We start from the raw sequence: 144,179 nt of genomic DNA, 5'->3' as shown, positions 1-144,179 counted from the left end.
TTGGGCCTTTAGGAAGCTTGTTGAAACATCCCCAAGAATGGATAGGTACAGAAAGGGTGACAGAGGGTTTAGACATCATTTATATGGCAAAAATTCTGGAGCATCCCTTCTCTCACCCCCAGATGTAGTGCTAAAAGGAGGGACTACTTACACCATTGTAGGTGGTTGTCCATATAGAAAAGTAACTTATTCTGATACAGATGGTTTTGTCAGGCCAATTTCCAAAACACATTTGAAAATTCAGCTGAAGCTGACACAGCTTCCTCGTGCAAAGACCAATCACTACATACACACAAATTACGGTTACTTTGAGGGGATATCATTAAGCAATGTGCATCAATGACAACATGTACAGACAGGTGCTCCATTTGAAAATGAAGGCATGAGGTGGCATGGATCTAGTATAAATTTGCACATTCGCCCATACAATATGCTCAAATGATGTAGTATGCAGTAATGTCATACAAGCACATTCATAATAGTAGTTGAAGTTTCAACCCGAAAATAGGTTAATTGAAGAGCTGGGTCTTCATCAAGACAGGAGATAAGAATGCATCCCCCAGTTCGATGCATGTATGCCACTATCCTGCAGTCCACGAGGGCGGGAATTAATCACATCATGAAAACTGTAACAAGTTTGTGGTCAAAGATTCCCAGAGCCATTGGGTGCACGCTCTCGTTTGTTGCAGCTTGTGGTTAGATCAAAGAAGAGCAATCATCAGATGAGCATATTGCATGACCAAGGGTAAAACTTTTTGCCTGTCCCATGAAAAGTGATGCAATAAACAACTGTGCATCAATACAGATATTTTGTAGCTGTTTTTTTGCTTTCACTATTGTCACATATTACGAGCACCACACTGCCTCACTCTCTCTATTTCACATGAAGCACCTGTTTGTACGTCATTAATGAACATCATTTAAATAATATTCACTCAAACTTACAATAAAGTTGTGTTTGTGTATAATGATTGGTCATTGTGCAAGCGCCCCTGGTCCTTAGTAAGTAAACTTACAAAGGGACGCGTATAGGTCGATGAACCTTTTGAATCGCACGGAGTATCCCAGTCATGTAGTGATCATTGGATCAATCAGTAACTATCATTAACAAAACATTTTCTCTTGAACAACCACAACTCGGTGAAAAGTTTAAAAAAAATTTATTTCCCTATTGATTACAATTCTAATTCATCTGTTAGACCAATCTATATTCAATTAGTTCAATTATTAATTTGTACATGAAAACATCATCTTATAACTTGGAGAAAACACATGTCAAAAAAATACCAGCATTAATAGCAGAGTTCAGCAGACAGCCTGTCAGTCATTTGTCACTGTCAACGTCACCCCTAACAGCCTAACTAACCAAGATTAGCATCAACATGTGGGGCTTCATGCAAAACAATTTAGAGAAAAAACATTAATTTGGAAAAGATCTATCTAAGTAAGAATTCTACAATCAGCTCAGTTGGTACTTAGAAGGAAAGGCACAATTAGTCGGTCACATTTTCATAGCTACCTATCCACAGAATGGATCAGCAACAAAGTCAGACTCTGGGGGTCATTCTAAACGGGAACCGCCAATTGGCCGCTCCGCGGTCAGAAGACCGCTGGGGCCATTCAGACTTTCCCGCTGGGCCGGCGGGCGTCCGCCAAGGGAGCGCCCGCCGGCCCAGCGGGAAAGGGCCTGCAACACTGAAGCCGGCTCCGAATGGAGCCGGCGGTGTTGCAGGTGTGCGACGGGTGCAGTAGCACCCGTCGCGCTTTTCACTGTCTGCTATGCAGACAGTGAAAAGCTTAATGGGGCCCTGTTAGGGGGCCCCTGCACTGCCCATGCCAGTGGCATGGGCAGTGCAGGGGCCCCCAGGGGCCCCAGGACACCCGTTCCCGCCATCCTGTTCCTGGCGGTGAAAACCGCCAGAAACAGGCTGGCGGGAAGGGGGTCGGAATCCACATGCAGCGCCGCCATGGAGGATTGGGCCAACCGGGGTTAATCCGGCTGCAAACCGCCGGACCCGGTTTTCTGACCGCGGCGGTCCGCGGCCCTGGCGTTTTTTACCGCCAGGGTCGGAATGAGGCCCTTTGTCTTCAGGTCATCTGTTAGTCAGCCACGCATCAGGCTCTCAGAGTATGAGCCCAATGACAGAACCTCGTACAGAGTCTCTTGACGTCATCAATTCTCCCCTTGCATCTCCCGCATCTCCAGTTTTAGCCCCAGTTTTATGACTTTTTATTAGGGTCTCCCAGTCCATCTCCCTAATTCCTAATTGGTCAGTCAGTCAGCAGATATGACTTTAACCTATAGTATTTGTTTACCAAATCTACTATTTTTCATATTAGTCCTTTCACAAGATGCGTATTAGTCCGCTATACGATGTCCTCATCATCCGGCTCTTCAGGTATCAAAATTGTTGCATGTTCCTCTTCAGTCAGTGCCTTCATTGTTCAAGACCTGGGAAAGTACATTTTGCCTACTGTACATATAATTGTATCAAATTGTCTTCATCATCTCCTGTCCGTCGGTACATTGCAGAAATGTCTATCTAAGCAACTTTAACGTCCAGTGGCTCAAGGACAGGTCATGCATTAGCTTCTCTGCAGTGCGTTAGAATATCAGCTCCTTGGGCGAGGCCTGGAAAAGACTTCGGCTAAGTTAACTTCTACAAATTAATACAAAACATAGGTTATACATTTCAATATAACATATTACTACATTATTTTCACATTTTCATTTTTTCACACATCTTTAGTTATTTTAACATGACTTCGTATAAATGGCTGTCATTCCCCGTGGTCACAATTTCAAACATGCACTTTATTTTCTCTACAATTAATTTCTCTACAAACCTTTCATTATCAAAACACATAAACGTTCATTAATAATTTCTAATTAGCATATTTGCATCAGCAGTCCCTCCTCTGATGACTAAATATGTCATCACACCTTTTCTTATCAACATCTCATAATTCTGTCTCAGCTGTATTTTGCCTTCTTCTTAAATTTCCCCTACAAATTCTTCCCCTGTTTTGTTCTTCCCTCGTCTGATTATTTTTATATCTCTTCAATTTTATTTTTTGCCATAATTTACGTATATCCCATAATCCTAATATGCAAGCAATCACAATTAATATTCCCAGTACAGTTTTTAATAATACTCCATTCCAAATTTGACTAAGCCAGCTGCCCATTGAAGCAAATCCTTTTCCAACCTTTTCCCAAACATCTGGTTCTTTTAATTCCTTTGAATCCTTACTAGATTTAGTTAAATTAGCCACAAAGTGCCAGATGTAGGCATGTCCTGAATTGCGACTCACAAATTGCGAGTCAGAGCGACTCGCAATTTGCGACTTGCAATTCAGGATGCAGGATGGTGTCCCTGACACCATCTGCGACTCGCAAGGGGGTCGCAAAGGTCCACCTCATTAATATTAATGAGGTGGGTCGCAATTTGCGACCCCCTTGCAACTCGCAGCACTCACAGGGACGGTGACCTGCTGGATACAGCAGACCACCATGTCTGTGACTGCTTTTAAATAAAGCAGTTTTTTTGTGTAATGCAGCCCGTTTTCCTTAAAGGAAAACGAGATGCATTACAAAATGCAAAAATGAAACGTTTCAGTTTAATTTTTTCAGAACAGGCAGTGGTCCAAGGACCACTGCCTGCTCTGAAAAAATGGTTTCCAGGCCATTCACAAAGGGGAAGGGGTCCCATGGGAACCCCTTCCAGACACTGGTGGTAACTGTGATTGCTTTGCAACCGCGTTCTCAGTCACAAAGCAATGCAGCATCGCGCTGCGACTTGCAAATAAGAACAGGAACAGCCCGTTGCGACTCGCAGTCCCGTTTTGCGAGTTGGTAACCAGGTTACCGACTCGCAAAACAGGAATGGGGCATCGCAATGTGGGTTTTGCACGTCGCAAGCCTATTTTGAAGCGTCATAGCTCTAGCCACGGCTAATTCAGTATCTAACAGGAGTATTGCCCCTGTAAAATTTGTCAGCATGTTATCCACAATAATAGACAACTTTCGTATCTTGATTGCATTTAAAATGACTCCCACTGAAAGAAACACTGCACCAAAAATATCTCCCACAATTGCAGAAGAGGTTTTCCTCCTCTGTGGCTTATGATGTAATTCAATCAGTAATGGAAACTTCTTTAAGTCATCTATCTGATAAATTTTAGGGAAAACTACTCCCAAATAACATGTCCCATACCATCCTCTAGGAAGACGGTAATAAGTATTAAGTCAACAAATATAGTAGATACCAGGAATCACAGGGTCCTGACCATTCAGCATAAAAGTCCATTTACTCTGAAACAGAAACAGATGTCTACATTCACTCGTTCCCACAAATAAAGTGTCAGTGCGTGACTTTGTCCTATATATACAAATCATCCCTACATGTAATGCATTTAATGCTAATTTCCCTTGTTTTTTAATAGCAGTGTAAGCATAATCATTCTTGAAAGCCCTTTTCTCTAACCCCTTTTCTAACTTCTTCTTTGATGCCTTTCTTCTGTCATCAGTATGCCCTATAAAGCTCTTTTCTAAAGGTTTAAGCAAGCACGTCAAATTGTTTCTATGCGCGTATGCTGTAACTAATACTATATCATGCTCTTTAGCCACCTTACTCAGGTACCTAATAATAGGAACAAATGAAAACACTAAATCATAATCTGAGTAAAATTATTGCAAGTATTCTTGGTTATAGAATCTTGTTAGTAGCAAACTACAGCTTATGCCATAGGTTAAGGGAAGACTATGGTATGTAACTCCTTCCTCTACTGATGTAGGAATTTGCGTACACACAAGACAAATCCTCTAATCCATTGTTTCAACATACTCACTCAACAAACGATAGAAAACATTAGAAGAAAGCTCTCCTCGGGCATTAGTAGAGTCATGCAAGTATTTCTCATCTATCTTAAACCTATCTAAAGCTGTTAATGTAGTAGTTTCAGAAGCAAGAGTAATAGTAGCTCTTTTCATATCATGAACAGACATTCCCACAATCATTATTATAAACATTATTCCACACATAGCTGCCAATCCAATACTCATGTATCTACAGCGCCTAATATTTCCATCTTGATTATTTAACTCAGCCATGATCTGTAAAGAATCAGAAAGCAGAAGTAACTCTTAGATAAAGTGCAGTAAAATAAAAAATGAAGAAAATTATTTTCTCACAGTTCAATTTCACATCCAGGAACCCCGTCCCTTGTCATAAATCGATTAGCAGCTTGTCACATCTGGTTTTCAATTGTCATATCAGTTTATCAATGTCTTTTTCAGTTTTGTTTCAACAGTTTCTTTTCTTAAGTTTCTCAGATCAGCTCAACAATTTCAGCTTCTCGATCACCTTCAGGTTACATCAAAATACTGACTCTGAACTTCTCTATCAAAACAAAAAGACATAAACTTGTATTGCCATTCATTGGTAGCTGCATATGCCCACTCAGGACCTGCATATCGTCGATTTGGTATTCTCTTTCTTTTCAACTTTCGTGCACCACTTGATTCTCCTTCTCTTAGCTCTTCCTTTCTCGTGGTATCCACTTCTTCTTCTATTGCTTCATTTATTACCAGCTCCTTTTTCTTTCCAAATTGTGATTCAGGACAATTATCTCCCTTTCTTGTGCCTTCTGTTAATATTCTTCTCAAAATTGGACTTTCTCTTTCTCTTTCTCTATGGTGTTTTCGCTTGATGGACCTGCAACCGGCTTGGGAGGAGTCGAATCACCTTGACTTTGATCCGTCTCAACTCTTTCACCCTCTTAGTCTGGCACTTGCTCTATCTGTTTTTCAATGCCGTCTGCTTCTGGAAGAACCTCTGCTGAGCTAGGCTCTCCTGTTGTATCCGTCGAGATAGACTTTTGCACACCCTCCTGCAATTCTTCACTCTTGTCTCTTACAAGGGTGATAGGACCATCTTCCACAAGCTCTGGTTCAATTTCAGGCTCTGTTGATTCCCTTTCTGGCTCAGGTGTGGTGACCTGTTTCCCTGTTGTTGGTGCTCTCAACAATACTTCTTCATGCTCTGGTGGACACACCACTCTCTTTGTATCCAGTTTGGAAGTCCTGCACACTTCACAGCTGTCGTAGTTGTTAGCACCACCTGGTAGGGCCCCTCCAACGCGGTTCCAAACAGGTCTTGCGTACGTGCTTTTTGACAAGGCCCCAGACTCTGGCTCTCAGATTGTGACCTGGATCGTGGATGGGTGGCAGGGTGGTGGCCTGCACCTGCTGAGAGAAAGAGCGAACCACATCAGCCAGACCCTTGCAGTAGTCCAACACCATATCATCTGTAATATTGACAAGTGCATTGGCTGGAACTGCTGGTAATCTCATTGCTCTGCCTATGAGGATTTCATGAGGCGATAACCCTGTCTTCCTGTCAGGTGCGTTTCTCATTGACATCAACACCAAAGGTAATGCATCTGGCCATTTCAGATTTGTAGCGGCACACATCTTGGCAATTCTTGATTTCAAGGTACCATTCATCTGTTCAACTGGTCCTGATGCTTCAGGGCGATAGCTACAATGCACCTTTTGCTCAATGTTTAGTGCTGCACATAAGAGTTTAATCACCTCATCATTGAAGTGAGTTCCCCTATCTGATTCTAAAAAGATCAGAAACCCAAAACGTGGTATCAACTCCCTAAGCAACAGCTTTGCTACCGTAAGACTATTATTCCTTCATGTAGGTATGCTTCTAACCATGGCATCTCTTCCAATATATGCCTGTCCATGTTAATAACGGACCATTTGTGACAATAAACTATTGGGCAGGTCTATCTGACCCTCCTCAGAAATCCAAACTTCATCAGGTCTTTGGACACATTTTAACTTAACCCAGAGTCGTTTCTCTTCTTTGTCAACATTATCCTGCAATGTTTTTTAAATCTTCCAGAGTATTAATCACCTTTAATGCAAAACTTGTGCAAGTACTGTCTTCTTCGGGCATTAATTCCCATTTGTCTTTAAACGATATATAGTTCAAGGTGCAAAACCTTGTGACTTGATCCGCATATCCATTTCCCAATGAGATGTAATCCTGTGCCTTTTGATGTGCACTGCATTTTACCATGGAACTTTCTTCAGGTAACTGTATTGCATACAACAACTCCTTTATCTTGTCGCCATTTCTTACTGGTGTACCAGTAGAGGTCAGGAAACCCCTTTGCGACCACAATTGGCCACAATCATGTACAATTCCAAATCCATATTGGCTGACAGTATAAATTGTGACTCTCAGTCTCGCAGAAACATGGCATGCTCTAGTAAGAGGTACCAATTCAGCCACTTGTGTAGACTATACACCTTAAAGCCAGGAAGCTTCTAATGTGCCTGTGATTGTGCACACAGCATATCCTGCTCTCAATGTCCCTGTACCATCTCTGAGACATGAGCCATCGACAAAAACAATTTGATCATTCTCTTCCAATCTTGTGTCTCTGATATCAGGCCTTGGTTTTGTACACAGTTCAGTTACCTCAGGACAATCATGCTCGATGTCTTCCTCTTTTTCAATTTCAACAGTATCACTTGGAAGTAATGTTGCTGGATATAACACTGTACATCTTTTCAATGTTACATTGGGAGCACCTAATATGCTCGTCTCATACCTTGTCAGTCTTGCACCAGTCAAATACTGTGTTTTCGTCCTCGTCAGTAAAATCTCAACACAGTGTGGTACCATTACCGTCAAAGGGTATCCCATCACTAATCCCTCACATTGTGAAAGACTTTGACCAATTGCAGCAACTGCACACAGACAACCTGGTAAAGCTGCTGCAACTGGGTCCAATGTAGCTGAAAAATAAGCTACTGGGCGATAAGCACCTCCATGGACCTGTGTCAAAACAGACAAAGAACAAGCATCACGTTCATGACAAAACAATGTGAATGGCTTTGTGTAATCAGGCATTCCCAACACTGGAGCTCTGCACAAACTCTCTCCCAGCTCAGTGAACACTTTCATCTGATCCTCATCTAATGTAATAGGGTCTGTAACTTCCTTCTGTGTCAGTTGCTGCAGGGGTTTTTCAATGTCAGCAAAATTTGGAATCCACTGTCGACAATACCCTCTCATTCCCAAAAACATTCTGACATCTCTCTGTGAAGTCAGAGGACTTCTCTGCAGAATAATTGTAATCCTTTCTCTGGAGAATCTCCTTGACCCTTTCTCGATCTGGTGTCCCAAGTATTTCACTGATTTCTGAAAATACTGTAATTTCAAAGGTGACACCTTGTGTCCACATTTTCCCAAATGATTCAAGAGGGCAATCGAGTAATACATACATTCGTCCCTTGTCCTGGATGCAATCATCAAATCATCAATGTACTGCACTAGAATCAATTGGTACAGTAGTTCCAATTACTCCAAATTCTTTTTCAGGATCTGATTAAACAGAAACGGTGACTCCGTATACCCTTGTGGAAGTCTGCAGCAGCTGTAGACTCTGCCTAGGAATTTGAAACTAAAAAGAAACTGACTATCCTCATGAAGAGGCACAGAAAGAAAGCTTATGACAAGTCAAGCACTGTTAACCACTCTGTATCGCATGGAATCTGAAACAGTTTCACTGCTGGATTCGGCACTACAGGACAACACTTGACCACCATGTTGTTCACTTTTCGCAAGTCTTGTACAATGCGTAGTTTCCCTCACAGCTTTTTTAAGCCCATTATCGGTGTATTACATGGACAGCTCAACACTTCTTTCAAGAACCTTTGTTTCAGGGGATCTCCAATTATCTGCGCCACTTTCATCAGAACATCTTGTGCCATGTTATACTGTGGAATCTGCGGAAACACTACATTCGGCTTCAAAGTGATCTTAATCGGCTCCACTCACTTAATCAAACCCACTTCTTTACCTGTCAGGTCCCACACATTTTCCTGCACTATTACCTGCAAGTCTGCATGCAATTTTTTCATAGTAAACATCGGGAAAAACCCGATCAATGGGTATTCCTCATTAACATTTTCATTTGCTGTTTCAAAGGTCTGTTCTTCCCCATCGTCACTATTAGTCTGAACCTCTATTCCAGCAGCCGAACAACTAATGGAGCATTTTGCCTTACACAGTAATTCCATTCCCAGTAGGGATACTGGACTTGAGTCACAGACTACAAACCTATGCAGTCCCTGAAAGTTGCCAATTTCAACCTGTACCAGATCTGTGATTGAATTTGTTAACTGTCTATTCTCTACTCCCACAACCTGAACTGTTCTGCCTGAAAGAGGTATGTTCGGAACTTCTGTACTTCTCACTGTAGTGCGTGTAGCTCCAGTGTCCACCAAGAATGAGTCTTTGTAACCCATCACCTTTCCCTTCACAAAAGATCCTCTCTGATCTACTTCTAAGGACGCTGCAAGCTTACAAGGTCCTTCATCTGAACTGTCACTCATCCATTAATCATTTATTTCATTCTCACTATGAAATGGGAATTGGTGCACTGTGTCATTATTTCTGTCTTGTCTCTGACCTGTGACCTGCTCAGTAAGCATCATCTGTTGCTGTTCCATCGGGGCTTGAGGTATCTGCATTTGCATTCTAGGTACTATAGGAACCTGCTGCTGTATTGGTTGCTACTGTGTCAATTGTGCACGCGGCACTTGTGCCTGCTGCATGGGTTGGAAATTCTGCACCCGGTTCTGAACTTTCGGATTAAATCCTCTCATTCTAGGGACTTTCACAGTTTGAAATGTATTGACATCACCACTTTGTTGAACAACACCATCCTGCATCATCAACGGACACTCCCGCTTCTAGTGTCCCACGTTTCCGCACAGATGACACGATAACATCTTTTTCATCCCCTGCATATCATTCTAACCACTAAAGTATTCAAATCCGGACCACGAGTCATGTTGACTCCATGACCCCTACCTCTAATTTGAGGTTGGAACACAACAGTTCCCTGTTGCTGCGTCACCTGTTGCACCAAAGCCCCTTGCACTCCTGTTTGAGCTGCCTTAATTTACATCACCATTGCTTTCTCCTTCAGCCTTCTTTGCTTCAATTTAATTTCATCACTACAGTATTTTGCATACTGCAACACTTCATCAATCGGCTTCGCTTACCAACAAATCAAATGACTCTTAATCATCTGCCCTATTTCTGGTCTCAATTCTTCAACGAACCTGAACACAAAGTGCAACATGTCTTTCGGCTCAATTGCTTCCTTGCCACTGTACTCTTTGAATGCTTTCAGCAATCTCTCATAAAAGTTGTATTGATTCTTTAGTTTCTTGCACTGTCCTGTCAGTTCTCTGCTAATCAATATTTTTAAGAGAAATTCTCGTCTTCAGAAATTCAATCACCTTATAATAATGTTTCCTCACTTCAGGTGGTGGTGCACCTGTAACCCTACCCCTTTCCACTTGACTCATTGGCCAATCCACTGCCCTCTTGCATTCAACCCACAAATCAGCTGGAACCACTATTTCCAAAAAAGTATTCCAGTCTTCCCACAGACATTTAGAAAGCTTCACAAATCTATCTGCTGGTACCACTCAACCGGTTTCTCCCTCAGTTTTGGGTAATCATTTGTGAATGACAGTATGTCGCTTCTGGGCCATGAGACATCAACAAACTGCCCTTCTGGAATTTCCCTCATCAGTAAATTCTTTCTGAACACCTTCGGACCCTTCTTTGTCCATCTACCTTCCCATTCCTCTAGTGCTCCCCAAATCTGAGCACTCTGCAACAAATCTTTCAGGTGAGCCATCATCCCTGCTGAGCTCATGTGTTCAAAATCCTTTGCCTCGAAATCTAACCTGTAACTTTGTTTCAAATGTTTTTTTCTCTCAATCTCTATATCGTGTTTTTATGCCAGCTCTGCCAATTTCTGATGTATCTTACTCACTTCCCTTGTAATCCTTGGACACAAGTACCTCAACTCTTCTTCTGTGTAGGATTCTAACCTGTTTATTCCCATCATTTTCTCAACTAACTCCGTTATTTCTGTAGCTAATCTTACCTGATTTATCTGCTTTTTACCCTTGGATGTATTCTGAGGAGAATTCAAACTATCCAACCATTCACTCAATTGCTGTGCTGACAATCCCTGTAACAAGATGTTACTTGCATTTGGAAATGGCACCTGCTGTATTACCACACCTGGAGTTTGCAGCGTCAAGAGTTTCAAACTCTGACTCACACTCGGGCCATTTACCGCGTTTGGAAGTGCAACAAGTGGACTAAGATCAATTAAAGGTCTCGATCCATCAAAGGTCTGACCCATAGACGATATCACCTGCACATAATCACTCATTCCCCTCCTCACAAGGCTTTGGGACATTTCACCTCGCTCTCCTGAAATTGATTTCTTCTGCTCCAAAAATGGTACAGCTGGACCAACAGTAATCAGTAGCGATATTGCATCTGGAGCTGTTCTAACACTCACATTTTGTGGAAGAGCTACTCCCATCGTCTGATTCCTCACTGCTGTCACATCTGACTGTGTCCCTGTTATTGGTGTAAATTTGGGCAAACCCTGTGTTTGTGTCTAAGGCAACAACATTGGAGTCGGCTCAGTCTGAACTAGCATTGGCCTCAGGAGCGCTTTCTCCATCGGCACCACTAAGTTCAAAGCCATTTCAAGAACTGGTACATCTGGAAAAATACGATGTATCAATGGCGGGTGCATCTGAGCTTGAACCACAAAGTAGTCACTGCATTAGGAGTACTCTGCACTACCCCTTGTATCTGTCCATTATCTGTCTGCACTGGTCCCACTGTCCCCGATGCTTGTGCTGAAGCAGTTGGAGCCGAACTAGTTCTTGGACCACCTACATGGGTCACATATTGCAGAGGTCAATCCCTCAACAATTGGGTAATAAGATCCTCAACATCAGAATCTTCTTCTACATAAGTCTTTTTTTTCTTCTTGCTCCCTGAACTCTTATCACTCTTAGCAGTGTCTTCCCTTTCTGACTCATCTTCTTCTGTGATTGCAGTAAACAATTGAATTCCCTGTACTGTCTCTGTTCTCCACCTTTTCTGTTCCCAATCCCACCTTGCTCCTGCCAAAGACTATTCTAACTTTCTTATTCTCTTCTGAAATTTCATCTCTTGTTGCTGTCTGGCCACCAGCTCCCAAACCGCTAAAGCCTCAAACTGTGCTGGCCTCGGTAATGGCTTTGTCTCATATAATGTCATTAGCATCTGATCCAAAATTCTTAAGTTAAACGTTCCATGATCTGGACACCCTAAAGCTCCCTGTTTCTCTGTCAATTTGCACCACTGTTTTAACCAAAGGCATGACGCGACACCTCGCTCCTCCATCACAATATATGCCAGAGAATTTTCCGGTGGGGTCGGCTCCCCCACTGTTGCCTTAATGTAAGAATCACCCTTCATGGCACTTCTGAACGCTTTGAAAAACTTCATCTTCTCTGTTGTATTTATTTCGATTCAATAAGGAAATGACTTTTACTCCCAAGATGCCTTTCACCCGCTTACTCAACCAATTGCCTCTTGCGGACGCCTGCCAATCTGCTCACGACTCTTCTTATTAACCAACCTATCCCAGCGCGGCTCACTCTGACGTCACACACACACTGCGACTGACAAAGTCTTGCGGCTTGAATTCCTGAACTATAATTCACATGGAACTAATGCAAAATATTGCGAGCACTTAACCCAAAAAACAATAACCAAAAACAAACCTGCTGGTTTACTACAGGATGGTACACAATCGCTTCAGAGACCTTACCGATTTTCACTAATGGCCCTTTTTGCTCATGCAGCTATTCCTCGTTCTCAGTCTCCCACATTCGCAAGTAAAATTCGACCCTCAAATTTTACTCTCAACTGATCAATGGATCTGTCCTGGTGCACATAGGACTCTCAAAATCTCAGTCGAAAAAATGTCTCTTACTCACTTAACTCACACACCGACTTCTTGACCACGCCTGATCAACCTACTAAACTAACAGATTACAACATATAACCACGTGTCTCCTACACTTATCAATATAGTCCTGAATCTTAGACCACACAGGGTCCGTACATCACCAACAACCACATTGACAATTTTTTAGCACAAAGCGCCACACACATATGAAGTTCGACGACTTCCCTACTCTCATACTGTGGAGTACGTACACTCCTACTAAACCTCATATGGAGTACGAAAACACCCTACTTTACCTCACATACATCACAATTCACCTGCGATTTGCTTAAGCCTTTGCAAGCGCAAACTACTACTTTCATACTATCACAAAACATGCCGAGAACATACCCAACTTTACTAGCGGGATCCAGGATCTGGGAAAGTCATTTCTGGGCTTAAGGGGACATCATCTTTGTCACAATTGCCATTTCAGAAAAACAAAATTCAAACCTCATAAAATACGAACAGCTAACCCTAACTTAAACTACCACCATACATATCAGTCACCACATAACTAGTTCCCCAAGGAAACTAACCATCAAGTTGCTACCAAAAACTGCTAGCGTGTCTGGTCCTTAGTAAGTAAACTTACAAGGGGACGCGTATAGGACTATGAACCTTTTGGATCGCATGGAGTATCCTAATTATGCAGTGATTAGTGACATCAATAATCAATCTAATGAATTAATAACCATTAAAACATTAGTTAATATACAACTAAAACCATAAATTCATGAATTACCACAACTCAGAAAAGCATTTAACAATTTTTATTTCCCTATTAGTTACAATACTAATCATCAAGTTAGATCAAACTTTATTCAATCCACACGGAATTAGTTCATTAATCACCATCAATATCATGAACTAATCCGAATGTGAGAAAACATATGCTTGAATGCTTTAACATAAGCCAATAAAGATGAATACAACGACATTAATAGCAGAGTACAGCGAGCAGTCCGTCAGTCATTTGTCACTGTCAAACGTCCCCCAGAGGAAGCCTACTAACCCAGATTAGCATCAGCATGTGGGGCTTCATGCTAAAACAATTTAGAAAACATGAATTTGGAAAAAACATCTCACTATGAGAAAAAACTATAAAACAGCTCAGTTGGTACCTAGAATAAAAGGCACAAGTTAATCAGTCACATTGTCATAGCTACCTATCCACAGAATAGATCAGCAACAAAGTCAGTCTTCATCTTCAGGTCATCAATTGATCAGCAACACATCAGGCTCTCAAGAGTATGAGCCCAATGACAGAATCTCGAACAGCGTCTTCTGACGTCATCTATGTCTCCCCTCGCATCTCTTCCTAATTCTGAATTCTCAGCCCCATGTAATGACTTTTTATTAGGGTTTTTTAGTCCATCCCCCTAATTTCCAATTGGTCAGTCAGTCAGCAGATATGACTCTATCCTATAATATTAATTTTTCAAATCTATGAATTATAATATTTGTCCTTTCACAGCACATTGCTTGGTCCACTATACGATGTCCTCATCATCCGGCTCTTCAGGTATCGAAAATGTTCCTCTTCAGTCAGGGCTCTCATTGTTCAAGTCCTGGGAAAGTACATTTAGCCTACTCTACACATTATTGTATCAATTTGACTTCATCATCTCCTATCTGACGGTACATTGCAGAAAATTCTAGCTAAGCAACTTTAACATTGGGTGGTGGAAGGAAAGGTCATGCATTAGCTTCTCTGCAGTGCGTTAGAATATCAGCCCCTTGTGCGAGGCCTGGAAAAGACTAGGCCTTAACTTCAGCTAAGTTAACGTCTACAAATTAATACAAAATATACGTTATACATTTCAATATAACATATTACTACATTATTTTAACATTTTCATTATTTCACACATCATCAGTTAATTTAGCATAACTTCGTATAAACAGCTGCCATTCCCCGTGGTCACAATTTCAAACGTGCACTTTATTTTCTCTACAGTTAATTTCTCTAGGAACTTTTCATTATCAAAACACATAAGCATTCATTAATAATTTCTAATTAGCATATTTGCGTCAGCAGGTCAATAGCCCACTGTTGTGTGCTCTGATCGCTGTGACTAGCCGCTCAACACCTGGGGGAAGCGGGGGTTGCTTTTCTCTACATACCATAGGCTGCTGTGGCACAAACAGCAGACGCATGCTCAGCAACTGCCTTGCGCTTCGGAGAGCCTACAGTGATAGGGGTCGTAGGCGAGCCTGAGGCATGGCGTTGATGGGTCACCCAGTACAGTTCAACCTCCCTACAGTTATCTTGTGCTCCCTGTACACTACGCCACTACACAGGAGTAAGGCAGTTGAGAAGAAGATCGACACTGATACTGCTGTATGACCTATACATGCTGTGTGAGAGTGCTACTTTCTACATTGAGCTGTGAGCCACCTGCCCTCCTTGACTGCCCCTCAAATCTGCATCCCCAGCCAGTGGCCAAGCACTTCTTGCACTGCCTCACCAGACTACTACAGAGCCCCTCTCCTTTGTAGCTGGGGTGACACCTGAAAGCACAGCGCAAAGGCTCACCACTGAGAAGGCCCCCGGGAGCGGGCAGGGTCTGGAACAAGTCACATCAGCAAACTTGCTGTCTTATTGGGAGCTAGAAGTAAAAACATAAAGGTGATACCTTTGGGCCCAACTAGCTTATACTATTGTAAGGTTGGCGAAGGGATAGCCACACTGCGCCCACCTCTGCAATGGTGCAGGACAACCCAAAACAGCACAAACTGCCCTTCAAGAAGTCCAAAACAGTTGATGGCCCAGGGGCAGTGCTGGATTTGGAGGGTGGCTCCATGGGGGGCCTGAGACCGGGCATCCGACAGGTATAGATGACATCATGGCTGAACTTGAGGTGGGAATTTGACCAATTGATGACTGCTTCGAAACCCTCACAAATCATAAGGACCGAATGGAGGAGCACATTGACAGGAAGAACACTCGGCTAGAAGGAGCAGAGGAACCCTTATCCAGGCTGGAGGATCACTCGGCCACAACAGTGAAAAGGCTGGACAAGTTAAAATTGTGACTCAGGATAGCAACTATCAAAAATGAAGACATGGAAGCCATGGAGCACCATAATAACATTTGTATCTTAGGAGTGGTGGAGACAATGGACACAGGCCAGTGTTAGCACGCCTGGTCCTTAGTAAGTAAACTTACAAGGGGACGCGTGTAGGTTGATGAACCTTTTGATTCGCATGGTGTATCCTAGCTAGGCTAATGGCAGCCACACTAAGGATTAATATGCAATTCAATAAACATTAGTCATCATCAACAATGAATCAGAAACATAACACCCCATGACCCTCCAGCCATGAATAACCACAACTCATTAAACGTTTTAGTAATTATATTCCCTATTAGTTACAATACTAGTTTATGAAACTTAGTTCAAGCTTTATTCCAGTCAACAAATCCGTATTAATTCATTAGAAGGCGCCAAAAACATAGCTTAATCAAAACTTGCATCAGAGTACATTCTAAAGCAGTAGCATAAGTCAATAATCGAATCAGGAATGATTGGTTCACTTTGCGATGTTCTCATCTTCCGGCTCGTCAGGTATCGAAAATCTTGCATCTTCTTCTCCAGTCAGTGTCTCTATTGTTCGAGTCCTGGGAAAGTACGCTCTGGGTGCTTTACACAGTAGTTGATACATTCTAGTTCCATCATCTCCTGTTTGTCGGTTCATGTAAAGGTTTCAGCTAGACAAATTTTATTAAACAATAAGCAGTTCACGATTAGTCTGATTTGTCAGCATCTTTTCATTGAACGTTAATATTCAGCTTCTATACGAGGCCTGGCAAAACTTGGCTAAGTTAAGCTCTACAATATAACGCAAAACATAAGTTTTATCTCTCAATATGACATACTACTACGTCATTCTAATACTTTTTCAATATTCCACATATGTTAGTCGTTCTTTTAATATCATTTGTGAATCTTGACGACCACTCTCAGAGGTCACAATTTCAATTGTGCACATTATTTTTCTACGTTAACCATTTTCTAAATTTTTCAATATTCAGAATACATAAACATTCATTAATAATTTCTAATTAAGACATTTGCGTTAACAATCCCTCCTCTGATGACTAAATATGTCATCACACTACTTTTACCACCAACAGTTTCACAGCTCTGGTTCTTCAGCATTTTGCCTTCTCCTCAAATCTTCCCTGTAGATTCTTTCTCTATTTCATTCTTCCCTCCCCTGATTTTTTTTATACCTTCTCATTTTAATCTTTTGACACAATTTACATAATCCCCATATTCCTAATATACAAGCAATCGCAATTAATATTCCCTGTATGATTTTTAGTAATACCCCATTCCAAATGTTACTAAGTCAATTCCCCACTGAAGCAAATCCTTTCCCTACTTTTTCCCATACGCCTGTTTCCTTCAATTCCTTCAAATCACTACGTGAGTTAGTCAGGTTAGTAAGTCAGGGCCAGATGTAGCAAAAATAAAAATTGCGACTCGCATTTTGCGAGTTGATGCGACTCGCAAAATGCGAGTCGCAAATTGGAATGCCAGAAAAAAAAGCGATCCGATTTTGCGACTCGCAGCCGGACTCGCAACGCTGTGTGCGAGTCCGCAGTTTGCGAGGTCGCTGTTTGCGAGTGTGCAAAAACTAACTCTCAATTAGCGAGTGGGTGTCGCTAATTGCGAATACCTTCAAAATTGCTTGCAGATGCAGCAGAACACTCCAGAAAGCATACCAGAACACCCTGGAAACACTTCCTGGCACATGATGATGACATCACAGCCAGGAAGTTAACAAATACTCCTGGGAGGAGGGCTCAACAGTGAGCAGTGTCTCTGCCACTCACAGTAGGGTGCTGAGGAGTGGTAGGCACAGCACCATGGACGCACCAGGGACCAGCCAGGCTGGCAGGAGGGGCAGGAGATCATAGATAACAGCCAGGACAGATTCATGTGGCACGTGGCGTTAATGTGCCACATGACTGGTTGGCATTTTCCTGCCCATGGACAATTTCAACTTGTATATAGTTTCTTCATGACATTAATAAAACAGTTATTTTTGTTCCACTTAACAAATGGTTAATAGGTGAGTATGGTGGGAGTTGACACGTACCGTCCAGAATATTGCGTTGCAATGTGGTCCCGTCTCAGTCTGCCTTGATTAGCTAGACTCCTATCCCCATGATGGCGATGTGGTTGTTCTTGCTCTTCATCATCAGGATCTGGGTCTGCAGGGGTGAGAGGTAGCCCACGTCTGGTGGCTATGCTGTGGAGGATGGCGCATGCGACCACAATTTTGAAGGCGGTAATGGGGGAGTATTGGAGGGCGCCTCCGCTGCGGGGGAGGCATCGGAATCTTGCCTTCAGGAGTCCGAAGGTGCGCTCTATGAGGTTCCTGGTCCTCTTATGCGCACTGTTGTATTGCCTCTCTGAATCATTGCTGGGTGTTAAAAATGGAGTCATGATCCATGGCCTTAGAGCATATGCACTGTCACCTGTTGGGCACAAAAGTACACTGTTAGTAAGTCCAGATAGTCGTGCACAGTGACCTGTGTGTATGTCTGCAAGGTGTAGGCAGCTCTACCTAGGAGGTATCCGTCTCCAAACTCCCCACGTTCCAGGCGTTGATGTATCCCACTATGTCTAAAAATGTATGAGTCATGGGTACTGCCTGGAAACTTAGCTACGATGTCCATGATGACGTAATGGGCATCACAAACAACCTGTATGTTGAGTGAGTGGGTACACTTTCTGTTGCGGAAAATATGTTCCAGATTAGCGGGGGGCATATTTGAATGTGTGTCCTATCTACACATCCAATGACTTGGGGGAAGTGGGCAATGCGGTAAAAGTCCAGCTTTGTGCTGTTAATTTCTGCCTCATTCCTTGGTAAGTATATGAACTGAGACCTGTGCGCTACTAAGGCATCTAGGAATGCCCTGAGGAACCTTGACACTGCACTTTGGGATACCCCACCTGCCACGGCAATGACCCCCTGATAGCTCCCTGAGGCCATGAGGTGCAGTGCGCATAGCACTTGCACATGCGTAGGGATGGCGCAGCCACGCAGAGTCTTGTGTTCTAGCTGTGGTTTTAGTAAATCTATTAATTCTAGAATGGCAGCGCTGCTAAGGCGGTATTTATCATAGATCTCCTCTTCAGTTTGCTGGAAAAGGGTCTGCCTTGTTCTATATATCTTCTCCTGTCTGTGGCCCCTCCTCCTCCTCTGCTGGGCTGCGTAGACTCTCCTCCTCACTGCTATCAGGTATATGTCCACCATCTTGAGTGACCCAGATGCCTTCTGGGTCTCCTTTTATACTTTGGTAATGGTTACCACCTGCTCTGAGTTAGTGGTAAATGCGACTTGCAAACTGGGCTTTTTGCGACTAGTAGCAATTTGCGAGTTGCAATTGCATAAGGTTTGCGACTCGCAAATTGCGACTTGCAATTTGCGGGTCGCAAAATGGGGTCGCAACGGATGCGACTCGCAAACGGGTCCCATTGCTTTTTGCGAGTCGGAAATGGGCTTTTTGCATTCCATTTCCGATTTTGCACTGTCGCAAATTGCGAATCGGCCCGTTTGCGAGTCGCAAACGTTTGCTACATCTGGCCCTAAGTCTCTTATTTCCTTACTATTGTTATGGATGTATGAACAGCAATGCCTAGAGTTAATCATTTTACAGACTCCGCCATCCTTCGCTAGAAGGATGTCTAAAGCAAGACAATTTTGAAGAGTCATAGCTCTATCCACAGTCAATTCAGTATCTATCAGGAGTAGGGCCCCTGTGAAATTTGTCAGCATGTTATCCACAATAGTAGACAACTTTCAAATCTTGATCAAATTCAGGATGACTCCCAGTGAAGGAATACCCACACCAAATATATCTCCCACTACTGCAGAAGAGGATTTCCTCCTCTGTCTCTTATGATGTAATTCAGTCAATTCCGGAAACTTTTTCAAGTCCTCTATCTGGTAAATCTTTGGGAACACTATTCCCAAATAACATGTCCCATACTATTGTTTTGGAAGACAGTAATAAGCATTAAGTCCACAAATGAAATAAACACCTCAAATCGCAGGGTCCTGTCCATTCAACATAAAAGTCCACTTACTCTGAAACAAAAACATATGCCTACATTCACTCGTACCCACCAATAAAGTGGCAGTGTGTGATTTTGGCCTATATATACAAAGCTTCCCTACATGTAATGCATGTAAAGCTAATTGCCCTTGCGTCTTAATTGCAGTGTAAGCATAATCATTCTTGTAAGTCCTCTTCTCTAAGCCTTTTTAGAATTTCTCTTTTTGTGCCTTTCTCCTATCATCAGTATGACTTATGAAGCTCTTCTCTAAAGGTGTGAGCAAACATGTGAGATTGTTCCTGTGTGCATATGCTGTTCCAACCGTTAGTGTAGGCTCAAAGAATCCTCTAACCAATACTATACCATGATCCTTAGCTAGTCTATTCAAATACCTAATAATAGGGACAAAAGAAAACACTACATCGTAAGTAGAGTAAAAATACTGTATGTACTCTTGATCATAGAATCTTGTTAGTAGCAGACCACAACTTATTCCGTAGGTTAGTGGAAGGCTGTCTACCGATGAAGGAATCTGCGTACACACGAGACAATCCTTTGCATCCATTATTTCGACATACTCCCTCAACAACCTATAGAAGACATTAGAAGAAAGTTCTCCTTGAGCATTAGTATAGTCATGCAAATATTTCTCATCTGACTTAAACTTCTCTAAAGCTGATAGTATGGTAGTTTCAAAAGCAGTAGTATGGATGGTTCCTTTTGCATCAAGAACAGACATACCCACAATCACTACAATAAACAAAATTCCACACATAATTGCCAATTCAATGCTCAAATATTTACAGCGCTTAGCATTCCTAACTTGATTATTGAACTCAGCCATGATCTGTAAAGAATCAGAAAGCAGAAATGACTTAGAAAAGTGCAGCGAAAATCATAAATAAAAATATTCTTCTTTCAACTGTTCAGTTTCGCGTCCAGGAGCCCTTATCCTTGTCAGTATCGATTATCAGCTTGTCACATCCAGGTTTCAATGTCAAATCAGGTTATCAATGTCTTTTTCCAGTTATATTTCAACAGTCTCGTTTCTCAAAATGTTTTCAGATTGGTTCAACAGTTCAGCTCCTTGAACTCCTTCAGGTTACTTCAAAATACTGACTTGGAACCTCTCTATCAAAACAAATAGATATAAACTTGTGCTGCCATTCTTTCGTAGCTGCATATGCCCATTCAGGACCCGCGTATCTCTGTCTTGATATTCTCTTTCTTTTCAACTTTTGGTCACCACTTAATTCTCCTTCACTCAATTCTTCTTTCCTTGTGGTAGCTACTTCTTCCTCTATTGTTTAATTTATGACCTCTTCTTTTCTTTTTTCTATTCGTGACTCAGGCCAATTATTTCCTTTCCTCAAACCTTCTGTCAACATTTTTCTCAGGATTGGACTTTTCTCCTTTTCTTTTTCTATAGTGTTTCCTCTTGATGGACCTGCAAACGGCTCTGGAGGAGTTAAATCACCTTGACTTTGATCCAACTCCACTCCCTCACCTCCTTGGTCTGGCACTTGCTCTGTTTGTTTCTCTGAACCATCTGCTTCTGGGAGGACCCCTGCTGAACTAGGCTCTCCTGCTGTATCCGTCGAGATTGATTCTTCATCACCCTCCTGTAATTCTTCACCTTTGTCTTTTACAGGGGTGATAGAACCATCTTCCACAAGCTCTTGTTCAATTTCAGGCTCTCTTTGTTCTTTTTCTGGTTCAGGTGCTGCTACTTGTTTCGCAATTGTTGGTGCTCTCAATAATGCTTCTTCATGGTCCATTGGACATGCCACTTTCTTCGTATGACTCACGTGAATACAGTTTGGAAGTCCTGCACACTTTACAGGTGTCGTGGTTGTTAGGATCACATGGTAAGGTCCCCGCCAACGAGGCTCCAAACACGTCTTGCGCATGTGCTTGTGGACGACAACCCAATCGCCAGCTCTCAGGTTGTGCCCAGGATCGTGAATTGGTGGCAGTGCGGCGGCCTCCACCTGCTGAGAGAAAGAGCGAACCACATCAGCCAGACCCTTGCAGTAGTCCAATACAATATCATATGTAATATTGACAAGTGCATTGGTTGGAACTGCTAGTAATCTCATTGCCCTGCCCATGAGAATCTCGTGAGGTGACAGTCCTGTCTTTCTGTCCGGTATATTTCTCATTGACATTAACACCAAAGGCAATGCATCTGGCCATTTCAGATTTGTAGCTGCACACATCTTTGCGATTCTTGATTTTAGAGTACCATTCATCTGCTCCACTAGTCCTGATGCTTCAGGGCGATAGCTACTATGCAATTTCTGCTCAATATTTAGTGCTGCTCACAAAAGTTTAATCACCTTGGTATTGAAGTGTGTTCCCCTATCTGATTCTAAAGTGATCGGAAATCCAAACTGCGGTATCAACTCTCTAAGCAACAGCTTCGCTACTGTGAGGCTATCATTTCTTCTTGTAGGGTACACTTCAATCCAATGACTAAAAATGTACACAATCACCAACATATTTCAGACCTCCACACGCAGGCATCTCAATGAAATCCAATTGCATCCTGCTGAACGGACCTCCTGCTCTTCCAATGTAGCTCAAGTTTACCCCTGTCCCTTTTCCAGAATTTAACTGCTGACAAATAACACAGTGATGACAAACTACTTCTGCGGCTTGCCTAAACTTGGGGTTGAACCAATCAATTTCAAACAAACAAATCATGGCATCCCTTCCAATGTGTGCCTGATCATGGTAATATCTGTCCATTTGTGATAGCAAACTATTTGGCAGAACCATTTGACCCTCTTCTGATACCCATAGCTTGTCCTGTCCCTGCATGCATTTCATCTTGAACCACCCTCTTTTCTCCTCCTTGTCAACATTACTCTGCACATTTTTTAATTCTTCCATTGTGTCAATCACTTTTAATGCATAACTTGTACGTGTGGTGTCTTCTTCAGACATCAGTTCCCATTTGTCTTTGAATGATACACAGTTCAATGTGCAAAACCTTGAGACTTGATCCACATATCCATTTCCCAGTGATACGTAGTCCTGTGTTTTTAGCTGTGCACTGCATTTTACCACAGCAATTTCTTCAGGCAACTGTATTGTATACAGTAGTTCTTTTATTCTTTTGCCATTTCTCACTGGTGAACCAGTAGAGGTCAGGAAACCTCTTTGCGACCACAATTGACCAAAATCATGAAGAACTCCAAATCCATATTGGCTTTCTGTATAGTGACTCTTAATCTGGCAGACACATGGCACGCTCTAGTAAGAGCAACCAGTTCTGCCACTTGTGCAGAATATACACCTCGAAGCCAAGAAGCTTCTAAAGTACCTGTAATTGTGCACACGGCATAGCCTGCTCTCAGTGTCCCTGTACCATCTCTGATACATGAACCATCAACGAAAACAATTTTATCATTTTCTTCCAATCGAGTATCTCTGATGTCAGGTCTTGGTTTTGTGCACAATTCAGTTACCTCGAGACAATCATGCTCAATGTCTTCTTCCTTTTCAATTTCAACAGTATCACTTGGAAGTAAGGTTGCCGGGTTCAGCACTGTACACCTTTTCAATGTTACATTTGGAGCACCTAAAATGCTCATCTCATACCTTGTCAGTCTGGCACCAGTCAAATACTGTGTTTTCATCCTTGTCAGTAAAATCTCAACCGAGTGAAGGACCATTACCGTCAGTGGATAACCCATCACTACTCCCTCACATTGTGAAAGGCTTTGACCAACTGCGGCAACTGCAGGCAAACAACTGAGTAAGGCTGCTGCAACTGGGTCCAAGGTAGCTGAAAATAGGCTACTGGGCAATTAGCACCTCCATGGACCTGGGTCAAGCAGACAAAAAACAAGCTCACGTTCATGACAAAACAATGTGAATGGCTTTGTGTAGTCAGGCATACCCAACGTTTGAGCTCTGCAGAAACTCTCTCTCAACTCAGTGAATGCTTTCATCTGGTCCTGGTCTAATGTTATGGGATCAGTAACATCCTTATGTGTCAGTTGTTGCAATGGCTATGAAATATCAGCAAAATTTGGAATCCATTGACGACAATAACCTACCATTCCCAAAAACATTCTGACATCTCTCTGTGAAGTCGGGGGACTTCTCTGCAATATCCATGTAATTCTTTCTCTGGAAATTCTCCTTGACCCTTTCTCAATTTGGTGGCCCAGATATTTCACCGACTTCTGACAGTACTGCAATTTCAATGGTGACACTTTATGACCAAATTTTCCCAAATGATTCAATAGGGCAATCGAGTCGTACTTACACTTGTCCCCTGTTTTGGAGGTGATGAGTAAGTCATCAATGTATTGTACAAGAGTCGATTGATATGGTAATACCAATGACTCCAAGTTCATTTTCATGATTTGGTTAAACAAGGATGGTGGCTCTGTGTACCTTTGAGGAAGCCTGCACCAACTGTAGACTCTGTCTCGGAATTTGAAACTAAAGAGAAACTGACTAACCTCATGAAGAGGCACAGAAAAGAAAGCTTGTGACAAGTCAACCACGGTAAACCATTCTGCATCACATGGAATCTGGAACATTATTACTGCTGGATTTGGCACTACGGGACAACACTTGACCACTATCTAATTTATCTTTCTCAGATCCTGCACAATTCGTACCTTTCCATGCATCTTTTTCAAACCCATTGTCGGTGAATTACATGGGCTGCTTAGCACTTCTTTCAAAACTCCCTGCTTCACAAAATCTCCAATTATCTGTGCTACTTTCATCAAGACATCTTGTGGCATGTTGTACTGTGGAAGCTGCAGAAACAACAAATTCGGCTTCAAAGTAACCTTAATCAGTTCCATTCCCTTGATCAAACCCACTTCTTTGCCTGTTAGATCCCACACATTTTCCTGAACTGTTCACTGCAAATCTGAATGAAGCTCTTTTACTGTAAACATTAGTGTTGGAAAATGGGTTATTGGTAGGGCAGGTAGGTACCTACACCTAGCAACAAGCCACCAACCTCCACATAGGTACAGTCAGGTCTCAGTAAATTAATCCCAGCTCAACCCTTGGTAGCTTGGCAACGAGCGTCAAGGCTTAACTTAGGAGACAAAGTGTAAAGCATTCAAATATCACAAAACAGTATTTAAATAAAACACAGGAAACAGTTTAAAAATCCAAAACCAATTTATAAAAATAGTTTATATTGTTATCTTTAAAATGACACAAAAACGATTAAAATCGGTTCAGGGGAACCGGAGATATGAATTTTTAAAGAATTATTACTTTTCTAGCGCTTAGAAACAAAAAGCGCCAATCGGGTCATCTGGTTGCACCTCGACCGGGGCAAAGTCAAACTTTCAGGCCGACCGCGATGGAGCCCTGCTCGGCTACAGGTCGCGGGAGGCCTCGGTTAAAAAGTTACCTTCTGACTTAGTCTTTATTTTGAAGTTTTTCTTCACCGGGACGAACCTGCCAGTTGAATCCGACCTCCTGGAGCCCTTGTCCGGATACGCGATGTGGGTTTCCTCGGTGGAGACTTTTACCTTCGGACTTAGTCGTTTTTTCGAGATGAAAATCCTTCGACCGGGGAAAACCTGGATCTTGATCCGACGTCCATGGAGCCCTTCTCGGATACAATGGCTGGGAGGTCCCGGTCAACTTTTTACGTTCGGACTTAGTCTCTTTTTTGGATGTTTTTCTTTACCGGGACGAACCACGAAGTCAGGCCGGGTCGCGGTTGAGGCAAGCCGGCTAGAATTTCCGCGGCGGGTCGGTCCCTCTCTGGAGCTTTTTTTCCAAAAATTCTCAAATCTTTTCCAAACTTCTGGGGCTTCACCCAGATGTTCTTTTAAGGTTCTTTTGGGGTCCACAGCTCACCCCAAGGGTCCAGAAGTTCTGTGATGGTCCTTGGGGGGTGCGGACTTCAACTCCCAGAATGCACCTGGCGCAAACTCCTTTTTGGCCACTGGACAGTGGTCAGCTGGTCGCTTTCTTCAGGAGTTGGTGCAGGGGACTCTGGTTTAGCAATTTTTCACCTGTAGCAAACAGGGAGTCCCTCCTTGAACCAGTTGAAGCCAGGCAAAGTCCTTCTTGTTGTGAAGCCCAAGTGTGCAGCTGGTGCAGTTCTTCTGAGTGCAGGGTCCAGGTGCAGGCCAGGGGTCCAGCAGGGCAGTCCTTCTTCTTCTTTAGTTCCTTTCTTGTTGAATTCTGGAGGGGATCTGAGGTGTGGGTGCAGGTCTGCCAGTTTTATCCTTGCTCCTGGGTGAAAAGCAGGGGGGCCCTGGTTTTCCAATCAGGGACAGGGTCTTCCCCCTGTGATGACCACTTCCTGGGAAGTGTGGCAAAAATCCATCCCAGAAGGCAACAGTCTCTAAAAATCCAAAATGGATGAATCTGATTTTTGGAGGAGAGATCTGGCTGAGCCCACCCACTGGTGTGGCTAAAAATCATAAACACACCCCTCTCCTGCCCTCTCCTAATCTAATCAAGGGGGCACCTAGCTGTCTGGGGTTGCAGGATGTGGGGGTGTTGCTGGGTGCTCCAGATGTCCTTCTCTGCCTTTGAAGACCAGTTTGGCAGCCCTCCCCCTTCCTGCCTCACCATCTGCTGAGGGGAGATTCTCTCCCCCAAGCACATTCCTTTGTGTGAAGTCAGGCCACTTCACACCTCATCAAGGTAGCCTGGCAGAAGCTGCTGCAGGTTGGCCAATCAGAGCACAGCAGCAAAAACAATGCAGAGCTGAAATTGGCAACTTTTTAGGTAAAGTCTAAACTTTTTACCTGAACTAGTTATATTAAATCCAACAACTGGAAATTGTGGGATTTATTACAACAATCAATTTGATACCAAATTCTTGGTATGTAACATTTAAGGAGACTTTAACATTTAAAATAAAGTCTGCCCATTCTAGCCTATGAAGGCCATTTACTTCAATGAGGGAAAAACGAATTTGGCTGTTTTTACCTCACCAGGGCTTATAAATCTATTTTTATAAAGTCCCTGCTTATAGTTACATGGCACCCAGCCCTAGGGGCACATAGGGCACACCTTAGGGGTGACTTATATGTAAAAATAAGGTAGTTTAAGACTTTGGAAGTACCTTTAATTCCAAAGTCGAATTTGCATATAACTTTAATTTAAAAGCAGCCAGCAAGGCAGGCTTGCTTTTAAAATGACACTGGGCACCTCAGCAATGCACCTAGGTGTGCACCACCTATGCTGTGGTCCCTAAACCTACATGCCCTACCATATACTAGGGACTTATAGGTAGGTTAACTTAGCCAATTATAATTAGCCTAATTTGCATATCCATTTTACACAGAGCACAGGCCCTGGGACTGGTTAGCAGTACCCAGGGCACCATCAGAGTCAGGAAAACACCAGCATAAAGTGGAAAATGGGGGCAAAAAGTTATGGGGCCTCTGCAATCAGCCCCAGTTTCTCACAATTAGAAAAAGCTCAATCAATGGGCACTCTTCAGTGGTATTGTCATTTTCTCTTTCTAGAGTTAGTTCTTTTTCATCATCATTATTTGTCTGAATCTCTATCCCAGCAGTTGAGCAAGAGATTGAACATTTAGTTTTGCACAATAAGTCCCTTCCCAGCAGGGATACTGGACTGGAATCGCAGACTACAAACGTATGCAATCCCTGAAAGCTGCCAATCTCAACTTGTATTAGATCTGTGATTGGGGTTTGTCTAATATTTATTCGCTACCCCCACAACCTGAACTGTTCTCCCTGAAAGAGGTAAATTCGGAACTTCTACACTCCTTACTGAGGAACGTGTATCTTCTGTGTCCACCAGAAATGATACCTTATGACCCATCACTTTTCCCTTCACAAAAGTTCCTCTATGATCTACCTCTAGGGACGCTGCAAGCATGCATGGTTCCTCATCCAAACTATCCCTCAACCAATTACCGTTTATTTCATTCTCACTATGTAATGGAAATTGGTGCACGGTGTTATTACTTCTGTCTTGTCTCTGACCCGTGACCTGTTGAGTAAGCACCACCTGTTGCTGCTGTTGGAATGTAACTTTTATAATCAATATTAACATGACAACAACCAGCGGGAAAGCCCCTGCAAAGAGGAAGCCGGCTCCGAATGGAGCCGGCGGATTTGCAGGGGTGCGACAGGTGCAGTTGCACCCGTCGCGATTTTCAGTGTCTGCTTTGCTAGGGGGCCAGTGGCATGGGCAGTGCAGGGGCCCCCAGGGGCCCCACGACACCCGTTCCCGCCAGCCTCAGGCTGGCAGGAAGGGGGTCGGAATCCCCATGGTGGCGCTGCAAACAGTGCCCCCATGGAGGATTCCCTGGGCCAGGGGTAAACCGGCGGGAAACCGCCGGTTGCCCTTTTCAGACCGCGGCTTTACCGCCGCGGTCAGAATTGCCCATGAAGCACCGCCAGCCTGTTGGCGGTGCTTCCGGGGCCCTCTGCCCTGGCGGTTTCAAACCGCCAGGGTCAGAATGAGGGCCTGTGTGTGTAACCGTAGTAAATTCTTTCTCATGAGACCTGACTTGCTCAAGGAGACATTCTTGCTGAATGTAACAGTGTAATTTGCTACTGGTACAAGGTCGCCTGTACTGGGACAAGACAATGGAGCTACTGACTGGAGCGACAAGTGTAACTTTTACTACCTGACATTCTACCCGATGAAGGCGTCAATTACAGGAACCAATAAACTGCATGAGAACTGTCTTAAGTGAAAATTCTAGTAAGGTGATCAACGGACCATTGGACAGAGATAACGATGCACCAAATATTGACCTATTGGAAATTAGAGACTTGTCTGGCAAATTCAATTTAACAACGTGACACAAGGAGAAATCAGCCATTAGAGGGACACTCTTGCTGTTACTCTGATATTCCGTATTAGTCTTTGCTGTTTGACACTTTGAACTATCCTTATTGCCTCGCCCGATACTTGCTTCTCCTCCTTATGAGTGAAGAGTCTTTTGCCCTACCTAGTTGAGACTTTGCTGTTCTATCCTGGCTGATGGCGAACCAACTGAGGACGAAGACTGACTCTGTATGCTGACCCATTACGGAGGGTAACTATATGATGATAAATTGTAATTGTCTGTTTGCCTTTCCTTTCTAGGTACCAACTGCTCTTTTGATAGAGTCCATAGTTAGATGTTTTCTAAATTGGTGTTGCTAATTTTTTTTCCATGAGGCCCAACATTCCGATGCTAATTCAAGGTTAGTTAAGGAACTCCCTTAAATTTGGTGCAAATAGACAAATGACTGAATCTTGCTTTGTTGAATAATGTGCTAATGATACCCTGCTATATTGTAGTCTTGTTGATGTGCTTATTGGTATTGAGACTAATGAACATGCTAGTAGGTTGTAACTAATAGGGAATAAATATACAAAATCTTACTAGATTTGTGTGGTTACTCAGGATCAAAGGTCATGGTGTGTTTGATTCTTATCAAATGTCATTGATTAGCTGATTGATTAGATACTGTACATATTGATTAGGTTATTGATTCATATCAGGAGATGTTACTGAGCTATCTAGTCTTGAGGAGTCTCCAGTCAGGGTCAAATGATTCATTGGCCTAAAACGAGTCCCTATGTAAGTAGAATTACCAAGGTTGGGACGTGTTAGCAGTTCTGGTAGCAGAGGATGGTTTAGGCCCTTTGGGGCCCCAGGACGAGGGACCATTGTTTTAGAGCTGTTTTTGAGATAATGCAAATTGGAGAGATGATGTGCCCCTAAGTTCCAAATGACTTTCCCGGGACCCCGGAGCTTGTGAAGAGAGTTGGGTATGTTCTTGGCTTTCTAGTGATAGAGTAACTGACGTAGGATTTGCACGTGCACAGCTTATGCATATCGCAGGTGAGTGTGAGGATTTTAGGCCAAATGACGATGTTTTAGTAGGTGTGTGTGTACTCCGCAGTATGAGAGTAGGGAAGTCGGCGAACTTCATGTGAGTGTGGCGCTTTGTGCTAAAAAATTGTCCACGTGGTTGTTGCCGATGTACGGACCCTGCGTGGTCTAAGACTCCGGAGTATATTGATAAGTGTATGAGGCACTTGGTTTATGTTGTAATTTGCGCGGTTTAATGGGTCAATCGGGCGTGGTTGACGAGTCGAGTTTGAGTCAAAGTGTGTGAGTAAAAACTTAGATGGAGATTTGGCAAGTTCTAAAGTGCACTAGGACAAACCATTGACAAGTCGAGAGTAAAATTTGCAGGTATAATTTTGCTTGCGATTGCGGGATCTGAGAAGGAGAGAGTAGCGGCAGAGGCTTCAAGTGAAAGATCTGTAAAGTTCTGAAGCGATTGTGTTACCCTTCCTGTAGTAAACCGGCAAATTTGAGTTTTGTTAGTGCTCGCAATATATTGCATTAGTTTTAAATAGAGAGTGAGGGAGACAAGCCGCAAGACTTTGTCAGCCGCAGTGTGTGTGAGTGTGACGTCATTGGAGCCGCGCTGGGATAGGTCGGTTAGTGAGAAGGGTCGCGCACGGATTGGCAGCCGTCTGTGAGAAGCAATTGGTTGAGAAGACAGGCAAAGGGTGTTCTGGGATTTAAAGTCACTTCCTGATTCAGTTATAAATGAAATAAAAGACGCAAAATAAAGTTCTTCAAGGCTTTAAGGAGCGCTTTGAGGGGACATGTGTACATTACCGCGAGTGTGGGGGAACCTACACCGCCAGAGGATACTCCGGCTTATGCCGTAATGGAGGAGAAGGGAGTCGCACCATGTCTCTGGCTAAAACAATGGTGCAAATTAACAGAGAAAGACGGGTGCTTGGCGTTTCCAGAAAATAGGTCATTCAACATAGGTATTCTAGAGAATTTGCGGAAGGCGTTACACGAGCAAAAGCCGCCCCGAGGCCAGCACAGTTTGAGATGTTAGCAATTTGGGAATTGATGGCCATACGACAACGGCAACAGAAATTTGAGCGGAGAATGAGAAAGGCAGAAAAGACACTAGTGGAAGCTAGGTGGGATAGTGAACACAGGATGTGGAGAAGGGAAATAATAGACTGAGTTAGAATGTTTCTGGGAATAACTCAAGAAGCCGACACGCAGGGAAGAAAGGCCACTTGTAAAATGGATAAAGGCTCTAGCAAGGGAAAGGAAACTAGGAAGTCTTGGGCAGATGCGGATGACTCAGATGATGATGAGTTCCTTAATCAGTTGTTACATGATCGACCAAGTACTAGAGCAGGTCCTGTAAATTCAACACAGAACCAGGGAATAGCGAATACAGCAGAGGTAAATGCAGTTGCGACACCGGCTCCGGTACAAAATAGTGTCAGTGTGTCCACTGCCCCAGAGATGCAGACGCAGTTGCAGCCACCACCAGTTCAGAGGCTCTACCCTGATGTCCCAATATTAGAGACAACTACGAACTTGTTGGTGCCACCTGACCAGGCATATGCGAGATCAAATCGAGTTCAGATTGAGCCAACTCCACTTTTACTGCCCCAGCCGCAGCTACAGGGGGTTCCGAGTTACACTTCGGTCACAGGACCGCAGTTAGCTATGGCACAAATAATGAATCAGAATATTGGAGCCAATGTTCCACAGGTTGTGGGAAATAAGCCGGCACCAGCCGCCATATCCTTACCCATTACAGTTGGTCCATCAGTACCATTGTATGCACAGGCAAAGCCTAGTGTATGTGATAAGGGGGTAATGACCCAAGACATGCTAAGAGGAGGGTTCATGGGGAGCTCTCAAGGGATGACTCCAATAGAACAGACAGTAGAGAGATCCAGGTCCCTGTTAGATTTCAGTCCGATAGGGGTTCCTCCAGATACCATGAGACAATCAGGTTTGGGACTGCTGACTCCGCAGATTCCAAGTGCGAATGTGCCACAAACGCCAGTGATGCAGGCTGGAAATATCTTGGTGCAAGGTGTAACTGCGCAACAACTGAATGAATGGCTGGACAAGCTGAATTCACGACAGAGTACTCCTGCGACAGCAGAGAGGTCGGAAAGAGAAGAATACTTGAATTTTGTACAGTTGGGCATGGAAGCAGCTGAGTTAGTTGAAGGAAGCATGGGAGTAAACAGGCTGGAGTCGTACATTGAGGCAGAATTGAGATATTCGTGCCCAAAGATAACTAAAGAAGTGAGCAAGGTGCACCAGAGGTTAGCAAATTTGACAGATAACTATGGCATAGACCTAGATAATACTAAGCATCTGAAGAGGAGTTACAGATTAGACTTTGAGCCGAAGGATTTTGATCACATGAGGTCTACGGGGATGAAGGCACACCTCAAAGAGATACTGCAGAGCGCCCAAGTTTGGAGAGCATTAGAAAAGTGGGAAGGCAGATGGGCAAAGAAAAGAGATAAAAGAAAGAGTGATTGGTCGGTGCAGCAGCAGACAGAATCAGTGCCTAACACTGGTACAATAAAAATGCTACCCATGAGAGAGACAGCTGGAGGGGTTCTTGTCCACGTACCGTGGTCCAGGGGTGACATTTTGTCTTTTACGAATGACTTCTCCAGGCTGAGGGAGAAGCCAATAGAGTGGTATCAGCAGACAGACAGGTTTGTGAAGCTTGCGAAGTGCAGTTGGGAAGATTTGAACACACTGTTTGAAATCATTGTTCCAGCTGACTTGTGGCTTGAGTGTAAGAGAAGTGTGGATTGGCCAACAGAAGAACCGGCAAGGGACAGAGTCACAGGAGCACCATCTCCTGAAGTGATGAGGTATTTCTATAAGGTGATTGAGTTTTTGAAACAGAAGATGTCGCCGCAGAATATTGAATGACAAAAGATTGATCGCACGGCACAAGAGGCTAAGAAGTCGATACATGCTTACTCTGAGAGGTTGTTGAAGGCGTTCAAGCACTACAGTGGTACAGAGGTCATAGAGCCGAAGGACATGAATCACCTAGTGTTCAGGTTTGTTGAAGGATTGAAACCTGAGATTAGTCAGATGATTAAGAATCATTTGATCTGTTGTCAAGCGAAGCTGATTGATGAGGTGCTACAGTATGCGAAATACTGTAGTGATGAGATTGTGTTGAAGCAGAGAAAGTTGAAGGAGAAGGTGATGGTGATGCAAATTAAGGCAGCGCAAGCAGGGATGCAGGGAAATGCTGTACAGCAGATGGTGCAACAGCCGCAAGGGAACGGAATCTTTCAGGCGCAAGCGAGAGGCAGAGGTCGAGGAGGTTTTGTGAACCGTGGTCCAGATTTGAATACGGTAGTAGCTCAAAATGATGTCCAAGGGATGAAGAAGGTGTTACCATGTCATGCTTGCGGGGGCGTCGGACACTGGAAGTGAGAGTGCCTGATGATGGTGCAAGAGGGTGTTGTTCAGCAAAGCAATGATGTCAATGCATTCCAAAATGTTAAAGGACCAAGAATGAGGGGTCCGAATCCGAACTTTCAGAACAGCATGGTTCAGATGCAGGGTCTTCAACCCATGCAACAAGTGCAGATGCCACATGTACAACCAGTACAGATGCAGCAAATGCAACAACAGATTCCCGTGGTACCTAGACACCAAATGCAGTTGCCCTTAGCACCAATGGGACAGCAACAGGTGATGCTTCATCAACAGGTCACAGGTCAAGGAATGAGTCAAAGTAACACAGTACAACAGTTCCCATTGCGTGGTGAGAATGGAATAAACAATGACTGGTCGGATGACAGTTCAGATAGTGAGGAGTGTAGACTTGTAGCGTCCCTAGAAGTAGATCAGAGAGGGCCCTATGTGCAAGGGAAGGTGATGGGTCACAAGGTATCATTTTTGGTTGACACAGGAGCTACACGCTCTACAGTCAGAAGTACAGAGGTTCCGAAGTTGCCTCTTTCAGGACATACAATAAAAGTGGTAGGAGTTGCAAACCAGCTCCTGACTAACCCGATCACAGATCCGGTTCAGGTTGAGACTGGTATCTTCCAGGGATTGCACAGATTTGTGGTTTGCAACTCAAGTCCGGTGTCCCTACTGGGAAGAGACTTACTTTGTAAAACGAGGTGTTCTATCACCTGTTCCAATGAAGGGATAGAGGTGCAGACTAACAGTGACGATGAAGGGGATGATGGTCAGATCTCAGAGCCTGAGACGGAGACCACTGATGAGGAATACCCCCTGATAAGCTTCTTCCTGATGTTTACAGTGACTGATCTGCCAGTCGTAGAAAAGGTGTGGGACTTGACAGGAAAGGAAGTGGGATTGATAAAAGGGGTAGAACGAGTCAAAGTAGATGTGAAGCCCAATGCTGTGTTCCCTCAGGTACCACAGTACCACATGGCGCAGGATGTCCTCATACAGGTGACGCAGATAATCGCGGACTTGGTGAAGCAAGGGGTCCTGAGAGAAGTGATGAGCAGCCCATGTAATTCACCTATAATGGGACTGAGGAAGCCTTGTGTGAAGGTTCGAATTGTCCAAGTTTTGAGAAAAATAAATGACATGGTGGTGAAGTGTTGCCCAATAGTGCCAAGTCCAGCTGTGATTATGTTCCAGGTCCCATGCGATGCAGAGTGGTTCACAGTCGTGGACTTGTCTCAAGCGTTCTTCTCTGTGCCTCTTCATGAGGACAGCCAATTTCTTTTCAGTTTCAAATTCTTGGATAAGGTTTACAGTTGGTGTCGAATCCCTCAAGGGTTTTCGGAGTCATCTTCCATATTTAACCAGATCTTGAAGAAAGATTTGGAGTCATTGGAACTACCTTTCCAATCGACTCTAGTGCAGTACATTGACGACTTGTTAATCGCATCCAAAACAAGAGATGACTGCAAATATGATACTATTGCCTTACTGAACCATTTGGGAAAGAGTGGGCATAAAGTGTCTCCAAAGAAGTTTCAGTACTTTCAGAAGGAGGTGAAATATTTAGGTCATCTAACTGAGAAAGGATTGAGGAAAATATCCAAGGAAAGAGTGACTGCCATATTGCAGATGAATCCACCGGCATCTCGGAGAGACGTTAGGATGTTTCTAGGAAAGGTGGGCTACTGTGGCCAGTGGATCCCGAATTTCTCAGTTATCTCCAAGCCATTGGTGAGACTGACGGTTAAGGAGGTTAAGGATGATCCAGATACCATAACTATGTCAGAGAAAAAGATTAAGGAGTTCATCGAGTTAAGGGAGTGTATGTGCAAAGCTTTTGGTATGCCTGATTACACAAAGCCTTTTGTCCTGTTTTGTCATGAACGTAATGCATGTTCTTTGTCTGTCTTGACACAGGTCCATGGAAGTGCAAACCGACCAGTAGCATATTTTTCAGCTACTTTGGACCCAGTCGCAGCAGCCTTACCAGGTTGTCTGCGTGCAGTTGCAGCAGTTGGTCAAAGCCTTACACAGTATGATGGCATAGTGATGGGACACCCTTTAACAGTCATGGTCCCACACTCAGTTGAAATTTTACTGACCCGAACCAAAACCCAGCACATGACAAATGCCAGATTGACAAAATATGAAACAATAATATTGGGGTCACCAAATGTGTCACTGAAAAGATGTACTGTATTGAACCCGGCAACTTTGCTTCCAAATGAGAATACAGAAGTTGATGATGCTGAGGATGTAGAACATGATTGTCTTGAGGTAACAGAACTGTGCACCAAACCGAGACCTGATATTAAAGATACCCAATTGGAAGAGAATGACTACATTATCTTTGTGTATGGTTCATGTTTGAGAGACTCAGTAGGAGTACTGAGAGCCGGATACGCTGTGTGTACCATTACCAGTATCCTAGAAGCATCATGGCTTGAAAGAGTATACTCTGCTCAAGTGGCTGAATTGGTTGACCTTACTAGGGCATGCCATGCCGCTGACAAGCTGAAAGTGACTAGCTATACTGACAGCAGGTACATCTTTGGAATTGTCCATGACTTTGGCCAGCTATGGTCACAGAGGGGTTTCCTGACCTCTTCTAGTTCTCCAGTGAAAAATGGTGAAAGAATTAAGGAATTGTTGCACACGATTCAGTTACCTCTTGAAATTGCTGTTGTGAAATGCAGCGCTCATGTGAAATCACAAGATTTTGGGTCAATGGGAAACGGATATGCAGATCAAGTCGCAAGGTTTTGTGCATTGAACTGTATATCGTTCAAAGATCAGTGGGAATTGTTACCTGAAACGGAAAATGAGACATGCACAGGGTGGTTGACACTTTGGAGGACTTAAAATTGTTGCAGGCTCGTGCCAGCAGAGAGGAGAAACGCTCTTGGCTCAAGATGCAATGTGCACAAAGACCAGATGATTTGTGGGTTTCAGACGAAGGGAAAATGGTTTTGCCGAACAGTCTTCTGTCACAATTTGCAAGGTTTTACCATGGTCAGGCACATACTGGAGAGATGCCATGATCAGGTTGTTCAAGATTGATTGGTTCAACCCGAAGTTCAGACAAGCTGCAGAAGTAATCTGTCACAGGTGCATCATCTCTCAACAGATGAATGCGGGGAGAGGGACAGTGGTAAATTTGAGCCACATTGGGAGAGCAGGAGGTCCATTTAGCAGAATGCAATTGGATTTTATTGAGATGCCTGTATGTGGAGGTTTGAGATACGTGTTGGTGATTGTGTGCATCTTCAGTCACTTGATTGAAGCTTAACCTACACGCAGAAATGACAGTCTCACAGTAGCAAAACTGCTGCTTAGGGAATTGATTCCACGTTTTGGGTTTCTGATCTCTTTAGAATCAGATAGAGGAAGTCACTTCAACAATGAGGTGGTCAAGCTCTTGTGTGCAGCGCTGAATATTGAACAGAAGTTGCATTGTAGCTACCGCCCTGAAGCGTCAGGATTAGTGGAGCAGATGAATGATACCCTGAAGTCAAGAATGGCAAAAATGTGTGCAGCTACAAATTTGAAATGGCCTCATGCATTGCCCTTAGTGCTAATGTCAATGAGAAATACACCCAACAAGAAAACAGGACTGTCACCTCATGAAATTCTCATGGGCCGAGCTATGAGATTACCCGCAGTGCCTGCAAATGCTCTTGTGAATATCACAGATGATATGGTGTTGGACTACTGCAAGGGTCTGGCTGATGTGGTCCGCTCTTTCTCTCACAAGGTGGAAGCTACCACATTGCCACCGATAAGTGATCCAGGTCACAATCTGAAAGCTGGTGACTGGCTTGTTGTCAAGAAACACGTGAGGAAGTCTTGTTTGGAGCCACATTGGAAGGGGCCATATCAAGTAATTCTGACAACTACCACTGCTGTGAAGTGTGCAGGAATTCAAAACTGGATTCATGCCAGTCACACAAAGAAGGTGACGTGTCCAACTGATGAGTAAATTGAGTTGTCGAAAATAACAGCTACAGAAAAGGAAGTCTCAGGGCACGAGAGTAATCAAAGGGGAACTGAGACAGAAGGGGAGCCTGTTGAGGACGGCTTGGTCACTCAAACAACAAACGAGACCCAGAGGGGTGACAGTGAACCTATCTCAACTGAGGTGCCAGGAGGACTGACCCAAAGAGAGGTTCTCCCAGAAGCAGACGGGTATGCAGTTGAGCCCCTGACAGACCCAGAAGGCGAAGGAGTTGAGGCAGAAAAAAGTCAGAGTGCCCGGACTCCTCCTGAGCCGATTGCAGGTCCAGCAAAATAAAACACCACAGAGCAAGAGGAGGACATTGGGCGGCCACACGGAAAGTCAAACAACAGAGAAACTTTAAAGGGAGATAAGTGGCAAGAATCACAAGTGACAAAAGGAAAGGTGATCATTGATGAGACAATTGAGGACGAGTTCGATACAACAATGAAAGAAGACCTGAGCGAAGGGGAATTACAGGGTGACCGCAAATTGAAAAGGAAGAGAATAGCAAATAGAAGGTACGCAGGTCCTGAATGGGCATACGCAACATCAGCTGAGTGGCAACAAGAGTTCTTGGCATTCTGTTTTGATTGGGAAGTCCCAGGTCAATACTATGGTACCTGAGTTTGGCCATGAGGAAAAGAGACTGTGTTAAAGTTGAAATTGAATTAAAGAAATGTGAGAAAAGAGACTGATAAATTACCAGATGTGACACTGTTAACCTGAATTGACCTTTTGAAAACTGATTGTGACAAGCTGCTAACCGAATTGACAAGGATCCTGGGAGTCAATGAGAAAGCTGTAAATACTTGCTGAAGAAAGATTTTGCTTAGCTTTGCTGAAGAAGAGAAAAAAGCTTTTAACCATCCTCAGTTGGTTGTTGTTTACATTTGTGGCACTTTACTTTCTGATTCTTTACAGATCATGCCTAGCACGGGAGATGATAGTGAGGGGAGTAAACGTTGTAAATATTTGGGTGTTGCTTTAGGTGTTGTATGTGTAATATTCATTATAGCTTTGTTTGTGGAAATACGATTGGTGGATGAGATTGAAACTAACAATGCTACAATTTCTGAGACTGCTACACTAACACCTTGGTAGAGGTTTGAGCAAGATACAAAGTATTTGCATGAGGAAACTAACACAGAAGAGGAACTGTCTACTAATGTTTTCTATCGTTTGCTGAGTGAGTATGTCGATACTATGGATGCGAAAGCTTGTTATGTGTGTACACAAATTCCTGTTTCAGTACAAGAGGGAGTTACCTATCATAGTCTGCCCCTAACCTACGGAATAAGTTGTAGTTTGCTACTAACACGTTTTTATAACCAAGAAGAAGTGCAATATTTTTATTCCAACCACGACTTAGTATTCTCTTATGTGCCCATTATAGAAGATCTGAATAGCGTAGCTAAATATTATGCCATAAAATTGATTAAAGGGTTCTTTGAAGCTAGAGTAACAATTAGTACATCTTATGCACACCGCAATAATTTGACTTGCTTGCTTTCACCTGTAGAGAAAAACTTCCTAGATCACACTGAAGATAGAAGAAGGGTTTTGAAAGGGAAATTAGAGAAAGGCCTGCAGCAACGATCCTTTATTAATAGTGGGAGTTACAATGGAGTTAGGGAACAAGGGAAATTAGCTTTAGATGCACTACATGTAGGTAAGCTTTGCGTAACACGGCCAAAGTCATATTATGACAATGTATTTGTGGGAACGAGTGACTGTAAGCATGTGTTTTTGTTTCAGAGTAAGTGGACTTTCATGTTAAATGGACAGGATCCAGCGATCCCTGGGGTCTATTATATTTGTGGACTTAATGCTTATTACCGTCTTACAAAGGGATGGTATGGGACATGTTATTTGGGAATAGTTTTCCCAAAGATATATCAGCGAGAGGACTTAAAGAAGTTTCCGAAGGTGTCTGAATTACTTTGTAATAGACAAAAGAGAGAGACTGCTGCTGGTGTAGTAGGAGACATATTTGGAGCAATAATTCCTTCAGTGGGAGTTATCTTGAACTCCATAAAGATTTGAAGGTTGTCTACTATTGTGGATAACATGCTCACAAATTTTACAGTAGCTATACTCCTGATGGACACTGAACTTGCTGCAGAGAGGTCTATGACTCTTCAAAACAGGCTTGCTTTAGACATTCTTTTAGCGAAAAATGGTGGAGTCTATAAGATGCTTAATGAGCGTCACTGCTGTGCCTACATACCTGATAATAGTAATGAGGTTAGAAGCATGCTTACTAACCTAACAAGAGATAGTGCAGATTTGAAGGAATTGAAAGAACCTGGAGTTTGGGAAAAGGTTGGAAAAGGACTTGCTCATGTGGGAAGCTGGTTTAGTAGTATTTGGCATGGGATATTGGGAAAAATAATACAGAGAATAGTGATTGTTTTGGCTTGTTTATTTGGGCTATGGTTATCATGCAAAATTAGTGAAAGAATTAGAGAAAAATTGGCAAAACGTAATGCGAGGAGGGAAGAAAAGAAAAGGGAGAAAATGTTCCGAGCAAAATATGAAAAGGCAAAACCAAGGGAAGAAATTGAGATGTCAGAATTTAGAAAGTGAACATTTTGTGAAAGAAAGGATTTGTGTGATGACAAGGGTCATCAGAGGAGGGATTGTTGGAGTGTAACTTTTATAATCAATATTAACATGAGAAGCTTGCATAATGATGTCTAATAAAACTGCATGGAAAATGTATTTGTGTAATGCACACGTTTGAAATGTGCCCACGGGGAGTGACCACCAATGTATACGATGATTAGTGAAATTGACTAATAATGAATTAATAATGTACCAATGTATGATTTTGTATTAACATTAAGAATTATGTATTAAGGTTTTGCTAAATTAATCACTAGGCCTTAGTTAGCAACGGCCTGGGCCTAGCTGCCTGGTCTCATATTAATGTGATTTTTCGAACGTGCAATGTGCTGTCTTCCTGAAGGACATGAAACTGTACTTTTCCAAAAGCTAGAGAACTGTGTGTGTAACCGTAGTAAATTCTTTCTCATGAGACCCGACTTGCTCAAGGAGACATTCTTGCCGAATGCAACAGTGTAATTTGCAACAGGTGCAGGGTCGCCTGTACTGGGACAAGACAATGGAGCTACTGACTGGAGTGAGAAGTGTAACTTTTCCTACCTGACATTCTACCCGATGAAGACGTCAATTACAGGAACCAATAAACTGCATGAGAACTGTCTTAAGTGAAAATTCTAGTAAGGTGATCAACGGACCATTGGACAGAGATAACGATGCACCAAATATTGACCAATTGGAAATTAGAGACTTGTCTGGCAAATTCAATTTAACAACGTGACACAAGGAGTAATCAGCCATTAGAGGGACACTCTTGCTGTTACTCTGATATTCCGTCTTAGTCTTTGCTGTTTGACACTTTGAACTATCCTTATTGCCTTGCCTGATACTTGCTTCTCCTCCTTATGAGGGAAGAGTTTTTTGCCCTACCATGCTGAGACTTTGCTGTTCTATCCTGGCTGATGGCGAACCGACTGAGGTCCTGAGGACGAAGACTGACTCTGTATGCTGACCCATTACGGAGGGTAACTATATGATAATAAATTGTAATTGTCTGTTTGCCTTTCCTTTCTAGGTACCAACTGCTCTTTTTCTGTCCATAGTTAGATGTTTTCTAAATTGGTGTTGCTAAATTGTTTTGCATGAAGCCCAACATGCCCATGCTAATTCGAGGTTAGTTAAGGAACTCCCTTAAATTTGGTGCAAATAGACAAATGACTGAATCTTGCTTTGCTGAATAATGTGCTAATGATACTCTGCTGAAATTGATTCATGTTGACTTCGTGCTTTGTTCTGATGTTTATGATCTTTGCTTGGATAAAATCCTATTCGAGTTGCCATATTGTAGTCTTGTTGATGTGCTTATTGGTATTGAGACTAATGAACATGCTAGTAGGTTGTAACTAATAGGGAATAAATATACAAAATCTTATTAGATTTGTGTGGTTATTCAGGATCAAAGGTCATGGTGTGTTTGATTCTTATCAAATGTCATTGATTAGCTGGATTGATTAGATACTGTACATATTGATTAAGTTATTGATTCATATCAGGAGATGTTACTAAGCTATCTCGTCTTGAGGAGTCTCCAATCAGGGTCAAAAGATTCATTGCCCTAAAACGAGTCCCTATGTAAGTAAAATTACCAAGGTTGGGACGCGTTATCACTGCTCCGTCAGGGCTTGAGGTATTTGCATTTGCTGTCTAGGTACCATGGGAACCTGCTGCTGCACTGGTTGTAACTGTGTCAACTGTGAACGTGGCATTTGAGCCTGCTGCATGGGTTGAAAATTCTGCATCTATTTTGCATTATTCTGAAAATGTGGATTAAGCCCTCTCATTCTTGGGACTTTCACATTTTGAAATGTATTGACATCACCACTTTGCTGAACAACACCATCCTGCACCATCATCGGACACTCCCGCTTCCAGTGTCCCACGTTTCCGCAAAGGTGACACAGTAAGATCTTCTTCATCCCTTGCACATCATTTCGAACCACTACAGTGCTCAAATCCGGACCATGATTCATATTGACTCCCCCACCCCTATCTCTCATCTGAGGCTGGAAAATAACAATTCCCTGCTGATGTGGTATCTGTGAACAAAATTCCCTTGTACTCCTGTTTGTGCTGCCTTAATCTGCATCACCATTGCTTTCTCCTTCAGCTTGTTCTGCTTCAACTCAATCTCATCACTACAGTATTTTGCATATTGCAACACCTCATCAATCGGCTTCGCTCGCCAGCAAATCAAGTGACACTTAATCATCTGACCTATTTCAGGTTTCAATCCCTTCACAAACCTGAACACAAAATGCAACATGTCGTTTGGCTTGATTGCTTCCTTGCCACTGTACTCCTTGAACGCTTTCAACAATCTTTCAAAGTACTCATGTATCGACTCCTTCACCTCCTGCACTGTCCTGTCAATTCTCTGCCAATCAGTATTTTTAGGCAAAATCCTCATCTTCAGGAATTCAATTACCGTATAATAATGCTTCATCATTTTAGGTGATGGTGCACCTGTAGTCCCATCCCTTTCTGGTTCACTCGTTGGCCAATCTACAGCTCTTTTGCATTCCACCCATAAATCAGCTGGAACCACCGATTCTAGTAAAGTATTCACGTCTTCCCACAGACATTTTGAAAGCTTCACAAATCTATCTGTCTGCTGGTACCATTCAACCGGTTTCTCCCTCAGCTTTGGATAATAATTTGTGAATGACAGAATATCACTTCTGTGCCAAGGAACGTGAACAAACTGCCCTTCTGGAATCTCCCTCATCTGTAAAACTTTCACTGGATCCTTTTCTTTTTGAACACTTTCAGACCCCTCTTGTGAATCTTGCTTCCGTTTATCCTTCTTCTTTGCACATCTGCCTTCCCACTTTTCCAATGCTCCCCATATCTGAGCACTCTGCAATAGTTCTTTAGGATGAGCTTTCATTCCAGCTGACCTCATGTGTTCAAAATCCTTTGCCTTAAGATCTAACCTGTAACTTTGTTTCAAATGCTTTGTCTTTCCAATTTCAACATCATGCTTTTCTGCTACATCTGCCAATCTCTGATGTATCTTACCCACTTCTCTTGTGATTCTCGGACACAAGTATCTCAGCTCTTCTTCTGTATAGTATTCCAGCCTATTCCCTCCCCTTGTCCCTTCGACTAGTTCCGTTATTTCCGTACTCAACCTAACACAATCAATCTGCTCTTCACTCTTGGACATATTCTGTGGAGTGTTCAAACTATTTAACTATTCATTCAGCTGCTGTGCAGTCAGTCCTTGTAACTTAATGTTACTCACATTTGGTGATGGCACCTGCTGCGCCACCGCACCTGGAGGTTGCGGTGTCAAGAGCTTCAAGCTCTGACTTGCACTCGGACCATTTACCATATGGGGGAGCGTGACTAGTGGACTAAGATCCATCAATGGCCTGGATCCATCAAATGTCCGACCCATGGAAGAAATTACCTGCACATGTGCTTTTACCCCCCTCCTCACGAGGCTCTGTGACATTTCACCTTGTTCTCCAGTGGTTGATTTCTGCTGTGCAAACAATGGTACCGCTGGACCAACAGTAATTGTCACCAATATTGTATCTGGGGCTGCTCTAGCACCCATATTCTGTGGAAGGGCAACTCCCATACTCTGACTCATCACTGGAGTCACATCTGACTGTGTCTCTGTCATTGGTGTAAACCTTGGCATACCCTGTGGCTGTGCCTGGGGCATCAGTATCAGAGTTGGCTCAGTCTGTACCAGTAATGGTCTTGGAACCACTTGTTCCGCAGGTACCACTAGGTCCGAGGTTGTCTCAAGAATCGGTACTTCAGGATAAATTATCTGTATCGGTGGTGGATGCATTTGCGCTTGGACCACCGAAGCTGATAATGCATTAGGAGTACACTGCACTACCCCTTGTACCTGACCGCTATCTGTCTGCACTATTCCCGCTGTCCCCGACACTTGTGCTGGGGCAGTTGGAGCAGAACTTGTGCTCGGACCTCCGTCATATACCGCATATGGTGGAGGTCAGTCTCTCAACACCTGAATAATAAGATCCTCAACATCTGAATCTTCCTCTGCTATGCAGGTCTTTTTCTTCTTTTTACTCCCTGATGAACTCTTATCACTTTTGCTAGTCTCCTCTTCACTTCTGCCCCATCTTCCTCTGTGATAGCAGGAAACAACTTAACATCCTGTAATGTCACTGTTCTCCACTTCTTCTGTTCCCAATCCCATCTTGCTTCTGCTAGAGACTTCTTCACCTTTCTTATTCTCCTCTGAAACTTTATTTCTTGCTGCTGTCTCGCTATCAGTTCCCAAACTGCTAATGCCTCAAACTGTGCTGGTCTCGGAAGAGGTCTTGTATCATACAACGTCATCCGTAACTGATCGAAGACTCTCAAATTAAATGATCCATGCTCAGGAAATGTTAAAACTCCCTCTTTCTCTGTCAATTTTCACAATTGCTTTAACCAAAGACATGGTTATTGTGAGCACTAACCAAAAACCAATAACCAAAACAAATCTGCTTGTTTACTACAGGAAGGTAACACAATCGCTTCAAAGACCTTAAGGATTTTCACAGATGGCCCTTTCGCTCATACAGCTTTTTCTCTTTCTCAGTCTCCCACATTCGCAAGTAAAATTCGACCCACAAATTTTACTCTCAACTGATCAATGGGTCTTGTTAAAAATACCGACTAGTTCCCCCACTTTGCCCATTCGGATGGACCTAAATCTAGATTCCATCACCCACATAGCCGCTTTAAGACCAATATTGTATTGGATTAGGATTTGGTCCACAGATATTTTCAGTCCATATAGAATATGGTTGAATGCCCTGCTGAGTACACACATAATAAGAAAAATCCCATGGTGTAATCATGTTGAAAACAGTTTGACCAAACTAAGGTTGGCCTCGTTTTGGACAGACCCCCATTGTCTCCCAAAAAATGCATATTGGTTAAACTTGAAAATAGGAAGACTAGCTGAGGTGCTTTCGTTCAGTTTGACAGATAGATTTATATCAGCCAAGTGTCACTATGAATTTGAAAATTATATGGACTTGATTTTATCCCTCCGAGCACGTGCACTTTACATCAGGTTTAGGTTGGGGTTGTTACCACTACGCACTTTTACTTGTAGGGGGTCCCAACAGGATAACCAACAAGACCTATGCCCAATGGGTTGTGGGTCATCTGAATGCATTGCTCATGTGTTATTTCATTGTCACGCATATGCCAAACAGCAGACTCGATGGATTATACCTCTTTGCAGATCCATGGGCATCAATAACCGGCACTTATCTCTTAGGATCTGCAAAACGAATACCCATGGCATTGTGGTATGTGCTTTGGCTAGATTCTTAGATGCAATTTGGTACATAAGAGCGAAACGGATAGGGGCAGCTTGCAATGCATTAAACTAAAATAAGTCTGTTTGTAGATAAAATTGGATACGTCGCTCTTATAGGGAATATTTGATTTTAAATTCAACGCTGCTATATTGTTTTTTTTATTCTGTGTTTTAGCTTGTAGGGTGAATGATTTTATATTACTGTCTTTTTATATTGGTGATCCTTTATAATTTTTGATTATGTTTTAGAATTTAGCATTTTGTATTTAATCACCCATTTTCGAGCATTATCCAGTTAGAGAGTTTTATATTATTGTTCTTTTATATTTTTAATGTGTGTATTGTATGATGAGCTTTTATGGTACTTTTATTACCGAAATAAAGCTTACTGGAATGGAATGGATCAATGGGTCTGGCCTGATGCATATAGGACTCGCTAAATCTTAGTCGAAAATTTCTCTTGTTCACTTTAACTCTCACACTGACTTGTTGACCACGCCCGATCAACCTACTAAACCAGACCGGCTACAACATATAACCAAGTGTCTCCTACACTTGTCAATATTTTCAGGAGTCTTAGACCACGCAGGGTCCGTACATCACCAACAACCACGTGAAAAAGTTTTGAGCACAAAGCGCCACACACATATGAAGTTCAACGACTTCCCTACTCTCATACTGTGCAGTACGCACACTCTTACTAAACTTCAGCTGGACTAGGCAGACTCCCTACTTCCCTCACATACATCACAATTCCCCTGCGATTGGCATAAGCTGTGCAAGCTTAACCTATCACTTTCATACTATCACTAAAACGCTGAGAACATGCCCAACATACTCCCTACTAAAGAAACCTACGGCTGACCCGAGCGACCTGAAAAACTTCCGCCCCATCTCCCTTCTGCCTTTCCCAGCCAAAGTAATAGAGAAGACCGTCAACAAACAGCTGACCACCTTCCTGGAAGACAACAACCTGCTCGACCCCTCACAGACCGGATTCCGAACCAACCACAGCACAGAAACCGCCCTCATCTCAGTCACAGACGACATCAGAACCCTGATGGACAACGGTGAAACAGTTGCCCTCATTCTTCTCGACCTCTCGGCTGCCTTTGACACCGTCTGTCACCGCACCCTAATCACCCGCCTCCGCTCCACCGGGATCCAAGACCAGGCCCTGGACTGGATCGCCTCCTTCCTCGTAAACCGCTCCCAAAGAGTCTACCTCCCTCCGTTTCGCTCAGAACCCACTGAGATCATCTGCGGCGTACCTCAAGGCTCATCACTCAGCCCGACACTCTTCAATGTCTACATGAGCCCCCTCGCTAACATCGTACGCAAGCACGACATCATCATCACCTCCTACGCCGACGACACCCAACTTATACTCTCCCTCACCAAGGACCCCGCCAGCGCCAAGACCAACCTACAAGAGGGTATGAAGGATGTCGCAGATTGGATGAGGCTCAGCCGCCTAAAGCTGAACTCTGAAAAAACTGAAGTCCTCATCCTCGGCAACACCCCGTCTGCCTGGGACGACTCCTGGTGGCCCACGGCCCTCGGCACCACACCGACCCCCGCAGACCACGCCCGCAACCTCGGCTTCATCTTGGACACCCTTCTCACCATGACCAAGCAAGTCAACGCCGTGTCCCCCGCCTGCTTCCTCACCCTCCGCATGCTCCGCAAGATCTTCTGCTGGATCCCCGCCGACACCAGAAAAACCGTGACCCACGCCCTCGTCACGAGCCGCCTGGACTACGGCAACACCCTCTACGCTGGGACCACCGCCAAACTCCAAAATCGCCTGCAACGCATTCAAAACGCCTCAGCCCGCCTCATCCTCGACGTACCCCGCAACAGCCACATCTCCGCACACCTGAGACACCTGCATTGGCTCCCAGTCAGCAAAAGGATCACCTTCCGACTTCTCACCCACGCACACAAAGCCCTCCACGACAAGGGACCGCATAAAACCTCAACAGACGGCTCAACTTCTACGTCCCCACCCGCCCCCTCCGCTCCTCTGGCCTCGCACTCGCCGCCGTCCCTCGCATCCGATGCTCCACGGCGGGTGGGAGATCTTTCTCCTTCCTGGCGGCCAAGACCTGGAACTCCCTCCCCACCAGCCTCAGGCGCACCCAGGACCACTCCGCTTTCCGGAGACTCCTAAAGACCTGGCTGTTCGAGCAGCGATAACCACCCCCTTTGTCCCTAGCGCCTTGAGACCCGCACGGGTGAGTAGCGCGCTTTATAAATGCTAATGATTTGATTTGACTTGCTGGATCCAGGATCTGGGAAAGTCATTTCTGGGCTTAAGGAGACATCATCTTTGCTATGATTGCCAGTTCAGAAAACAAAATCCAAATCTCAAAAAATGAATAACTAACCAACCTTAAACTACTACCATAACACCCTAACTAGTTCTCCAAGGAAACTAACCATCAAGCTGCTACCAAAAACTGTTAGCGATCCTGGTCCTTAGTAGGTAAACTTACAAGGGGACGCCGATAGGTCGATAAACCTTTTGTTTCGCATGGAGTATCCTAGCTAGGCTAATTGCATTCACACAAATGATTAATACACAATTCAATAAACATTAGTCATCATCAACAATGAATCAGAAATATAACACCCCATGACCCTCCATTAAACGTTTTAGTAATTTTATTCCCTATTAGTTACAATACTAGGTTATCAAACTTAGTTCAAACTTTATTCCAGTCAACAAATCAGTATTAATTCATTAGAAGGCGCCAAAAACATAGCCTAATCAAAACTTGCATCAGAGTACATTCTAAAGCAGTAGAATAAGTCAATAATCGAAACAGGAATGATGGGTTCACTTTGCGATGTTCTCATCATCCGGCTCATCAGGTATCAAAAATGTTGCATCTTCTTCTCCAGTCAGTGTCTCTATTGTTCGAATCCTGGGAAAGTACACTCTGGGTGCTTTACACAGTGGTTGATACATTCTAGTTCCATCGTCTCCTGTCTGTCGGCTCATGCAAAGGTTTCAGCTAAGCAAATTTTATTAAACAATAAGCAGTTCACGGTTAGTCTGATTTGTCAGCATCTTTTCATTGAACGTTAATATTCTGCTTCTGCACGAGGCCTGGCAAAACTAGGCCACGATGTTGGCTAAATTAAGCTCTACAATATATACTGCAAAACATAGGTTATATCTCTCAATATGACATACTACTACGTTATTCTAATACATTTTCAATATTTCATATGTTAGTCATTCTTTTAATATAATTTGTGAATCTTGACGACCACTCTCTGAGGTCATAATTTCAATTGTGCACATTATTTTTCTATGTTAACTATTTTCTACATTTTTCATTATTCAGAATACATAAACATTCATTAATAGTTTCTAATTAAGACATTTGCGTTAACACCACCATGACATCTTTGTTGAAAGACTACTCTCTGAAGTTCTGGGGTATCAAAATGTTACATCCACTTTTGTTGTAGAATGCGTCCATTAGTTTCTCTGCCTACTCTCTGCATCGGGTACTCCACTGACATTGACTGTTGCCCAGCTCCTCAATTTCAGGGTCCGCGACTCTTCGCTTTTTTTGCCACTAGAAATTGGCATACACCAGTACCAAGGGACTGCAATCTCTCTATTCCCTGAGTTCACCATGGCAGTCCAGGAACCTTAGCGCAAATTCACAGAAGCTAAAGCTGCATTGCAGAAGTTAGGCCTGTGCTACAGCATGCTTTATCCAGCTCGTCTTTGGGTGAATGTCGATGGCAAGACCCGCTTCTTTGACACTCCAGCAGATACGTTGGCATACTGCAAACAATGCACCAAAGACTGAATATCCCCTGGATACGGAGCACAAGACAGCTCCCCACCAGACTCCTGGACTGAGGTGCCTCCCTACTGTAGACAAATACCTATCACCTATCCAAGATTCCCAGACTGCTTTGTTGAATAATACACCTACCTTCATTGTTACTATTCCAAAGATGATTCAACGATAACCTTCACATATGACCCTTCTACTTTCTTAAACAATGTGGGACTATCCTGCAAATAGGGCCACCTGCCACAGTGTTTCAACTCCCCTGAGGTTTATACCACACCAAACTTTAGGGGATGTTTTTGTTACTTTCTTGGTATCTTTGGGATTCGCTTGGCATTTTCTCACCAATTGTGGGAGGTGTATCCCCCTACCGTCACCTAAAGACACCATGGTTGTGCCATATTTATAATATGTCGCAACATGGTGATCGTTAGCACAATAACGTCAATATTCGGGATGCTAATGTGGCGCTTTGCTACACTAGCATCAAATGTTTTGAAGCAAGAGCAGCAAAGCACAGCAAACCCCATAGGTTAATAGGGGTGCCTCATTTTATTTAACGCCTACTCGGAGCAGGCATTAAAAATGATGGAAAAAATGGCACAGCAAAATATTATAAATTTCACTGCAATATTTTTCAGGCCTCCTTGCATCGGAGAGCCCCCTTGCATACATTTTACCTAGCAAAGGCATAATGTGGCGCAAGGGTTTACAAAGTGGTGCAATACATGCTTTGTGCCATTTTGTAAATATGGCGCAGGAGAAAGGCCTCCTTAATGCCGCCTTAGCATGAAAAAAAATGATGCTAGGGCGATGCAAGGAGGTGCAAGGGGCTTGTAATTATGCCTACAGGAGTTTCCTAAACCTAGAAACATTGGTTTGATGCCTTTAGTTTACAGAAAGAGAATTCCAGATGGTTACTGACTTAACGGTGAATGATACGGGCATGTCTACAAGAAAGTGGTGCATCAGCTATGATGCGCCACTTCTCTTGCGTCCCCCTAACATCACCATGGTAGTGCTGTATTTACAACACAGCTCACCATGCCGCATGTTAGCATAATAGCGTCAACATTTTCGACGCTATTGTGGCGCATTGGTCGACCAGCACCAAAAATAATGGCACTTGTCCAGCAATGCATGGGGAGGCCATTTGGAAACAATGGGAGCATCACTTTAATGCCTGCATTGGTCAGACGTTAAAAATTACAGGAAAAATGGCGCAGTGAAATCTCATAAATTACACTGCGCTATTTTTCTGGGCCTCCGAACGGGGAAACGCCTCCTTGCATACATTATGCCTGGTGCAGCCATAATGTAGCACAAGGTGTTACAAAGTGGCGCAATGCATGCATTGTGCCACTTTGTAAATCTGGCTCAGAGAAAAGGCCTCTTTGACACCGGCTTAGCGTAAAAAAATGATGCGAGGCAGCGCAAGGAGACGCTAGGGGCTTGTAAATATGCCCCTTAGTCTTGCCAAATTATCCAGAGTACTGACTAACACAATATTATGAAGGTAAGTTCATATAGAGAAGTATAGATGTACTATTCTAAACTCCACATTTGTATCTGGAAGATAAACTTGTTATGTACGTAAAGTAAAACTAAGTAAAGTTAGAGTTCAATCAGTGAAAAGAGGACCCTGGTTTGATGTCCTTTAGTCACTTCCGCCCTGGTCATGGGATTTAGTTAAGAGTAAGATGGAACATATAGGCGCCCAGGCCTTTTCTGCAACAGATGTAGTTTTGCTGCACCCAGATGCATAGATGATCTTTGTTGAGGAAATGTCACCATCTCTCCAAACTGCATCTGCAGTCCCCTCTTCTTGCCAAAGTGTGGTCTATTTCTAAACTGATGGATTCGGTTTGTTTCGAAGCTCAGCGTTATATATTCATCCCAGGACCTAAATTAAACTCACTTTTGCAAACTCAGGGGAAAAGTTCATTTTTTCTTAGAAAGTCGTGCAATATCAAATTTGCACTACACATTATTACAGTGTTTATCAATGAGGCAGATCGAGGGAAGGCGCAGCGTCAGCTCGTCGCTCGACGTTTATATTTAATACAGGATAAATCTGACACCCTGCAAGTCAATTATGCTTAGGATCGCTCCTCCATGTCATCGATCTTTTTACAGAACACATATTCATTTCTTCTGCATAGCAGACCCGGTAAAGAGCGTGAATAATCATTCAGGCGCATACCTAATCTGCTGGAGTTATGCTGCTCTCCACGTGGAGGCTAGAGTCGTCAAGCTTCTGCTGTCTATAATCATTCCTTTTCTTTAAACAGAACAATTCATATTTAATTAGGGATGCGCTAAACATGCGAGATAGCTCTGAATTTAAAGGAGCCAAGTGGGCGTTTTACATCTTAATCGCAAACATACCAGAATTTATAGAGCGCGCCTTATGATCTTTTCCAAGAGGTGTATGGCAAGTTGGCAATAAAGACAATGACAAATTAAACTGCTTGAAAATGAGTTTCTTCTACTTGGTACCGAGTCGCAAAAATTCGTCTAAATGCTATTTATTTCACATTAGCAAATCTCTTGATTCATAGTGGTTTATGTTTTGGAACAATTGTGGCATGCCGAACCTGACACTTGTATGTGTATTTTATCTATAATGCGTTCCAACTCAGCTATCTCAATGCAGTTTTCGGAAGTATCCTGATTTTAGGGCAAAGCGTGGCAATCCCAGGGCCTTGCTACTTTTCTCTGTCAGGCTGCAGGTGAAATCTACTGTACACTGCAGAACATAAACTGTACCAGGAGTTGTCAATTAAATTAAACTTGGTGAGTTAATGCAAGAAGAGTGAAGTGTGCAACTATGATGGACAGTTTGTTCGTTGTATCCCTTATTTCTTGTCCGGGGTTCTCACTTAGCAAACCTATATGTGACATATGTTAATCTTAGAGGGACACAACCACTGATCTGCTGCACTAATCAAGTATGATTACGCAATATAGACGAGGGCGTGCAGAGTGCAATGTACTCTTATATACAGGTGATACGTCTAAAGATGACATTGTTTGGATGAGCAGGGAGACAAGTATTCGCTCTCCCAATAGAAGTGACCTCCTAGGTAGGCCAAAGATTGAATGGGCATTGGCATTAGATTCTGTTCTCACCTTCAAATCAGATTTCATACAGAGTGGTGCTAAAAAGTGAGTTAATCTTTGTAGGTTTGTTGGTCTAGGTGTTCATGTATTGCTATGAATGGTGCTCTGCTCTGTCTGATATATACATGACGTTGTCTGTCTCTTCATGGAAATGTTACGCTCCCCTAACACTTTCTCTATGTATGTTGGTCATTGAAGTTCCTCAAAATTTACGTCCTTACATTTTCCTGGCTTAGTTCTGGATACTGTAGTGCAAGGGCATCTCCGAAAATCACTCTTTCCCTCTAGCTCTCACTAGGAAAGCATATTAAAAGCTCAACACTGATGTGAACTCAGTTCTTATCTAAACATTAGCTGCCGAACGACGTCTCTGATAGTTTGCTACCAACCGGTTAAAGGATGCACCTGTGATACCAAATACAAAATGCATTCTGTGGTCCCCCACACTCAGATGCAGCAACGGCGCATCTTTTCGAACCTGTCACTGTTAAGCATGCAGGTAAGTCAAGATTTGGTTCAACTTCCGGTCTGAGCCCCCAGCAAGCAACACATTTGTCCAGTGCCATGAACATGAGACACAAGCCTTCCCAGTAATGTACTGCGTAACGGCAGCCTCTTGTATTAAGTTCACATGCTCTGTGATTCCAGACGTTTTTCACATCGTGTTCACCAAAATCCAGCGGTTTCCTCAATTGTAGCTTTAGAAACTGCTCACCACATTCCAAAATCTCCTTGTACGCATTTTATGGCTATCACTTATCATCAGAGGAGAACGTTCTTTTAAAGTGGTGTTTTTTTATCGTGCAGTCACTGAGAGAGGAAATGATCATAAAGCATATTTAAGGAGATTTCTGAACTGTATGAGCACTGGGTGAATGAAAACAAATACTGCTATTGTGAAATAAAAGAGCTTGATACAAAGAATTCATTTACCTTAAAGTTCCACTGGGTCGCTCAGTGTGTAATCTCTAACACAGCCACAGTTATTATGTTAAGTGCATGATGCCTGTCAGAAACAGTAGGGCTGGAGTGGGGATCTTAGTCAAATTATTGGTTTACAAGTAAGATTTTACCATTCATCCATGAGAGAAATCCCCTCTGTTTCACTGGGCCAATTGATCTTTGTCACTGGCTGAGATTAACCAGAAGCTGTACATCAAATTAAATTGTTATCACAATCTCAATTTTATTTACAGTCAATAATAAGAGTTGATGTGAGTGTTAAGAGTTTTATTGATCAAATATTTTATCATTTTATCTTTATTGAGTCAGCAAATATATTCATCAATATCAATCATTAGTTCTGTCACAGTTCAAAAATAAACAATCAATAAATCAGAAAAAATGCATTAAGAGCTTTACATAAAGGAAAGAATTCATATTCTCAGAATGAGAAAAAAAGGTGTTAGAACCCATAAAGAGTTCCAATTAGAGAGAGGTCAATAAGCATGACGCTTTAGCATAGAATATCAGCTCAGTAATTAAAAAAAAATTAAAGCAGAATTTCCCCTAAATAGAGGTTCAAGAAACTTAGTAGAGTCTCAGTACGAGTAGCGTCCAAATGGCAAAGTGAAAAGGGTCTCAGAGAATCAGGGAATGAGGTACCCTACTCTAGGAACCCACACTAATATAGACATCACAGTCTAACCGTTTGCAACATGTTGCTTCTTCTTCTCACCATTCATTGCCGTTAGAACAGCTGCATCTTCATGTATGTTCCTACATTACCTCGCTAAATGACAACTCTCTATTCATTAGTCTTTGTGTAAGTAAAAACATTTGCAGAGTTAAAGGAAAAGATTTATTTCAACTATTATTCATAATAAAACGATGCAACTATTATTCATTATAATAAATACGTCTATGGAAGGTCAGGAAAATACAAATTTCATGTAAGGTTAACATTTTTTAGTGAGGTCTGTGGGAAAGTACCATCTTTCTTGGCATGTTACCCTCAATTTCTGCCTGTTTGTCAGTGTGTTTTGCCTGTCTCACTGGGATCCTGCTAGCTAGGACCCCAGTGTTCATAGTTTGTGGCCTAATGTTTGTGTTGTCAGTATGCTTAACTGTGTCACTGAAGTTCTGCTAACCAGAACTCAAGTGCTTATGCTCTCTCTACTTACCAAATTAGTCACTATAGTTTAGTGACTTCATATTCCAATTCCAATTGGCACACTGGACCCCCCTGATAAGTCCCTAATATATGGTACCTAGGTACCCAGGGCAATGGGGTTCCAGGAGATGCTTATGGGCAGCAGTATTTCTTTTGCCACCCATAAGGAGCTCTGACAAACCTTTCATCAGGACTGCCATTGCAGCCTGAGTGAAATAGTGCACACACTATTTCACAGCCATTTTCACTGCACTTTAGTAACTTATAAGTCACCTATATGTCTAACCTTCATTTACTGACGGCTAGGTGCAAAGTTACTAAGTGTGAGGGCATCCTTGCACTAGCAAAGGTGCCCCCATGCTGTCCAGGGCCAATTCCCCGGACTTCGTAAGTGCGGGGATACCATTACACGCGTGAGCTACATATATGTCTATACATATATGTAGCTTCACAATGATAACTCCGAATATGGCCATGTGAGGTGTCTAAGATCATGGAATTGTCCCCCCATTCCAAATGTGGTATTAGGAGGCCAAGCCCATGCATCCTGGAGGCTCCACCATGGACACCAGTGCTGCCAAACCAGCTCTCTGAGCTTTCCCCTGCATCCCCTGCTTCCTCCTTACAGACAGATTTCTGCCCTCCTGGGGACTGAGCAGCTCAATCCCAGGAAGGCAGAAAAATGTATTTCCTTTGGGAGGAGAGTGTTACACCCTCTCCCTTTGGAAATAGGTGTTTCAGGCTTGGGAGTGGTAGCCTCCCAGACCCTCTGGAAATGCTTTGAAGGGCACGGATGGTGCCCTCCTTGCATAAGCCAGTCTACACCGGTTCAGGGACCCCCAGTTCCTGTTCTGGCATGGAACTGGACAAAGGAAAGGGGAGTGACCACTCACCTGTCCATCACCACCCCAGGGGTGGTACCCAGAGCTTCTCCAGTGTGTTCCTGGTGTTAGCCATCTTGGATTCCAAGGTGTGGGGACACTCTGGTGGCCTCTGAGTGGCCAGTGCCATCTGGTGACGTCAGAGACCCCCCTTGATAGGTGCATACCGTGGCAGATAGCCAATCCCCCTCTCAGGGCTCTTAAGGGTCTCTCCTCTGGGTGTTTCCTCAGATTCAGCTTGCAAGACTCCTCCAGGAATCCTCTGCATCCTCTGCTTTAGCTTCTGACCGTCGGATCAAGCACAGACTGCTCCAGGAACTGCTGTAACTGCAACAAAGTATCCAGGCCAACTCCTGTGACCTGCAACTTCAGCTCCAACCAGCATTTGCAACAGTCTCCAAGGTGTGCACACTCTGAGGACTGCCTGTCTTCATCCTGCACCAGAAGAACTGAAGGAATCTCCTGTGGAGTGATGAAGTCAATTCCCTGCTCCTGCAGGCACCCTTCTGTGATGATGACCGGTACTCTGGGACTCCTCTCCTGATAACAAGCCTGCTCCCTGGAACACAGGTGGTGGACAGACATGACCCAGACTGTCCGAAGGTCCAGCTGTCCAAATTTGGTGGAGGTAAGAGCTTTCCTCTCGTGCTGCGACAGAACCCCTGTGCACCACGTAATCTCCAGCTCCTTGGGCTTCTGCACACTTCTTCCAAGATTCCTTCATGTACAGTGTAGCCCAAGTCCCTGCGACGCACAACTCCCTGAGTTGTCTCTGGTGGCCTGGGACCTTCCTTCGTTGTGCTGCAATGACTGCACTTTGCATCTTCTTTGTCCCTGTGTCCTGGGACTCCAGTGGGTGCTGCCTGGTCTTCTGTGGGCTCTCTGAAGTGCTGAAAGCCCCTTCTGTCGCTTCAGTGTGAGTTGAGACCCCCAGGTCCAGACAGCTCCATTCTAACGCAAACCACAAACTTGCGTGAAACAAGGCTTGTTGGCGGAATCCAGCGACGCAAACAGCCTGCATCCAACAACTCAATATGGGACATCTCCTGCACTATGCAGGAACCCACAGCCATCTTCTTTGGTGCTCTTCTGTACTCTTCTTCTTACCGGAGAATCCACCTTTGTACCATCTTCTAGGTTGGCAGGAGCTCCTGTCCTTCCTGGAATCTTCTGCGACTTCTAGACATGGTCTCCTCTCTTCACAGGTCTTCAGGTCCAGGAATCCACCGTTTGTTGATTGCAGTCTTGCTTGGTTCTTGCAAAATCTCTTATCACGACTTGTAATGTGTCCTGAGGAAACTTGCAGTACTTTACTCCTACTTTCCTGGGTTCTGGGGTGGGGTACATTACTTACCTTTGGTGTTTTCTTACACTCTCAGTGCCCCTCTACACACTACACTTGCCTAGGGGGGAATCTGTGATTCACATTCCACTTTCTTAGTATATGGGTTGTGTTGCCCCTAGGCCTATTGCATTCTATTGTATTTTCTACTGTTTCCACTATTCTATAACTGTTTACTTTGCTGATTTTGATTACTAGTGTATATATTGTGTATAATACTTACCTCCAGAAGGAGTATTGCCTCTCAGATATTTTTGGCCTTATGTCACTAAAATAAAGTACCTTTATTTTTGGTAACACTGAGTATTGTCTTTTATTGTGTATAAGTTCTGTGTCACTATAGTGGTATTGCAGGAGCTTTGCATGTCTCCTAGCTCAGCCTAAGCTGCTCTGCTACAGCTACCTCTAGACTGCCTAAGCTGCTAGAACACTGCCTACATTTCACTAATAAAGGATAACTGGACCTGGTATAAGGTGTAAGTACCTTAGGTAACCACTACAAACCAGTCAGCTTGTCAGAAATGCAGATTCATCCATTCGGGCCTAGTACGTGTAAATATGGTTGCCTAAAACAATATTTACATTTAAAAGCACTGGTTTTCATTAAGCCTACACGTTAACTCTGCACATTGTTGCATTCTTTTTCTCAAGCTTAAAATGCTCTGGCAACCTCCCCACTCTGACGGTTTTCAACCATTATAATGTCTTCAAAAATTCATCTTTAAAGTTCACAATCATTCTCAGTTGAGTCTTTCTCATTCTCTTTAAAATCTCAGATTCCTTCAGCCTGCTATACTCTCGACTGAAGTGATCATTTAATTCTAATTCCCTTCTTACCTGTTTGTATCTCTCTCTGCTCTTTCTTGTGATAACATTTCTTCAAGATAACATTTCAAGCCTTTGTAAAGTCCTAAAAAGGCCAGGATAAAAACACCAAAAATTAGTATAGGTACTAATTTTGCTTTAAAAAACCCACCTCTTGCTATTGTGAACCGGCTACCAATCGCTGAAACTCCTTTGCCTTAACTTTCTAAAACAGTAGAGATTTCTAAAGCATCTAATTTGGATTCCAAATCAGAACTGTTCATGGTAAATACCAACCTTTTCTTATCTTGTCAGGTATATAGGTGCAGCAATGATGAGCTTTCAGCATCTTGCAGACTCTGCCTTTCTCAGAGAGCAAAATGTCTAATGCAAAACCATTATGTAGAATTTGTTTCAACAACCACTAACTCTGTGTGAACAACTAATAAAGCTCCAGCAGTACTGGTTGCCAATCTGTCTACTACTGTTGAAAGCTATCTAATCCTCTCATCATTTAAAACAATTGCCACTGGTGAAAAACAATCAACTGTCTGGCAAAACTGGTCTTCCATCTGCTAGAATCCAAGTATCATTTGTGCCTTTCCCACATCCTGCTCCAATTTAACCCTGCTGTTCTGAAACATCTTTCTGCAATCCTTGAGCTCTTCCCATGTATCAGCTACTAACAACAACATTGAAAAAGCAGTGACTTCTTCAGATTCATTTGTGTAAGCCCTGTTAAATGTGTAGGCCACAAGTGCAGAATCGTGCAACTTCATCAGCAAATTTGTTCCCTGTTGTGACATGTCCATTGCCACTCCTATGAGCTCCACATTTTACAACCACAACTTCAGTAGGCACCTGCGGTGTCAAGTAGCTTCCTCACATGTTCCCCAATTTGGATGGGAGAGCCAGACAAGTTTATGAAGCCTCTCTGTGACCATAACTGTCCAAAATCATGGACCACACCAAAGTCATACCGACTGTCTGTGAATATATCCACTCTAAATTGGGCTGATAAACTGCATGCTCTTGTAAGGGCAATCAGTTCTTCAAGTCGTGCTGAGGTAACAACTAAAAGTCTTGAAGCTTCCATAGCCTCTTGGATACCTGAGCCATCCACAAAGATTGCATAATCAGGCTGTATCAAAGTTCACATTTTCTGGCTCATTGTAGGTTGGTGCATACATCTCTGACATCTAGACAATAATGCTCAACCCCCCCATCATCCAAATCAGTTTCAGGAGGCAGTAGTAGTTTTGTTATATTCAATGTCTGACCTTTTGAGGATGATGTTTTCTTCAGTAAGGATTTGCTGCTCATTCTTTGTGAGTCTACTGTTGGTCATGTACTGGGTTTTTGTTCTGGTATGTAAGATCTCCATTGAGTGAGGGACCATAACAGATAAAGTATGTCCATCACTATGTTTACACACCTTTCTATACTGACACCAACCGCGGGCATCTGGCTTGAAATTATTTCCCTTGGATTTAGATTTGGTTCAGTATTCCCAGGTCTTGGGGAGTCATTTTCATCTACAGCTGATGTACTGAATATTTTTAAAATTGAAGTTTTCACCTCTTCTTTATTTATATACCCTATAGAAGAGTGATAATTTATTGTACTTTTTTGTATTGTTAAATTTGAATATTTTTTGTGTTAGGTATTGTTGTTCTTTTTCTTGATTCATGGGAGCAACACAGCTGTCCTATACTGTCCTTTGATTCCTTTGTAATCATTGTCTCCTTATTTGAAGGTTCCATTTTTTACACATTAGTATTTGTTGATTCTGGCAATGTAAGTTGAAGTATTGCCTCTTTATCATTTACATGTACATCTGTATCTATTTTACTTTTATTTGTCTGAGCAGATGCCGGTCTGGGTTCATGATTTGGTTTATGAACATGAGGTTGGCTTTGCATTTGCTTATCCAAAGTTACTTTTTTAAATTCATCAACCACTGGTACATTTGGTATATATGAATGACAGTCAAGCTCTTGCTGTACCTAATTCACCAATGTATTTAACTTATAAAATTTATATTTGACGATAGTTGGTTAATTGTTTATGTTGCCCATAACGTTTGACTGTTTTTTCAATTATGGTTGACTGTTTGGATAATGCAGTTTAAATGTTTAGGGTTGTTGTAATTTCGAATCAGGTATTAATTTCATATGTTTTGACCTAATTAGCAGACTTTTGTCTGTCATTCTTCCCCCCTGGTCTCATTTGTTTCATTGCGCAAAATGGTTTCTAATAGATCTTCATCAGTAATTTATTAATGTCTCAGTTCCGAACAGTTGTTCCTTTTGTTCTGTTCCGATCAGTTGGTTGGCTTCTGAAGTCCCATTGCTACTTGGCCTCTGCTTAATGTCTATTTAAGGGGTTTTCATTAGAAAACCTTGAAACTTATTGAGTTGTAAGTAGTACTGGCAGACTTACTATGCATTTCATTTGATTGTTTCTAGACAATTTACATTGGTTATAGTTCTAATAGGTGTAATGTTCTGCACTTATCCATAGCATCTTATTACCTGAGAAGTGAAATTTTTTTGTTTGAAGATTTTTCGATCCCCAATTTCTGTCTGGTTACCTTTCTAATTGCACAAGCTCTTGCCTTGTAGTGATCATACAGACGTCACCCACAATTTATAATTGTTCCTTTACTGCTTAGTAGTACTATTGCTTTGATTCACCTTATATGTATTTTCAATCTTGACATTTTTACCCAGCAGATCTTTGCCCTTTGCCAAGGGTCTAACAGCTTCAAAGTTTTCCCTAAATTAGTTTGTTTCTCTGGATAAATAGTTAAAATTACTTGATTTGTGGTTGTTGGTGTTGACAATGCTAAGTTGATGGTACCAGTGAAGCGTTTGGGTGCTCTATGGAAGGGGAAGGATGGATAGACATAACTCCATTACCAAAGCATGGGTCTAATAAAGTGCATTTTGTTCCACCATTTTGCATGTTCCTCACACTTACTTGTTACATAACATTGTTACTCGTTACTTCGTGTTCTATGGCTACGTCATTCTGTTGACAAGGCTTGAACAACATACTCTCGTAGAAGCAACAGTATCTTTAACAGTGCAGGGATGCAATGGGATTGCATTGTTTATTGTACCATTAGGGGCTCCATGTCCAGCCTTTTGTAATTGTTTGTGATTGAGTGCTCAGGCTGTCACAATGGAGTTGGTGAGGATTTGCCAGCAGCATCACTGCAGAGAATTATCAAATGACTCCTCATTCTAGGTACAGATTATAGCGGTGCTGTAATAATACAGATTTTAGACCATTGTAATTTTTTTCAGTGTTAGAAATGGATCACCCCTTGCATCCCTTGCTCTTACGGCCATTCAAATGCCACAAGGCATAATATCTGTTCTGAAAAGAATCGCCTGAGCGCAAGATCTTGCCTCTTCAGTCAATAAATATTTCTCAAAGAACCATTGTCTTGAGAGCTAACATAACTTCATTTTTTTACTTTTACAATACTGCACGTATACAAGCTGGTTCACAAGCACCATGGAAGGTATTAGCAGATACAGGTCTGATAGCATTGATATCTTTATTTTTGCTTTTTAGGGCCCTCTGTATGAAAACATGAGCTTGCGAATCGCAAATAACGATTTTTAAGAAATCGCTATTTCCGAGTCGCAATTGGCCATGTAACAAAACTGCGATTCGGAATTAGCGATTTCTTCAAAAATCTCTATTTGCGGTTTGCGAGGCCCATTTACCGAATCGCAATTTGCATTCTCGCAATTTGCGATTTTTTTGTGATTCGGTAAAAAAACGCAAATTGCGAGAAAGTTTGAGAATGCACACCTGGAGGAGCCTGATGACATCACCAGCAGGAAATGAGTCATCCCAGGCAGTTTCAGGTGCCACACCCAAACCAGCATCCTGAGAGAGAGCAGCCCAGCCACACAGAGCAGCACTCAGCAGGAGCAGAAACACCTGAGCCAGGATGGAGACCCCAGGACCATCACAGGAGAAGGCAGAAAGGAAGCGCAAGCTTAAACTTAGTGAACAGGAGCTTGAGGTCCTGACTGAAGAGGTGGTGAGGAGCCATGACCGCCTGTTTGGGAAATCTTCACTCCAGGTTCCTGAGAGCGAAAAAAGAAGATTATTGCTGGACATTCAATCAAAAATCTGCGCCATTGGAGTGGCACAGCGCTCCATAGAGGAAATAAAAAAAAAGGTGGTGCGACCTGTGCTCCCGTGCAAAGGAGAGGGTGGTAAGGAGACTTGCGGAGGCCAGGGGTACAGGTGGCGGACCACCAACCGAAGCACCATCCACACCATTGGAGGACCTGGTGGAATCCACACTCCTCCCTGAAGCTGTGACTGGGGTCACAGACATCGACACCTCCGGCACACCGAGTACCAGCCAAGGTAAGTGCAATGTTTTTTTTTTTTTTTTTTGTTTAGTCCTCATCTCACCAGCCCATGCCAATAGCGGGAGAATCCGAATATGCTACCGGTATCCAGCCCCTTAGTATCAGCGGGCCATTCCACCCAGCACACTTTTCAATGGATCTCTTTATCTCCTTGGCAGGTCGTCCCCTCCTTTGCCAAAAATCCTGATTGGCCAATAAGGCCTGGTACATCCATGAGGGGGGCAGGTATAATCATCGGACCTCTTTAATCATTTAAATAGTACTTTGCCATTCATTTTCCCATCCCACCCACAAAACATCTCTTTTACTGATCGGCCCAGCTCTATCCAGTTTATACAATCTATCTATTGATATCAACCACTCCTGTACTGTAGGAGGTTGTGAACTTATCCATTTATAACAAATTTGTCGCCTAGCGGTAAGCATCAAAAGGAATAATATACGTTGCTGAGATTGATCTCTCATCTCACAGACGCCAAAAAACACTAAGCCAAGATTCAAAATTATTTCTTCCCCAAATATCTTATTTAAGACAGTCTGCACGTCTGTCCAATATTTAGCTAATCCTGGACAGTCCCAAAACATGTGCACATCATCCGCCTTGGTGCCTTCACAACGTGGGCATTTCCTCTGGCTTCCACTTATCCGAGATAGTCTCGCTGGAGTCCAATACACTCTGTGCAATGTAAACAGATGGTTCTTCCTTATTGCTGCTGATTTCGCCGTATTCCAGAGGATATACCATGATTTTTGCCACATCGCAATTATGTTTATATTTGGGAACACCTCTCCCCATTTCTGACATGGGAGAGGAGGGTCCTCCTCGACTGCCTCCAACAATGCTTTGTACCAGACCGCCACTTCTTTCGGTATAGATCTTTGGTTTAATTTCTCCTCCCAGCTGGATCTACCAATTTCTCCTTTGTGTAAAGATTTGATCCAACTGACCAGCTGGTAGTATTTGAATTTAGAAATGTTTTCTCCCACTCTCTCCAAAAATGTGGCCCATGGTACCAAATTCACACCCTCTATAATTTGTCCCCATTGCATTATCCCGCTAACTTTTAGTGGATTTGAAAGTTTATCGCACAGACATGCCGGAGTGCCTGGTGAATCCCATATTGGAGCTTAGCCTGAGTAATAAGCTATCTGCAATAAATTGCGGATCTGTATCCAAATTTTACATGCCTGCCGCAAAATCTTGAGTCTAACTTTTTTTAAATATTTTGGGTGGCCAAATTTGTATAGAAAAAACTCCGCTCCATCCCCCACGTATGCTGTCAGTGCTGCCCACATTGGTGTAAAGTCTGATTTTCCGTTTAAAAGAATTCTACTATTCTTAAATTGAAAAGCCAAATAGTACTTATAGAAGTCAGGTGTTGCTAGCCCCCCTCGTTCCTTTCTCTTACATAACTTTTTCCACGAGATTCTTATTCCCTTTTGTGCCCAAACAAACAAAGACATTTCTCCTTGTAGTTTTGTAAACCACTTACTCTTAAATTCCAATGGAATAGTATTGAATAAAAATGTGAACTTTGGCAAAATAATCATTTTCAGAATATTAGATCTACCTATTAGGGAGAGCGGGAGAGCTGCCCATGATCTTAGAAGTCTCTTAGCCTCTAAATATGTTTTCTCAAAGTTTACCCTTGCCACGTCCCCCAATTCTTTTGTGATCAAAACTCCTAAATACCTAATTTCCTGTTTAATTAATGGAGATTCATATGCCATATTCCAACACATAATCTCTGTTTTTTCAGCATTAACTTTATATCCTGACATTCTACCAAAATCTTCTATCACCAATTTTATTGGGGGAAGTGACAGAGAGAGATCCCTAGTATAAATCATAAGATCGTCCGCATATAGTGCTACCTTCTTTTCCCAACTCCTGCTCTGTAAGGAGAGGATTTCCCTATTATTTCTAATCCGTGTCGCAAGTGGCTCAATATATAGATCAAATAGCAGAGGAGACAAAGGACAGCCCTGCCGCGTCCCTCTGAAAATAGCTACTTCTTGCGAAAGCACATCATTAATCAGAATTCTCGCTGTTGGTGACCTATATAGTTCATTAACTGCTCTGATAAAAATAATCCCTAATCCAAACCTTTCCATAACCACCTGCAAAAATAACCAGTTTACTTGATCAAATGCCTTGGCTGCATCAAAGGTTATTATTGCAAGAGGAAGCCTCTCTACCGAAGCCAGATCAATTGCCGCCAATAAATCATGCACTAACTCCTGTAGCTGTCTATCCTTAATAAACCCTTTCTGATCTTGGTGGACCAGTCCCAGTAAAACCTTCCCCAACCTTTTAGACAGCAGACTTGTATAAATGTTATAGTCAGAGTTGAGTAATGAAATAGGTCGATAAGAAGAGCACTGTGTTGGGTCCTTATGAGGCTTCAAGATCAAACAGATTACTGTGTCCCTCCAGGAGCTAGGTGCTTGACCCCCCTCTAAAAGCATATGATTAAATAATTTAAATAGAACCGGGATTAATTCTCCCCTCAGTGCCAGATATAACTCGTTCGGGAGATCATCTGGGCCTGACGCTTTACTTCTCTTCAAGCCCTTAAAAATGTCCATTAATTCTGACCCAGTTACTTCTCCTTCTAAAATGTGCAACCCTGAGCTCTCCAGGCAAGGCAAACTGACCGTAGCCAAAAAATCTCTAACCTGCTCCTCAGAATGCCGTAGCTCATCTGAATACAAATCTTGAAAGAAGGAGACAAAGGCAGCTTCTATTTCTGTATCTTTCACACAAAGCTGACCAGTGATATTAGACCTGATTGACGCAATATGTTTCTTTGAATGGTCAGATTTTACCTTCCAAGCCAGTAACTTACTACATCCTTCCCCATACTCGTAATGGGCATACTGACTAGTTTCCCATTTCTTTCTTTCTCGAACTTCCAGTAAATGCTCTAGTTTCAAATGGGCTTCCTCATGTTGTCGTTCTAGTAACCTTAATTGATTCCCATTCCCTATTCCCTGTACAGCTTGTATAGAGTCCTGCAGCATCGCTATGCTGGACTCAAGACTCTGTATTTTCTCTCTCTCCTCCCTACGCTTAAATATGGCCAAATTGATCAGCCTCCCCCTTATATAGGCTTTATATGCATCCCAGACTATTTGCAAGCTAGCAGATCCCTGATTCACTTCAAAAAAGTCTATTGTGTCTTTTCTTAGTATCTCAATAATTAGATCATCCAGTAATAATAAACGACTTATTGTACCTCGAAACCTAGGAATTTGTGCCGTGAAGGAAAGATACAACATAACAGCCGCATGATCTGATAAATGTAACGGGGCATGTACTATTGAATCCACATTACCCATCAAGCTATTCTGTACTAGGAAAAAATCAATTCTAGATCTATGCCCATATTTCTTATTATGAAAAGTAAATCTAGGTCCTACCCCCCCCTTAACCTGCCACACATCAACCAGTCCCAGATCAATCATTGCCTGCTTAACCCGTAACCTACATCTAGGGGAATTAGCTGTGCCTCGGGGAGTAGACTTATCCAAGGCCAAATTCAGTAATATATTGAAATCCCCACCTAGTACAATCGGGTATTTGGATTTCAGAAGAAAGTTATATAGTTCTATAAACGGGTTGGCATCATCTATATTGGGTCCATAATAACCTGCGAACGTGAGCCATACTAAAAAAAAACCAACCTCCGCCACTATCCATCTACCCTTTAAATCGACATGTACCTCGCCAATAACTAATCCCTTCGCTATTCTTTCTTTAAAAAGAATAGCAACGCCCTTAACTGGGCACGGCTGCTTAGTCACTATTCTCCTAGATATCCATCTTGTATTCTTGAACACATTTTCCCATTCGTCTTGTAAAAGATGTGTCTCTTGTAATATAATCACCTCCTCCTCCGCCTGCCAAAGAAATTCCCAAATCTTCCTTCTTCTGCCATTAACCCTAAGCCCGTTGATATTCCATGACATTATTTTTAGTGATAGGCCTAGCTGCTTACCCATCCTATCCTAAAAAAAAGAAAAATTACCTGGATCCCCCCTTTCTTAACATGTTGAAAACCGATCTTGAGGACTTTTATTTTATTTTTAACCCTTTTTCCCCTTATGCTCCCACACCCCAACCCACCAAATCTCCAAACCTCTCCAAAACCCTCTACACCCTTTATACCCCTATCTCCTCCACCCATGGGAACCCTCCCTACTTTTACTAGGACAGCCATTACTTGCCCCTTTAAGCCCTCCGCACCCCCCACACCGGGAGTTCTTCAATCATGTCAATACTATTGCACTATTGCGACTTTATCTGTTCTATAAAGGCCTTAACCTCCTCAGGGTCTCTTATATTATGCATTTTATTCTGCCACATAATCCGCAGGGCCGCCGGAAACCTTAACTGCACCGTTGCTCCTAGAGAGCGGAGCTCTTGCATTAATTTGCCCAGCTCCCACTGTCTATCCAAAGTCACTCTGGAGACATCTGATCGAATTCTAAAAGACCAATTATCCTTTGTGAATTTTCCACCCTTCAGAGCCTCATTCAGAATTTTCTCTTTTATAGAATAGGTGGCAAAGTTCACTAATATTCTTCTAGGGGATTTCCTTCCTGGATTTTCTTTGAATGGATCACGGTGTATCCTTTGAATATCCTCCTCCAGCTTCAGATGTGCTGAACCTGGCATCGCCTCTTTTATCAATGATATTAGATAACCCTTGAGGTCAACTCCTTCCACCCCCTCCGGAACTCCAAGAACTCTAATGTTATTTCTTCTCATATTATTTTCCAGAAACTCCAGTTTATCCTGCATAGCCCTCTCCCCCCGCTTAAGATTCGCAATTTCTTGAGAGTTGGTTAACACCTGGTTTTTCTGCAACTCCATAGCCTTTTCCACCATGCCGACCCGTTCTGTTAGCTGATTGATCTTAGTCTCTAAAATCACACACGCTTCCTGTATCTTAGCCTGGTTATTTTCAGAAGTCTCAAACCTCTCACGAATCTCCTTCTTAAGGGAGAGCAGGAGCTCATATACTCCCCCATCCCCAGGCTCCTGTAAGGCTGAAGCGCTAGGCCCTGAATAGTCTTCTTTGCCCCCTACCGAGCACCCCCCTTCTGCAGTTAGCTGATTCATCTGCGTCTCCCACTGCAGCGGGGAACCCTGCTCTAACATAGTTGGGCCCTCTGGGGCCAAGTGTGATTCCGTAGACGCCAAAGGAGTCTTGCTTGTTTCCTCCATACCCGACTGGAAGTATTTAGAGATTGACCCTGGGGTATCCCTTTTTCCTCCAGGACCCCCTTTCGTGTTAATCTCCTCCTCGCCCCGGCTCTCCTTTACTCTAAGTTGTCCTCTCCTTTTCGTCGAACATATATCGTCAGTAGTTATAACGCACTCCGATCCTCGAGATCCCGCTTTTCCTTTCCGTATTACTCCCGACTTGCCAATACCCCCCTGAGGGCCCTTTACAAGGTGCTTAGCCGGTGACATCAATGCTAGAGTAGTTCTCACCCCTCCTTGGTTCTTTATTTCTGCAAAGTCTGCTCCAGAGAGTGATCCTGGGCCTCGAAGACTGCACCGAGCAGTGTAGCGTCTCCCCTGGCGTCCACCCCTTATGGCTTCGCTCCATACACCTGAGGTTAAAAAAAACCTCCTGCACCTCTCTCCATATAAACTGCTCCTTACGTTGTTCCCTGCCGCCTCCGCGGCCTGCGTTGAGTTGTGTGCCAGGTGTAATTATGATAAGAAGCCTTCCCCCTCTGTTACCTAACAAACAGGGAGGGGGGGACTAAGAGGAAGACTATCAAAAAATATTTCTTTTCTTTTTCTTTTTCTCTCCCTTTTTTTATTTTTTTTTTGCCCAGACACTACTCCAACACTACTCCCTCTAGCCCTCAAGCCACCTAAATCCACCAATTAGCCTTGGGGGGGGCAGATAGTCCCGGTCTATGGCTCCTAGGCAGGAGTCTTACCTTCTAGATATCTCCATACCTCCAGAAGTGGCCTTTCCATCGAGCTCCTTTATCTTCAAGCCGGTTCAGCCGGTTTAGCCCCCCAAGCGGTCTCTCCGAGGGGCTAGATTCCTCTCAGACGGACCTCCGACAGAGATAAATAATTATTTACGGCGCTTCCCCATACTCGGAAAAACGCCGACACTGGAGCTGCCGCGCGCGTCCAGCGGCTCCCACCTCCTTCCTCGCACTGCGTCGCGTTACGTTGCCTTGGCAACCCCCGGTGCGGCTCGGAGGACTCGCGGCTCAGCTTCCTAGCTGGCCGCCATGTTCCCCGCAATGTTGTTTGTGAACCCGATATGTGTATGCACAAAAGCCCCTTAGGAATTAGCATGTAATGTGAAGCAGTGTGTGAAGTAGTCCAGTCCACATCTTAGAAGCAGCACAACAATGCATTATTGGAGTGGCAGTCCACAAACTAGTACAGACAGTAGCATAACAATGTAATGAAGTATAGTGACACCCAAGGTAACACAACACACACAACACCGTGTAGAGCAGTACCTGTACCTTTATTGCCATTTTCTGACAGATAATGTAACATACAGAACTGACATGCTGCATATTGTTGTTGCAGGTGGGCCAGGCCCAGCAGCCACACACAGTCCATGTGTAGGAGAGACGGACACCCATCAGCCCTTGGACACCAACACCAGTGGGACCCTCCACATATCCAGTGTCCGCCGCAGGCCCAGGGCACTACCACTGCCAGAGTTCAGCGGTGACTCGGATGAGCACTTGGAAGGGCCAAGCACACCGCCTGCACCAGACAGGCGCAGCCAGATTCTGGAGGGCAGGGGTCAGCCAGCACCACGCAGGATTGCAACAGAGTCCCAGCAGCAACATCATGAGGCAGGTGAGGGTCTGTCCTTATTCGGGGGCCTTGAGGCTGCTATATTGCAGCAGCAGCGCCTGCAAAACAAGCGGATCCTCAGTTTGGACCGGAACCTGCGAGTGCACAGCCGACACATGATGGGCCTGCATCGGCAACTGGACGCACTAAATAGCAATATTTCACAGCTGCGTGAGGGACAGGTGCAGGCTTCTGAGGACACCAGATACCTAACTAGTGCTGTCCGTGACCTCTGCCAGGAGCTGCGCCATGTTTGGCAGCTATTGCAGGTCCTCCAACGGCATGCAAATTCAACTGCACTAATCGCCCGTCGCATAGTGGCGGCACAAGTGGAGGCTGCACATAGCAGCAGGGACATTGTCCAGGGACTTGTGCACATCACAAATGTGATTGAACATGTAATGGGACAGAGATCTGCCACTCCCAGTGAGGTAGCCTTGGGGGACACTGAGGACAGTTCAAGCCTCAGTAGTGTTGCCGTACCAGCAGCAGACACCAGATGGCGCAGTGCCAGGCGCAGCACTGCCACTGAAGGTGACAATCAAGGTGCCAGTGACTTAACTGGGCACCGAGTGGTGTGCGTGGGAGAAGAAAGTGACTCTTGCCGCCATTACACTGCTGTTGCCACTATGAGGGAATAGTGTGTGACTCTGTTCATTAGTTAATTTGCGTTTCTAACATCACCTGTTTCTTTTATTTATCAATCATTCATTACCTGACGTAAGGTAACAAATTTATATCACTACAGGTACAGTTGTCAGTGGATTTTTGTCATTCATACTCACGTCTGAAATGGTTGTGTGTGATGTCGGCACGCCTTTGCCTTCCCTCTGCTGCACTGGTCCTGTGTGCAGGCTGTAGAGGTGGTATGGGATCGTCATCGTCATCTGATTCAGTGTCACTGATTTCTATATGTATGCCCCTGGTTGTAGCTATATTGTGCAAGATTGCACAAGTAGCCACTATTCTACATGTGGTCTCTGGACTGTACTGTAGTGCCCCTCCACGTTTGTGGAGGCAACGGAAGCGACTCTTCAGCAGTCCAAATGTGCGCTCCATCACGTTGCGGGTTCCCTGTGTGCTGCATTGTATCTCCGTTCTGCTGGTGTTGTGGGATTGAGGTAGGGCATCATCATGTAGGTGTGCACTGCGTAGGCACTGTCTCCTGGAAGGGACAGAAGGTGTGCTGAGTAACTGAGCCATCTGACATGAGTTTGCCATCTATGCACCAGTGTACAGAGTGACATTACCTAGTAGATATCCTTCACCAAACTCCCCAGCTAGCAGTCTTGTGTGAATGCCACTGTGGCGAAAGATGTACAAATCATGTGTGCTCCCTGGGTACCTGGCCACGAGATCAGTTATGATATAGGAGGCATTGCATATCACCTGAATATTCATGGAATGTTGGTATTTACGGTTTCGGTACACATACTCTGTGGCTGATGGTGGACAGATTGCCACATGTGTGCCATCTATGGCACATAGGACGTGGGGGAACTGTGCTATCTGGTAAAACTCTATTTTTGTCTGCTGTATTTTCTGTGGGGTGTGGGGGAATCTGATGTACTGTTGGAGTTTGCTTAGCATGGCGTTGATAAATGCATTGAAAAATCTGGAGAGGGTACTCTGTGAAACCCCTCCAGCTGCTGCTATAACCCCTTGATAGCTCCCTGAGGCAAGTAGGTGTAGGGAGCATAATACCTGCACATGGGTGGGTATGCTGTGAGTCCTTAGTGTTCTGCGCTGCAGTATGGGTTGTAGCTCAGCTATCAGATCAAGTATCATGGCTGAGTTCAACCTATACCTCTCAAATATTTCCTCCTCTGTCAGGTCAAAAAGTGTAATGCGCACTCTGAAAATGCGCTCCTGTCTCCTCCTCCCTCTCCTCAAACCTGCCAAGATCCTCATCCTCCTCGCCATGATGTAGAGTGCAGCCATTGTGGAAAAGAGTCTGAGGCATTCTGGGCCTCTTTATATAGGTTGCACCTGGTTACCACCTGGTTTCATTTAGTGGTATTTTGCATGTGCAAAATGCCATTCTGCAAATAATCGCAAATTGCGATTTTTTGATGCATCTATTTGTGATTTGGAATTTGCGAATCGCATTTTGCGCCTCGCAATTTCCTACTGGAAATACCAAATCGTAAAATGCGACTCGCAAAACCAGGTCGCAACGGAAAAAAATCGCAATTTTTGCGATTTCTTATTTTTGGTCTGCGAATGCCTTTTATGCATCGCAGACCACGTTTTTGCACTCGCAAACGACCGATTTTTGTGATTCGCACCGTTTGCGAGTGCAAAAACCTTTCATACATCTGACCCTTAGTCTTTTGTTAGGCGTGTGATTATACAGTTTCAGATTGTTTCCCAGCTCTGACACTGTCTATTTTAGTTCTGCAGCATTTTTAATATAAAAAGCCTGTGCGTGGGTTATACTTTTAGTGCAAACGTTTTGTTGGAATTGTTTTGCTTTAGCAATGATAAATTTCATTAGAAAAACTTTAAACCTTAAGGACATAATTAAAAGAAAAATCAATCAAGAAGACATAGTTAAGGAAAGGTATAATTAAAGAAAAATAGAAGTGTGTTGAAATTGGATCCTTAAAGAAATACAAAAATCAATCGAGCAGTAGGAATGAGTAATTGCAGCAAATATAATAATGATAATATTTGTATACTATCAGAATGCTTTTAGACTGACCCTCATTACATTTTTGCAGTAATAAAGCTAGCATGGTGTATATCAATGGTCGCCACCTTAGGTGACTGTATAATACAGAATGCAATGAATGAATGAGGAAAGCTTGTAAATCACACCACTACCCTAAAATTGTGTCCTGACATTGAGATAAGATAATTGTAAGAGTGGAGCAAACTAGCAAATAAAAGGAGAGAAGTAAGAAGGCTGTAAGACACCAGAAATAAAACAAGGGGAAGAGAGTTATATTTGGCAGCTGAGAAAGAAACTGAATGACCCAAATGAATGTCATTTTGATAGTGGGGATTCGCAGATTAACTGAAGCTGAACGTTAATTTCTTCATGGGAGTTACTGGGTGAAACACTGCTGAAGATCAAGGCTGTCACAAGGAAATTACATCTCTTTGCCCCAAACCCGGAATTTATTGGGGGCCCTTCAGAGTGACACACCAAGGGGCAGATTTAACAAAAATGACGCCTAACTGTGCTAGCACAGTTGTGCTTCAAAAAATTTACCATGAGCTAACGCCATTTCCTAGCGCCATCTGTGTGCCATATTTTAAAAATTATGCACTATGGCACTAAGGAATGGTTAGTGTAAAAACAAATTATGCTAACTCTGAAATTTTGTCGCTAGACACGTCTAATGACAAAATATAAATATGGCACTAGGTTAGCGCTGCTTTTGCATTAAAAAAATGTTGCTAAGGTGGCGCAAACATTTCTTAAATATGGGCACGAGTATTTATAATTCCAAAAAGCAGGTCTGAACCTTTATGGTGCAGCTAATCCTGCAACACCAACAGCACAAAATACTGTGGTTTACTTTTCTCCCATATACTTGCTTTCTAAAGTATACTGTGCTATACATTAAACGCATAATATATGCAAAGCCTTTAAATTCATATAACTTTATTTATTCTTCAGCTACAAACAACATTTAAAGGACACAAAAGTTTACATTTCTAATCATATACTTATGCTTTTGACTTATAATTTACGCAACCCCTTCAAATTATTGTAACCCATTCATCTCCATACGCAGTGTAATCAACTCAGTAGCCACAGTATATTAACTATGACTTACTCCTTCTCCATGCACTGCATATGCCCTTTTATATTATATCAGTTAAACCATCTAAATACTATTTATAATAATAATGATGAAATTCCAAATCATTTATTTTGTGAGAACCCAGTGCGTGGTACAGTGGCGAGTTATATTTTCAAAAAATGTCTTATCACCTCAGCTCCTTCTTGCAGCAGAGAAAAAGGGGGAGTGTCTATGCAATTTCCCGTAGAAAAATTGAACAGCAATACAGAATAAATCAACTGAAAGGAATTACACAAAATTTGGCAGAAAGCTGGATCTTTACTCAGAAAGAATGCTTTTTGTGATTTGAGTTAAAACCGTTCAGTAGTTTTTGAGAAATTAGGGTTAAAAAGGTGTATCTGGGTGTGGTTAAGCGATAAGGTTGACAAGCAGCAACATGTTTGATAACTTTGGTTCAGTTTGACAAACATTAACAGGACTTTCCCAAAAAAAGTTCATCACTTCCAGCATCTTCCTGGAAAGGTTTGGGTGATCCATCTTGCAGGGGTAGAGAAAAAGGGGGGGTCCCAAAATGCAATTTCCCCATGGAATTTCTATAGGGAATTTTAGACAGTGGGACCGCCTAAATAGCTGAACAGAATTACTCCAAAATTGGCAGAAAACTAGATCTCTATCCAGCAAGTGTGCTTTTTGTGATTTGGTGTAGTTTTGGGGGAAATTAAGGTTCAAAATCTATACATATCTGGATGGTTGGGTATGCGAGAGTCTTGCACAATTCCAGCAGGCACACAACTTAAAATAATGGAGCAATCTTATTAGTGGCATGGACATTTTGCCTGTTCACCATCTCGCTCTTGTGGGAGGGAATTGTTTGTGAGTCCTGTGAAAGCAGACGCTCTGATTGATTGGCCGCACCACAAACAGACATTTTGCTGCTTCCATTACAGGGCCCAGGTAATCAGTCACTGTGTACTGAAAAAAACAACTAAGGTGTAAGTCAAAAGCTTGGGACATCCTGATCCCTTAGCTCTTGTAGGGGAGGTCCATGGAAAAACCCCACATGGTCAAAAAAATCTATGGGGCTTATTTACAAGCCCCCAGTGCAACCGGAGCATCACTTTCAGTGACGCTGTGATGGTGCTGTGCCCATTTCCACATTTACAAGGCAGAGCTAAGCCACTTTGCAAGGCTTAACGCCACCTTATAAACATGGCCCTGACACAGTTTTCTGCGACAGAGGGGCGTGCAATGAGTGTTGCTGTGGGTGTTTCCACGCAACACCCCTTACTTTTGACATTGCCCCATATTTACGAGAAATCGTAAATCTGAGGCAGCGCCAAAAACTAACACCACCTTAGGGGTGGCATTAGAGTGGTGCAACGAGGAGGAATACTTAGATTTCTCCTTGTTTTCACTTTTTCTAAGTAAGTTGCATACTGCAGTACACATAGAAAATGCAAAGCACCATTAATGATTGTTTATGTGCAGGAAGGGATACCTTCCTGCATATAAACAATCAACCCCACAACACAGGCACTCTTGCACTATGGTGCAAGCATGCCTGCTTTGGTGCTAGGCAGCACATTATAGCACCAGTGCAGAGGGAGAGGACAGAAATGCGCTATATCTTGTAGACACGATGCATTTCTGCCCTTCTCCAGTGGCGAAGGCAGCGCAGCAAGACACTTGCTGCACCGCTGTTTGTCATAAGGGCTTGTAAATAACCCCCTATGTTTTTACGATCCTGCGATCCAGTGGGTGCTCTCACGAGCCAGCATTGCCTCTTGCGTTCCCAGGAGAGACTAGCAGGAGCACAGGTGGAAGTGCTGGCTCTCAAGAGACCTGTGGGATTGAGAAAATACTTTAAAAAAGACCATGCATGTCTAGGGTCTGGCCACCTATGGGAGGTTGGGTGCAGGTCCTGGCCACATGCCCAACCCTATGACCAATATCACACAGTGCACAGCCGAGCCATCTTACTTTAACCTAAAAAAAGAATTCACTGAAAATAAACCAAAGGTTAAAGGTTAAAGTTATGTGGTAGTAATACCTTAGTTTGCATTTAAAAAAACTTCAGATGTACACTGAAAACCCAAAGGTTAAATTGATGTTATAGTTAAGTAAACATGTCATTTAAAACATAACATTTTAAGTTGGAAAAACTCTGACATACACCGTAGTTAACTAAAGAAACTATAACTCACACCCTTGCCATGCTTTGCTTAAGGCCTCAAATATAACATCACTCACAAAATGTTTTATGACATCATTCATAGCATCACTAATGACATCTGAAATAACATAATCAGTGACAACATTGTGCGTGGCAGTTAACTATAACTGATGAATTTCAGTGGGTTTTTTTTTAGTCAAAATCTTATGTTTTAACTGGTATTTTTACCTAACTAGAACATGGTTTGAACCTTAGTTTTTTCAGTGGATAGATAGATAGATAGATAGATAGATAGATAGATAGATAGATAGATAGATAGATAGATAGATAGATAGATAGATAGATAGATAGATAGATAGATAGTTAGTTAATTTGTGAACCTGTGAAACACCTATCAGAAAGAAAACCATCAGTGCCAAACTGGTCTCCGCAGCCTGCACCATTGTACTACCCCTGCAATGAAAAAGGTTTACGCTATTGCCGTACCACCGTCTACCATGTTCCAGACCACAACAGAGGTCTGATACACACAGTGACCACAGTGACATTGGATGTTCTGTTTGACAACATATCTAGATACCTTATAATACCAGTAGCATATTGGATAAACACAAGTATGTTGACTGCACCTTGAATTGTGGTTACACATCTTAACTAAACGCATCTTAGCTAAAGCTATCGGGAATCTTCCTTTTTAAATTGGCCTTAAAGGAACACCTACTGCTTTTACTTTTTTTTTCCAGTTTGTGAATTTACTGAGTAGAGCAGGTAGTTTGCAAGTGAACCACTGACTATTCTGTCTTAGGTCCCCTAGCACAATTCCCATAGGATGGTTTACCACCTCCTTTCATGCACATGGAACATTTCAATGTTTTTGAACTGAAGTCGTTTTGAAACACTTATCTTAAAAACATTCTGAGATTCTCTCAGATTAGTGGACTGTTTTGAAGACCCAAAGGTAGCGTTTTCCTGTCTGTGTACAATTTCTTTGTATGTTAAGTTAGAGAAATGTTCTTCAAAGCCTTGTCCATCTCCTTTTTAGGATACATCACTCTTGAGCAGGGCATTCATATAGACCCTGGTAAGGTAAAGAGGTAGAGGAATGGCTAGTATTAAAGACACTGCAAGGTGTCCAAGGATTCTCTTGGTTCTTGGGGGATTCTAGGAGTTCACAGCCTTCAATAAACAGTGTATCTAAGGTTGTGCCATTGTTGAGCATCTCACTAAGCAGAAAGTATCTTTTTTGGGCCTTAGGGCAACAGGATGCCTTTGAATACATGAAGAAGCTTTTACAATGATTCACATTTTGTACCAGTCAGATGTCCAATAATTCTTTATAGTAGACGATGATGCTTCTGCTTTTGCCTTAGGAGCTAGTCTTTCACAGTAACACCTTCTTACTGAAGATCTACATCCTATGTCCTAATATTCTCATACCTTGAATGTGTCAGACCATAACTACACAGTATGTAACAATGAAATCCTGGCTATAAAAGAAACTTTTGGACACTGGAGGTTTCATCACATAAGATATGTGTCTGGCTTTACCACAAGAACCTTAGTTTTTGTAATAGCCATGATGTGTTCTAATGATAGAAAGTCCTAATGGGAGTGTTCAAATAGGAGTCCTTACATTGCTCCTAGATTTGAAATTAAACAAAATCAAACATTTTCGATGTTCTTTGGCAGAGTGCTAGACTTGAAGTTCAATCTCTTGGATAATATTGCACTGATGATTTGTTCTTCTCTGTTGATCTTTAGAGTGTAAGACATCTTAGCAACGTTTTTCTCTGGATCTACTCTCTGACTGTTTTCACCCAGTCCTTACCAATGCCAGCCTCTCAACAGTGATCATAGCTCCTCTCTTGAGACATAATGTTGGATGATGGTGCCCAACTCAGATGTCAGGGTAGACAGCCGCTAGATTCTCTGATCTTACTGTGCTTACTTCAGGTCCTTTTCACATCTGCTACTCTGGCATTTCTCAGTTCTTCCTGCTCCTGCAGCTACAGAGTGCCTTCAGCCTCCCCTGTCTACTTTTGCCTCGAACCAGGTCCAATCTTCCTTTTAGATCCCAGAGCCACCTCCAGTTATGCAAGGGCTACCGCACCCACACCTCACTCAACAATGTTTTTCCACATCAACTGAAGTCATCTCCTCTGTGATCACATTGCCTTGTATTCTTCTTGGTGTTCCTTTCCCGTACATTCCATGGCAGTACCCTTTTTCATAGGAGCCTGGGACCTAGCATGCAGTAGAGAGGAGGTCTCCATCTCTTCTTCTGATTAAATTGTTTTGATTCCTTCCAGTGTTTGCACGCCGTGGCAGGATGATAACATCAGTTTGAATTATTTTCTCTGATGAAAGTGTCAGGTTGAAGAAGGAAAAGAATGTGACAAGCATAGATTGGTAGAATGAGAAGAGAGGGTTGGTCTAATGCAGCAGAAGTAAGATTGGTATGGGTAAGACAGTAAAGTAGGGTAAGGAGAAGACAGTTCAGTATTAGGGCAGAAAGGGAAAAATAGTCAAAAAGCAGAATAGAAAAAAGGAAACAGAACAAAACATGATAGCTTTAGAAGTAAAGTCAATAACAAAGTCTGAAGCTGACACTATACAAGACATTGCAAGGTCAGGAAGAGAGGAAGAAGACTTGATAAAAAAACAGAGAAGAGGCAGTGTGGGAGGTGAGTGAGAGATGTAATTATATGTTGAAAGTGTGGCTTCTAGAAAAGAGAGTTGAAACAAACAAGGAATTATAAATTGACAGAAGAGCTAGGCTAGAGAAAAATTGGTATTTTTCCCTTTTGTGCATATTTTTGTACGCTATTAATCTCCTAACTGCTGGTGCTTTTTCACCCCCAGTACTGAGCCCTTTTTTGGTATTTGGGGTACTTCGTGATTCAGCCTTCACATTTTTTTCCACATAAGGTATTCACACCAAATTTGTGACCTTTTTCCAACATCATGGGGATCCTAAAGGTACCTGGCAATTATGGATTCCCCTGCAAGGGACCTAGAAAGTAGGCAAAATAACGCTTCTTTGTTTGTTTTTTGGGGGGGAATAGGAAAAACGTTCTCCACAAAAAAGTGTCTGTTTTTTTTCTAAAAATGACACCAACAAAAGATTTGCTGTGCTAACGTCACCATCTTCTCAGCTTTCAGGAACATGCAGAGCTGAATCAAAAATCTATTTTTTAATACCATTTTGACATTTTTCAAAGAGTTAATCCATTTTTCCTAGTTGTTGTACTTTCATCCTACTTCAAGTTTGTGGCAGAAACCGGTGTTAAACACATAAGTGATCCCGGAAAGCTATAGCTTTATGAAAAATAGACAATATTCTCAATTCAGCAAGGAGTTTTGTGTAGATCTCTCAAAGTTTTACTAAAGAAATTACCTTTTGAAAAAAATTGACAACGAGCAGGAAATCAGCCTTCGTGACACTTTTTTTATCTGTAACTTCTTGTCACAATAGCTGCTTTATAAAAGCAATGTACCACTGTGTACGCTAGAACCTTCTGGTTGCATGAATATATAGCGTTTGTCGGTTGTCCAACAACCTCAGGAACCTAGATCCACCAACTGTGTTGCACCTTATAATGGTTTTTCATTGTATGTAGAGGACAGATCAATTCATATTTTAAAATATAAAAAGAGGAACTGGGGTACCAAGAAAATCTATGTATTTTTTAAATGAACACCAGTCATGGAGTTTAGCAGCAGTCGTTATGTGTTCATCTCTGACCTTGTGGGTACCCATACTATCATGTAAATGAGAGTGCAGTGTTCATAAGGTCTTCTTTCTTACACACCAACTTATATTTGGAAGGCACACATGTAGAATAATCCACTATTATTAACAAATGATCAACTATTCTGTGTTCCCACATGTCTTTCAATAACAATGGTGAGGCCTAGTGTCCATGACGGGAAAGGACCCAAAACACAACATGGACGCAACACATTTTTCCACTGAAAACGTATTTGTTTTTGAGAATGCAGGTAGCTGTGGATTTCTAGCTCAGCCAGCCCCTCGAGCAAATCTATCAAGCCTGTCTATGTATTAAAACTAGATACCTATGGGAATTTAGGGCCACATGTAGCAAACTCCGAGATTGTGACTCGGAAATTGGGAGTCTCTCTGTCAATATTAATGAGGTGGGTCGCATTTTGCGACCCCATAGCGAGTCCCTGCACTCACAGGGATGGTGGCCTGCTGGAGTCAGCAGACCTCCATGTCTGTGACTGCTTTTTAAATAAAGCAGTTTTTTTTTTTCATTTTGCGGCCCGTTTTCCTTAAAGGAAAAAGAGTTGCAAAATGAAACAAATAACAAAACCATTTGGTTTAGTTTTTTCAGTGTAGGCATTGGTCCATTGGACCACTACCTGCTCTGAAAAAACATTCTGGGCAACATTCATGGGACCCCTTCCCTTTTGCGAATGAGTTACCACCAGTGTGACACTGGTGGTAACTGCGAGTTGCTTTGCGACCGCATTCGCGGTCACAAAGCAATTCTGAATTGCGATGCGAGTCGCAAATAGTAAGGGAACACCCCTTCCTATTTGCGAGTCGCATTCACAAATTGCGAGTCGGTACCGACTCGCAATTTGTGAATGTGCATCGCGTTAGGCCGTTTGCATGGCGCAAACTGCGATTTTCGCAGTTTGCACCATGCAAACGGCTTCCTACATCTGGCCCTTAGAGTGGTGAGACTTACGTGGCTCCATAACCCCTTGGGTGTGGGCGTCGGCCACTGGCCGACACCTGCACTACCTCCCTGGTGCGGGTCCCGACCAGTGGCCGACACCAGGGAGGGGGTTAATAAATCCTCGGGTGCGTTGCACCCGAGGATTTTTTTATTTTTTTAAACCCCGGGAGACACAGAAGCTTTTCCGTGTCTCCCCCCGCACCCCACCCGCCCCTTTGTGACGTCACTTTGTTGATTTCCCCATCGGGGCAGGAAGCGGCCTTGAAAAAGAAATGGACAGGCACTATCTTTTTTTTGTTGTTGTAGGGTTTCCCTGGGGGCCATTTTTGCCCCCAAGGAAACCATACAACTATTAAAAAAAATATAGATCCATATATATATATATATATATATATATATATATACATATATATAAATCTATACATATAGATATATCTATGTAGATATATCTATCTACATGGATATATCTATAGATAGATCTATATATATATAGATCTATCTATAGATATATCCATGTAGATAGATATATATTGAGATAGATCTATATATATATACATATATATATATATATTTATATATATATATATATAAATCACTTTTGTCAATACATGTGTGGTTTCCCTGGGGGCTGCGTTCAGCCCCCAGGAAAACCAGACCCACATATAAAAGTGATCTATATATATATATATATATATATATATATATATCCCAAAAATATTATATATATAAATCCGTATGTATTGAATTTAAGCTCATATTGCAAAGATACCACAGATTTTCTCACAAAGATACAAGATATCCCTTGGCAAACGAACTACATTATGGTAACCATAGATGTAGTATCACTGTACACCTGTATACCACATGAGAAGGGTATTCAGGCGTGTCGATATTTCTTTAGGGATAAACCAATCAGATTATTGGAACATTCTGAACTACTTCTGAATATGTTAAAATTTTGTTTGGAAAATAATTTCTTTATTTATGAGGATCAATGGTATAGACAAACAACTGGGACGGCGATGGGAAGTTGCTTTGCTCCCAGTTATGCCTGTTTGTTTATGGAATGGTGGGAAACACAATGGGTGATGGCAGATGAAAAGATGAAATGGTTCCAACATATTGTATTTTGGACACGATATATCGATGATATATTTATGATATGGGAAGGTCCAGAAACAGTATTATATGATTTTCTAAACTCATTACCAAATAGGGACTTGAATTTACAATTTTCATTTAAAGTACACAAAAAGGTGATGGAATTTTTAGATATAGAGGTCTGTGTAAAAGAAGGTACTTTACACACAAAACTGTTCAGGAAAAGTACATCAGGGAACAGCATTTTACATGCAACAAGCCACCATCCTCCTAATGTAAAATGGAGCATACCTTACGGGGAATTATTAAGAGCTAAGAGAAACTGTAGTACCCCACAAAGTTTTGAGGAAGAACAATTAAGAATGACACAGAGATTTAGATCTAGAGGTTATCCATACAAAGTAGTAAAGAAGGCATGCGAAAAGACAGCAGTAGTTCAAAGAGCGGAACTATTGATTCCCAAAAAGAGAAGTGAAGGAACTAACACCCCAAGATTTGTGACAGTTTTTAATGCATATTCCTCAGAAGTTAAAAAGATTCTCATGAAATATTGGCATTTGATCAAGGCTGACAGAACAATTGGACAGCTAGTTAGCCGTACTCCTTTGATAACTTATAAAAGAAGTAGTTCGCTAAGGGATATATTGGTACACAGTTACACAAGGAAAAATAAAGAAACTTTCTTAGACAGATATCAAGGCTTCTATAAGTGTGCCAAGTGCAAAGCATGTAAATACAGTTCAAATCGGAAGCAATATGAGTTACCCACGGGCAGTCGAGTGAATATCAAAAAATATATCAATTGTAATTCAGATTTTGCTGTTTATGTAATAGAATGCCCATGTGGATTACAATATATCGGCAGCACAATCTTTCCTCTGAAAAAACGTATTCTTGAGCACTGGAGAGCAATTTCGAATAAGGATGCTACGTATCCAGTAGCGCGACACTGTAATCTTGAGCATGAGGGCAAAGTTGAGAAAATGAGATTTTTTGGTATAGACAGGGTCCTTGCCACTCCGAGAGGAGGGGACAGAGAAAAACAACTAAGGAGATTGGAGTCTGAATACATCATTCAGTTAAACAGTCGTCATCCTTGGGGACTGAACAAGGATGAAGAACTTTTTGTACATATTGGTTAATATGAAGATACCAGGGCAGGGTCTGACTATATAATGTTTAGGTTATTCATTATTTGTTGTTGAGAGGCGTATTGAAATATTCATTTGATGATTTATTGTTTTAGGAACAGTGGCTCACCCAACTAGCGGAATTATTTTTGATGACACTTGTTATTGAAAATGGGAAGAATAGATAAACCGGACACTTAAAAAGAAAATACAAAAGAATAAATTTCCATGTATATATATAGACGCATATTTATATATATTAAAAAAAAAAAAAAAAAAAAAAAGGGGGAATGTATATCTTCTATGTCTATGGATAAGGGTATATATAGATAGCAAATGGGCGGGGCCACATTCCTTTTGTTAGATATGCAAGAAGGGCCAAGGAAGAAGACCGTGAAGGTTGAAATGCGTTGCCCTATGTTTCTGCTTTATGGAATTTTGGAATAAATGAAGGCCATTATATTTTTGTAAGGAGTGCCAGACTTTGATTTATATATATAATATTTTTGGAGTGGATTAAAAAAATGGGTCCTGTGCCCATTAACTGAGCACCAACCTCGACAGGCAAGCGCTGGAAGGAACACAGGATTACCTTTGGCTGATATATATATACATATATATATTTATATTTATATATTTGCCACCAGTTGTCTTGCGGTTACAGCTTGCGTTTTCAAAGCAATGCACATACTTCAACTGACTATAGCTTTTAGGCAGCAATAAAAAAGTCAAGTAAGTATTGTGATTATGTTTCTGCTACAAAAAGATCAGACTTTTGTCTAGTGGCAGTTCTAGTGCCATAAAGAAGCACAGAAGGTTTATATGCCTACTGCAACGAGCAAATCTGTATTTTATGTAAATAGCTGAGTACATTAGTAATGAAGCTTTATTCGGTATATAAAAATTCATCCATTACAACACATAATCAACAAAACATTATAAGAATACCAATAAAAAACATGTATAATAAAAGCACCCATCATAAAAACATGTACATATAAATATATATATAAAAAAGTAAAATAAAGAACAAAAGATAAAAACCTCATTCATAAAAACTGAAGAAAAATAAATGAGATCATTCTAAACATTCTATTTTTTTGCGCCAAGTGGTAGCTCCCTTCAGGAATGATCCCAGGCCCTTCCATACCAGTACATCTGAGGCCATTTGCAGCCACATGAAAGCAGGACGGTGTTGCACAAAACCCTTGGGCCTAAGGAGCGGTAGTAGGAATCGGGTTCTAAATGGTGCATAATAGTGTAAAATGGATCAAAGTCTGATGGGACACCCCATCACAGGGGCAGGGTCTAAAACATTTCTCCCCATACTGAGCTAGGGGGAAGCACAAATTACTTCTAATGATCCCCAAGCGAAATCGAGTTATGAGAGACCTTTCCCTCACATCCTTGATTTCTAAAAGATATTGCTCAGGACCCACCCACATCTTTAGCATAGTAAATTCCCTGATCAATTTTTTCCTTAGAGCCTCCCCCTCCATCTTGGTCTTCTGGATTCTCTGAAAGTTATCCTTAACCCATTTCTTATCGTAGCTAGTCAGGTCTTCAGGATAATCAAACAATTCAGGCTGCCCCAGGTCATGTGCTATCTTCCTTATGTGCAACAGCCAGGGAATATGTTTTACATGGTCGCAGGCCAAACAATCCCTTAGGATATCCCTATTAAGGGAGGCATGTTCGTTACTCCAAACTGAAATCCAATACAAAAGGGGAGCCAGCTGGGTAGTGTCCTGTACATACTCAAGGTCCAGTTCCAGGTGGAGGCAAAATCCAGGAATATTTTGACCAACATCAAGAAGCCTTCTACAGAAACGATTTTCTTCCACCATAAGGGCTCGGGTATCCCTAAACCCCCAAACTGCTGAACCATACAGAAGGACAGGTAGGCATTTCCGCCTATAGATTTCAAGCAGGGGTTTGATCGGTTTGCTACATACCCTAGCCGCAAAGTCAAAGGTTGCACCAACAGTTGCATGAAAAAGCACAATCCTTCTAGCAATACAGGGTTTCCAAGATCCTTTCTCATCAAAAATGACCCCTAAGTATGGGAACTCGTGGACTCTGCTAATAACTTCATCCTCCACCCTTAGCTCCCCTACCCTACTCATAGGTTTACCACAAACCATAAAGTGCGATTTCTTAAAATTGACCTCCAGTCCCAAAGCTGACATAAAGACGACATAAGCTCTAACTAATTCTCGGAGACCATTCATTGTGCGGGCCATAAGGACCATGTCATCTGCGTATGTCAGCACAGGGATATCAATACCCTTCACCTTCGGGACATCCCTGCAGTGTTCCATCAGAAAATCTGTCAGTCCATTGGTATATAGAAGGAACAAGGTAGGGGCCAAGACACACCCCTGGCGCACACCCCTTGAAAGCTTGAATGCCTCTGAACATTCCCCATTTGGGCCCACCCTCACATTTGCTACTGTCCCTGCATGGAGATATAGGAGAAGCTCTACAATAATAGGGTCCAACCCTAACTGAATTAGCCTCTCCCATAATAAGGACCGGTTCACTTTATCAAAAGCACAGCTGAGGTCCATAAAAGCAAGATAAAGGGTACCTTTCCTGGCCTGCGTGTAGTTGTTGATTATCATCAGTAAATTGAGACACTGTTCTTGCGTACCGAGGCCTTCCCTGAAGCCATACTGTTCCCGACTTAAAATATCATTTCCTATCATCCAGGCCTCCAGACACCCTAGGATAATCCGTCCCAGAATCTTCACAGAGGAATCCAACAGTGAAATAGGGCGATAAGACTTAGGATCATTACGATCACCCTTTTTAAAAACTGGGACTATGCATGCCAATCTCCAAGAGGCAGGGATGCCCATAGTTACGGCTGCATTGAGAACATTTAGGAGAATGGGTGCCCATAACTGAGGGTTAGCTTTATACAGATCCATCGGGATCGAGTCCAGGCCCGGAGCTTTATTATGCGCACAACTCTGTATTGCATCAATAACCTCCTGTAGTGAGAATCTGATTGCTAGGTTAGGAGCCACATCATACACACTCTCCCGTGTATTACTTAGGGGGGTACCCTCAAATATATTACAGAAATGAGTTACCCAGGCCTCCGGGGCTATATTACATCCAAGGCCCTCTGAGGTTTCTGTTTCAAAGGAACCTCTATTCACCACCTTCCAAAACAGGCCGGGGTCTTTCAAAGCTGTAGCACGCTCTAACTCTTCCAAGGCTTTATCTTTATATTTTAGCTTACTATCCCTTAGGGTCCTTTTATACCTTATTCTCGCTTCTTTTACGAGAACCCAATCTCTAGGGTGGGTCTTGGTAGCCATCTTTAAATTTGCCCTTGCATCATATCAGGCTTTGTCGTACCAGCCACATTTACGTTTATTAGGGTGGTTGCCTACTACAAAGAGACAGTCTCTGACTGCTGCATATACTACTGTTATCGCATCTATAACAGTCATGGGATTTGGCGCTTCTGTCAGGAGTATTTCCATAAATAGATGTAGGTTATCCCCCACCACCCTTCCCACAACTTTTTGGTGGTCTACTTGCTTCCACCCAAGCCGCCTACCCTGGTCCTTTGTCACCACTGTTACAGGCCTGCCTCGTCCTAGTAAACGAAACGCCCCAGGGAGTTTAAAGGATGATATAAGGGGATTATGAACGCTAAAGCATTCGCCTAACACTTTACCCCCAATCACCAAGTCTCTCATAGGAGGGGACACAAAAATATAGTCGATGGTGGATCCAGACCCTCTTCCGACAAACGTTGGAAGTTGGTGAGTGCCTACTGCTTCAATATCATAGAAATTCAAGAGGCCCATCTCCCCGAGTTCCTTTAGTAGATCTTTGCCTCTGGAGTCCTGCGGACCCAGCGCTGAATAGACCTCGCAGTCACGGATGAAGGGATTAACCACAGTGCTGGACCGGCCCAACTTGGCCTTTAAAGTCCCCAGAGATGATGGCACGAAATTCCAATCCCACCTTCTCCATTCTATATTGCATAATCTTAAGAATGGAGAACAGGGCCCCAATTTGGCACCCCATATCCCACACAGCATTATAAAAGTTGACCAATAATACATTAAAATAATTGGAGAAGAGTACCCATACCAGCAATATACCTTGATGGTTACAGTTAATTTGGAAAGCACCCACTATCTTAGAGAGGCGAATTAGAGTAACCAGGCCACCTTTCGAACGACCACCAAGAGACTGTACAGCTGGAATTGCATATCTGTCATACCCATCCCACACAGCCAGTCCCGCCGACCAAGTTTCCTGAAGCATGATAACATCATAGTTAGCCACACACCCAACCCATGCTTGATCAGATAGCTTAGTGTCATAGCCAGCAATATTCCATGAGATAAGATTACACTGTGGGGGTACCTCTTCTTGTATAGCCAGTGCCTTGGCGCATTGTCAATCCACCCCTTCCAGGGATAGGTTGCTGTTGGTTCTTCTACTATGTGCCTGCAGGCTGAATTGACCCTGGGGGGGGGGTTCCTACCAGATCCAGAAGAGACCCCAGTACACGCTTGCATGTGATCATAGAAATAGCCCATGGGAACCATACCCATAGAACCTGCACTAGGGACCGGAGAGCAATGGCTAGAGAGAAGCCTTTTAGTCAGGGCGGGATATCTGACATTTATAATAATACAGTCGCCCTTCCCCATCTTATTTTTAGGACCGACCCACCCAATTCTTCTGGCAAACAGGATATCCTTGAGGTCCTTACATGAAAAATCACAATTTTGGCTCAGCCAATGTCCAAACTTATTTATGAGTTGGTTTGTAGACTCAGTTGTCCCATAAACAAGAGCAGGCACATTCGTCAGCACTACCACATAGGGGGCACATGCAGGGGGGAGATCCAAACAAGCCGGGGAAGGCCTGGCCGTTGGCTGGTTCAGATTGTCATTTCCAGACAGCAGTTGGCCACCCCTCCCAGCTGCCACAGAGTCCGTATCAGGCTGCCTACTGCAGCTAGACATATAGACTGGCCTCTCTGACCTCGATAAAGGGGTTGGTGCAGTCGAAGCAGTTTCAGCACAGGCACCCTGACCCTCATTATTGACGGATTCACCAAAAGGTGAGATGATTTTTCCATGGGCCCCAAGAGTCCTGCGGCTACCTTTGGGAAGGACAACTCCTTATTGGCACAGGGATGCCTCGTCAAAGCCCCATTTCTACCAACACCCTGGCTTCCTTGACCTCCTTGCGCACAAATCAGGGATACTGTTTTTTCTATGGCAGACAATTTCGCCACCACGGGAGACAAAAGCTCCTGAATAATCTCCCGAAATTTAGTCAGTATATTAGTTGTGTCGTGCCCCAAGTGCTGACAAGATGAAAAATCACTGCTCCCACCCTTAGGGAGCTCCAGGAGAGGTGTTTTAGTCTTTGGTATCAGTTTTTTTAAGGCTTTTCTTTTCCTCGGGGGAGGGCTACAATTTTCCACAGGACAGGCCGGGGGAGAAGACAATAGAAGTCTTTTACTTCTTCTAGAGGGGCCATGGGACCCCAGATCCTCTGTTGACTCTGTTGGCTCAGCCTGAACAGGCTCAGCATCAGCACCTTGCCCTATCCCCAGATAGTCCACCTCCACAGCCGCGGCCTCACGAGGGACATTTTCTGTTGGGGCCTGGTGCCAATCTTCCAATTCCATGGATAACCTCCTCTCTGCCAAATCAATTTCTTTTGTAACAACCCCAACGGCTCTTGCAAGAAAGGAGTCTAATGTGGTGGCGCCATAGCTCTGTCTGCTACTGCCGCTCCCCCCCCCCTGAGGCCCAGATAGGGCTCCTTTTTTCCTGCCCATATTCCCAATACTGAGAACAATGCAGCAGCGTGGCAACAAACAAGATGGTACTAAATAGGCTTTTAAAAGTCCACTAGAAGCAAAAAGAGACTCCAAAATATGTATCAGGTAATTAAAATGGATTTGGGCAGTCACTCCTTACTGTAAACGAAAGAGGGGTGGCCCAGCCCAGCCTCTTTCGGACGATGACGGGCCCGCCCTTGGCCCGGGCTTCGTCCGGGCGTCGCCCACGCGCGTCCCACGAGGCGGGAGCGCTACTGAAAGTTTAAAGGGCTCCTGCCCTGAATGAAATGGATGCCGCCTCCTGCCGCCACAAACAGCGCTTCCCGCGAGGCGGGAGCGCTACTGAAAGTTTAAAGGGCTCCTGCCCTGAATGAAATGGATGCCGCCTCCTGCCGCCACAAACAGCGCTTCCCCATTACATTAGTAAAGTCAGCCATTACCTGCGCTATAATACAAATGAAATGTATGTGCAGGGTGAAGGGCGGCTATTGAGAGATGAAGGGCACTTTTGCTGGGTGGTAATGAGGGGATCCGAGGAAGAGGGAGTGGGAGCACCAATAATGATTGTTGGACTGGGCGCAGGAGGTGCTAAAGACTGTGACGAATGGTATGTGACAAGGTGTTTTTTGAGTGTCTTGAAAGAACGTGCTGATTGAGGGAAGAAGCGCAGGTATGGTGGCCTCTACTGTTCCACGTATCTCACACATACCATTGATTTTGTGACTGTCTACGTAGGCTAGTGTTTTAGAGCAACAGTTTAGCCAATAGCAGAGATGGCATCTTGATGGATGACTGCTGCCGTCACTCGGGTTATAGAGGACAGCTCTGACATAGGATCAGAGACTGAGACATCAGATACTGAGACAGCATCTGAGGGATAGGACAATGGCGCAGACTCTGGGAGTGATTTTTCAGTCGGAGGAGTCCCATTTGATAACTCCTCTTCCAGTAAATTATGAGGGAGGTGATGAGGACAGTCCTGCTGTCCCTTCGCAAGCACAGTCTGTGCAACGGGGTAATAGTGGGTTAGCCCAACCCAGAGAGCAGGTGAATGCATCGGCAAGCAGAGAGAGAGAGTGCTCTCTTGGGAGCTCCCCAATTTAGTTCAGCCCCAAATTCCACCGCCCAAATCATATTGTGGAGACATCAAAATTATCTATCACAAAACAAACTGGTTTTGTAAGGCAGGCACCTGTGTTTTTGGTCCTGGGTTCGGCGCCCATATAGAGAAACATACTAAACCCAATCATTTCTGGAAACTAGACATTCGGGGAGTCCACAGAGGTGTGACTTGTGTGGATTCCCCAAAGTTTTCTTACCCAGAATACCCTGCAAAGCTGAAATGTTGAATAAAAACTCTATTTTTCTCACATTTCTGTCACACAAACTACAGGACTATGCTGGGATCAACAAAATCCCCACCACCCAGTGATTCCTCGCCTATCCTGATAAAAACACTACCCCACTTGAGTGCCTACACCTAGTTTCTGCTTCAGGAATGGATCACCCCAGGGTCAACAGCTGCCTCATGTAAGGACCAACATTGACCGTTGTGTGATCTGTTCCTGTCGCGGGCACCAGGCCTACCCACACAAGTGAGGTACCATTTTTATCTGGAGACTTGGGGGAACGCTGGGTGGAAGGAAATTTGTGGCTCCTCTCAGATTCCAGAACTTTCTGTCACCGAAATGTGAGGAAAAAGTGCTTTTTTAGACACATTTTGAGGTTTGCAAAGGATTCTGGGTAACAGAACCTGGTCAGAGCCCCACAAGTCACCCCATCTTTGATTCCCATAGGTGTCTAGTTTTCAAAAATGCCAAGGTTTGCTAGGTTTACACAGGTGCTGGCTGAGCTAGAGGCCAAAATCTACAGCTAGGCACTTTGAAGAAAACACGTCAGATTTCAATGTAAAAATGTGATGTGTCCATGTTGCGTTTCCTGTCGCGAGCATTAGGCCTACCCGCGCAAGTGAGGTACCAATTTTATCGGGAGACTTGGGGGAACATAAAATAGCAAAACAAGTGTTATTGCCCCTTGTCTTTCTCTACATTTTTTCCTTCCAAATGTAAGACAGTGTGTAAAAAAGACGTCTATTTGAGAAATGGCCTGTAATTCACATGCTAGTATGGGCACCCCGGAATTCAGAGATGTGCAAATAACCACTGCTTCTCAACACCTTATCTTATGCCCATTTTGGAAATACAAAGGTTTTCTTGATACCTATTTTTCACTCTTTATATTTCAGCAAATGAATTGCTGTATACCCGGTATAGAATGAAAACCCATTGCAAGGTGCACCTCATTTATTGGCTCTGGGTACCTAGGGATCTTGATGAACCTACAAGCCCTATATATCCTCGCAAAAGGCAGAGTCCAGCACACGTAACGGTATATTGATTTAAAAAATCTGACATTGCAGGAAAAAGTTACAGAGTAAAACGTGGAGAAAAATGGCTGTTTTTTTCAGCTCACTTTCAATATTTTTTTATTTCAGCTGTTATTTTCTGTAGAAAAACCTTGTAGGATCTACACAAATGACCCTTTTCTGAATTCAGAATTTTGTCTACTTTTCAGAAATGTTTAGCTTTCCGGGATCCAGCATTGGTTTCACACCCATTCCTGTCACTAACTGGAAGGAGGCTGAAAGCACCAAAAATAGTAAAAATGGGGTATGTCCCAGTAAAATGCCAAAATTGTGTTGAAAAATGTGGTTTTCTGATTCAAGTCTGCCTGTTCCTGAAAGGTGGGAAGATGGTGATTTTAGCACTAGAAACCCTTTGTTCATGCCATTTTCAGGGAAAAAACCACAAGCCTTCTTCGGCAGCCCTTTTTTCACATTTATTTTTTTTTATACAAAATTTTCAATGTATTTTGGCTAATTTCTTGGTCTCCTCCAGGGGAAACCACAAACTCTGGGTACCATTAGAATCCCTAGGATATTAGAAAAAAAGGACGCAAATTTGGTGTGGATAGCTTATGTGGACAAAATGTTATAACGGCCTAAGCGCGAACTACCCCAAATAGTCAAAAAAGGGCTCAGCACTTGGGGGGGGGAAGGCCCAGCAGCTACGAGGTTAACAGAAGTCTTAACAAACCTCAAACTTTCACAAAAAATTCTGTGAGGAAAACGTCTTTAATCAGTGGAGAGCAACACATATCCACCACAAAGCATTCCTCCATGTCTCCAGATAAAAATGGCACCTCGCTTGTTTGGGTAGTCATAGTGTCAACGACAGAATAGGGCCCAAAATGCAACATAGACACATCACATTTTTCCCTTGAAAACTCAAATTTATTTGCAGTGTCGGTAGGTGTGTATTTTGGGCCCCAGCACAGACGCCACCCAGGGAACCCTAGCAAACCTGTACATTTTAGAACACTCAACAGATAGAGATATAAACAGGATAGGGTGACTTCTGTGGCTCTCACCAGGTGTTCTTACCCAGAATCCTTTGCAAACCTCAAACACATTCTACTCACATACCTGGGCAGGAAAGTGGGGGATCCACAAATTTCATAGTACCCGGAGTTTCCACATGTCTCCTAATAAAAGTACACAATTTGCGTGGGTGGGCTAAGAGACCACCACAACAAAAGGCCTTATAACACTACTTGGTGAGATCATTGATAGGGGTAGCTGTGATATTTGGGGCAAAGCTGGACTGCCACCCATGGGAATCTGCAAGCCACTGACATTTATGAAATGTAGACACCCAGAATATAATACAGTGGTGTGCCTTGCATGAAACCCACATGGTTTTCTTATGCACAATGCCCAGCAAACATCAAACTTTGGTTAAGATCATGCATTTTTCTTACATGTCTGTTTGGAAAACATCCAGAATCAGGAGATATCCACAACATTTCTACCACCCAGTGTTCCGCCAGTTGCCCAGATGAAAATGCTGCCCCACATCTGTGACTGGGCCTTGTGCTTGTGACAGGAATGGATCAAACCAAAGCTAATGGGTGTTCCACTGTGGGACGCCCATTGACCCTAGGTTGATCTCTTCCTGTCATGGCCAGTGCCAGATTGCAACATCTGCAACCCTTCCTTCTGCCCCATATACAAAATCCTTAGTGTCAAGTGGGCTTTCTAACCCCCACACCACCAGGGGGCAGATTTGGGGCAACCTGGCCCATTGGTACCATCCTCCTATCTGTCTCCATGGAGGCAAAAATACATTATTGCCTCTTCTGGTGTGGTGTAAGGCCTGATGCCAGGATAGGTTGTCCCAACCGTCTGTTTGTTTTGGCATCATTTTGAAATGGTGTTGAGTGAGTTTTCTACCCCTGCAGATTGGGGCAGATTGAGAGTGAATACCCCTATTCATCTCCCTGCAGGGCAGAATATCTATTGTGCCCTGGAGTGGGAGAGAGCATGAGCCCATGCCCAGGGGGGCTGCCCCCCAAATGAATTCTCCATAAAAGCAGTCCCTGGTGTCTAATGGGCTTCTGTCCCCCAGGTGGGCAAATTGGGGGCAAATACCCCTATTAATTCCTCGGGGGTGGAATGTCTATTGGGCCCCGGGGTGGGTGGAAGTATGGGCCCATGCCCAGGAGCCACCCCTCAAAATAAAAATACTGCATACATGCAGTTCATGTCATCTTGTGGGTAATTATTACCATTTGTCCCCTGGGGGTTCAGAAAGACTGTTTGCACCTTTTTGGGGTCAGAGGTTGTCCATGCCCATTTTGAGCAGCCCCTATCCCCATGTATTTTTAAATACCTTTCCATGGTGTCTAGTGGAATTTCTGCCCCGCCCCAGGGGGACAGATTGGAAGGAATTGTCCCCCACCCTTCCCCAAGTGAGGGCAGAAAAACTGCCATCCCCAACTCCTATATATATATTTTTTTTCAAAAACTTTTCCCTGGTTCTAGTTGACTTACTGACCCCCAAAGGGCTCAGATTGGGGGTAATTACACTATTCCACCCCCTCGGAGGCAGAAAGACAATTTTTCGGAAGGTGGGAGGGAGCACAAGCAAGTGCCTAAGGAGCCGCTCGGAGTCTAGCGGGTGCATTCCTGCTTTGGAATTGCTGTCCTGTGGGGATCCCCAAGCAGAGATCCACTGGGCAGAGATGCCACTGGAAAGGGGAGATTCTCTCATTTTCAACTATACCGCTCCCATAACAATCAGTGCTCAGAGGCTGAGATATGCCCCCTGAGCACTAATGCAATGAAAGTAAAATGAACGATCGGCTTGTTTTACTTTAATTTAGATATAATAGCTTTAACACCCTGAGAGATAATTGTCCACACAAAAATAAAAACAAAAAATCCAAACTCAAGCTGCTCGGGAAGCTCTTTCCAAGCATCCTGATCTAAAATTAAGAAAACAAGGTATCCCTCGAGTGCAAGGCACCAGATGGTCTTTTATACTCCTCCCCAGTGTTGGCCAGATGCACTGGGGATAGTGTGTGTGCATTGGACATTGGTACACTCGCACTCGAAGGGTTAAGAGCAAGAAAGAGGGAAAATGTCATCCAAAATTACAGGGTGGGGCTTACAAGAGGGTAAAGAGAGTGGCAAGGTTTGTGTGATAAAGGTGGTAGAGACAGCATAAAAAGTTAAAGAAGAAATTTGATCAGGATTGAAGGATGCCATTAGTAGGATCATCTAAGAGAAGGAATGCCCAGAAAGTGTAGGTCCTGACAGAGAAACCATAGAGAATAGAGACAGATCAAACAGTAGATGAGATGGAAAGTAGAAAAAGGATAGAAAGTGATGATCAGCTCTTGAGATAGGTGGGAAAGACCCAAAAGAAACAAGGTGAGAGGAACAGAAAATATGATCAAGACATGAGCCTGAAATATGAGGAGATTCTTTGGTGTTAGCACTTCAATGAGAGTGAGATTTGGCTAGCAAGTGGAGTCATAAATGTTTCCCACTCATCTTCAAGGCATGTAAATCACACACATTTAGATGACCTTTCAGAAAGCAGCTACCTGGCAACACATCAAACTGGAGATGTCATTTTTGACATTTCCTAAGCTATCCTACCTAATTCTCCTCAGTTTCTCACTGTACCCTAGAATATTGGGAACTAGCAGATCAATCCATGTTGACCAATATAAAAGGTTCCTGCCTTTCGATTGGTCCCATAACAGAAATGTCTGATTGGGCCTATGCTTCACAAGCTTATACAGTATTGTGCCTATTCTAAGCACACACAACACTGTCCAGCAGTGTAGTACACAAGCTCAATGACCACCTCAAGCAGTCAGTTCCCTCAGTTAACCCCCTGAATATTATGGGACATATTTATACTCTGTTTGCGATGAATTAACTCAATTTTTTTTAACACTAATTCAGCGCAAACTTAACTCCATATTTATATTTTGGCGCTATTATTCCCTGAGGAATAGAAATGACAGTTTCATAGTTCTGTTTCACAGGACCCAAAAATCTAGTAAATATCAGAGGGTCCATAACTCTTAGGCAAAGTCGATATTCCACCAGAACTTCAAATAGAAAATGTTGTTACAGTTTGTTGTACATCTGCTGATTTTTTTTATATTTCATAGAACTTCACAACAAATAACTTAAAAAGGTCGATGAGAAATCATTGCTTCTGGGTTCACTTTCACATTCCATGATTTAACCACAGATGTCTTCTGAAGCTGTGGATTTTCCTGATACTGTAGCTAGTGACCACTGTCTATCAAATGTTGCATCAGAGAAAAATATTGATATCTATAATATAAAGGCTAACAAATAATTTAAACCTTTCCCTTCTTGCAATAAATCATACAGTGTCTGATTTTTGTAAGAGTTTCAGTAACATAAAGTACATAGGAGCCAGCATACTTGAGATTCATTAGCATAAGGTGCATAGGAGCCAGACTGCTTGGAGAAATTAATTGCTGCATAGGACCTTTTAAGACTTGCTTCTACTTCCTGGTCCATGGATCTTGAGGAGTAGTGTTGGAAAATGGGTTATTGGTAAGGGCAGATAAGTACCTACACTTAGCAATAGGCCACTAACCTCCACTTAGGTCCAGTTAGGTCGGAGTAAATTAAACCTAGCTCAACCCTTGGTAGCTTGGCAACGAGTGACAAGGCTTAACTTAGGAGACAAAGCGTAAAGCATTCAAATATCACAAAACAGTAATTAAATAAAACACAGGAAACAGTTTAAAAATCCAAAATCAATTTATAAAAATAGTAAATAGTTTTAGCTTTAAAATGACACAAAAACGTATTGAATCGGATAAGGGGAACCGGAGATGTGAATTTTTAAAGAATTATTGCTTTCTAGTGAATAGAAACAAAAAGCGCCAATCTGGTCATCTGGTCGCACCTCGACTGGAGCAAAGTCAAAGTTTGAGGCCGACCGTGATGGAGCCTGGCCTGGCTACAGCCCGCGGGAGGCCTCGGTCAAAAGTTTGCCTTAGGACTTAGTCGTTTTTCTAGAGATTTTCTTCAGCGGGACGAACCTGCCAGTCAAATCCGACCTCCTGGAACTCTTCCTCGGTTGCGGGAGCCCTCGGTGGAGATTTTTACCTTCGGACGTAGTCATTTTTTTTAGGTGAAAATCCTTAGACCGGGGCAAACCTGAAGCTTGATCCGACATCCCTGGAGCCCTCTTCGGATACGCTGGCTGGGAGGCCTGGTCAACTGCCTACATTCGGACTTAGTCTCTTTTTTGGATATTTTCTTCAACGGGATAAACCTACAAGTCAGGCCGGATCTAGGTTGAGGCAAGCTGGCTAGAGTTGCCGCGGCAGGTTGGTCCCTCTCTGGAGTTTTTTTTCAAAAGTTCTCCAAACTTCTCCAAACTTCTGGATCTTTATCCAGATGTTCTTTTAAGGTTCTTTTGAGGTCCACAGCTCACCCCAAGGTTCCAGAAGCTCTGAGATGCTCCTTGAGGGTGTGGACTACAACTCCCAGAATGCACTTGGCGCAACTGGACAGTGGTCAGCTGGTTGGTTTCTTCAGGAGTTGGTGCAGGGGACCAACCAGTTGAAGCCAGGCAAAGTTCTTCTTGTGGTGAAGCCCAATTATGCAGCTGGTGCAGTCCTTTAGAGTGCAGTGTCCAGGTGCAGGACAGGGGTTCCTCACGGCAGTCCTTCTTCTTCTGTAGTTCTTCCTGGTAGGGATCTGGTAGGGAGCTGAGGTGTGGGTGCAGGTCTGCCAGTTTTATTCTTGCTCCTGGGTGAAAGACAGGGGGGTCCTGGTTCTCCAATCAGGGGCAGGGTAATTCCTCCTGTGATGACCACTTCCTGGGAAGTGTGGCAAAATTCAATCCCAGGGAGCAACATTCCTCAAAAATCCATCATGACTGAAAGTGATTTTTGGGGGTTACATCTGGCTGAGCCCACCCACTGGTGTGGCTAAAAATCCTAAACACACCCCTCTCCTGCCCTCTCCTAATCTAATCAAGGGGGCTCCTAATTGTCTGGGTTTGCAGGATGTGAGGTTGTTGCTGGGTGGCTCCACATGTCTTTCTCTGCCTTTGAAGACCAGTTTGGCAGCCCTCCCCCTTCCTGCTTCCCCATCTGCTAAGGGGAGATCTCCCCCCCCAGGCAGATCTATTTGTGTGGAGCCAGGCCACTTCACACCTCATCAAGGCAGCCTGACCAGGCTGCCAGCGGCTGGCCATTCAGAGCAAAGCAGCAAAAACACTGCAGGGCTGAAGTTGGCAACTTTTCAGGTAAAGTTTAAAACTCTTTACCTGAACAAGTTATATTAAATCTCACAACTGGAAGTTGTGGGATTTATTATAACAATTAATTTGATACCAAACTTGTAGTATCTGTGACTTAAGTGGATTTTTTAAAATTAAAATAAAGGGGGTCATTACAACATTGGCGGTAAAAGCCGCTTACCGCTGTGCAGAAGACCGCCAACACACCGCCGCGGCCGCGGAATTCTGCCACGGTCATTATGACCCACAGCTCGGAATCTGCCAAAATTTAGACACCCACACAAATCCGCCACACCAAAGGTCAGTGATAAACTGGCGATAACAAAACCTCCACAGTCACGCCAACAGGAATACGCCCACACTAATCTACGGGGTGGTCTTTCAACCGCGGTATTCCATTGGCGGTACACACCGCCGCGCTCAAAATACACTCACACATACAAAACAAATCCACATTGGACAATTCTAAATACACACACCTGATACACATACACACACCACTCCAACACACCCAATACAATATAAAACACACACCCACATCACCCACAAACCCCTACGATAACAACTGCGACTGAAGGCCACAGAGAGACACCACCATCTACAAACGAGCATCCACAGGCACTCAACACCATCACTCACACAACATCCACGCACCTCACACAACACACCACTAAATTTCACCCCACACATCACAACACACACCAACCCACACATCACCCACACCACCCCATGCACGGCAAAGACACCTCAGGCTCTCTGAGGAGGAGCTCAGGGTCATGGTGAAGGAAATCATCCGGGTAGAGCCACAGCTATTCGGATCACAGGTGCAGCACACCTCCATAGCTAGGAAGATGGAGCTATGGTGAAGAATAGTGGACAGGGTCAACACAGTGGGACAGCACCCAAGAAATAGGGATGACATCAGGAACAGGTGGAACGACCCACGGGGGAAGGTGCGTTCCGTGGTCTCCAGACAACACCTTGCGGTTCAGAGGACTGGCGGCGGACCCCCATCTCCTCCCCCACAACTAACAACATGTGAGGAGGAAGTCTTGGCTATTCTGCATCCTGAGGGCCTCGCAGGAGTAGCTGGAGGAATGGACTCTGGTAAGTCAAATCTTTACTCCTATATACCCCACCCTACCTGCATCCCATCACATACCCCCACCCTCGCCCTCACCCCATGACTCCAACTCCTCACAAATGTCCCAATATCACAAACCACCCATCCCAACACCAAGCCCTGCATGCAACAACAAAGCATGGACACCCATCATCAAAGCATGGCCACTGCACATACCCATACACCCCCCTAAACCATCATCACACAAGGTCCCACACAGGAATGCAAGCACTGGGGTACGCGGTCACCCACCCATTGCACACCATGGCACACACAGATGCAATAATCTTGCTTTTACACCCCCGCAGGACCCCTACCCAACGTTATCGGACAGGAGGGTCCAGACATGTCCACACCACCAACAGAAGAGGTCCACAGTGATGACAGCAGCTCTGTACAACTGGATCTAGATGACCAGCCCGGCCCATCTGGGACCTCGGGACAGTCTGTTCCCCTGACACAGTCACAGGCCACCACAGAGCTTGCCCCCTCTGGAAACACCAGCATAGCACCCACCCAGTGGGCCCATACCTCTGTCCCCAGGACACGTCAATCAGCAGTGTGTTCACCACTACAGGGAACCCAGGTGAACCCACCACCCCAACAACAGGGACCTGGGGGCAGTGGCAGTGGGCACACGGTTCAGGGGACAGAGGCCCAGGGAAACAGGGGAACTGGGAGGGCTGCTGTGTAACAGGGGGAGGACAGGCCCAGGGAACCCACTCTCCAAGAGGCCCTCTCCAACATCATGGGAGCCTACCATCATTCCCAGGAGATGATGGCAACGGTACTGGCCAAGTTTTAGGAGACCCAGCGGCTGCAGGAGGAACAGTATTTGGGCTTCAGGGAGGAACTCAAATCCATCAATTCCACCCTGGGCACCATCGTAGGGGTGCTGAAGGAAGTCCTAAACACCAGGAGGGACACTGTGGTACAACAAGGGGCCCCTGACACTAGCCTTGATGATGAACTGCCCACCACCTCCGCCGGCGCTAGTGGACAGGAGGCACCGCCACAGGACCACCACACCAGCACCCCACCCCTTGCAGATGGAGAACCACCCGCAAACGGTCCCTGAGATCCAGGACAAAGACAGAGAATGATGCCAAGACCCCCGCCAAGAAATGAGACCACCCTGATTGTCATCCTTTTGTCCCACCTTGTCACCCTGTCCATCCTCGAGCTGATTCCTCCACCATCACCTATCACCATTTTACAACCCCCTCCAATATTGAGCACTAAAATAAACACCCTTAAAGCACAAAACTATCTGGGGTCTGTCTGTGATTTCGAATTAGTGTATTAGCAATTACAGTGACAAAATGCTCTTTCAAATGTAATGTCAACATACCTATGTCACACAGCTCTAGTCCATGAGGAAACAAAGCAGATGTCACACAGTGGGACCCACATCTGTGAAATGGTAAGGGAAAGTGACAACTCAGTGACCATACACTGGGTGAAAAGGACAGACAGTAGAGAGGTAGCATTGTTAAAGTACATATAGCAGGCAGGTTTGTCTTCTTACCTGTGTCTCACTGGAAGTATTGCAGGATCACCGAGTTCCTGTTGTCGATGTCCTCTTCTTCTGCTTCCTCGTCTTCACTGTCCACGGGCTCCACAGCTGCCACAACACCTCCATCTGGATCATCCTCCTGCAGAAAAGACACCTGTCATCACAAAGCCAAGTTGTGAAGAATACAGCAGGCCACGATGATCTGGCACACCTTCTTTGGTGAGTAGAATAGGGAACCACCTGTCACATGTAGGCACCGGAACCTGGCCTTCAGGAGGCCGAAGGTCCGCTCTATAATCCTCCTAGTTCGCCCATGGGCCTCATTGTAGCGTTCCTCTGCCCTTGTCCTGGGATTCCTCACTGGGGTCAATAGCCATGACAGGTTGGGTTAACCAGAGTCACCTGCAAATGGCGAGGGACAACTGTTAGACACACACTAACTCTTAGGGATATCCCCAGACAACTATTCCCACTGATTTTGTTCCAGGTGCTCACCTAATAGCCACACACGGTGCCTCTGGAGTATAAGGGATCCTGCCATTCCGCAGGATGTAAGCGTCATGCACTGAGCCAGGGAATTTGGCATTAACATGGGAGATGTACTGGTCTGCCAAACACACCATCTGCACATTCATCGAATGATAACTCTTCCTGTTTCTGTACACCTGTTCACACCTGCGGGGGGGACCAAGGCCACATGGGTCCCATCAATGGCACCTATGATGTTAGGGATATGTCCCAGGGCACAGAAGTCACCTTTCACTGTAGGCAAATCCTCCACTTGAGGGAAAACGATGTAGCTTCGCATGTGTTTCAGCAGGGCAGACAACACTCTGGACAACACGTTGGAAAACATAGGCTGGGACATCCCTGATGCCATGGCCACTGTTGTCTGCTATGGTCACTGTAGTTTGAAAAGACCCACTTGCCAGGTAATGGAGTACTGACAGCACCTGCACTTGAGGGGGGATTCCTGTGGGATGGCGGATGGCTGACATTAGGTCTGGCTCCAGCTGGGCACACAGTTCCAGGATTGTGGCACGATCAAGCCTGTAGGTGATGATCACATGTCTTTCCTCCATTGTCGACAGGTCCACCAACGGTCTGTACACTGGAGGATGCCGCCATCTCCTCACATGCCCCAGCGGACGGTGCCTATGGAGGAGAACAGCGAGCAGAGAGTCAACCAACTCTGAGGTACGTACATACAGCTTACTCAGAAAACTATTCATACACCAAAATTTGCCTGTATGACTGTTGAGCCAAGGCCTAGATATGTGTGACGCAGTAAAAAATAAAGCCATGTGGCCCCTTGAAATGGCGGCTGCCTGACCTGTAAAGTGGGACAATGGGATATGAGGTAACTGCGCTGGCATTTTACACCGTCACGGTAGGCGGTCAAAGACCGCGGCGCAATTCTGCATTGGTTAACATTGGACCCTATGGGTCCCAGGAGCCAATGACGATGTACGCCGGCGGTGACGGTAGGCACCGCCGCGGACGTGACCGCCATTTTCTATCTGTTCAATCACTCGATACCTGATCTTCGACAGGAGAGGACCTACACTGCAAGTGCTGCTGTGACCACAGTCTGGAAGAGACAATGGCTCGTGCGTCTGGGGAAAGGGCCCCTTCCTTCAGCACGGAGGAGTTGGAGAAACTCGTGGATGGGATCCTCCCCCAGTACACGCTACTCTACGGTCCTCCAGACAAGCAGGTAAGTACACTGGGAGCATGCTGTATAGGCAATGCCTGTGTGGAGTGGGGTGGATGAAAGATAGGGGGGGAGAATGAGGCGTGCATGAAACGACAGTGAGTGCATGTGCCACATGGCAAGGGTAGGGATGCGGGCCAATGATTGTGACGGTGCAGTTGGTAATTACTTTTCTTTTTCCCCTGTACAATTCCTGTAGGTCAGCACCCACCAGAAGAAGGATATTTGGCATGCCATCGCCAAGAACGTACGGACCCTGGGGGTCTACCACAGACGGAGCACCCACTGCTGGAAAAGATGGGAGAACATTCGCCGCTGGAGCAAGAAGACGGCGGAGACCCATATGGGAATGGCCTCCCAACATGGGAGGGGTGCCCGTCACACCATGACCCCCCTGATGTTCAGGATCCTGCTGGTGGCGTACCCGGAGTTGAATGGGCGCTTGAGGGCAGCACAGCAGCAACAAGGGGGTGAGTACACTCTCATTCAGCTGAATCAGCGCGCATTGTAGGTGTCTGGGTGGGGGAGGTGGGCGGTGGGTTCCCCTTAGGCCAGGGCGAGTTTGGTAGTGAAGTCCCCTTTTTCAGACAGACCCTGTGTCAGCCCACCCCACCTGAGTACAGTGCCAACTACACCTAGTCAAGCTCTTGTGACATCCATGTGTGCAGAAATCGGCCATAGCCTTGTAAGCCATGTCTCAGTGATTGAATAGTGGACCCCAAGTGCGCGGCGCAGTGCAGGGGGCTTCTGTGTCTGTCATGTCCGCCAACGGTAGCAGTATTGCATGCACTCAACATGTCTTTCTTCTGTCTTCCCCACCCCCTTTTTGTGGTCTCCCTGTACTTGTGTGCATTAGCATCATCAGGCGGAGGAGCAGTGGCACCGGAGCAGGAGGGAGCTGCATCCCACATGGCCCTGGAGGGCGAAACTACGGACTCCGAATTCACCAGTGGGACGGAGGGCGAGGGGAGCTCCACGGCGGGGACAGGAGCTGAGACCAGCGAAACGGACTCCTCCTCTGATGGGAGCTCCCTTGTGGTGGAGGGCCCATCTGTGCCCCCGCATCTACAGGTACAGCCGTCACCCCCCCTCCAGTACCGCCCTCCCAGCAGCCCCTCAGCCTTTGCCCCGTGCCCGCTCACCCAGGAGGGTGGGGATCACCTTTGCCCCAGGCACCTCAGGCCCTGCCCCTGTCACCCCTGCTGCCCTTAGTGAGGAGGCCATTGACCTCCTCAGGCCCCTCAATGTTGGGCAGTCTACCATTTTGAATGCCATCCAGGGTGTAGAGAGGCAGTTGCAACAAACCAATGCATTCCTGGAGGGCATTCATTCTGGTCAGGCAGCCCTTCAGCGAGCTTTTCAGACTCTGGCTTCAGCACTGATGGCAGCTATTGTCCCTGTCTCTAGCCTCCCCACTCCAACTTCCTCCACCCAGACCCACACCCCTGTACCTCAGCCTATCCCAAGCACACCATCAGACCAGCATGCACACACCTCAACACACAAAGGAAGCTCAGGCAAACATTAGCACCGCACATCCCACAGGCACTCACGCAAACATCAGACACATGCAGACATACCAACACCCACTGACTCCACTGTGTCCCCCTCCTCCTCGTCCCCATCCTCCCTCCCTGTCTTGTCTCCACTCACACCTGCATGCACTGCATCTTCAGCCACTACGTCCATCACCAGCACACCCACCACCACACCCCGCTCACGTGCAGTCACCACCCCCAATACCATTCACACATCCCCTGTGTCCTCTCCCAGTGTGTCTGTGAGCCCACCTCCCAAGGTACACAAATGCAGCCACACACCCACTCAACAGCCATCCACCTCACGACAGCCTCCAGCACATGCACCTTCACCCAAAGTCACCAAACGTACACCTCCTACGACCACTACCTCTTCCTCCACTCCCAAACCCCCTCCATCTACCCATCCCAGTGTTCCTATGAAACTTTTCCTGGCCACCCTTGACCTCTTTCCCTCACCGCCCCCACCCCGTCAGTCTCCTAGGGCGCGACTCTCCAGGTCCCAACCTAGCACCTCAGCCACAACATCGGTGGGACCAGTGGTGCCAGTAGTCACCGGATTCTGGAGTGCAACAGGCAGCAGTGCAGCCAGTGTGGCAAGGAGTCACAGCACGGATAGTCCCCCACCTGTTAAGCATCAAAAGTTGGCCAGTGCCCGGCGGGAGAGGTCGAAGACACCAGCCACCAAAGCCGCTCCCAGGGGTACAGTTGGGATTGTGGAGTCAGCTGCAACTCCTTCCAGGGAAGGGGCACAAGAAAACCGGTAAGTCTAGGAAGATTGGCACGGCAGAGAAGACCGCCATCAGCCCCGCTGCCCAGGAGGCGACCGCCAGCAGCCCCGTTGCCCCAGACAGGACTGCCAGCAGCAGTCCCGCTGCCCTGGAGGCTAGCGCCAGCAGCCTCACTGCCCCAGACAGGACTGCCAGCAGCAGCCCTGCTGCCCATGAGGCGACCGCCAACAGCCCCACTGCCCCAGACAGGACCGCCAGCAGCAGCCCCGCTGCCCAGGAGGCGACCGCCAGAAGCCCCACTGCCACAGACAGGACCGCCAGCAGCAGCCCCGCTGCCGCAGACAGGACCGCCAGCAGCAGCCCCGCTGCCCAGGAGGCGGCCGCCAGCAGCCCCACTGCCCCAGACAGGACCGCCAGCAGAGCCCCGCTGCCCAGGACAGGACCGCCAGCAGCAGCCCTGCTGCCCAGGAGGCGACCGCCAGCAGAGCCCCACTGCCCCAGACAGGACTGCCAGCAGCAGCCCTGCTGCCCAGGTGGTGACCGCCAGCAGCCCCACTGCCACAGACAGGACCGCCAGCAGCAGCCCCGCTGCCCCAGACAGGACCGCCAGTAGCAGCCACAATGCCCAGGAGGCGACGGCCAGCAGCCCCACTGCCCCAGAAAGGACTGCCAGCAGCAGCCGCGCTGCCCAGGAGGCGACCGCTAGCAGCCCCACTGCCACAGACAGGACTGCCAGCAGCAGCCCCACTGCCCAGGATGTGACCGCCAGCAGCCCCACTGCCACAGACAGGACCACCAGCAGCAGCCCCGCTGCCCTAGACAGGACCGTCAGCAGCAGCCCCGCTGCCCAGGAGGCGACTGCCAGAAGCCCCACTGCCACAGAAAGGACCGCCAGCAGCAGCCCCACTGCCCCAGACAGGATCGCAAGCAGCAGCCCCGCTGCCCCAGACAGGACCACCAGCAGCAGCCCCGCTGCCCCAGACAGGACTGCCAGCAGCAGCCCCGCTGCCCAGGAGGTGACCGCCAGCAGCCCCACTGCCCCAGACAGGACCGCCAGCAGCAGCCCCGCTGCCCAGGAGGCGACCGCCAGCAGCCCCACTGCAACAGACAGGACAGCCAGCAGCAGCCCCGCTGCCCAGGAGACGACCGCCAGCAGCCCCACTGCCACAGACAGGACTGCCATCAGCAGCCCCGCTGCCCCAGACAGGACCGCCAGCAGCAGCCCCGCTGCCCAGGAGGCAACCGCCAGCAGCCCCACTGCCACAGACAGGACTGCCAGCAGCAGCCCGCTGCCCCAGACAGGACCGCCAGCAGCAGCCCCGCTGCCCAGGAGGTGACCCCCAGCAGCCCCACTGCCCCAGACAGGACCACCAGCAGCAGCCCCGCAGCCCCAGACAGGACCGCCAGCAGCAGCCCCGCTGCCCAGGAGGTGACCGCCAGCAGCCCCATTGCCCCAGACAGGACCGCCAGCAGCAGCCCCGCTGCCCAGGAGGCGACCGCCAGCAGCCCCACTGCCACAGACAGGACCGCCGGCAGCAGCCCCACTGCCCAGGAGGCGACCGCCAGCAGCCCCACTGCCACAGACAGGACCGCCAGCAGCAGCCCCGCTACCCCAGACAGGACCGCCAGCAGCAGCCCTGCTGCCCAGGAGGCGACCGCCAGCAGCCCCACTGCCACAGACAGGACCGCCAGCAGCAGCCCCGCTGCCCCAGACAGGACCGCAGGCAGCAGCCCCACCACCCAGGAGGTGACCGCCAGCAGCCCCACTGCCACAGACAGGACCGCCAGCAGCTGAACCACTGCCAAAGACACCACCACCACAAGCACCGCTGCCAAGGACACCGCCGCCACAAGCACCGCAGTCCCATGAGCACCAAAAGCTCTGATGCTACTGAGGCCGGCACGAGCAGGATGAAGCACTCTGGGCACAAAGCCCCCTCCAGAACCAGGAGCATCCCATCCACTACCTCAGTCCTTGGCAGGATGAAGCACTCTGGGCACAAAGCCCCCTCCAGGATAAAGCACTCTGGGCACAAAGCCCCCTCCAGAACCAGTGGAGTATCATATCCACTACCTCAGTCCTTGGCAGGATGAAGCACTCTGGGCACAAAGCCCCCTCCAGAACCAGTGTAGTATCCCATCCACTACCTCAGTCCTTGGCAGGATGAAGCACTCTGGGCACAAAGCCCCCTCCAGAACCAGTGGAGTATCCCATCCACTACCTCAGTCATTGGCATGATGAAGCACTCTGGGCACAAAGCCCCCTTCAGAACCAGTGGAGAAAGGCATCCACTACCTCATTCCTTGGCAGGATGAAGCACTCTGGGCACAAAGCCCCCTCCAGAACCAGTGGAGAGATACATCCACTACCTCAGTCCTTGGCAGGATGAAGCACTCTGGGCAGAAATCCCCCTCCAGAACCAGTGGAGACTGTTATCCACTTGAGAGACTGTGGCTTTGCACTCCCCAGGATTGAACAGTGGGCAAACCACCCACTGTAGAGACTTGAGAGACTGTGGCTTTGCACTCCCCAGGATTGAACAGTGGGCAAACCACTCACTGTAGAGACTTGAGAGACTGTGGCTTTGCACTCCCCAGGAATGAACAGTGGGTAAACCACTCACTGTAGAGACTTGAGAGACTGTGGTTTTGCACTCCCCAGGATTGAACAGTGGGCATGGGGCCCCCTCGTGGATTTGGCGTCGTGCACTCAACCGGCTGAGGTGCCCCCCCTTCCCTTCCCCCTGAGGTGCCTGTTTTGTATCTATCCGTTGCCCCTGCAGTGTTCTCTCCGTCTTGTTCGGGTGTCTTGTGTGGGCCTCAACCATGCCTTTTAGGCCCATTGATCCACGGACTATGATGGTGGAATACCTTGGACTTGTGTTCTTGGTGTATTTAATTGTATATAGTATAAATGTATATATTTGTAACTATTTTTGAATCATGTTTTTGAATATATCACAATAATTCGACTCATTTCCTTTTGTCCTTGCATTCTTCCAGGGGGTTTGGGGGGCGTAACTGTGATGTATCATGATGTATTAGTGTGTGAGTTGTAGTGGGTGAGGGTGGGGGTGTCACTGTTTTTTCCCTCCCCCTCCCCTGTGTCGTAGGTGCAGTACTCACCGTGGTCTTCGCCGCTGGCGTTCATGCTCCTGGTAGAGGAGCAGGAAGATAAAGGCTGGAAAAATCTGGAGCTCTGGTTCCATGGCGTCCTGGTTCCTCGTGGGGTGTGTAGAGGTGAGCGTTTTCCCTTCGAAGTCCTGTTTCCGCCGTGTTTTTGTTCGTGGTGAATCTGCCCCGGAAAAGGTGGCGGATTGGTGGCTTGTAATTCTGTGGGCGGTACATTGTCCACCGCCTCTCTGTTGGCGGTGACCGCTAAGCTGTTTGTTTGTACCGCCGTGGCAGTCGGAGTGTCTATGTTGGTGGTTTCCGCCACGGACGTAATTCCAGTTTTTTTACCGCCGGCCTGTTGGCGGTCTTACCGCCGCTTTAACACCAACCGCCAGGGTTGTAATGACCAACAAAGTCTCCCCATTCTACCCTATGGAGGCCATTCACTACAATGAGGGAAAAACTAATTTGGCGGTTTTACCTCACCAGGCCTTATCAAACTATTTTTATAAGGCCCCTGCTTATAGTTACATGGCACCCAGCCCTAGGGGCACATAGGGCACACCTTAGGGATGACTTATATGTAAAATTAAGGTAGTTTAAGGCTTTGGAACTACTTTTAATTCCAAAGTCGAATTTGTATGTAACTTTAATTGAAAAGCAGCCAGCAGGGCAGGCCTGCCTTTAAAATGACACTGGGCACCTCAGCAGTGCACCTATGGGTGCACTTCCTATGCTGGGGTCTCTAAACCTGCATGCCCTACCATATACGAGGGACATATAGGTAGGTTGACTTAGCCAATTATAATTAGCCTATTTTGTATACTGATTTTACACAGAGCACAGGCCCTGGGACTGGTTAGCAGTACCCAGGGCACCATACGAGTCAGGAAAACACCAGCAAAAAGTGAAAAACGGGGGCAAAAAGTTAGGGGACCTCTGCAATCAGCTCTGTTCTCTCACAAGTAGCTTCTTGCCAAGCAACTTCAGAAGAACTAGACATACTTGCTACCAAAGTCTTTACTTTCAGAATTGAAGGAAACTCAATATCAATTCTTTCCAAATGTTATTATTTTGTAAAACAATGTGGAAATACAGAGCATTCCATTCCTTAAGTATCATTGATTGTATCTCTTTAAGTAAGGGTTAAAACGCTTCAGTTTTAATTCCTCAAATTCCAACATATTCCTAATATGGAATAAGACTTCCAATAATTGCTGTCCTTGCTTATTCTTACCCTTTGATATGGCATCCACAGTGACATTCTGGTCTAAATCTTGTAACAGACGTTAGTTATAAGGTTGTACCCTTTCTAAGGCACAAGCCACAGCTCCATTAATCATAAATTGTAGATCTCTTTGTGATAAAGCAATAGCTGAACCTTCCCATGAAGTACTATATTGTCCGTTTTCCAAGTCAAGCTCCAAATGCTGTGTCTTTTGGGAACATTTCTTTCTCCCATTTTGCTGCTCTCCACAGAAATGGTTTGCCCATGCTCAGCATAAAATCAGAGCATGAGGAGGAGCATGCTGCACTAAACATTACGTCCGTTTAGCAGTTAAGTTATTTAAAAAGTTATGTAAGAAAAAAATATTATAATAAATGAAAGACGCTTTTTGTCATAAATTAAACTTGCATAATACCTTTTCTGGGATGAGAAAAATGTCAGAAAGGCAGAGAAAAGGATTAAGGGATAAAATATAGATGTATTGACAGTGAATTTCCAGGATGTTTTTCACCTACAGGTTCTGGGTGAAGTCAAATAGGTAAGGAAAACTTAGCTCAAGTTGTTTATGATGTCACTCAGAACCCAGAGGTGAAAAACATCCCCGTAATTCACTTTTTACCAGCCTTTAATTTATGCTATGTATCGTCCCTAAAATCATCTACCCCTGCCTTCAACTGCTGCTCAGAGGATAATGGGAGAGCTATACATTCCATGCTTACTCCTCCTTGGCGCAAATGTGAAAAATAAGGGGCAGATTTATGGAAAGTGCAGCTGCACCCAGTGCAGGGCCACTTTCCTCGCGCCTCTTAGCTTGCCCCTACCGCAACCATGTCTGTGCCTTATTTCAAATATGGCTCAACAGGGCACAGGTTAGGGGGCAATAGCGTAATTCTTTTGATGCTATTGATGCACTCTGCAGGAGTAGCACCTACTGCAGGTTACGTAGGGGCCTATTATAAATAATGGTTTGCCCCCTTAAAACGTCTGTTATGAACAGGCACTGAAAGTGCTGAAAAAAATGGTGCAAGGAAATCTCTTAGATTTCCCTGCACCATGTTTTTGGCCCCCCTAATGGGGGAACACCCTTTTGCATACATTATGCCTGTCGCACGAGTTTACAAAGTGGTGCACTGTATGTATTGCGTCACTTTGTAAATATGGCACGGGGAAAATGCCACTTTAGCGCTGCCTTAGCGTCAAATCAATTATGCTATGGCGGCGCTGAGGTGGCACTAGAAGCTTTTAAATAAGCCTCTAAATATCATACTTGCTATCCTTAAAACAAACTCACTACCTTCCCTGCCTTCATTCACCCTCCTGCAGCTGTGCTTTCTGCTTTCACTCAAATCAGGCAAGCAGATATGCCTGACAGGCTCTCAGAGAGCCCATCAGTCTGGCCTAGAAGATCTTATGACCTCACAACAGTTGATAATCAGTTTTGTTATCAATTGTTACGATGTCATAGCAAGTAGTTATGACTTTCAGAAACTGAAATAAATGACAGAGACTCTCTACAAAAGCCATACATTACAATAATATTATTAGAGGAAAGACCAAGCAAGTTTGATTTTATTGAGCCTTTCTTCTAAAAATAGAAAAGTAGAGGTGAGAGATTTCATACGTATCTGCATCAAGCCTCAACAGGGAAGGACTGACATGAGGAAGACCAACGAGGAACTAATAGGATGCACAGAGATGCAAAAAATATAAATTCTGTTGCAAAAAATAACTAAAGGTTGGTACAATTTTGAAGTGGATAATAGAATGGCTGGAATCATTGGATTTGTTCCACTAAAATGTTACAGAATTTAGATCCTGTGTTTGGAATTAGACAAAAACATGTACATTCTCTGATTTTATTGTTGACTTCCACTAACTTCTAGTTACAAACTTTCATCAGTGTGCGTTTCACTGTGGCATAGTCAGCTGTATAACCTAAGTTTAATGATTGCTATCTAGATATATTGCTTCAATTATAAGTGCACTACTTTACATGTCTTGGGCTTGTAAATTAATTGGCTTCTGCAAGCATTGTGCTAGCCTTAAAAGCAAATGGAAGGAAAATATTAGTTCTCGCGTCTGTGTACATTGTTAATGCATGTGATGCTTGTTGTACAAAACTATAAGTATTTTGAGATCTTTCTGATGGCAAATTCAACATATACCAATTTATGAGACTTCAAATCCTGAAAATATTTGTGGAAAATTCTTAGTTTCCAGTTACATATTTAAATTATATATTTATTTGTGGAAATTGTGACTTTAGTTCAAATATAACAAAAACTCCACTCCCAAGTTTGGCTAGAATGAGCTTGAGCTGATTTTCTCTCCTTGCTTGACTTGAATAAGCTATCCTTGCTAAGTTCAGCATGGGTAAACATTTGGTTCTAACAGAAAATGATAATCATGAGGGAATCGAGGGAAGTCTATTGGCTCCAAGTCCAATATGTGGATCCTTCCCTTTTTTCTGACCAATCAGAAGCGTCCCATTTAATGGGGAAGTGGTACAAAGAGAAGCAAAGCTTATACTGCCAAACTGTGACTCCTCTCATCTTTGAAGTAGCCTGAAAGTTTGTGCCTTATTACTTTATTTGTTTTGGAACAAGTCATCTATTTAGGAAAAGCTTATCAGTGGTACATCTTAGGCTTCTGACATCATGGGCATTAGATCCAATCTGCACCTAATGACAATTGGGCCCGTTGATCATTGTACAACCTTTAAAGAGAGGAAGGATCACAACTTCTCTGCTAAAAAATGAGTAGAACAGTTCCTACATCTCTGATTGATAGGAGACTGCTCATCTGCTGTTTAGTGCCAGCATGCCCATAGACCTGTGTGTCTACCTGGTGGCTGTTGAGTTAAAAGCAGAGGACCTTAAAAGAGCCCCATAGGCAAATATTTATTCAGCCCCTATCCACATAAATTCAATTTGTCAAACACAGTTGTGAAAACGTATAACATTTCATTGTGCAGTACTGCTGTTAGTACAAAAATACCACAGGAGCCAACAGTACTCTTCAAGAAACGTTCCTCTAATGTTGAAGAACCATCAGAGGCCTACAAAGAAGAGCAGCAGACATCTGATAAAGAAGCAACTAATTGGATTAAAGGAGTGCTTCACACCCCTTAGACCCTGAGCCACAAAGAGTTTTTCATATATGTATGAACATAGTGGTACTTATAAAGCACAAACCTAGCTGGGAAGCAACAGTAAGCTGAATACGTATGTGAGCCCAGGAAAAATAGCAATGTTAAAAATAGGCACAGACAGCAGTTCTACACTGTAGAGGAAAATGCTCCTTGGAGAGATTTTTCTTCAGTTTCTTCCTTTGTTGTATTCGAGTAAAAGCGGTTCTGAAGTCGTTAGCGATTTAATTCCAGATCCTGAGCCCATAGGTTGAGAAAGCTAGTCTTCTGTGTTTTTTCCTTGTCTCTTTGTATATCCAGTTTGGTGATGTCCTGGCTTCTGGCGTGGCATCGTTCACCTGAGGTGATTAGTTTGCTGACCAAGTTAGTCAGTGAGTTCTTTGGGTTGGCCTTGTACATGATGTAGTTGCTCTTGAAGATGACAAGGGCCTGGAGAAGGAGTCAATGTAGTTTCTTCACCCTTGGGGTGTTGTGGTCAAACTTGACGATATGTTCTGCTGTGTGTAGATTTTATTTTAAGTGCACCAAAGTGTTGTCTAGGAAGCCGATGTGAAGAGATGCAGTCTTGATTTTCTTGGTGATATGTTCTACGAATTAGCAGTGAAACTAATGGATTTTGCATTGACTCTCTTCTGGTATGGAGAGAAACTATCCGGGATCAAAATGAAAAGTCAGGTTTGAATCAGTGGTATTTGGGAAATGCTGGTGAACACGAGAAATTCAAATTCAATCTTTGTCTGGCTGAGCTCCAGGATGTGTGTGCCATTCTGTGCCAAGCATGATTTGATCCACTTAATGCCATTGGATAAATAGCTTTTTAAGTAAAGTTTGGTGTTGTGAGTATTCAATACATTATGGGTTAGAAAGGTTCCTTTAGTGTGAGCTCAATTGTGAGTTCCAACAATAGGTATCATATCTTGGGTAGTCATATTCACATTCAACCTATAACTATTTTCCCCATATTTCTCATATTTACCTTGACCTCTTTTACCAGTTCATATTTGTTTTCCGTTGTGTGATTTGTGTCCATTGCCTGAATCCAAAGTGCAGTTCATTGGGTCAGATCCTTTCAGTTCTTGAGCAATATCTCTTTTAACAGTTACTAATGTAATATTAATCAATAACTTGTTGAGTTTGTTTTAGCTCCAGTCATTTTACTAGTCACTGAATGGCCCGATTCGGTCCAAATTCTACATACCATCTTTAAACCTGAGACAATGTTTCCACAATTCACTCCAGCACTGAGCTACATCTGGAACAGTGTCACATTTTTGCATATGACTGGGCAATATGTGTGTTGACTGTACCTGATAAATGTCTAGCAGGCATTTACCTCTGAAAGATCCAGTACACCTCTCGGGAGTTATCAGCTGGGACTGGGTGCTTATGATATTTGGGGTGTTGTCTTTTTCCAGGACTGAGTGGGGCACTCATCAGCTGCTTAACTTTAGCTGTGGGCTTAGCTATTGTGGCTAGCATTGTGGTAGATTATTGTGTACTCGGTTCCTTATATTGTAGGGGAATACACTCTTTGGAAGTCAGGATGTAGAGATGTGGAGATATTCTGGCTGAGTGGATTGCCAGTGGCTTGGGGGAATAGGCTGGGATGGGATATGTTGGAGGAGTGGAATGGAAACTGAGACTGCAATTAGAGGTGACTAGTAGAATGTGGATCACTGGTTTGAGTACAAGGGCCCGAAGGACAGGGTGGGAGGACAGAAAGGTAGTTCAGGACGTATGTTCTGAAAGCAGATTTGTCTCCGAATTCAAGGGGTACACATGGAGGATTTTCATAACATATAGGAGAAGCTAGGGAGGCAGTCGGGGGAGTTGTAGGGAGCATGAAGGACTTTAGGGCTTTTTAGGATTCACAGAAAAACAAGACAAAAAGGAATCTTGAGAGCACAGAGCAGGTGTTTTCAAAGTTATAGGGACTGGCAACAGAAGAAGGAGAGACCAGTAGGGTTTTCTGCTTTCTACTGGAGAAAACTGTAAGGCAGAGATATTTAAACATTTTTGCTTTGAGCCCCTGCTAATCAAAATGTTTTAAAGTTGGCCCCCCTCCAAATCTTTATGGTAAAGATTGGGAGAGTAGAACGGGCAGGGCTGAGTCCAGGAGATGGCCTAATGAGATCATTTCAAGGGTATTTTTTCTATAGCTCAAAAATCCACATTAAATGTGAGGCTTATGAAAGAGCAAATTCATCAAATGAAAACAAAAGCTGGCTGAAAAATACTACTCCCTAGAACAAGGGTGTTATGGACCCCTCACACCCCTGGCTACCAAAGCAACAGCACCTCTATTCTAATGATAGCAGTGGCTCAGGGTAAAAGGCTGTCTTCTCTGCCTCTGATAGCCTTTCCCCATCATGCCTAGCCATCTCTCTAATTCGGAAACATGCTGACTCATCCTTTCAAAAAAGAATAGTTCCCATTGCAACCTCTGTGCATTAAGTGTGCCCTTAGCCCTAATGTTAGCAAGGTAAATGGCACCCTTTCCCTTTTTGGTAGTAAAACAACTGCAAATGGGGTGTAGTGGCATCCCACACTCCTTGCCCCAGTGCCACTGCACTGGCAATAATGTCCAAGCAAGCCCTCAAATCTCAACCCCCTGTTCATTTGTAAATTGAAAATTATCTCCCACATAGTGCGCCCTCCTCGAGATCATCTTTTTTTACAGTATCCATGCATCTGGATCCTTTGCTATTCTCATGGGCTATTACTTTGAGGTCCCAGTGGTCTGGACTATCCGGGCTCAGCATCGGAAAGTGACCCTGCTGGCTTCCTCCGTGCCACCACTTTGACTCACCTGAAAGGACATTAGCATGTAAACACAGGGCAAAGTGGGTGGAATCTATGGAGACGGATGTGCCCATGCTTTTTCAAAATAAAAACACTTCTCAGACCTTTTGTTAAAAAAACAACCATACCTGGGTGGTTAATGCAGACTTTAAGGTGGTCTGGCTGAAGAAATGTAAATGTGTTATTGGTTAATCGCCAAATGGTAAGGCTGCTTGGGAACATGTATCGACTTTAAATGATGGAGTCATATTCGTTTTCATGGTGACAAAGATTTATTCATTTTGGAAGGTAATTTAAGGGGTTATTTGCTAAGTTCTTCAATGCATCACTTATAAAAGATGTTTGCACTAGGTACAGTCTGATTACCTATTGCACAATTATATATTGTTAAAAAAAGCTTTTGACTTAAACACATTTTCCGCCGTCTGTTTTATACTGAATGTAGTCCAATTATAAACTAATGACTTTCATATTTACAATGCTATCTGTCACAGCCGTGTAGTTCATAGCACTATAAAAACACAAGTCAACTTTCCTTACTGTGCCAACCAGGATTCAATTCTGTGACTCGCTGGTCACCCATAGAGACAGCTGCAGTGATCGCATTATCCAATTGAGGTTTCATAAGGTAAAAGAGTGGATTTCTCACCAAATAATGCACCTGCACTTATTTGTCATTTAAGGGGTGACAGGTAATTTTTCTACAGTAAACTGAAAGTGAAAGCAAGAAAATAGCTACTGTTAGTTGTTAGTAAATAGTCCTTTTCAGCCACATGTTTGATCCTGCCATCACAATCAAGGCCCCCAACCTCAGGACACTCAGGATCACAGTTCTCAGGCTTTTTATGCACTTCACAACTGTAAATGAAGGCAGCTTGTAAGCAAGACAAATAAACAAGGTCATGCTTTCAAGCCCACTTCATTTAAAGTGCTTAACCCCTTCGATGCCAGGCCTTTTCCCCTCCTGTGCCGAGCCTTTTTTTGGCTATTTGGGGCAGTTTGCGCTTAGGCCCTAATAACTTTTTCTCCACATAAGCTACCCACCCCAAATTTGCGTCCTTTTTTTCCAACATCCTAGGGATTCTAGAGGTACCCATACTTGTGGGTTCTCCTGAAGTAGACCAAGAAGTTAGCCAAAATACAGCAAAAAATTAGTTTTTTTCAAAATAAATTGAAAAAAGGGCTGCAGAAGAAGGCGGCTTATGGTTTTTCCCCTGAAAAAGCCATCAACAAACGGATTTGTGGTGCTAAAATCACAATCTTCCCAGATTTCAGGAACAGGCAGACTTGAATCACAAAACCCAATTTTTCAACACAATTTTGGCATTTTACTGGGACATACCCATTTTTACAATTATTTGTGCTTTCAGCCTCCTTCCAGTTATTGACCGAAATGGGTGTGAAACCAATACTGGATCCCAGAAAGCTAAACATTTCTGAGAAGTAGACAAAATTCTGAGTTCATCAAGGGGTAATCTGTGTAGATCCTACAAGGGGTTCCTACAGAAAATAACAGCTGAAATAAAAAAATATTGAAATTGAGGTGAAAAAAAACAGCCATTATTCTCCATGTTTTACTCTGTAACTTTTTCCTGCGATGTCAACTTTTTGAAAGCAATATACCGTTACGTCAGCTGGACTCTTCTGGTTGCGAGGATATATAGGGCTTTTAGGTTCATCAAGAACCCTAGGTACCCAGAGCCAATAAATGAGCTGCACCTTGCAATGGGTTTTCATTCTATACCGGGTATCCAGCAATTCATTTGCTGAAATATAAAAAGTGAAAAATAGGTATCAAGAAAACCTTTGTATTTCCAAAATGGCCACAAGATAAGGTGTTTAAAAGCAGTGTTTATTTGCACATCTCTGAATTCTGGGGTCCCCATACTAGAATGTGAATTACAGGGCATTTCTCAAATAGACGTATTTTTTACACACTGTCTTACATTTGGAAGGAAAAAATGTAGAGAAAGACAAGGGGCAATAACACTTGTTTTGCTATTCTGTGTTCCCCAAGTCTCCCGATAAAAATGGTACCTCACTTGTGTGGGTAGGCCTAGCGCCTGCGACAGGAAACACAAAATGGACACATCACATTTTCAGAAAGAAAACAGAGCAGTTTTTTACAAAGTGCCTAGCTGTGGATTTTGGCCTCTAGCTCAGCTGGCACCTGGGGAAACTTAGCAAACCTGCACATTTTTGAAAACTTGACACCTAGGGGAATCCAAGATGGGGTGACTTGTGGGGCTCTGACCCTGTTCTGTTACCCAGAATCCTTTGCAAACCTCAGAATTTGGCCAAAAAAACAATTGTTCCTGTCATTTCGGTGACAGAAAGTTCTGGAATCTGAGAGGAGCCACAAATTTCCTTCTACCCAGCGTTCCCCCAAGTCTCCCGATAAAAAATGGTACCTCACTTGTGTGGGTAGGCTTAGCGCCCGCAACAGGATATACCCCAAAACACAAAATGGACACACCACATTTTTCCAAAGAAAACAGACCTGTTTTTTGCAAAGTGCCTAGCTGTGGATTTTGGCTTCTAGCTCAGCCGGCACCTAGGAAAACCTACCAAACCTGTGCATTTTTGAAAACTAGACACCTAGGGGAATCCAAGATGGGGTGACTTGTTACCCATAATCCTTTGCAAACCTCACAATTTGGCCAAAAAAGCACTTTTTCCTCACATTTCGGCGACAGAAAGTTCTGGAATCTGAGAGGAGCCACAAATTTCCTTCCACCCAGCATTCCCCCAAGTCTCCCGATAAAAATGTTACCTCACTTGTTTAGGTGGGCCAAGTGCTTGTGATAGGGAAGAGCCAAAAATATGACGAAATTGAGGGGGAACCAAAAGCGGGTCCAAAAGGGCAGTTTGAGAAAAAAACATTTTTAGGCTGACAAGTGCAGCAGAATTTTTATCAGTATAGATGAGACAATGCTGGGTGGTAGGAATTTTGTGGATTCCTGCAGATTCCGGAAGGTTCCATCACAAAAATGTGGGGAAAATGTGTGATTTCCAGCAAAGTTGGAGGTTTGCAGGGCATTGTGGGTATGAAAATGGTGCAGGTGCCTGTGAAGCACACCACCCTGGAATCACCTAGATTTTTAGTTTTCAGATGTGTCTAAGTCTTGTGGATTTTTCTACATGGCAGCATCCCAAAGTCCATAAAGTGCAGCCCTCACCATTCCAAGTGGGACGGTTTTGAGAGTTAGCCAAGCCCTCATGGCCCAAATGTAAAACAAAAACCCAAAATAATCAAACGTCCTCTTGCTTTCCGTGGGATAAGATGTTTTAGTGTGTGGGGGAGAGCTGAAAGACTGTTACCCCCTTCAGTTGGGGTGGGGGCATAACTAGGCCCATACCGTTGGTAGCCACCACCCAACTATTTTTTTTTTTTTTTTTATTCCCTGGCATCTATTAGACTTTCTGCCCCCCCCCCCGGGTGTGGATCGGGGGTAATTGCCCCATCTGCCCATTGGTGGGCAGAACAACTTTGTCCCCATTTATTTGGGGTGCGGGTATGGCCATACCCCCACCCTCTTATTTTGAAAAAAAAACTTCCCTGGTCTCTGGTGGGCTTTCTGCCCCCCTTGGGGGTAGATGGGCCTTCCAAAAATAAGCCAATCTGCCCCCAAAGGGGGCAGATATGGCCAACAGTAATGTGCCCCCATGGGGAGCGACCCTTGCCCAAAAGGCTGCCCCCCCAAACAAAACACACACATACACACACACCAATCCCTGGTGCCTAAGTGGTTTCTGCCCCCCGGGGCAGATCGGCCTAATAAAAATAGGCCGATCTGCCTCCAAGGGGAGGAGAAATGGCCTAAAATAAATGTACCCCCCCCCCAGGGGAGCGACCCTTGTCTAACCGGTCACACCCCTTGCATGAAATTACCACAAAAAAACAATCCCCGGTGCCTAGTGGTTTCAGCCCCGTTGGGGACAGATCGGCCTAATAAAAATAGGCTGATCTACCCCTAAGGGGGCAGAAATGGCCTAAAATAAATTTGCCCCCCAGGGGAGCAACCCTTGCCTAAGGGGTTGCACCCCTTACAAGAAATTGACGCAAAAAAATAAGGATTCCTGGTGTCTAATGGTTCTGCCCCCCTTGGGGGTAGATTGGTGTAGCAAAATGGCCTAAATACAATTTGCCCCTCCAGGGGAGCGACCCTTGCCTAAGGGGTCGCTCCCCATCTGTAAAACAACAACAAAAAACAAATCCCCGGTGCCTAGTAGTTTCTGTCCCCCTTGGGGGCTGATCGGCCTAATTAAAATAGGCTGATCTGCCCCCCAGAGGGGCAGAAATGGCCTAAAATAAATTTGCCCCCCAGGGGAGCGACCCTTGCCTAAGGGGTCGCACCACTTACAAGAAATTGACGCAAAAAAAATAAGGATCCCTGGTGTCTAATGGTTTCTGCCCCCCTTGGGGTTAGATTGGCGTAGCAAAATAATCGGCCGATCTGCCTAAATATAATTTGCCCCTCCAGGGGATCGAACATTGCCTAAGGGGTCGCTCCCCATCTGTAAAAAAACAACAACAACAACAAAAATCCCCGGTGCCTAGTGGTTTCTGCCCCCCTTGGGGGACGATCGGCCTTATTAAAATAGGCTGATCGGCTCCCCAGAGGGGCAGAAATGGCCTAATATAAATTTGCCCCCCAGGGGAGTGACCCTTGCCTAAGGGGTCACTCCCCTTGCGTGAAATTCACGTTCAAAAAAAAAAACTCCCTGGTGTCTAGTGGTTTCTGTCCCCTCCCCCTTGGGGGCAGATTGGCCTCATAAAAATAGGCCAATCTGCCCCCAAAGGGGACAGAAATGGCCTAAATATAATTTGCCCCCTACGGGAGCGACCCTTGCCTAAGGGGTCGCTCCCCACCTCTAAAAAAAAAAAAAAAAAAAATAGATCCCTGGCGTCTAGAGGTTTCTGCCCCCCCCTGGGAGCAGATCGGCCTAATAATAGGCCAATCTGGCCCCAGGGGGGGCAGAAAAGGCCTTAAAAAAAATGCCTCCCTGGGGAGCGACCCTTGCTCAAGGGGTCGCTCCCCTTATGCCAATTGCTACTAAAAAATAAATCCCTGGTGTCTAGTGGGCATTTTAGCAGCCGGATTGCGAAAAATGCAAAGAGAGACTTCAAAGGGAAGGAAATTCCTTTCCTTCCCTTTGAAGCCTCTCAGGCCTCCTCCACGTGATCGGAAGAGAAATGCTGAGCATTTCTCTTTTGATCGCGCTGAAAGCTGAGCTTCCAGCGCGATGGGAGGAGGCCTCTGTGATGGTCAGCGCGCGATCGCGCGCTGACGTCACAAAGGGGGGTGGGGGGGTCAGGGGGGGCCAGGGGGTGGAAGGGGAAGGGCTTCCCCTTCCATCCCTGCCTTTGGGGGGTGGGAGGGAAGAACACAGAGGGAGCGCTAGCGCTCCCTCTGGGCTCTGTGCCCAGGATGTAATGGTTACGTTCTTGGCGCACGAGCACTGTGCCGCAGGACGTAACCATTACGTCTGCAGCACAGAAGCGGTTAAATAGGCATTTACGCATCCCTGGGAATGCAGCAATAGACCCACGGGAGGGGCGTGCTGCAAGGTTTCAAGACCTAAGATGCAACAGCAAGTCCTGGCTGTTCTCCCCTCGAGGCTTCCCACCTAATGATTTCCTTCATGGATTTGGTACTCTAAAACAGTGGTTCTTAACCTTTCAACTTATGTCAACCCCTTCCTCATCCAAATTATTAATGGAAACCAGGGACACCCAATTAGTCATTACTGGAAGTGGGGAGCCCAGATTAAGCAATTTCAATGATCTGAACCTCAAAACAATACACAAAATTACAGAAACAAGCATTCATCAAGCAAACACACAAATGAATAAATATTTATGTAATTCACAAATGTAGACAATGTCAATGTTCATTATATTGGGGAGTCTGTGACTTCTTTAAATTTAACTGAGGCCACCCAAAGTCCACACATTATTATTTTCTGAAGCATTTACACAGCTCCCACAAATCAGTCTGAGGATGACAACTTAATTTGTAGCCTCCAGTTACAAATTCCATCACATTTACTTAAAGTTTTAAAATTGTCAAATTTACACTTTGCTTCTTTATTTACATTCTCTTTATTATTCTGTTACTATTATGCAATTTTTTAAGGAGTTGCGTACCCCCTTAAGAGGCGTTGTGAAGATACAAGAGAATCCATGGCACACAATACACATTTTGACAACAGGTATGCAAAGAAGCTTTTTTTGTATGATACCGATCAGTATGGCATAACATTTTTTATCTACATTGTGCTCAAGAGAGAGACTCTCAGCAAGCTGTTCCTCTCACCAACAAATAGCAATAAATGTCAAATCACAGTGTACACTTGTGAATACGTGCAATACACACTCTTTACTCCTTTCTGTTAAAGTACTTCTTAATGGGCCCTTGATGTCCTGAGTTAATCAGGGCAATTTTACTTGACAACCTGTATTGAAACTTTTCTTTTTGCAGTTTTAAGTAATTTTTTAGCAAGTGCATCTCCTGTTGCACTGCTGCTTCTCTTGGGTCAAAATGGTTACCTGCCTACAGTAGGAAGTCAGATGTCCACAGGTTAGAAACATAGGCCCAGATTCAGAAAGTAATGCAAGGCAGCACATTCCGAGGGTTGTGTTAGTTTTGATTAAAAACGAACGCAAATTACCATTTGCTTTAGTTTGTAAATACCAACTTGGATTTTGCGTCAGGTCTGCATTAAAAAAGTAACACAAACTCAACACTAAGGAGCATATTTACAAGCCCATAGCTCCACTGGTGCATCACTTTTTGTAATGCTCCAATGGCAATGTGCCCTGCGCCATATTTACAAGGCGCCGCCACTTCTGTGTAAATATGCCCCTAAATCTTTGTAAATGATCTGGGTCATAGCATATAAGAATTGTTAGGCATTGGGTTAGGATTTCTGCTTCTTACCCATCTCGCACAGGCCTTCACAACCCCTTCCCACTACATACTAGACTCCTTTTGCAACTGATTAGTTAAGTAGAGCAGCAATAATAGGATCTAAGGGGGCCAGCTTGCCATCGGTGCGGCTACACTGGGCGCTGACCTTGAGAGAGGTACACTACCCTCATGGAGAGAGCTGTGATTAGCAATATTTGGATGGAAGGGCACCTGCTGCAGAGTGCCTTAGGTTTGCGCCGTTTTGCGTCAAAAAGCGGCGCAAATGCGGCGCTAAAAAAAGTATAAATAAGGGCCCTTGTGCCTCCATCTTTCAGGCAGCGATAAAAGTGTCACGGGTTGTGATTAATATTCCCATGAAAGAGAGATCAGAGTTTTGTCTAGTAGCAGTTTTGATTCGCGATAAAGTAGCGTAGGGGTCATATGTCTGCTGCAGAAAACAGATCTGTATTTTATGTGGATAGCTGGGTGGATTTGTAAACCCAGCAGTTACAAGTTCTATAAAACAAATTGCATGGTGGTAGTGAGGGAACCAGAGCAGTAGGTGGTTTTGTTCGGAGAGGCAAAAACGACTGTTGCACCACTAGCGCTAAAGCCCTGGGATCTAAAATGCATCATCTGTCGCTCTCAGTCCGATTGCACGTGTTCAAAAGTTATTTTCCGTTTTTTCAAGAGCATTAGAGTCGAAGTAAGTTAATTTGTTTTCTGAATAAAGATTGCCCTCTAGTGACAAAAAACAATAGCAGTTACATTAAATAATTTTTATAATTTCCTGCAGAAAAACATTGTAATCCAAAATTATATAACATCTGTTAAATTTAAAATGAGCAAATTAAGAACGCACATTTCATCTTCATTGCGGATTCAAAACTGAAGAAATATTTCGTGTTGATTTATGTCAAATATTACACAATGTATACCCTTCCCTCTTACTCTGTATTTACAATATCCCTAGTCAGGGCCCACTGAATTAAGGGATAACAGAAGACCAATGTATGCAGCATACAAAATGATATATTATATCTTCTAATGAAAATTATACAATACACTTTGTGGCGTTAATAGTTCGTTTTGACATTAAAAATGAGTAGCACAAAAGGAATGCAACTGCTACAAAAATACAAGGGTTTCTTTAAAAACTAAAAATAGAGGGACTCATTTGCTAAGTTTTGGCGCAAGCCAGCACCCCAAGCTTTCTTGCTGTGCCACTCTGAATCAAAACAAAAGGGCAGGAATGTGTGATATCTATAAGATACCGCTCATTCCTGTCCTTGTCCACTGCGTTGTTGCACAAATTGCTACCTAGCACCAATGCAGGCACCCTTGCATCATAGTGAGTTGCAGGGATGATTGTTTACGTGCAGTAAGGGACACCTTTCTGCACATAAACAATCATTAATGCTGTATTCCTCTTCTATGTGTGCTGTAGAATGTACCACACAATAGAGGAAAAAACAGGGAGAAATAATGCTATTTCCCCCCGTTGGATCACTTTAACTCCACCCCTGAGGTGGGGAATGAATCTGACACATTCCCAGACTTGTAAATCTGAGAAGGTGACAGATTCCGTCGAATTCCATGGGTGTTGCATGGAAACACCCAGAGCAACACCCATGGAATGCCCCTTTCAGACAGTGTTATGCGTGAATGGGGGTCCATATTTACAAGGCCTTGAAAAGCCACGCAAATATGGGCCAGCACACTGCACCAATGGAGCGTCAAAATAATGGCACTCAGTGGTGCAGTATGCCGCTAGGGCTTCATAAATGAGGTCCACAGTTTTAAGAGAACCTATTCAAAATGTTGTAAGCAACAAAGCAATGTTTTGTCCCCATGGAAGCAGAGCCGCTCTAGTTTAGCAACAGCAACCTAACAGCAAAGAGCCCTGTTCACCGCTCTATCACATTTTCGGTTTCACTACTTTGTTAATAATCTCAAAGTGTTGCGTAGGTTCTCATTATGCGAATGAGACTACTGGATTTGGGTGGCAGAATCACCTGGACTATGGGGGACTGAGTCTGAACCCGCACCAGGTGACACCTATTGGTCTAATCCGGGGCTGTTCCGGCTAACTAGCAGTGCCTCATCTCCACCCAAGAGCAGGGATGATTGGGCAACTGGGCGAATGACATAAATGACTCCTCAGGGAATCATGGTCACTCAGATCTCAGCCGTTACTCTCAGTTACATTAGTCTCACGGATGCAAGGACAATCAGAGGCAGAGTATAGTTTAATAAGGTTTTATTGAGTAACTGCATCTTAGATAATAAGGAATGTATTGTAATAACTAAAACGATGAAGCACAAAAAGATTAAGATTGTGACAAGGAGAGTAAAACATAAAAATAACGCTACCATAGTGTCACTAGTGTCACTAAGATTGTTAAAGATAGTTCCTACCTAGGCTATGTTAGAGCACAGCATGATAAACTCTAATTCTGGCCTCCAGGTTCCCCAGGGGAAGACATCATCCCTCATACCTGAGCAAGAGGCCTGTAGTCTACATAAGCAGCAGCAGGGTAGCACTCAGCAATCAGCATACAGTCGTGGTCATCTGGCCCTCTAACGTACAAGGGTCAAAGTAGTGTTTTTATGATAAAACATCTGATGTTCCAAGAAAGGATCTCTATGTAAGAGTGTGTATGTTTCTGTGAACATTGGAGACAAAGCGTACCACTTTTGCCGGCAACCTATCTCACTGTAGCCTTGAGAAAGCACAGAGTGAAAGAATTGTCTTGTTTAAGAACGCAGTGCTGACCTAGGTGAAGAACAGCTAGATAGAGAAAATAAAACAAGACCAAAATGTGGCTACTGTTAAAATAATTTAACGAAGTTAAAATAAAACATATCTAGGTTAAAGTGCACAGTGGCAGGCCTAGTTTGCTAAAATGATGTGTATAAAGCTATAGCTAAAATGGCTACACATTGGATTGATAATGGAGTAACTTAGGCTCAGATTTATGAAAAGTGGCACTGCACTGAGCACCCCCTTAACGCCACCAGGTGTGTGCCGTATTTAAAATACAGAGCACCATGGAGGTAGTCTAGCATCAAAAAATGTAAAACTAATACTGCAAAGCACCAAGGGACCCATTGAACACAATGGGAGCCTCTTTTTAACACCTGCACTTAGCAGGCGTTAAAAAATGGCAATAAAAATGGCTCAAAGGAATCTCATAGATTACTTTGTGCCATTTTTATGGCCCCACTAGCACCAGAATGCCCCCTTGGATACCATATGCCTGGCGTAGGCATAGTGTGGGTCAAGGGGTTACAAAGTGGCGCAATGCAAGCATTGCCATTTGTTCCCTTCCAACACCACATTGGCATGATAAAAAAATGACGCTAATGTGATGTTGGAATGGCACTAGGCCACCATAAATCTGGGCCTTATTTTGAAATCCTATATTTGTCATTTGTTTAGAAAAATACTTCATTAAAAGTATCTCAAAGTGCTATTATTTTTCTTTTTTCAACCAGTAGAGTCACTGTTCCTTTCTTAAACTACTGTCATCTTATTATTCATGGGAATGCTGCACCTCCTCCCTCTTCCCTCTCCATATCCTGCTCTACATTTGATAATAAATTTGGCATTTTGTGATGAATCTGCAAACAATTTGGCAGAGGCTCAGAAGTATTGGTTTTCCATTGGTATGCAAAGCATTGTCCCAATCCATCAGGAAGAGGGGACACAGTTAAAGGGGTCAATAAAAAGTTAATCTGCTTTGGCACTGTTATATAAATCTGGATTAAAAGAGGCAAGCATCAAGCAAGCTACAACCAGAGCAGATAATTTAGGTTTCCTGTAGACCCAATGGGGAGGGGAGTAAGGCTGAGGGGAGGACAAATATTTTTGATTCAATAACATTGGTATTGTCTTAGAATTCTGCGTGAAATTTGGCATATATTGAACACATTTAGCTTTCTGTTGGTATTTTTAAGCTTTTGCAAATCCATCAAGGGGTGGCTGAGTTAAAAGGGGCAAAATAATGTTCTGCTACTTATAACATTGGCCCAGTGTAACATTTTTTTCATATAATATGTCAGAAGGCTTAAAGAATTGGTTATCTATTGATATGTTGATCTTTCGACTGGTCCATCAAGAGGTTAAAGACAAGGTTAAGGGGAGGGAGGTTAAAGTATTCAATTACTTATACCTGTAGCATTTTTGAGGAGTCTGCATCAAATGTAACATTATTAAACAAGTCACACACATCCAAGGTGGGCATTTTAGGTTTCGTGCTGATGCAAATAAGCACTAGTTAGGCAGTGGTGAAAACATTTTGGGGCATATTTATACTTTCTTTGTGCTGAATTAGCCTCATTTTTTTACGCTAATTCAGCGCAAACTTAACTCCATATTTATATTTTGGCACTAGACTCCTTTAGCTCCAAAATATAGGAATTAGCATCACTTTTTGGATGCGCCAAAACACTGTGCGTCCAATTGCAACAAAGATATGCAAGGTAGGCGTTTCCGTCCAAAAAATGGCGCTAACTCTCTAACGCCATATTTAAACCCCAACGCAAAAACATTGTGCAACTAAGAAGCGGAGTGAAAAAATGACGTTAACCTCGATTAGCGTCAAATTTTATCGCCTGGGTCAAACTAGGCATTAAAATGAGGCCACACACCACTACTTAAGGGAAACTCACAGTAACAACACTGGCAACCCACAGGACAAGATAGAAGTGTTACTGCTCCAGCTTGGGACATGACGCAGAGGACATCAACCACAACAGCAACCTCCACAATTACTGCAGCAACCACAACCACCACTACGGCACCCACAAAGGCAATGTAGAAGGCAGGAGAGGATATTTCGGAACAGGATAACTCTCCTTGTCCTCAGGGAACAAGACCTCATCAGGAATTACTGTCTCAACTGGCAAGACATGCTACACCTGCTGCACCACATTGAGCCACAGATCACAGCCAGGCTGCAGACACCACATAACATACCACCTGTCACAAAGCTTCTAGCTGTCCTGCATAAGCTGGAAGGTGTCTCATTCCAGACAACATGTGCACTGGTTGTTGGTGTGTCACAGCCATCTTTCTCGGTCTTCCTGCCAAAGGTATTAGATGCAATCATCTCACTGACACCCTGCCACATCTGCTTCCCCAACTCCCAGCAAATGCAGAAGGAGATAAAACAAGGTTTTTACCAAATTGCTGGGTTTCTGCATGTGCTGGGAGCAATGGACTGCACCCATGTCTGACTTGTCCCACCTGCAGCAACAGAACATCTATACAGGAACTGGAAACATGCACATTCCATAAATGTGCAGGCCATAGTGGGCCACTGTGGGCTATTTACAAACATTTTATCCAAGTGTCCTGGTAGTGTCCATGACGCCTACATATTCAGGCTCAGCAGGATCAACAAACACTTCCAGAATGGCCAATATGGCAATGGCCTACCTGTGGGTAAGTCAACAAACCTAGCAATATACCCACAACACACCAACCCTGTAGGACACACATCACTTGCACCAATCCAAAAACACATGGCCAGAGTAACACAGATGTGCAGGTAATAACACATATGCACCATACTGTAGTACAGCACAATCAGTGCACAGCACAAACATACACCTACATATACGTAACACACCCACAACTTGACAGGCACACCAAGTGAAGGACAGGTGGAGTAATGTACCCTTTGCTTATAGAAGATGTCCACAAAGCACTACATGTCCCTCAGGTTGGCTAATAAATACACTTCACACACACACATAACACCAAACAAAGAATAGCACAGCAATGTCAATGGCATACACCATGGTCATGTAAAGAAAGTCACACATAGGCATAGCCCCCTTAAATTATGCTGTGCAAGTCTCCGGCAGAACGTACACCAAATGCCAGAGAGCTGGTGCCAATACCAACTACATCTCATCTACACATACCTGACTTACCTGTAGTGTGCATATACATCTGCCTGATGCATTGGGTTACACACATAGGAATACCAACTTAACGGCCATTACATACCATGTGCCCGATTTGTGAGTAGTGGCACCATACCTACTGTCATGCCACCTCACATGCACAACTACTGACCCCCAACACCATCATGTCTGTACTGTAGAAAATAAATTGCCCACCATGGGGCAGACTCACTGTGAGACAGTGCAGATCATGGATGGCATAGTGGGACCCTGTAGGAGTATAGAGGACATCACTGATCTTACATGCACTGTGCTAGGGGACACATTTGTAAAGTAGCGGTGCTCTATCCCATAGCCTGTACTGTGCATGTATTTACAATATAAATGATGATTAATGTATTAGAAGATAGAAGAACACTGGTAGTAATGTTGATCATCGTGAAACAATGGGATACACACCCTTGTACACCTGATGGCTGGCATAAACATCAGCTGACACTCAAGATCACTAAGGGCTATATGTAAGAGCCCCTAGTGCCGTTGTCATGCCCTGCACTGTATGTACGAGTTGGTGGATGACCACTCTTTTGTGACTTAATGCCACCTTGTAAATAGGGCACCTCCTACGCAGCACTTTGTGTGGAAGGGGCATGCAATGTGTGTTGCCGTAGGTGTGTCACCGTAAGACACATACCATAATGATGCTGACCCACAGGTAGGTGTTTCCTAAAACCTGAGGCAGTGCCAATATCAAACACCACCCCAGGGGTGGCGTTTTCAGGTTGCAGTAAGGAAACAGACTGTGATTTGACTTCATATGAATGTGCTACCTATGCGTGCTTGTAGGAAAGTACCATCTTGCCTGGCATGTTACCCCCATATTTCACTGTATATATGTTGTTTTAGTGTATGTGTCACTGGGACCCTGCCAGCCAGGGCCCCAGTGCTCATAAGTGTGCCCTGTATGTGTTCCCTGTGTGATGACTAACTGTCTCACTGAGGCTCTGCTAACCAGAACCTCAGTGGTTATGCTCTCTCTGCTTTCCAAATTGTCACTAACAGGCTAGTGACCAATTTCACCAATTCACATTGGCATACTGGAACACCCTTATAAGTCCCTAGTATATGGTACTGAGGTACCCAGGGTACTGGGGTTGCAGGAGATCCCTATGGGCTGCAGCATTTCTTTTGCCACCCATAGGGAGCTCTGACAATTCTTACACAGGCCTGCCACTGCAGCCTGAGTGAAATAACGCCCACGTTATTTCACAGCCATTTACCACTGCACTTAAGTAACTTATAAGTCACCTATAATCTAACCTTCACCTGGTGAAGGTTGGGTGCAAAGTTACTTAGTGTGTGGGCACCCTGGCACTAGCCAAGGTGCCCCCACATTGTTCAGGGCAAATTCCCCGGACTTTGTGAGTGCGGGGACACCATTTCACGCGTGCACTATACATAGGTCACTACCTATGTATAGCGTCACAATGGTAACTCCGAACAAGGCTATGTAACATGTCTAAGATCATAGAATTGTCACCCCAATGCCATTCTGGCATTGGGGAGACAATTCCATGATCCCCAGAGTCTCTAGCACAGACCCGGGTACTGCCAAACTGCCTTTCCCGGGGTTTCACTGCAGCTGCTGCTGCTGCCAACCCCTCAGACAGGTTTCTGCCCTCCTGGGGTCCAGCCAGGCCTGGCCCAGTAAGGCAGAACAAAGGACTTCCTCAGAGAGAGGGTGTTACACCCTCTCCCTATGGAAAAAGGTGTCAGGGCTGGGGAGGAGTAGCCTCCCCCAGCCTCTGGAAATGCTTTGATGGGCACAGATGGTGCCCATCTCTGCATAAGCCAGTCTACACCGGTTCAGGGATCCCCCAGCCCTGCTCTGGTGCAAAACTGGACAAAGGAAAGGGGAGTGACCACTCCCCTGAACTGCACCTCCCAGGGGAGGTGCCCAGAGCTCCTCCAGCGTGCCCCAGACCTCTGCCATCTTGTATTCAGAGGTGTGCTGGCACACTGGACTGCTCTGAGTGGCCAGGGCCAGCAGGTGACGTCAGAGACTCCTTCTGATAGGCTCTTACCTTTCTTACTAGCCTATCCTCCTTCCTAGGTAGCCAAACCTCCTTTACTGGCTATTTAGGGTCTCTGCTTTGGGGAATTCTTCAGATACCGAATGCAAGAGCTCACCAGAGTTCCTCTGCATCTCCCTCTTCACCTTCTGCCAAAGAATCGACCGCTGACTGCTCAGGACGCCTGCAAAACCGCAACAAAGTAGCAAAGACGACTACTGCATGCTTGTATCGCTTCATCCTGCCGGCTTTCTCGCCTGTTTCCTGGTGGTGCATGCTCTTGGGGGAGCCTGCCTCCTTCTTGCACCAGGAGCTCTGAAGAAATCTCCCGTAGGTCGACGGAATCTTCCCCCTGCAACCGCAGGCAACAAAAGACTGCATCACGGGTCCTCTGGATCCCCTCTCAGCACGACGAGCGTGGTCCCTGGAACTCAGCAACTCTGTCCAAGTGACCACCACAGTCCAGTGACTCTTCAGTCCAAGTTTGGTGGAGGTAAGTCCTTGCCTCCCCACGCTAGACTGCATTGCTGGGTACCGCGTGATTTGCAGCTGCTCCGGCTCCTGTGCACTCTTCCAGGATTTCCTTCATGCACAGCCAAGCCTGGGTCCCAACACTCTAACCTGCAGTGCACAACCTTCTGAGTTGTCCTCCGGCGTCGTGGGACTCCCTTTTGTGACTTCGGGTGGACTCCAGTTCACTCCTTTTCAAAGTGCCTGTTCCGGTACTTCTGTGGGTGCTGCCTGCTTCTGTGAGGGCTCCCTGACCTGATGGGCACCCCCTCTGTCACCTCATCCAAGTGGCGACATCCTGGTCCCTCCTGGGCCACAGCAGCATCCAAAAACCCTAACTGCGACCCTTGCAGCTAGCAAGGCTTGTTTGCGGTCTTTCTGCGTGAGAACACCTCTGCAAGCTTCTTCACGACGTGGGACATCCATCCTCCAAAGGGGAATTTCCTAGTCCTCTTCGTTCTTGCAGAACACAAAGCTTCTTCCATCTGGTGGCAGCTTCTTTGCACCCTCAGCTGGCATTTCCTGGGCATCTGCCCACTCTCGACACTGTCGCGACTCTTGGACTTGGTCCCCTTGTCTTACAGGTACTCAGGTCCGGAAATCCACTGTTGTTGCATTGCTGGTGTTGGTCTTCCTTGCAGAATCTCCCTATCACGATTTCTGTGCTCTCTGGGGGTTGTAGGTGCACTTTTCACCTACCTTTCAGGGCCTTGGGGTGGGCTATTTTTCTAACCCTCACTGTTTTCTTACAGTCCCAGCGACCCTCTACAAGCTCACATAGGTTTGGGGTCCATTTGTGGTTCGCATTCCACTTTTGGAGTATATGGTTTGTGTTGCCCCTATACCTATGTGCTCCTATTGCAATCTATTGTAACTTTACACTGCTTGCATTACTTCCTTTTGCTATTACTGCATATTTTTGGTATTGTGTACATATATCTTGTGTATATTTGGCATCCTCATACTGAGGGTACTCACTGAGATACTTTTGGCATATTGTCATAAAAATAAAGTACCTTTATTTTTAGTATATCTGAGTATTGTGTTTTCTTATGATATTGTGCATATGACACCAGTGGTATAGTAGGAGCTTTGCATGTCTCCTAGTTCAGCCTAAGCTGCTCTGCTATAGCTACCTTCTATCAGCCTAAGCTGCTAGAAACACCTCTTCTACACTAATACGGGATAACTGGACCTGGCACAGAGTGTAAGTACCCCTTGGTACTCACTACAAGCCAGGCCAGCCTCATACAGTGCTGCATAGTGCTGCACACATAGAAATAGCATATTGCCCAAGAAGATGGAATATGTATAGGGAGGTGTCCCTTCCTGCACAGATTTATCCTCCCCCTCAGGGCAGCCATCCAAGCACCCTGGTGCGAGGTTGGCAGCGTGGGTGCATGGCTGCATATTTGGCAACAGCGCAGGGGACAACAAGGGGTCGACTTGTAACATATTACATATGGTGCATTCTTGCATAGTGAAAATGATGTAGCACGGTGCTGCCAATTTTGGAGCTGTGTTGTGCTCTGTCATTTACTCTTTAAAATGGGCTTAAGTGTTGCACTTCATCTGTACTGCCACATGTCAAATTGGCTGGGATGTCCAGGCTTGGTAGGGCAACCATGTCTTCACTACATCTGATCCCATTGTGTTGCAAGGTGGTGTCATGTCCCCTCTAGTAATAGCACCCTGCTACAAAGATGCACTACACAACACATGGTACATACATACTGAGCATCAATTAGGAATACAAATGATATGTCCCAGGTCCTTGTGCCAATGCCCAAGATTGTCATGTCCAACAACACAGTTCTAGTTAAACTTAGCACAAGGCCAGGAGCTCACACCATACCACAAACACGTCTGAGTCACAACCAACTCCAACTAACAATTGCCATCTCTTACCTTTGCAGCGGATCACGGTTACGGCATACAGCCGTGGGTGATGACCCCATTAGCAAACCCTAACACAGCAGCAGAGCGTGCCCACAATGAGGGACACCGTAAGACACGCAAGGTGGTAGAAAGGACACGTACATTCCTGAAATCCAGATTCAGGTGCCTGAACCTGACAGGAGGCAGCCTTCTTTATGCCCCCACCCATTGTGTGTAAAATCCTGCACAACATATGTGTGCAAATGAACGTGCCATTGTACAACCAGGTTGCTGACCTGTCTCAAGAGGAGGAGGAGGATGGTGCTGACGAAATGGAGGGGGAACAGCATAACATAGCTGCTGTGGTACGCCGGAGACAACATATTGTTGACAACTTTTATACATAGGAACCCCAGAAATCATCATGTGAAATTGGTAAGTAAACAGTTCACATTTTTCCATCAATCCTGCCTTGGTCTATTCAATCTCCACTACATATGCCATACGAATGTGACCTCAGAAAGCATGTCACAAACACTAAACTGAAAAGTATTGTAGCAACATCATATGTGATGTTATAGATCATATGACCACTATATATTTTGTACATTCAAGGTGCTAACTTGCTAATCAATAGCCTATCACACCCAACTGCATCATGGCCTAATAGGATGTATGCAAGGGGTGCACGTGTGAGATAGCGGATGTCAAAAAATTGAACTTAAGTAATGTTGGAACTGAGCACTGTCACAACTCAGTGTGGTAGTTGCAGTGGCTGCATGGAACATGTGTGACGGGGGGACTTAATCGGTAACTATGGTCATCATGATTTGCCCAGGGATAGTAACCAATGGAGGAAGTGGAGCCTGAACATTTTATCCAAATCTGAGAGTCCATTTGGAGGCTACCACACATATACAACATATGCAATAGCAAATTCCAATATCTGCACATGTGTAAGATTGTAATGTGACCTTGAACATCCCGTTCAGACACCAATCTCATAATGAGTCAACACACAATGCCACATAACTCATAAGTGGAAATGTGATGTTAAAGCTGTCCCAACCACACTATCACAACAGCTCACACCACCTGCTGCCATTGCAACAGAGTTGCTACAGGATCTGCAGAGGGACGTGTCCCTCATTCTAACTTGTTTGGATAAATTGAACGATTGAACGAGGAAGTTGTGGACAACAAAAAATATGTTAAAATACATCAAGAAGCTTAAAAAGGCCAAACTGTGACTTCACTGTGATTTGCAACCTCCAAGTTCAATACCCTCCATTCTGAAGTTATCTGATATTTTATTTTGGGTATTAGATGTTTGCGCTAGGTTAGTGTAGGTTTACAGATTAGTTAGGATAAGTGTAGTTGGGATGGGTTTTTTCATATGTGTTTATTTGTGGGTGGTTGGGTGAGGGTCGTGATGTGGCATCTATGGGGGTCATTACAACCTTGGCAGGCAGCTGAAGCTGCCCGCCAAGCTTTGACCGCGGCCACACTCGCGCCACGGCCATTATGAGATCCCCGCTGGGCCGGCGGGCGGAAACCTGGCTTCCGCCTGCCGGCCCAGTGGGGATCTCGGCGGCAGCACAGGAGCCGGCTCCAAATGGAGCCGTGGTGTTGCGGCTGTGCGACGGCAGTGAAAAGCTGCACCGGGCCGTGGCAGGGGCCTCCAGGGGCCCCGCGACTACCTTTTCCGCCAGCCTTTTCATGGCGGTACAAACCACCATGAAAAGGCTGGCGGGAGGGGGACTCGTAATCCCCTGGGCAGCGCTGCAAGCAGCGCTGCCCTGGATGATTACTCCTGCCGGGACAAAAGTGGGGAGAAACCGCCGGTCCCGGCGGTGCGACCGCGGCACTTCCGCCGTGGTCGTAATTCCCAGGATTTCACCACCAGCCTGTTGGTGGTGAAATCCGTCAAAACCAGGGTTGTGATGACCCCCTTTGTGTTTTATGGTTAAAGAAAGAAAAAAAAGAAAAAAGAAAAAAATTACAAAAAATATACTTGTTTAGGATTACTTAGTAAATGTTTAGTACCAGTATTTGTTGTCCTGCATGTGTCTTGTAAATTAAGGGGATTGGGGGGACAATGTTTAGAGTGTGGTGTTCAATGTGTAAGTTAAGTTTAGCATAGGGTAGATAGCTTTAGTTGTTAGTTAAGTATGGTTAGTATAGGTTAGTTTAGGATAGGGTAGATTTCAATTTTTTTAGGTTATTGGAGTTTATAATAAATATTTTAGCGTTCTCCCACACAATTTGTGTAATATGCTTGAGTCTCAGGGTCTTCCCATGTGCATCACCTATTGACAACTGAGCTGTCACATTGGCTGCAACATCACATCTACTAGTCCATTCATCTGCCATGCAGCGTAGCCACCATTCATTCTGTCTATGTCTGCTTTCTCTTGGACAGTTAAATCTGGTCCTTCAGCTGTCATTGTTGGGGTCCTGTTTGGACAGTGTTGGGAACTGTGACAGATCTAACATCATGCCCAAATGGTACTCCATCCTTCAACATAGATAGTGCCCATCGCTGATGAGGTTAGCTACACCTGTAGCACACAAATAAGTTATTCTGATACTCCCAGCTGGCTACATTGCCTTTTCCTTGGTTTTCTGCCTGACCTGCCGTGTATCTTGACCAAAGACTATGGGGGTTATTCTAACTTTGGAGGAGGTGTTAATCCGTCCCAAAAGTGACGGAAAAGTGACGGATTTACCACCAGCCGTATTACGAGTCCATTATATCCTATGGAACTCGTAATACGGCTGGTGGTATATCCGTCACTTTACCGTCACTTTTGGGACGGATTAACACTCCTCCAAAGTTAGAATAACCCCCTATATGTATCCATCAGTTTATGAGAAGTCTAAATCATACACCATTGTCATGTGTGGATCCATGTGTGTAGCTTTGTGGCCCCACAGTTCAGCACTGATGTTCTGATCTTCTGAAGTCATTGACATGGTTTCATCCATACTATTATTTTTCTGAGTAGATGGATCACAGAAAATGTTGACATGGAAAATATGTACAAAGTGTTTATTTACAGGTGAAAACATCTTTATGATATAACAACAATGTACAGGCGTGATACCTCATTTGTGGGTAACAGTTTTTTTACACAGAGTCAAGGGTTTAGGGACATGTCGAGAGACATGCTTTAGAGTAGTGTTGATCAGTGTGGAGGAACAAAAAAATGCCAATTGGTAAGTGAGAGACAATGAGAGTCCATGGCAGAATGGTCAACAGTGTGTGGGTGAAGAGTGCACATATGTACTGTGAAAACACTGGCATGATTTTTAGCACAGAACTAAGGAGAACACTGCCCATGTGGCATAGTCTGGTGCTACCGGGTACTCTTCCGAGTAAAGGTGATCTGTTCCATATCTTCATCCTCTGAGGTGTCTGGTGTTTCCTGTGCCATTGGTGGTAGTGGTGGGGAGATAAAGGAGGCCACACACACTTCAGTGGTTGAAGATGTGGAGTCCCAATTCCCGGAAGCTGCTGGAAGCTGTCATTTGTGGAATAACATATGGCATCATTGCAGCAAGGAGGAACTGCTGATTTTTCAGGATAGCAGTATCATCCCAGTGGTAGGCAGCTGTGTCTGCCCTGAGAAAAGGCCACTTCACGCTGAATGAAGTCCAGCTTGTTCTCAATCATGCTGCTGCCAGTTTGGTAGTGCAGTTGTTGTGACCTCTCCCTCATGGTTGCAGCTACGTCCGTCAGACACTGCTGGACTCCACACAGTGGGGATTATGTGCCTCGTTTGGCAACTTTGTGTTCATTAGCTGTCACGAGACACGTGTGCATTCTGTCTAGGCTGGATGCCACAGTCCTCATCCCCCACTCCTACCTGCTTGGCCAGCTCCCACTGGACTCCTACCTGTGTCCTCTGGAAGCTTGTCACTGGGTCCTCAGAGTCCTCAGCTGTGTCGGTGCTGGCAGGTTATACTATTTGGGTGTTGGGTGGGTCATCTGCGATGGCTGCTACATTAGTTGTCCTCCTTGCAACTGGAGGTGGTGTCTGGAGGGATACCAGGACATCCTGGAGAGTCTCTTGGCTGATGGTTGTCATCCGGTCATCCAGGTCATCCAGGACAAGCAGATCAGCAGGAGAGCCATCATCCTCTGCAATGAGATGGTATATGATCAATCTCTCTATGTGGTGGCAGTTGTCATGTCATGTCACTGAATTGCTATTGGTGGCTCAGTGACAACTTACAGCCCACACATTGTTCTTGTACATTAGGTGTGCAATTTATCAGTTCATTGACCCACTTGAGTGGCACATAAAGGGAGGCTCAGGTGGCGCAATAGGCGGTGTCATATTTATAAGGAGTGATACATTTCCATTTGGTGGCTTGACACCATCTTGTTATTGTGGCCCGTTCATATGCATCCATTTGCATAGTAGGGCCTTGCAATGGCTGTTGCAGTGGTCAAGCCACACTAACACACTTTGCAATTTGCCCCAGCCCCAGTTTTACATGTTCTTCATACACCAGGGCGGCACCAAAAGCTTACACCACCCCAGGGATGGCATTACCAAGGCGGTGTATTGTTGTTTACTTTGATTGCTCCTCATGCTGATGTATGTGTATGTGTGCTACATTGCACAGCACACATGGCCCTAGAAGACTGCAATTGTTGTTTCTGGTTGTGCTGGAAGGTGCTCCTTCCTACACAACTATGATCTCCCCTTCAATGCAGCTATCCTTGCACCATGGTGCAAGAGATGCAGCATTGTGGCAGTGCAGCTAATTTGACACTGGCACAGGGTGGACCCTGGGATGGCCAGCATGGGCATTATTTGTTGATATGTTCATCATTTTCTACATGACAGTGCTTGATGCCACAAAATCATGGATACAGCCAGTTGACTGATGTTGAACTTAGATCAGGGCCTCGAGCTAGTTTGATGGAGATTTTGCAGGTAGTTGTACTCATGCATATATGGACCCTCATTACAAGTCTGGCTGTCCTATGACCACCAGACTGCCATTGGCAATATGACCACCACCAACAGCGCAGGTGGAAATGGCACATGTTGTCCATGGGGAATGCCCCATGGGCCAATGGCCTGGCACTGGCAGGGTGCCGGCAGCTTACAGACTGACAATGCAACCTGTCTTGTGACACCAGACCAGTATTATGATCAGCACTATCCTCCAGGTATGTTCTTGCTTATCTGCCAGCCTTTGCATGGCGGTCAAACCACAATGCAAAGGTTGTTGGTAATGCACCTGACATGGGCAGTGCAGGGGGCCCCATGCCCAGGCCCTTTGCACTTTCCACTTCCTGATTTGCAGTGATGAGTGCAGCGTGTGCTGTCACACCCAATGCAACCCAAGATTGGTGCTGCCTCTATTTGATACATCAACAATGTAGTGGTGACTGCCCACAGAGCTGACATGAGGAGACAGATTTCCACCCACCATCCCAGCGTGACACTCATACTGCCAACCGGAGAGGTTATACTGCACTAGCATTCTTAACAACATCAGATTTCCCTGTGCACCATCCCCCACCCATCAATGTGATATAGTACACCATGGTGTTCAAAGACATATGCCATATGTTGTGTTTGTGTGATTTGTTTCCCCATTCCTATGTGGCTCACATGGTTGTGTCAAAGTAGTTGTGGGCTCAGCCTGTATGTATGTGAACTACAGATAGCAATGTGTAGTGCATTTTTCCTCTAGTGGAACAGCTCTGATCAACGTCAATATGTGTGTCTCCACACTGCACAGGTTAGTTACACTAGGTAGTGCCATGTTTCCTGCAATACTGGACCACCCTGCAAGTCCCCCAGGAGCTGTCCAGATTACTTTTGCCTGCACCCAGACAGGCATCCTTTCTGCATGATGGAGAAGTGGCTGCTGTATGAGGATGTTTGGTTTATGTGCGGGGTGGTGGTGCTTCCCACACATGTCTGAGTAATATCAGCTAAATGCCATTTTAATGTAAGCTGTAAGATGCAGCACACATATGTTGTGGCAATGGGACAAGGCAGTTGTGAAGTGTTTCTGCAAGAGACACTACCATAACGTAACCCCAGGAATGGTATTGACTGACTTCCTAGTCTCTGATGTCTTAGTTGTGTTGGTAAGGTTTGTTTGACTATATGCAAGGGATGTTGTGGAGACACAACCACAAGCACAGTAATTAGACATGCCTTCCATCCTCTGTGCTGTATATGTACATGTTGGTATGTGACCCTGGTGATTAACATATGTCCTGGTTGTGTATGTGTTATGGTGCATGGCACAACCAAGGCATGTGTACATGTGTTGCTTCTCTTTGAATAGTGCAACTTGATACATGGGTAATGTGTCCCTTTGCACTCCTTTCACATGCTTTGCATGTGTCCTATGTGCCCCCCCTTCTTGCATTTGTTAATTTTGCATTTAGTTACCCCAAGCAACTTACCTTGCATTTGTGGTGTTTCCTGGTAGTCTGCCCTGTCGTGTCCTGCGATTCCAGTGACCAGTTCCTCCCAGATGACTGCTGCAACCATCTCCTCCATCTCATCAAGGTCCTCCTGTGGTGCTGGACTTCCACCTCCAGTTTACAGTGCTGCCTTTCTGTTCCTTGCCATTTTCTCCTTGGATCTTCGCTTACAATCATGCCAGCGTTTCTTGCATTCGGTTACAGTTCCCCTAACCTCTGCCACACTGTTCATTTTGTCCACTATCTTTTGACATATTGCCTCTCTCCTGCCAATTGGCAATTTGTAGGTGACGAATAGTTGATGTTGGTGCTCTGTCACCTATCTCACAATGATTTCATGCTCCTTCATACTAACCCAACACTTTCTCTTTTTCTTCTCCTTCTCCTGGGACTTCTGTGTGTCCCCTTGACTGGTTCCTGGTTGTATGCGGTCACCCTGGGGTCTCTCCTGGCCTGCTGGTTCCATTTTACCTCTGGTTTGCAATGTTTCCTGCATTAGCAACTAAGGTTGATGCTAATGTGGTGTTAAAATGGTGCATATCCGTTTGCAACATGTTTATGTGCTGTAAAAAGGGATAGCATAAATTTTGCAGTGTTATTGTCATTTTGCCTTACAACAAATTGCGCAGTTTTGAATCAAAAAGTATAAATAGTGGTCTTGGTTTTATAAAGGTCCATTAAAAGGGAGGGGGGAGCATGTTTCAAAAGGGTTAATAGACGTGTTCATCTGCAAACAAATGTGGTATCATTTGATGAATTTACACAACATTTGGCAGACATCTAACAGGTTTAATTTTATGTTGGTTATGGCAAGTTGTAAGCAGATCTGTAGAACTGGGGTGCAAATATAAAAGGGGACATTGACATATAATTTTGGTTCTGTGCAATGAATCTGCATAAAATAGGGCAGCTATCAAATTAAGCTTTTGCAATACCAGGCACGTCCTGAAACTAGCCCTGGCTGTGCACGCCGAAAGTGGGTTTAGCACAGCTCCCAGATGAAGACCGTACGCAGTGCAGAATGGGTTCATAGCAGATGCATTTGTTGCTGTTCTTTATTGACGTAGCCTGGTTTGAATCATCTTGTCTTTAACCGCTTCGCTGCCAGGCCTTTTCCCCCTCCTGTGCCAGGCCTTTTTTTGCCTATTTGGGGCAGTTCGCGCTTAGGCCCTCATAACTTTTTGCCCCATAAGCTAACCAAGCCAAATTTGCGTCCTTTTTTTCCAACATCCTATGGATTCTAGAGGTACCCAGACTTTGTGGGTTCCCCTGAAGGAGGCCAAGAAATTAGCCAAAATACAGTGAAAATTTTGTTTTTTTCAAAACAATTGGAAAAAGTGGCTGCAGAAGAAGGCTTGTGGTTTTTCCCCTGGAAATGGCATCAACAAAGGGTTTGCGGTGCTAAACTCAGCAGCTTCCCAGCTTTCAGGAACAGGCAGACTTGAATCAGAAAACCCAATTTTTCAACACAATTTTGGCATTTTACTGGGACATACCCCATTTTTGCAATTTTTTGTGCTTTCAGCCTTCTTCCAGTCAGTGACAGAAATGGGCATGAAACCAATGCTGGATCCCAGAAACCTAAGCATTTCTGAAAAGTAGACAAAATTCTAAATTCAGCAAGGGGTCATTTGTGTAGATCCTACAAGGGTTTCCTACAGAAAATAACAACTGAAAAAGAAAAATATTGAAATTGAGGTGAAAAAAACATCAATTTTTCTCTACGTTTTACTCTGTAACTTTTCCCTGCAATGTCAGATTATCGAAAGCAATATACCATTACGTCTGCTGGACTCCTCTGGTTGCGGGGATATATAGGGCTTGTAGGTTCATCAAGAACCCGAGGAACCCAGAGCCAATAAATGAGCTGCACCCTGCAGTGCGTTTTCATTCTATACCGGGTATACAGCAATTCATTTGCTGAAATATAAAGAGTAAAAAATTGCTATCAAGAAAACCTTTGTATTTCCAAAAAGGGCACAAGATAAGGTGTTGAGGAGCAGTGGTTATTTGCACATCTCTGAATTCCGGGGTGACCATACTAGCATGTGAATTACAGGGCATTTCTCAAATAGATTTCTTTTTTACACACTCTCCTATATTTGGAAGGAAAAAATGTAGAGAAAGACAAGGGGCAATAACATTTGTTTTGCTAATCTATGTTCCCCCAAGTCTCCCGATAAAAATGATACCTCACTTGAGTGGGTAGGCAGAGCGCCCGCGACAGGAAACGCCCCAAAGCGCAACATGGACACATCCAATTTTTTTAAAGAAAACAGAGGTGTTTTTTGCGAAGTGCCTACCTGTAGATTTTGGCCTCTAGCTCAGCCGGCACCTAGGGAAACCTACCAAACCTGTGCATTTCTGAAAACTAGAGACCTAGGGGAATCCAAGATGGGGTGAGTTGTGGGGCTCAGACCAGGTTCTGTTATCCAGAATCCTTTGCAAACCTCAAAATTAGGCTAAAAAAACACATGTTCCTCACATTTCTGTGGCAGAAAGTTCTGGAATCTGAGAGGAGCCACAAATTTCCTTCCACCCAGCGTTCCCCCAAGTCTCCTGATAAAAATTATACCTCACTTGTGTGGGTAGGCCTAGCGCCCGCGACAGGAAAGGCCCCAAAGCGCAACGTGGACACATCCAATTTTTTGAAAGAAAATAGAGGTGATTTTTGCAAAGTGCCTACCTGTAGATTTTGGCCTCTAGCTCAGCCGGCACCTAGGGAAACCTACCAAACCTGTGCATTTCTGAAAACTAGAGACCTAGGGGAATCCAAGATGGGGTGACTTGTGGGGCTCGGACCAGGTTCTGTTACCCAGAACCCTTTGCAAACCTCAAAATTTGGCTAAAAAAACACAGGTTCCTCACGTTTCTGTGGCAGAAAGTTCTGGAATCTGAGAGGAGCCACAAATTTCCTTCCACCCAGCGTTCCCCCAAGTCTCCCGATAAAAATGATACCTCACTTGTGTGGGTAGGACTAGCGCCCACGAAAGGAAATGGCCCAAAGCGCAACGTGGACACATCCAATTTTTGAAAGAAAACAGAGGTGTTTTTTGCGAAGTGCCTACCTGTAGATTTTGGCCTCTAGCTCAGCCGGCACCTAGGAAAACCTACCAAACCTGTGCATTTCTGAAAACTAGAGACCTAGGGGAATCCAAGATGGGGTGACTTGTGGGGCTCGGACCAGGTTCTGTTACCCAGAATCCTTTGCAAACCTCAAAATTTGGCTAAAAAAACACATGTTCCTCACATTTCTCTGGCAGAAAGTTCTGGAATCTGAGAGGAGCCACAAATGTCCTTCCACCCAGCGTTCCCCCAAGTGTCCCGATAAAAATGATACCTCACTTGTGTGGGTAGGCCTAGCGCCCGCGACAGGAAACGCCCCAAAGCGCAACGTGGACACATCCAATTTTTTTAAAGAAAACAGAGGTGATTTTTGCGAAGTGCCTACCTGTAGATTTTGGCCTCTAGCTCAGCCGGCACCTAGGGAAACCTACCAAATCTGTGCATTTCTGAAAACTAGAGACCTAGGGGAATCCAAGATGGGGTGACTTGTGGGGCTCGGACCAGGTTCTGTTACCCAGAATCCTTTACAAACCTCAACATTTGGCTAAAAAAACACATGTTCCTCACATTTCTGTGGCAGAAAGTTCTGGAATCTGAGAGGAGCCACAAATTTCCTTCCACCCAGCGTTCCGCCAAGTCTCCTGTTAAAAATGATACCTCACTTGTGTGGGTAGGACTAGCGCCCACGAAAGGAAATGGCCCAAAACATAATGTGGACATATCACATTTTTTCATAGAAAACAGTGCCTACCTGTGGATTTTGGCCTGTAGCTCAGCCGGCACCTGGGGAAACCTAGCAAACCAGCGCATTTTTGAAAACTAGAAACTCAGGGGAATCCAAGATGGGGTGACTTGCGGGGCTCTGACCAGGTTATGTTACCAAGAATCCTTTGCAAACATCAACATTTGACCCAAAAAACACTTTTTCCTCTCATTTCGGTGACAGAAAGTTCTGGAATCTGAGAGGAGCCACAAATTTCCTTCCACCCAGCGTTCCCCTAAGTCTCTCGATACAAATGGTACCTCACTTCTGTGGGTAGGCCTAGCGCCCACGAAAGGAAATGGCCCAAAACACAACTTGGACACAACATATTTTTTCACAGAAAACAGAGGTGTTTTTTGCAAAGTGCCTACCTGTGGAGTTTGGCCTCTAGCTCAGCCGGCCCCAGGGGGGGGGCAGAAATGCCCTAAAATAAATTTGACCCCCCCAAACTCCCCCTGCCCGGGAGCGACCCTTGCCTACGTGGTCGCTCCCCCTGCGTGACATTGGCGCCAAAAAACAAATCCCCGGTGCCTAGTGGTTTCTGCCCCCTTGTGGGCAGATTGACCTAAAATCGCCCAATCTGCCCCCAAGGGGGGGCAGAAATGGTCTAAATACAATTTGCCCCCCAGGGGAGCAACCCTTGCCTGATGGGTTGCTCACCATCTCTAAAAAACCAAACAAACAAAAAAAAAACACACAATAAAAATTTGCCCTGGCGCCTAGAGGTTTCAGCCTCCCCCTGGGGGCAGAAATGGCCTAAAATAAATTCCCCCCCAACCCTCCCCCCCCCCGGGAGTGACCCTTGCCTACGGGGTCACTCCCCCTGCGTGACATTGCCGCCAAAAAACAAATCCCAGGTGCCTAGTGGTTTCTGCCCCCTTGGGGGCAGATTGACCTAAAATCGCCCAATCTGCCCCCAAGGGGGCAGAAATGGTCTAAATACAATTTGCCCCCCAGGGCAGCGACCCTTGCCTGATGGGTCGCTCCCCATCTCTAAAAAAAAAAAAAAAGAAAAAAAAAAAACACAAACAAAAAATGTGCCCTGGCGCCTAGAGGTTTCTGCCCCCCCCCGGGGGAAGATAGGCCTAATAATAGGCCGATCTTCCCCCAGGGGGGGCAGAAATGGCCTAAAATAAATTTGCCCCCCCACCCACCCCCCGGGAGCGACCCTTGCCTACGGGGTCGCTCCCCCTGCGTGACATTGGCGCCAAAAAACAAATCCCAGGTGCCTAGTGGTTTCTGCCCCCTTGGGGGCATATTGACCTAAAATCGCCCAATCTGCCCCCAAGGGGGGCAGAAATGGTCTAAATACAATTTGCCCCCCAGGGGAGCGACCCTTGCCTGATGGGTTGCTCCCCATCTCTAAAAAACCAAACAAACAAAAAAAAAACACACAATAAAAATTTGCCCTGGTGCCTGGAGGTTTCTGCCCCCCCCTGGGGGCAGAAATGGCCTAAAATGAATTCCCCCCCAACCCCCTCCCCCGGGAGCGACCCTTGCCTGCGGGGTAGCTCCCCCTGCGTGACATTGGCGCCAAAAAACAAATCCCCGGTGCCTAGTGGTTTCTGCCCCCTTGGGGGCAGATTGACCTAAAATTGGCCAATCTGCCCCCAAGGGGGGCAGAAATGGCCTAAATACAATTTGCCCCCCAGGGGAGCGACCCTTGCCTAAGGGGTCGCTCCCCACCTAAAAAAATAAAGTAAAACATAAAAATAAAAAAATGGTCCCTGGTGCCTAGAGGTTTCTGCCTCCCCTGGGAGCAGATCGGCCTAATAATAGGCCGATCTGCCCCCAGGGGGGGCAGAAAAGGCCTTCCCGAAAAAATGCCCCCCCCTGGGAGCGACCCTTGCCCAAGGGGTCGCTCCCTTATGTGAATTTCACAAAAAAATAAAAATCCCTGGTGTCTAGTGGGGTTTCAAAAGCCGGATTGAAAGCAATCCGGCTTTTGAAACCCTGGGAGAGACTTCAAAGGGAAGGAAATACATTTCCTTCCCTTTGAAGCCCCTCTGGGCCTCCCCCAGTGATTGAAAGAGAAATGCTTCCGACGCGATGGGGGAGGCCCCTGTGACAAATCAGCGCACGCTCGCGCGCTGACGTCACAGGGGGGGGTGGGGGTGGAAGGGGAAGGTCTTTCCCTTCCATCCCCGCCTTGGGGGGGAGGTGGGTGCACGGGGGCGCGCTAGCGCTCCCCCAAGTTCCCCTGTGCCTTGGACGAGGTGACCTCGTCCAAGGCACAGGGGAACTGTAGCCTTGGATGAGGTCACCTCGTCCAAGGCACAGAAGCGGTTAATGAATATTTAAATGTCCACAAATGTTGTTTTGTGTCATTTATAACATATGCAAATCACAAATTTACATTATTATTGTTGATGATTTGGCAGTATCTTGCATTGTTCCATTTCATAATATAAACAAATCAACAACAAAACACAACCACATAATGATTTGATCTACATATTGGTTATTTTCAGAGACTCAGGCTATTTGTTGTTCCTGCCACCCATTCTTCAGATTTGATAACTTGGTGAGAAAGATAATCCCATTGCACCCCTCCTGATTTGATTATATTTTTCTTTGACGAAGAGAAAATGTTATTACATAGGCACATTTCAGTCATTTTAATAATCATTCTGTTGTGTTTTTTTAATGGAATGTTCCCTTTCTTCTAAAATAAATTACAGGCTCTGATTTCTTAATTGTGCTCAATGTTTGAATATAAATCACATCCATTGTTATGACCATGCATGTTTCCCCGCCAGTGTCTCGTAAATTTAAATGATTTATGAAAAGTGGCACTGCACCTCGTGCTGCACCACTTTTCTTGCGCCTCTTAGCACCCCCTTAATGCCACCATGTATGTGCCATAATCAAAATATGGAGCACCATGGAGGTCGTAAGGGAACTAGCTCCACAATTTTTTATGCTAGTGCGGGCTTTGCAGGATTAGCATAAAAAATGTTGACATTAATCCTGGAAAGCATGCAGAGGCCCATTGAAACCAATGGGAGTTTCCTTTTAACGCCTGTTCTGAGCATGCATTAAAAATGCCAGAAAAAATGATGCACATTAATCTCTCAGATTTCTTTCCCTCATTTTTCACCACTCCTAATGCCCGAACGTCCCCTTTGCATTCATTATGCCTGGCGCAGGCATAATGTGGTGCAAGGGATTACAAAGTGGCGCAATGCAAGCATTGCACCACTTTGTAAATCTCGTGCAGCGTTTTTGGCCATCTAACCCCACAATAGCGTATAACAAATGATCTTAATGTTTCATTACATGGTGCTTTCTTAAATCTGGGTCTAACATCTTTTAACATTGGATGTAAGAAATAGCTAATGTACTTAGATATTGGTTCATATAATGATCCTTTGGTAGAGACTATTGGCCTACCCGGAGGTTCTTTTGGGTTTTATGAATTTTTAACAAGAATTATATGGTTGGCAATGTCGGACTTTCCACCGTTAAGTGATTTTCTTCATCTTAATTAACCAAATCCATTTGAACCCAGCTGTTTTGTGAGGTATGCTTTCACCTTTTGATAGCAAGCTCAATCATGTGAGGGGCGATTCTCCTCTTTAGTTATTTTCATTTAAGATTAAAACATTTCCACCTTTATCCACACTTTTGATCTCAAAAGTATGTCCTTTGTGTAGCAATATTAGAGCTTTTCTTTCATGTGCTGTTAGATTTTCTTTTGTGCAATTATATTTCAGTTTGTTGATACCCTTATTGCCTAATTCATGGAATAGGTCTATTTTGTTACCTACTGATGGAACTGGAAAGGAAAAATGATTTGGTTTGTGTTTTTGCCACTTCGACCTGTCCCC

The sequence above is a fragment of the Pleurodeles waltl genome, chromosome 8 (genome assembly GCF_031143425.1).
Source record: "Pleurodeles waltl isolate 20211129_DDA chromosome 8, aPleWal1.hap1.20221129, whole genome shotgun sequence".
NCBI lineage: Eukaryota > Metazoa > Chordata > Amphibia > Caudata > Salamandridae > Pleurodeles > Pleurodeles waltl.
This window is presented reverse-complemented; position numbering follows the sequence as displayed.